The following is a 144,179-nucleotide window of genomic DNA, read 5'->3' on the forward strand; positions in this document are numbered from 1 at the left end:
AGTAAAATAAAGCAGATCAATGAATCAATCACAATTTTGAACACTTGCGAGTGCCTGAATGTGGACAATTTGGTGGGTTTCGGCTTTTATAAGAGCTGCAAACATGGGAGGACAAGACACATTAGTGGTGTTCTGGTTCGAATCAGATAAAAATATTCAAGATCTACCTGCTTTCAGTTCGAAGCCCACAGTTTGAATCTCGCTTTGTCGAGTGGATTGCCCATTCGGTGCATGTGTAACACCTTCGTAAAACACTCACAGATACCACAGATGTTTTGATGCCTGGTGAGAAGAAATGGACAAACACACATACTCAGATGGTTCCGGCACAAGATATTAATGCTTGAAAACAGAGGAGACGTGTGGTAAAAAATGTTTCGATTTCACGTTCTAATTAAAATGGCAACCTTAAACAGGCGACGATTTATGGGATAGTTGCTCGCCATTTTTTTTGCCTCCTCACTATAGCCTCTTAATGCTAAGCCTCGTCTACCATGAGAAAGTAAACTTTCCTCGCACCGCCCAACCCCCAGGTTTTTTAACCCAATCGCAACCACTGGCCTTAAACCTGTAATTCTGAGGTTCTATCTATACCTCTTTAAAATATGTTGTTAGTGTAAGACTGTTTGCTTGTATAGATTAAATTGTTTTTACGAGCCATTGTTGCTTTCCATTGTTATGCGGCAATAAAGAGGGTCCAAAATACAGGTTCCGACTGTATTTTTACTTATTTCGGCCCGTAATATCTTGGTTAAACTACCCATTTTTTTTACTCGGCATGGAAGCTCACTATTAGCACTCACTGAAATAGCACATTGCCTTGATATTGACGCTGTTAGTAGATATAACCCTTTAAATACTAAATTATTGCAAAATCCGCAACTTTAGAATTAGGCTTTTCTCAAAACAGCAAAAGGGAAGAGTAAAACTTGGTATGCCAAGTTTTTTTCTTTTCTTTTTTCTTTCTATTGAAGACTCGTAGTTGCGCTGTCGGCCACCAGAAGGCAGTTTAGTAGCAGTGAGGAAAATGGCTACAACTGGACAGCAGAAAGCGTTCTGTATTCTCGTTCAGCGACATTTCCGAACAAGATTTGTGGTTGAACCGCCTTCTGGCAAGTCAATTAGAAAATGGTACAACATTGGTGGAATTGCGTGAGCGCATCACTGCAGCCATAGCCGACGTGGACCCTGACATGCTAGCAAAAGTTGTAGCAGGAACTTGATTATAGACTAGATGTGTGTCGTGTAACACGTGGATCACACAGAGAACATTTATAATACGCCAGGAAAAACATTTTGAGTTTTTCAATCTGTGTGTATAATATCAGTTATTTACGTATCATTACAATGAAATAAATAGACACTGAAATCGGGAACATCATTTTGACTTACGCTGTATGTACTCACACATGGAAATAAAAATTCATTGGGGCCTCGTCCTATTTTTGAGGGGAAAACATCAAAATGTTAAGAAATGTCAATGTAAATTATGACACTTCCTTCCCTATCAGAAAGAGGAAGACCTTTCTCCTCCCCTTCTATGTTCCAAATGGAACAGTTCCTGTCTTGAAAAGTTGTGATGGAGTTTCAGTTTTTCTTTCTTTGATGAGTAGCGTAGTGGTAATGCGACCTCTTTGTAATCAAAGGGCTCCGGGTTTAATGCAAAGTGGAGGTACAAGTTGTTCGGATTCCACTTTAAACTGCAAGTCCACAGTCCCGAAAAGCTTTTATGTGCATAAAGTGGGTTTAAAAATAAAACTCTAACGAACTCTACATACAGTGACATACCAAGGACTTTCGTTAGCCATCATTTTGCCACCTTTTCCTGCTTTAGACATTCTTTTTACTGGGCCAAAGAGGGACTATGATTCCCTACACCAGAAATGCCCATCCCCCTCAAGGCCCTGAACGCAGTCCCCCAAATCAAGAATTTCAAGGCAGCAAGCATAAGGATAATAGGCCAAAATTCATAACTAGATTCGATCATCATAACCCCCCAATATTATTTTGATAAATATAGTAACTGATTTTAATTTAGATGCAATAGCCTGTCAAGTGGTCGATAGTTATATCTTAAAATGTATATTTTCGACACGCAGAAAGCTAGCACATTGATTTTTTAGATAATTTGAAATGTCAGAAAATAAATTATGTGCATGCAGTGTTTTTGGACTGGGAATAGATGTTAAAAAGTAACTGGGCACACCACTTGCATACGCATGATTTTTCTTTTCGGAGGCGGCCGGAATTGTAAAGGTATATATTACATAGCTGCTTCACTGTGTTCTGGGAGAAGACGGGATATAAAATATTTCATAAATATTATTTTTTGCCTTCCTTTTTAAAGTTGTTTGAAGACAAATGTCGGGGGGTCGTTTTAAGGGGAGTTTGCTTTTATCATTTTGCTTTTTTCAGACATTTTTTACTGCTTTCATTTGAAAAAAATAATTTTCTCAAAAGTTCATAGGTAATTGTGGGGCTATAGCACCATCATCTCCCCCAACCCCTACCCTGCGTACACCAGTGGGGCAAACCAAATATTCATGCTGCAGTTGTCTTAACCAAAACTTGTTTGTTCGTATGACTTATCGTTTCATACAGAGAGCCGTAGTTAGTGAAAATACAATTTGTTGCCTTCTGCAACAAATTCTCCTCTTAGGCGTAGAGTATTTCAAAGTAAAAAAAAATCTGGATGTATCTCACGTGTAAAATTCACTTTCTGCGACAAGTTTGATATGCATATCTTACATTATATACCTATTTTTCTGTTGTATCGGCTTCTTTACAATGCGTTAGTATGTAGTATATTTAGTACAATTATGACAGCACACGGAACAGACAATACAGTAGTATTTTTAATAGAACTACTTCGTTGAAATGGTGCACCTGCAGGAAGAAATCGCACGGGCCAAGTCCTGTGAATAGGCTGGATGGGGAAAAATATTCGAAGCAAAATTAGTGCAATTTTGCCTTTGGGACGCTCGATTTGTGGGATGGCGCGTTTTTCTGTTGCAAAAGCACTTTTTGGGCTGTTTGGAAAGTGATTCACCTAATGAACTGCGACATCATCTCCTGAAAATTTACTAAAATATTCAATCAACACCAAGAATATTGGTCGTGTCTGGCAACCCTCGTGGCGGCGTGATTAGCACAGCGCACTACGATGCCAGGGACCACGGGTTTGAATTTCGGGTTGGGCATGTGTGTTATTTGTGAGTGTTCCTTCATCAATTTTATCATATCATCACTCATTCTCATCGTCGCGATCAGCCCAAAGTGAAAGAAAAGCGACGCTAAATAACAAAAAGGAAATCAAATCGTAATGTAGCTACAGTATAATCCTTCACAATCATCTTATCAAGACCCAAATAGGGATAATTGCGAGCCAAGCGAGCGGGAAAATTTTTATATCTATTTATTTGCATACTTACAAGAATAATACATTAATTTAATTTTGCGTCAATGCTTTCAAAGGATTTACTCTTTCCCAACTTACTTTCCATTTGCTCATGGGCGCCAAAAATAAAAAGGGTGCATCACTAAGAAATGGGGTGGAAAAGGGTACAATTTCAAGTAAATGGTAAGACAAGAACTACAATAATATTTTCGTATATAATATCACAAAATGTAAACCGTAAAAATTGTACAGTTTTTTTAGTGGTGACTTCCAGCGCTCTATGCCCCTTTTCTTCAATCCGCGGTTGTAGAGTCCAGCGCAGATATTTCTGCCGTGCGATGCACGAAACAACTAAAGAAGCAGTGTTGCTAATGGAGCAGATAGAAAAATCGCTGCAGTGCGCCGATGCACAGCTGTTACGTACAACAAGAAAATTAGAGAATTCAGGTCTATCTAACGTTGAGTTTTAAACGTCATGCATTATACCAGGACTAGGATTAATATGTACTAACAAGTGGCTTTGTATGTAGCTACATACATACGGACTAAAAATTCGCAAAATATGAACTAACACATAAGTAAAATTACCAAAAATGCTGCAAAGAAGACTTCTTCATACGATTCCTTATTTGAGTGATTTCAAACAAAATAAAAAAAATATATATATTATTTTTCATTGCATTAATGCACTGTTGGCGTTCTAACTTTTCACTCCCAATGGAACTGCAACGGCAGATAATAACATGCCAACGTGTTAAACCGCTACAATTGCACCATAACACTCCTCGTCAAGCAGTATTATTATTTCCTCTCTGAGATCGGCGACAGTCGGTTGCCTTTGTTGTACATTTACAAAGGCACACAACAATAACAAGTACATATACTGCCACTAGAAGATGAGCTGCGCGGCTTTTTCTTTTGTTATGAACCAGGGCCGGCGCTAGTCATTTTGCCTCCCTGGGGGGTGGCGGCAGATGCCGCTCTATTTCGACCCCCCCCCCCCACCGGTCATTACGCAGCAACGGAAAATTGAAAATCAATATATTCCTAACTAAAACATCAAAATATAAAATAAATAATGAGACTTCTTATGCTATTTCAATACTATTCAGCGCCAAAGAATATCTCGCTCGATCACAGTTTTCAATAGGCTTATTTTTTTCTTCTCTTCAAATTTTGCCGCTCTGGGTTCTATTGTTTTGTGCCTTCCTCCACCTAAATCCCATCTTTCCCAGCAAACGTCGCAAACTCTCTTGACTTCCCGCAAAATTTATGTCCGCCTGTAATTTGACATGCAATTTTTTCAATGTCGGCACTTCATTTTCACGCAGAGCGTAGTCGTATATGCGCCTACGGATAACGTTTTCATCGAAAGCGTCCACTGACGATTTGGTCGCTGGTCTTTGTCGTTCTTTCCCGGGAGTGTGGAATGATGTGGAGGGGCCTTCTGACATCTCAAGAGATTGTCTTTCGTTCATGATAGCCCTGATTGTTCTTTCAGGAATTCCAGTCGCAGCCGCTGCTCTCTTGCCAAAATGCTTTATTGGGATGCTAACACCATGACTGGCTTCCTCCTTCATGAACTCGTGCACGTTGCTTAGAATTTCCCGAGCTTGGCTATGCAAGGTTTTTGATTTCAACTTCGACAGAACTGGAGGCATTATGGAATTTAACGTTCATTAGCAAACACACACTTTTACATACACACACGCAATACACGCACACAACGTCAAACCGCTCAAATACTTAGTATAAAATAAAAATATGGTGCTTCCAATCCAACAAAACTCACCGCCACTTTACCTGCCTTTCCCCTTCCGTGACAGAAATAGTGCTTCATTATTACAGTTGGCAACACTAGTTACTAGCTAGCCAATGAACATGCACTGCATAAAAAAAGCAACCACTACGCCGTGCTATATTGCCACATTACCGTCCCTGCCGAACGGTGGGAACCGCGAGCTGGAGCTCTATTCAATTGTTTTCAATGATGTTTGCGCGAGTGTGTCCAGGAATGGAATGACAATATGGCAACAATAGCGAAGGTTTTCGAGCAGGGTAGAACACTTGATGCTAAGAGAGAGGGAGACGAAACGAAAATTCGTTTCTACGCAACGGCAAATTTATGTGTGATGCACTTTTTTTTTCTACACTGTGGGAAGCACTGCAAGCGAATCGAGCAAGACAATAATTAGGGCATTAATTAAGAAACTGGCAATAATACTAATTTAATAAGGAGTAAATATTTTCACACGGTGCCGCGACCTTTAATCCTTCCAAATTGTTCTCTTCTTGCTTCTTCAGCACCCACTTTGTTGTACCTGATGCTGTGTCAAACCATCTCTCACCTTCATTATCCTAAAGTGGTAGAAAAGTAACGTAAATAACGAATAGTTACACGTGGATTTCTTATTTTGTTGTCGGTGCTCTATTTTACTTCGCTATATTTTCAAGCATCAGATGTTTTATTTAAGAGAGAAGGAAGATACGAATTTTATGCCAAAGCGCTAAATATTGATTGCCCCCCCCTCCCCGAACTTCAAAGTTCGATCCCCCCTTACTATGGAAATTCTGTGCCAATCTAAAACTTAGCATTGTTATCCAATGTATGCCTTCGAAACTTTGGAAGCCAATTCCAATTTAACCTGACTGGTAACCTGAGAACACTTGTTCGAATTGTGTATATTCGTTTAAATATTTAAAAAATATGTAGGGTACGTACATGTATTCCATTCAGACTTTTGTTATATTAGGATATTCCAGATAACGCTTTCCTTCCTTATTTTGTTCAAGGAGTCTTGAAGAAAATTGTCAACGGGGGAGGAAGGGGATTGGAATTAATGGGAAACCAGAAAGCAGCAAGAGCGAAAGACACGAATCAGGAAACATAAACAGAAGCCTGTTAGAATAACGAAAGAATACGAAACAGAAAATATAGTTGGGGAAGTCTATTGTAAACGCAGAGTATGTACACTGAAACAGAAAGAGCTTTCAACAAAACGCCGACAGTAAAGTGGCTAATGTTGTCACTTTCTAATCAAGGTCCTTGATTCGATCCTCGATGGAGAGCGCAGTTGTCCGGATCCCACTTTGACCTGTAGGTCTAGTCCCGATTAGCCTATATGAGGATATAGTGGACTTAAAACATACAATAAACATCCATCTCAGAACTGAAAATCTGCGTTTTACACGTAGGTAATATATCAATTAGTTATGATTGTTGACTACAAAAGTTAAGTGTAAGGCTCAGTCTATAAAATACTATATATGTAATGTAAATATATGAAACACTATCCTGAAACATATTGTGCCTAAAATTATTTTCTAAAAAATATGTTTGTATGCCGCAGGAGCGACTGTCACTGTGAAATGCTGTGTGATTTGTTGTTCACACAAAACGTTATTGTGCACCATTGAAATTTCTTGCTCATAGTAATGAGTTGGATTAAGTCTTACAGAGGAACTGTGCCAGTGTCTCCGGTTGAAACAAATGAAAACGTTATTTGTCGTGCTTTTTGCCAAACAACTGTTCCCACCAAGGATTTTTAAATGTTCATGCGTTGCTCAGTTGACCTCCTCTTTTTCATTCAGGGTCTTGTGCGAGTCGTATGTCGGAAATAGGAAGAATGAAGAAGAGTAAAAAATAACTAATTTGATAATCTTGTATATTCATCACCAGATGTTATTATAATTATTAAATAATTCCAGAATCCTGGTTGGGAAACCTAATTACAGGAAACTCATAGAAAGGCTAAGACGAAGATGGAATGGCAATAAATAAGATGCTTATAAGGAAACTGGTAACAATGGAGAAACCTAAATTAATCTTACCCATTGTAGGAACGGATAAAAAGTTTAGGTTGCTGTGACAATAAACTTTCCACTCTAGAGTTTAAGTTCGAGATTGTGTTTTAAGTCTACTCTATGCACAGTATGGCTAGTCGGGACTAGGCATACAGTTTAAAGTGTGATCCGAACCATTATGTGCCTCAATCCGGTATCGAACCCGGGATCCCTCGATTACAAAGGGACGCTCGCACTTTCCGCTTTAGGAATGCCAGAGAGTTAGTTAATATTTTCTAATTACTTTCACTTTCAAAACTTAAAGTTCAACAAATCTCGACTTCTGTGGAATAAAAGACAGTGATATTTGTGTCAAGAAGTGTAACTCAATTACATGCACACAAGAGAGCGTAGAAATACGTCCAAAGTGCAAGCACCTAGCATAGGGTACATTCAAGGGGATTGCCATGGCAGTTTGTATCACAAAATGGTCGACAAATTCAGTTTCACTCGGGTCTGTCGGACCCCTCGTTACCTTTCAACGTCTAAAATAACGGATTCGTTTATGGAAGTAGCCGGTTGTAATTCACGGGTTAAGCTTAACGCCTACTGAGACGTTGTTAAACGCGACAACAGAACGCAACAGACGCGTTTCCGGCGTCTCAGCGGGCGATAACCTTTAAGATAACATGCAGACTTCTGGCATGGAAATTCCGTGCGTTTCCCTGTAGTGGAAGCAGACAACAGAAGTTCTGTTGCTTTCTGCTGCCGCGTCTCAGTGGGTGTTTAACTTAAACTTTCCACCGTCACTTGAGACAAATGCTGCGGAAATATTGCATTTCCTCTTATTTGTTTTCCACATTTTCCATCACTCTCTTACTTTGTCGCCACGGTTAACCACCTTGTACAAATTGTCAATTTAAGTTGAATGAATTGAGCAAGGAAGAAGCTAGCAAACTGCTACATGAGAAACTTGTTTGAATTGTGTTACATCTTAATTTAGCATCGACATTCAATTATTCCCAGAGTTGTTTAATGTAAAATTGTAGTTGAGACATCTTGGAAATAGTGTCTGTAAGTTGGGTATGTTATGAATCCTCATGATAATATTTAATTCGGCTTCCCCGATGGCGCAGTGGTAAGGTTGTTCCCTGGTAATCAAGAAGTCCCTGATTCGATACCCGGTGGAGGCATACATTGGTGCAGATCATAGTTATAAACTGTAGGTTTAATCCCGATTAGCCTTACTGTGCATAAAGTGGACTTAAAACCTCAAATCAACCAAATCGACCTCTACGTACACACACACACTCAACAGGTGTGTTTGTGCTTGCCATTAACTTCATTCCTAGTTGATACTTCATACCCTAACATCAGGTTAGCGTAAGGAAATCATTTCCCCAGACTTAACCAATCCCAAATACTCCTATCAAAAATGCCCGACCCTGTGGCCGAGTGGTTAGCACATCGCGCTGCGACGCCAAGGGTCCCGGGTTCGAATCCCGGTCGGGCTTGGTTGTTTGTGAATGTCCATTCATCAATTTCATCATTTCATCACTCATCCCCATCTTCGCAAATTAGCCAAGAGGCACAGAACGCGAAGTAAAATAAACTAAATCAATCAATCAATCAATCACTCCTATCAAAATGAGATCGCTTACATCATAGGTAACACGTAAGCAGTTTACACGTTTCCCTGTACCACCCACGCGACCCTAAATCTGTTGACCTTGAGTTTATATGTCGACATGAAGTGACCCAGCAACGAAAGATTCAGCGCGAACGCAACTCGCGTGTCGCCACTTTCATTCCAATGCAATGGCGCAACCACAGGGGGGCAAGGGAGGCATTGTCCCCCAACCTTGGACGGAAATGAGTTCTTGAGGGTACACGAGGGGCAAACATTGACAGCCAAGTGTACCTGCAATTACCGCCCACAACTTGAAATTTTATGCAAATAAAAATACTATTCGCAAAATTTTCTTGATCGCTTCGCTCGCATTACCTGCTTTCATTAGTCTTCAGTACCGTAGCTAGGGGGCGGCGGGAGTCTGCCCTGGGCGCCGAACGACCTAAATGAAAATAAGTTGTAAAATTGATTGATTGGGTTGTGGTTTTAAGTCAATTTTACGCACAGAAATGCTAATCGGGACTGAACGTGCAGTTTAAAGTGGGATCCGAACCACTGTGTCATGTGCCTCCAGCGGGTATCGAACCCGGGATCCCCTGATCACAAGGTAACGATGTTATCATTATACCATCGAGGAGCAGGGGCGGCGCCAGAAATTTTCGACCGGGTGGGCAGAAGCTGTATATTCATAAATTAGGGTGGGCAGTATAAATCTAAGAACTTTTCCTCATACTCATAACCTCGAAAGTGCTTAGTTTCTGATCTATGAGCGCTGAAAATCTAACGTGTATGTACAGTAACGGACACTTCTAGGTTATAACAATTCCATTAACTTTCAATGCAATCATTACAACCCAGAAGTGTCCATGACTGTACGTATACAACCCAACTCACCAAACGATCGCTCTGACGTAACTTCCAGGGATGCGTAACAAGATTGTCACTTGAATTGAAAACAACAACTTGGGAGGCTTATCTGGCAAAATACAAAATAATAATTATACTTGCGATGTTGTAAGCATCTCAAATGAAACTAAATTCCTTATTTTTTACCACTGATATTATTATCATTATTTTAATGGTAGTTCAACCTATTTTCATTAATTTTTAGAAGACATTTGGGGTAGCCAGGTACCTTTGGCACCTTCGTGTGCACACCTATGCCTGTAAGAAGTATCTACAGCATTTACAAACTGGCGAAGACAACAAATACGGACTGAAATTCAAGACACTTCATTCTAAAATGTCCCCATCGTGTTTCGAGTGTCGTGCAGTACCAATAATCGTGAATCGCGAGATTCACTTACGACATGTTGATGAAATGGACGAACTGAGAAATGCAAACATAGTGTGTTCGCCACTTGTTTTGTTTCACACGCAGACTGTTATTTATTTATTTCTAAATGGCTAATCGAGTCCCTCACATAATACGGGGGCAAACCCCTTACTGAAAATAATGAATTGTAAAAGCTCTTGCAATGAAATGAAAAATATCGTTTAAACATTAATTAATTCGCAGATTAATATTAATACATAATAACTAAAATCAATCCGATCTGGATAAGGGTGTCACTACATCACGTGTGCATTCCGAGCGCCCAATACAGCTCAGCGTTTGATATAAGTATGACTAATGTCTTATTAGTAAAAATTTTTAAAAAAAGCAAGAACCCGGTATAAATCAAATTCTTAGTTCATTCTGCATAATATTTACCTAAGCTAAAGAAGGACATTTTGTCAAAATATCACCGAATTGTAATAAATAAATAAATAAATAAAATTGTATGTATTATGTTATGAAGCACAAAGTTCTAAAATTTTGTCCCTATTCTATGTTAGTTAACCACAAGAAAAATCACATGATTATGTAACTAATTTTTTGCCTCCCTGATGGCATAGTGGTAAAGTCGTCGCCTTGTGATCAAGGGGTCTCGGGTTCAATAACCGGTGAAGGCACATAGTGGTTCGGACCCCACTGTAAACTGTAGGTCCAGTCCCGATTAGCCTATGTGTTGTGCATAAAGTGGACTTAAAACAACAACTCATGTAAGAAGTTTTCTAAATACGGTTGCTAACTCATCAAGTCAATTATTCTGCAGCTATTTTTCAAATCTACAGAGTTGTTTTATCAAAATCTGTTTTTGTGATTTCTTCTTATTAGTAGAATGAATATAAAATTATTATTATCTATTTTGGATACGATATCGAAATTAGAAGATTAGAGGTATATAAAATCGTGATGATGAAAGGGACATATCAAATTACCTCTGTCTTAGTATTTCAATATAGACCTAACTAAACAACTTTGTGTGTTGCTGGAGGAAGCAACGCGAAGAAGATGTTTTATTTGTTTAACAGATCACCTTAATCATACCCAGGCCGGAAGCCCGGAGTTGACAACATCAAGCAACTCCACTCCACCCCTTCTACACTCAGTTTCAGTTACAACTTTTTGGCCAAGTTATGGCAGACAGTTAATTATATTTCTATATTTTTGCCACATTTCAAGTATTTATTTCTTTTCAGTATGTGGCACATTTTCAAAGCAATTTGATGCGTCATCCCTGTGAAGCTCAGAAGCTGCAGCTCTCAGGCCCATAATCCTGTTCTAATCTTGATCATGTTCTGCACAATTTTGCGCCTCCCATAAAGCCTCTTAAGCCTACTGGCTGCTTAAGCATACAAGTGGGCATTAGATCACATTTTTTTTGTTTCAAAAGATTTGGAAATATCTTTCGCTTTCCAATGATAAAATTAAGGATATTGAAAGAAAAGCTTATATTAATTCCATTAAACTTATTATTTACTCAGACTTTTGTAAACCTATTCACGAAATCAGTGTTTCGGCAAACGACAACAAAGCTTTTTATTGAATGATAATATGTGAACTTGTCTGTAATATAGATAATATTCACAAGTAAAATATACATGAAGCGAACACCATAATAAACTTATTTATTGGACCATTCAAATTTTCCCAAGTGCATATATTTATTGAATTTGATTGGGTTGGCAATCGGGTGGGCACAGCAATCTTTGGGTAGGCAATTGCCCACCCGTGCCCACCCGTGTCCACCCCTGTCGCCGTCCCTGTTGGGGAGGCACAAAAGTTGTAAGAGAGAGAATGCATTGGCGTCCCATGAAATTGTTTGAGCCCTATTAAATCAATATTGATTTCAGCCTGCAATAGAATTGGATCCAAAAATGTTCTTGCTCGCTTTCCTCGCAATATATCATTGTTCTCTGTAATGCATTGTAAATTACCAGACAGAGAAATAAGACTTGTCTTAATTGATTTTGTTCTAAATGCATGAACAACTGTTTTGAGGAAAGAGAGCGTTCACATTTGAGAGACAATTTATGTAATTTTTTCTGTTGGTTTATTGTAAGATGGATGAATTGGTTGCCTAATGTATTTAAATAATATAAGTTGTATATGATATGTATTAAATAAACTTTGAATATGCACACAATTTAGTGTCCACGTCGTTCCATGTTGCATATATCGTCGGTGAATGGGCGAAGTGGCGTAACTCGAAAAATTGCGTTTTTGAGTTGTGACTACCTCCTCTGTTACCTGTCAAAATTTCGTGGCTGAATTCCCACTGGTTCCGGAGATTTAAGCACCCTGCAATTGGCTTATCTTGAAATTTTCTGCATAAAACAAAATTGCGAAGTTTCTTCAGTGGCTGCTAAGAAATGAAGACGCGTACTGGCGTAAGTTTATATCGGGAAACAAGATATGCGATTTACGAAAGATTATATAAATTTAAATAAGATTTATGAAACAAGGGTGAATCATACGTTAGTCCATGCACAAAAAATTTAGTTCCAGGGAGAAATCTGAGAGTAAAATGTGATGGAAAAAGTTGAAAGTTTGGTAAAGAATGCTTTAAAATCACAGATGCGGAAAGACATGAAATTTTTAAGGACTTTTATGCAAGTGGCGACCTTCAGCTTCAACGAGAATTCGTCAACACATATGTAAAGGTTTCTGACGTTAAATACAAAACTACGCAAAGTGAAGAATCTCGAAGATCAAAACCAAATCATTATTTTTTACCATAGAAGGAAAGAGAAGTAGTATCAGTGTGTAAATCCACGTTTCTGAACACACTTTTAATATCAGAGAAAACAATGCGAACTTCTCTAGCCAAAAGAAGATGCTCAGGTGTCATTGAGAAAGAGAAGAGAGAAGGAAAACTTCAGAGCCTACTGGAACGGGACAAAATAATAGAGAAAATGATAATAGAACTCATAAAGAGATTCCCAAGAGTCGATTGATTGATTGATTGATTTAGTTTATTTTACTTCGCGTTTTGTGCCTCTTGGCTAATTTGCGAAGATGGGGATGAGTGATGAAATGGATGAATGGACATTCACAAACAACCAAGCTCGAGCGGGATTCGAACCCGCGACCCTTGGCGTCGCAGAGCGATGTGCCTACCACTCGACAACAGGGTCCGGCCCTAAGAGTCGAATCTCGCTACTGCAGGAAAGATACAAAAAGACAATCTCTTCATTCGGATCTGCCAAAAAGCAAAATGTATAGAATGTTTATTTAGGATCATAAAGAGAACATCACCCCTTTACCAACTTATCAGACATACAGAAAGATATTCAAAAGCATGAACCTTTCATTTCATTGACCGAAAAAGGATACGTGCGGTCTGTGTAGCAACTTTCTGGAAGGAGATAAGCCGAAGATAAGCGAACTAGCTGATAAGTATCAAAAACATATCGCCGAGAAGGATGCTGTAGGAAAGAGGAAAATGGAAACTAAAGACACACAGGACTTTCAATGCAAGAATGTTGCTGCAGTGTTTCATTTGCAGCAAGTCATTTATCTTCCCATTTCAAATGAAAAAAGTTATTTTATAAAAGACGATTATGAACATACAATTTTAAAGGTCTATGATCTGAAGACAAGGGGATGTCATTGTTTTGTTTGGCACGAAGGAGTGACCCACAGAGGTCATCAATTTTCTTCATCAATTGGATGGTTGTACAGGGCAAAATAAAATCTTAATAGTTGCAGCCATGATGCTCTACACTATTACTATGGCTCAGCATATCAGTCATCACTTTAATTTCTTTGAATCGTACCACGGACAGAATGAAGGCACTAAAATCAACTGGAAACGTATTCATTCCAGCTCAGCTGCTACCAATATTTAGACTTGCACGATCTGATAAACCATACACCGTGCATCCCCTTCGATTAATGAATTTCTTAGATTTCCAAGATGTCGCATCAAATCTGAGGATCCTATCTGTAAGGAAGGATGAATGGTGAAGGAATTGAATGGACAGGCATACGATAACTAATGGTGATCAAGGATCAACCAGATAAAATTTATTTCAAGGTCAGCCATTTAAATGTGGTTCATCGAAGTATCTCGCTGCAAAGGAAAGCTATATTCACAAAAACTCCAAAGTGTCTTCACTCGCATCCACCAAGGATTTCACTACAGATGTATGCAGATTTGATGTCTTTATGTGAAGGAGATACACCTGTAGTGAGAGAACCTGAGTTTGTGTATTTCTACAAAAATCTTCCACACTGAATATCATTAAAAAAATATTAAAAATATGCTATTGTACGAGCCTTTAGTGTCCCATAGTTATTCTTAGTTACAAGTACAACCAGAATTCATATTATCTTTGTACTGAAGTGTTACTATATCTTGAAATGCATTAAATATAAACCATTATTGAATTTCTGTATTTTATTAACTTCTTTTAACTACTATTTTCAACAGAAATGGATAAATAGACGTGAATGTATGGATCACTTTTAAATAAAGGTATGAAATAAATACAAATAGCCTATTATTAAATACTTTATATTAACGGGAAAATTAATAAATGTATCTCTACATACCAAAAAGATCATTTTCTTAAAAAAAATGTAAGGAGGGCGTACCTTTAATCACAATCTTTGAAAAGAAATGGCAAAGGGACGTAAGTGATTCAAGTACATTCCAGCATTTTTCTTCCAGCAGAAATGAAAACATGTTCAAAATGTAACTTTTTCCCCAGACGTCATACACTTATTGTACAAAATTTGCAATTGATATAATAAATATCAAATGTTGTTATGTTGAACAAAAAACTTTAAATCAATCTCCTGAAAAATCGTAAAAATCAAGATACGCCACTTAATCCCTTAACATGTTAATGTAAAAAATAATTATATTTGGAATCCGCATTTTACATACGTCCTTCGATATTTTCTTCTTATGCCACAGTAATGATATCCCCCTGTTAAGAAAATTCTAACAAAGCATCCACGACAAGGATAATTTGCATAGGCATTCCTTCACCTACCGCCTTTTCTCAAAATTGATCCATACAACTACAAACTGGGCGAGGATTTTCACTTCGAGCACTTGGGGGCACGGTAATACCCTTCAGTCATATTATTATTATCATTATTGTTGTCGTTGTTTCACAAATCTATAAATTTTAATTGGATTGAAAATACCGTGGCGTTGTTGCTAAGTTCAGACTTGAGTCCACTATTTAAATAGAAACTAGATTCGACTTGCTTCCTTTCCATAAACATTATCATTTATTTTAGGAACAGTTCATTGTCTTTTTGTATTACTTCACGATGTGTATATCAGATACTAGGGCCAACCCGATATCGTAGTGGTAATGGCGTGGCCTTGTAATGAAGGGGTTCCGAGTTCGGTAGTCGGCGGAGGCAACCAAAACTTGGGATCCCACTTAAAACTGGCGGTCAAGTCCCAATTAGCCTATCTGTGCATAAAGTGGACTTAAAAACAAAAAATCAAATATCAGAGACCACTAAGTCTGTTGTCTTTCAAGACACACCACCTTGTCCATGTTTTCACGCAACAATTTCACTATTCAAATGATATTATGTGTTCCCAGACATCTCAGGTAGGTCAAGTGCTTCACTGTCCCCCCCTTTCCCAATACGAGCGCGAATGCTAACATCCTACAAATTTTGGAGTAAGGAAAGAAATAAAAGCTCATTAAAATAATATGGGTTATATTTAAAGATTAGTATTTTGCATTTCTGATTTTAACAAAGGTTTTAGCATATTTATGAATATTTCAGTCAGAGGCGCAATCACGAATTTTTGATTGGGGGAGGGCAACCACTAGGATGAACGTATCAATAATAGTAATAATAATAACAACACGATTGTAATTAGTATTACTATTTTATTATTAATAATAGTAGTAGTACCAAACACATTCTTATTCACGCAAAAAAGGGGTGTTAGAAATCGGCGACCAAGCAATAGTGTTGGATCAAACTATTTGAAATATTTTTTCAAAACGTTCAATTTCATTAGCTAATAATGGAAAACAAGCACACAAACTGAATTTTTGAACGACAGAGAATGCATAACGAATATAATTCTTATGGCGAGCGAAGTGAGTAAGAGGGCGCAATGGCATTCTCTTTTACTTTTTTTTTTCATTTGGATCGTTCGGCTCCTGACTCCCGCCGCCCCTCTAGCTACGGCTCTGAACTTGATGAGATTGTAAGAAAATTAGGTATTGCGAGCAAGAAAAAATACGAAATGTATTTTTATTTGTATAAAATTTGAAATAAAGGGGCGTAGTTGCCCTTCTTCGACTCCGCTGCAGGTGCCTTGGCCGTGTAGAAGAAAAAAATTCAAGAAATACGTGAAAACTTATTCCATATTGAGTATCCTTTTCTCCTGTTACTCTTAGAGTCTGCCAGTCTTGCTTTTCTTCTACTTCAATGTTTGACCCCCCCCCTTTTCCTCCCTACAATAGATTTCCGTCCAAAGTTGGGGGCAATTCCCCCTGCCCCTATTGTTGCGCCACTGATTTCAGTTATGTCTGTAGAACATCTTTTAAAACGCCCTATTGCTACTACTTTGAGGGGAAAAATTCAAGAAGCGTCTTCTGTGCATGGCTCCCTAGTCCCCCTTTCCTATCCCTCGCTAGGGGCTTGAAAATAATAAACGTGTATTCATATCATTAACTTACAGACTGTGTTGAGACAATATATTTCTTTTGTTTCCTGCGAAGAAAAACACAACGTTTATGTGCGAAAACATGAAAAAAAAATGTCACTCACAAAGTACAGCATGGACTGCCCGATTTTAAATTTTAAATACCGAGATCCGGAATTTCTTGCACGATTAATAATATTGATATCTCATTTGTTTTTAAAGGAGGTATGAGTTCGTCGGGACGACCCCGTCCCCAAGCAAGATGTCTAAAATTGACAAAGAATCACATATTATGAGACTAAATTGCAATTTCCTCTACAGTTGTCATAAAACGAGAGCTCTCCTCCCTAACATCTTATATTTAGCCAACAGTACTCGTGGCGACGCTTCAGATGATTATTTTTTCAGGTGACTGTTGCTAGTTACGGGGATCAACGTTATGCGATTATAAACTGCCCTCTGGTACAGTTTTTCCATTTTCTGCGCCGCGTTTTTGTGAGGGACGGTCGGTTGACTAGTTAGCGACTGTAATTACGAGACACTAAGCAAATTCAGGGCCTCCCGGGTGGTAACGTTGTCGCCTCGTAATCAAGTCCCGGGTTCGATATCCGGTGAAGACACATGGCACAGTGGTTCGGATCCTACATTAAACTGTAGCTCCAGTCCCGATTAGCCTTTCTGTTCATAAAGTGGACTTAAAACAAATCAATCAATCAAACTAAGAAAATTCATCTACCGGTGACTTTCGGTATAGTGTAATATGCAACGATAAATAGGAGAACGATAAAACTGCCGGAGAATGGGCAAGAGTGTAGGAATGATCTGAACAGCTTGGCGAAGAACGCTAGTTGCTCACGAATGAACCACGTGGACACATTTGTCCGACTGGGACATGGAAGGTGTTCTTTATGTGAATTTTTGGGAAAAGGGTCATGATTTATGCCCAGTTTTCCTGCACATTGATGAAGGGTGCCGTATAATGACATTTGTATAAATAAGACGTTGATGTTGTCTGCAAATGTTATCCTTCACCATAATTTCCCCACATGGTCAATTTGACAGCAATAACTCTCCGAAAGGGTTTTGCTTCATGTTCTTACACTCCGGGCTTAGCTCTTAGTGAATATCAGATTTATTTGAGCAACTTAAAGATAATATGAGAGAGAAGAAATTTTAGACAGATAAAGCACTGACAAAAAAAAATCAAGATATCCTGCGGTGGCTATGACAGCAGTCTATTTTCTTCAACGCCAAATAACTCACGGAACTGACACATTGATAGCAGTTATGCCTGTATGCTCATGGAGATTCCTTTAAAAAACACACGTAGTTTTGTCCTTGTAGGACTTGTAGTCTTGGTCGGTCAACCCTGAATGACCCTTGCAAATGTGCTGTTTGAGAAAATATCAAACTAATTCCATCTGTATTTTTACGTCGCTTTTCTGCCAATTTAGCTAATCGCAACGACAAGGATAAAATTGTGAAATAGATGGAAAGACAAAAACACATTATGCCTTGACAAAGATTCGAATCCAGGAATTCTGGCGCTACATTTACTTCTCTGCCACAGAAGTTGACCTAACTATTTACATTTTTCAAATTATTTAGAGAATATTATCGTTCACTGTAAATTAATGGAAAGACAAAAAATCATCAAATGAAATAGGTCTACAAGTTAGATAAAACTAAATTAATGCTTACTGGAAGAAAGCAATGTTTCCTTTCTTTTCCTAATGCCTCAGACCTCCCCGATGGCGCAGTGGTAGCGTCGTCGCCTTGTATTTCAAGGGGTGCCGGGTTCGATACCCGGTGGAGGCACATAGTAGTTCGGATCCTACTTTAAACTGTAGGTCCAGTCCCGATTAGCCTTACTGTGCATAAAGTGGACTTAAAAAACTGTTTCTTTGACTTTATGGGTGTGAGTGATCGGAGTTTATGGGTCCGGGACGGGATCGATACGGTTTATAAAACTATCCCGATCTTCAGGACAGAAAATTTCACGTATTTCCCGACTAGTTCAGAAAATTTTATGGATGGGTAATGTTCAGAATTTCCTAACACTCCTGAAATTATTGAGTTCCACGAACATTTTGTCCCCAAATAAATTATTTTCGGTATTTTGATGCCATTTCTAGAAGAATTCCCTTCCGATAATTAAGTATATCCAGAATTCTTATTTCGCGATCATTTTAAATTCCTGACCTATCGGAAATCCCGAAAGTAAGGAAATCATTTCCCGAAGTTTCCCGGGACAGGACTTCTGGATCCCGCAAACTGAAGTCTGCTTTCCGTTGCGACTGGTAGTATGTCAGAGGTCCCAGGTTCGAATCCTCGTCATTGTGTTTGTTCAATCACCATGTTCCTGACGTGAAATAACCAGAATACGTAAACTTTAATAAACAAATGTCGTATCCGATGCAGAGGCGGGCTGATTAACATCGGTGCATAAATGGGACTTGAATCTAGGGATGTACAATATCGGAATTTTGATATCGAGATATATAGTCAAGAAAATATCGTCGCAGACGATACGATATTATTTCCGTATCGTCATATGGGTGATATATCGTCTCCCTCTCTACAATAGATATCCCAAAAATATCTTGACGATATATCGTCTAGTTAATATCGCCTGGACGATAGTTCCTCAATATCGCGATATATCGTCTGGACGATATATCGTCGATTAGTACTTGAATCAGTTGAAATGTCGGTTCTGCCAACCGAAGGCTTCGTGTTTTGATGACGTTACTTTGGTCTGAATATGTGTTCCTTGCACCCCTAGCACGCGTGGTTTTACCACAGAGAGCAATGTAAAAAAACGGACTCTTTTGAACGTTCGTACCGCCGAAAGGACCCACCGAAGAGAAAAATGACACTTGCATTAAAATAAAAAAATCATTATGACCTGCCTGCTTTACCCACTGGATCATTCACTGTGCCTGCACTTCCTTCTTCTTCCTCCATGATATGTGGCGCCGTTCTTTCCCTTCAACATGTTTACAGTTAATCGGATATCATGAGTAAGCAGTTGCAGTGGAAGGAATCTTCCAAAGCGAAAAGAAAAAACATATTTGTTTCCCCGCCATAATGAATTCACAGTTGTCTTCTCCTTACATATAACACTGACATAGTGGAATCTTGAAGCCAGAATATATGTGTGAAAAATTGATTGATTGGTTGATTGAGTTGGTGTTTTAAGTCCACTTTATGCATAGTAAAGCAAATTTGGACTGGACCTACAGGATCCGAACCACTATGTGCCTCCACCGGGTATCGAACCCAGCACCCCTTGAATACAAGGCGACGACGCTACCACTGCGCCATCGGGGAGGCCTGAGGCATAAGGAAAAGAAACGAAACTTTGCTTTCTTCCAGTAAGCATTCATTTATTTTTATCTAACTTGTAGCTTCCTTGACTGAAATATTGATTTTACCCATGTGTTATGTCGCCCCTCCATCCTTCGAAAATTTTTAAGCCCCCCTGTACTTTTTGAGGACATCATACACTTCCTCAACATAAGATAACAACATTGTGAGGACGCTAATCAATAGTGCACCAGAAGTAATAAGCCTTGTGAGGACATCATACACTTCTTCAACAGAATATGGTAACATTGTGGGGACACTACTCACTTTGCATCACAAGTAATAAACCTTGTGGGGACATCATACACTTCTGCATTAGAAGATAGTAACCTTGTGGGGACACTACTCACTTTGCATCAGAAGTAATAAACCTTGTGGGGACATCATACACTTCTTCAACAGAATATGGTAACCTTGTGGGGACACTACTAACTTTGCATCAGAAGTAATAAGCCTTGTGAGGACATCATACACTTCTTCAACAGAATATGGTAACCTTGTGGGGACACTACTCACTTTGCATCAGAAGTAATAAACCTCGTGGGGACATCATACACTTCTGCATCAGAAGATAGTAACCTTGTGGGGACACTACTCACTTTGCATCAGAAGTAATAAACCTTGTGGGGACATCATACACTTCTTCAACAGAAGATAGTAACCTTGTGGGGACACTTCTCACTTTCCATCAGAAGTAATATACCTTGTGAGGACATCATACATTTCTTCAACAGAAGATAGTAACGTTGTGGGGACGCTACTCGCTTTGTATCGGAAGTAATAAGCCTTGTGAGGACATCATACACTTCTTCAACAGAGGATAACAACCTTGTGGGGACACTACCCACTTTGCATCAGAAGTAATAAACCTTGTGAGAACATCAAACACTTCTTCAACAGAAGATATCATCCTTGTGGGGACACTACTCGCTTTGGATCGGCAGTAATATACCTTGTGAGCACATATTACACTTCAACAACAAAAAGATAAGCTTGTGGAGCGAAAAGTTTCTTAAACGTATATCAAATTTCTATCGCGAATTGAAGCCATGACTTCCTTATTTTAAAGCAACCGAGCACATAAAGTAAATTGATTGAATTTGTGAGATGTAAATAATGCATGAAAGAATAATATATTATCATAAATTAGAAATGTACATAAATCAATAATAATAATAACAGTTACTGTTAGTATTTTCATGGCGTGTAAAGTCACATTTTAGCTTCCTTGAAAAATATATTGACTTTGCCCATGATACACCCCTCCCGCTTCCGCTTGGAAAATTTCTACCCTTGAGCAATGGAAGATAACAACGCTGTAGGGACACTACTCGATTTTCCATCAGAAGTTATATCCCTTGTAAAGGAACTTTTTAAATTATTAACTAATTTAATTTAGTAACACTGTTGATCCTTGTTTCATGCCTTGGTCAGCATTGTAATGTTTAATTCAATTTAGATAAAAATTAACATTTAACTTAAAGCAAAGCATGATTCGAAATGTATATAAATGAAACACAAATAGTTTGTGAGAACAATGAAAGATACTTTGCATATATATCACATTTTGCGTCGTATCTTTCTGGGTTTTTGAGTTAATCGTGACGATTAGATAAAATTGATGAAGGGACACTGGAAGAAAATAATCGAACTCGGAACTTTATTGAATCAATTTCAAGTCCTATATCCCTCTGCAAGATTTCCACATCATATCACATGGTGGTGGTATTATTATTATTATTATTATTATTATCATCATCATCATCATCATTATTTGTAATACACGTGCTATGTATCTTTTTACTTTTTGTTTTCATGTTAAAACACAGAAGTTTGCATTTCTACCCAAAATAGCACAACACTCATTAGTACATATAATTATTTTGCTAACTTTATTTGTCAGTCATTTAATTACATCCACCGTCAGATCTCTCCTATTTTATGTAACATCTGTTTATCTTTTCCAGTGATTTATTCTCTGCAGGACAAGTATTTACGATTTTTTTAATGAAAAATACCATAAACGACAAAAACTGCAAAAATCGACAGAGACTAAAAGTATTTCCTCTCTTTTATTCTCAAGTACCAACAGGGTAGCATTTTCAAACTTATTTACACATCGGTCCCCACAGCGTCTGTACAGAATCAATCGTGTGTATGGAGTGTATGTGCAAATTTTCATAAATCTAATGGACCTTGTGGGGACCCGAGGCCACCTGATTTCACAGGCCTTGTGGGTACTGGTGTCCCCACAAGGATAGGAAACGTTTTTCTTGTATAATTTGCTCACAATGTAGGTTACTTCTAATTTTCGGGAGTTTATAGTTTTACTGTGTTATTTGTCACATAATTTCAACAAACACATCAGACTACGACTGTGATTTCCCCCGGTCCCCACAGTGTATGTGCACTAACAGAGTCCCCACAAGGTAGCATATGCACGTATGTGTGTGTGTGTGTGTGTGTGGGGGGGTGTGTGTGTGTGTGTGTGTGTGTATACAATCACAATCACACACACACACACATACACATACACACACACTACTTCACAGATGCTTATACGTAGGTATAATGTGAAGGTATGGAAAATATTCCATTTTGGAATTCCTGTTGTTGTTTTTTTAATGCATAAATGCAATGTAATTTTTATTTCTTTGTATTTCTTAGAATTTATTTTAAAAACAGCTCTTAAGACCAGATAACAATTCCGAAGAATATGAAGCTCTGGACCTTGTTCTGGCCACATTTTGAATTTAATAGAACTGAACATCAAGAGTTCGAAAAGCGAACATTGGGAACAAAGATCTATTCATTTCATTCATGAGATTAAAAGTTGTAAGGAGGACTCTCCCCTCCTCTATCTTGAGCCATCACAACCAAAATTAATGATCTCCAACTCACTGGATACAGAAACCATATTATTGAATACATCACACTTATAGAGTTCCATTCAGTTCAGTTCATTTTAATTTTAAAGTTCCATAGCTACAAATAAAAATATATTTAAACAATTTTTGGCTGATGTGTACCACATCCAATGCGTTTAAAAGCCGGTATTTTCTCAGACATCTAGGATGTTGTATTATAAAAAAAAAAAAAAAAAAAAGGAGTTGAGATGGTTCCCGATCAACTCGTAAGAGGTCTAACTTTGGAATATTTACAAAATATTTGACAAAGCATTTATTTGTAATATAATTAGCTGCATCTAATTACGCTCTTCAAACGCTGAAAGTACTACATTATCATTCATTTCATGAAAAAAACGAAATCCTTCAGATCTCAGAGCAAGCAAAGAAAACCATACGCTCGACTTTTTTTTCTTTTCAATCTATGTTGGGCAGTATGAAGAGCCGGCCAAGTTTATTTTCGTATGTAGTATTATTAAATGGAGATACATGCGTGCGTTTTAGGATGACATGTCAATTCCCCGTTTATGTGAAAAGGTGAACTTCTTCTTGGAGGTGTGCCTAGCATAGTGCGCTACGACGCCGGAGGTCCCGGGTTCAAATTCCGGCATGGGATGGGTGTTACTTGTGAATGTTCCTTCCTGATATCATCACTTCCCCATTTTCGCGATTAGCCAAAAGTAGCAGATGCGAAGTAAAATAAATCAAATCAAACAATCCCATCTCACTCAAAGATCTTGTGAATCCAATCCAAAATCTGCCAATATCTACAGCCGAATGTGAAAGCGGGTTCAATGCCACAAACCTAACCTTAACTGATTAGAGATATCACTTAGAAGTTTTAAACCTACTTTTCCTTTCTTTAGACCGCCAGTGCATTGCTTTCATGCAGAAACATTTGCAAGAAATTAGATCAAGTCTAAGTATCACAGTGCCCTCGACACACCAACTGGAAAACCATAGAAACTGCAATGAGTCTAATTTATTTCGTGCATTTATCTGACTAATGTAATTTTCTTACATTTGACTTTAGAGTTTAACTTAAAATGGCGTTGTGTTTGTTGCATTCAATATCAAAATTAGATTTTAAGCAATTAATGTCCAATTCTAAATATACCTAATACATAGGTCGCTGTTTTAATGTCTATGAAACATTTAATTTCACGTAGGAATGATATCGAGATGCGACGAGTCGAGAATTGTCACAGCCTCATCTCGTCTCCTGTGTGGTGAGATCTTTCTCGTTCATGTTTGTGTTTATTTTTCTTTCGGTTTCCACTCAGAAATTATTAAAACTTATTCTAGATTCACTTCATGCTAAAATAGGTTAATCGGGACAGTATCTACGGTTTAAAGTGAAATCCAAAACACGGTGCATGTGGGACACCGTAATTACAATGAGAGATATCTATCTCATCTCGACCCACGAAATGTTTAGTATAAGCAACACCTTCATCGTATCACCACTCAAAGTTTCACAACTTATATACGCCATTAAAGCAAAACCTTTTCTTCATAACGTTTTTCTGCTTTACATCTTGTTTCGACGGTTCGAACCGTCGAAATTTGGAATTTTATCCTGAATAGATGAAACTGGGCAGCACAGGCTCGCAATCGTCAGTAATGGATTAACTTTGCAATTACAGTAAACAAAACATAGAACTTATTTGAAAAATCAATAACATATAAGTTTAATATGTCTGGATAAGACAAATAGTAATTTAAATTTATTTTAAGCAAATTTCTCCAATAGGTTTAAGTATAGTTTTCCGAACACCCTCTTACAAAGCTATGAAAATTATGGGTGAGGTACAGGAAGGAGTACATTGTAACCCCCCCCCCCCCAAGTTTGTCTGTCGTGTCTCGTGTCGTTTATGTAAGTATTTCGTTTCGGAAAATTCCATTTGAAAAATACAAAAAAGGAGGAGGTAAGGAGGGAGTAAGATTTCAAATCGTGACCTTCAGCCATAGGAACTTGTATTGCTGTTGTTTTGTTGTAATTATTAATGCTATTATTATTGCTATTATAATATTATAATTCCTGTATATTATTATTATTATTAGTACTTTACAAATCATAAAATGCAAATTGAATTTTAGATACTTTGGCGCTGTTCACAAGTTCCGACCAAGGTTGTTAATTGGCGAGGAACCCATAAATTCTAATGGGTTCTATGGGGTTCCGGTGCAGGACCGGAACATTTTTCCTCGCACAATTTAAATTCGATCCAAGTAGTGTATTGTTTCATTGGAAAAAGGTTCCTGGACCGTATTTTCCAGATTATAAGTGATATATGTTCCAAGTTTGGTTGAAATCACTCCAGGCGTTCGAGAGTTATACTGGAACAAACATATAGTATATACACACACACACATACATCCATTTTTATATATACTACTAGCTGATTGCCCGGCGTTGCCCGGGTATTTATTTATCCCAATCTTCTATAAGACAGGAAAATAATGAATTCTAACTATAGTGTAAAATGAACTTTGAGTTGAACAGCATTGGGAGTGTCACCAATCATCTTTGCGACCACAAAAACTATGGATTCCACACTAACATCGGTCGTTTTCGATTATTTTTACATGTCCCCCCTTCGCACCCCACCCCTAGGTGTGCCAGGGGTGTTTTGGAGTTGAACGGCATTGGGAGTTTTACTATTCATCTTCGCGACCCCGAAAACTATGGATTCCAAACCAACATCGGTCGTTTTCGATTATTTTTACATGTCACCACCTTTCCACAACACCCCTAGTGGTGCCAGGGGTGTCTTACCCCCACAGTATATCTTTCCAGATTGCAAGTCGTACGTGTACCAAGTTCGGTTGAAATTGCTCCAACCATTCGAGAGTTATGCCGGAACAAACATACACACGCACACACACACACACATCTATTTTTATATATTAGATATAAAGATAGATTATTATTGGATATTATTATTATTGTTATTATTTCGACTATTCAAGATTTATTAATACCCAGATCCCCTTACTTGCCCATTACTTTCAAACACTGACGATCTCAGACATTCGAAAGCAGGACCACAGAGTACTTAGCCCATTGACAAATAAGTAGGACCTTGGTTTTTACGACACAAGTTTTATCGCATTAGACAGTCGTGTTGCCAATGTTTTATTCCCAGCATAGCCACGTAGCGCTAAAACCATTTACATTTATGCCAGGTAAAATTATTCTTGCCAACGCACTAGGACCTTGACAATGGTTTCGGCTAGGCCCGGGTCAAAATCCAAAGTTGATCACGTGAACCGAGACACACTTGATAATCCCCTCCCCGAGCGTTGCTCACGTGTGGGAGCTACTTCCGTATGCGCTGGAGAGAACAGTCAGCAGATTCTAGTCACGTCCGTGACGTAAAGAGGTGCAGGGATGCCCACAAGGGGGGTTTCATGACGCGCCTGCGTCATGGGAATTTTTTGGGGGGACAAAATTTTATACCAATTCTATATATCTTCACACAAAAATTGGGGGGGGATCATATCGTTTGATTGATGTTACGTACCCGCACGTGTAAACCATATGGCCAATGACTGAAATAAGGAATCATAGATGGTAGCACGCGAAAGAAATATTGGGATCGCAGCTTATGGTAACAATGCGCATGCAAATTGAATGAAAGTGTTTGAGGGAACTGAAATTAATTGTACCTACATAAATTTATAATAATAGTAATAATATCGTCTTTATTGAGAGAGCGTGTTTCGGCCTCGCGAGCCGTTCTTACAACAAACCCTTAAAAAAATACAATTGACACTACAACTCTTGAAAATCTTTGATGCAGTGGAAAGAATAAAAATAAAAGTAAATAAAAATGAAACATTCATACTTATAATGTAAACAATTAATGTACTGAAGGTACAGAGTTAAATCTAAAGCCACAATTAGAATACAATTATTACAGCTAAAACTAAAGCCAATACCTCATTCCCATTCATTATAGTAAAGACAAATCCAGACGCTATTGTTCGGACAGTAGATGCTTCTTTAGATTTATTTTGTGTGTTCCAGGGTGGAGCTCCCCTGAGGTCAGTGGTTGGGGGAGGTTATTCCATTCTTTCATTGCGGTGACTATGAAAGGATTTCCATAGAATATTGTACTGTGTACAGGAATCGTGAATTGTGTTGTTTTGACGAAGGTTAATTTGTTTTTCTTTCTTCCTGTACGGAGCAATTTGATCATATAAATATCTTGGTTCCTTATTGTTCAGGATCCTGTACAATAACGACAATGCCAAGAATGTTCTCCTATTCTTAACGTTTAACCAATAAAGTTTCTGTAAGTACGGGGAAATATGTTCTCTTCTTTTGTCATCCAGTGTAAATCTTATGCAACTGTTTTGAAGTTTTTGTAGCTTGTAATTTAGGGTACTGTTGATGTTTATAAATACGGGGGAAGCATAATCAATTTTTGGCATTACAAGTGTGTTGACTAGGTAAGTTTTCGTTTCTTTACTTAGCATATGTTTGAATGGGAAAAAGTGTTTTTAATTATGTGTGTGACATGAGAATCCCAATGTAGATTCTCGTCCAATATTATGCCAAGGTTGCGTGCTTTTTCTACTTTCTGTATATTGGAATTATTCAGTGTAGGAAGAGGGAAGTAGTATAATTGACTGTATTATAAGGACCACTTACAAGTGTACAAATGATGAGCTCATATAATTAAACAGCCCGATTTGCCCACACTTAAAATTATGCCAAGATCCTCTTATTCCCCAATTCTTCAAGTGTAATATGCTCTTAATTCTAAGAATTTTCAATCCTAGTGTACAAATGATGAGCCCCCTCAGATTGATTTGCTTACACTTATAAAAGGCACTTCTGTGAGATTGTTGTCCATAAATTTGTTAAAAATATGCCCCTCTTGATATTTTTTTTGCCCACACCTAAAACTAAGCCACACACAAACACACACACACACACACACATATTTACTTCTGGTTTAAGTTCAATTGGGCACCAGGCTCAACTTGCATATCTAATATTAAAACAATGTAATTCTTCTAGAATTGCTCTGTGACTCTCTCATTTCTTACATCATATGTTTGCATGTTTCAAGTGATTCTCCTCTGTGTTAGTGTTTGTTTAGATCAAAGTGATTAATGTGCACAATTCCCGACACAGTAGTATTGAATTTTTGCTTTGCATGTTTCAAGTGATTCTCCTCTGCGTCAGTGCTTACAGAAATTTCCGAGTATTGAAGCTTTGCGTGCAAACAAAATTGCATCAGCCAGTATTGTGAGAGTGGCTGAGGAGAACAGATGTGTTGTTACAGTGCTTCTCATACTTACAGGCCTGTTTGGTTTAATATATTATTCATATTAAATATATTTCTGGTATATTGAACAAAAGGGCTTATATTTTGTATAAAAAATCTGATATTTGTTGCATCCAGCTTGTTTCTTGTAATCCACTCTTATTTAGAGTCAGGCTTATATCTGTCCCAGCCTGTTGTACAAAAATCAATACATAACACTCAGCGCCAGGTCATTGCCATTCTAGACATGCATGTCCGTGCAGGTATTTGTGGAAGGTCAGTTTAGATCAATATTTATTCTCTTTTTCCACTTGTGGGCTATTAGCTTTACAACCTGTCATAATAAGCATAGAGGTTTGGTTTAAAACCCAAAAAAATTTATATAATAAACCGAGGATAAAAATTAACATTATTAACATATTAAATATACACAAGAAATAAACAAAGCACACAGCTGAACAAAATATATATATATATTAAGTACAAAATTTTGAATTGAACCCCAGGAAATCTTATATAATAAACCAACAACAAAAATGCCAAATCAAAAATATTGCAATCAGTGTAATAAGAATATATCCAGCCCCAATTGGGCCAGACATCAAAAGAATTGTAACCCAGGCAAATTCAGAATTCCCACTAAAATATGTTCTAAATGCAATAAAATATTTAGCAAGGCATATTTCAATAGACATGTGGGTTCTTGTTCTGTACAGTCATCAACATTGCCCCCACAACCTTCTACATCTGGTCTGAAAAGGAAGCATGAAACACCTGTTAATGCTGGACCGGCAAAGCAGCCACGCTATGCACCACCTATCCATAGCAGTTTTAACGGCCAATTAAGGGATCACCGGTTTGTATCAGAGCCAAGATGTGACATTAAGAATTTTTTGAACAGTATAAATCCAGATGTGCAGGCAATTCTAAATGCACAAAATGGGTCTTATAAGCTGTCTCTCAAATTGTTTACACAATATAAGAAGCCAAATGGCACAAAATTTACACAGCCCCACATAACAGAAACTGTACCGGTATATTCAAATGCAAATTCAGACAAAATAATAAGCAGTTTGATAGATCAATTGAATATTAAACACTCTGAATTTGCAGCAAAAGAGTCTGGATGGAGCCTATGCGGTTCTCCACACAAGTTATATGTTAATATTTCTGAATTTAACCCATTACAAGGTTCCACTTATGTGCCATTACCTGCCAATATTAAAAACAAAAGAGCCGTAGTTAATATAAAACATAATGACCAGAAATGCTTTTTGTGGTGTATTTTAGCTGCTTTGTATCCAGTTTCAAGGCATCCTGAGCGAATAAGTTATTATAAACAGCATGAAAATGATTTTGATGAAGCAATGGAGGGTTTAGAATATCCAATGTCTGTTCAGAATATTGATAAATTTGAAAAAAGGGGCAGGGATATGAATGGTAGACAATTATCTATTAATGTATTTATTTGTTCCACTGGTCGTGATAATTGCTTGATAGCACCTCTCAGAATCAGTACAATTAATGATGATTCTGCTATTCCGATTGATTTGCTCTTAATTGAAGGGGATGGCACATATCATTACACTCTGATACATAATCTTGAAGCTTTAGTAAGAAAGCAAATAGACAAATCCAATACAATATTTAAGTTGTGCAGAAGATGTTTAACTGTATTTTATGGTCAAAAAATGGTGAATGGGGTTCGTGAAGAGAATGCAGAAATTGCAAAAAACAAGTTAATTGAGCATCTGAAATACTGTGGCAACCATAAACCTGTTCATATGGTGATGCCAATGCCAAGTGAAAATGCAAAATTCAATAAGTTTGAAGCCTTGTTGGAACACCCAGCATATATAGTGTGTGATTTTGAATCAAATCTCGAACCTCTTGCATTCTGTAGCCCAGACCCTGAGGAATCTTCAATTACACCATACCAGTTACATGAACCTTCCAGCTTTTATTATGTTGTTGTACAGGGTGGTGTGGTTAGTAAAGAATATTTATGCATGGGAGCAGATGCCATCAAAGAATTTGCACATATAATAGAAAATGAGTGCCATGACATAGCATCTAATATCTTATTAAAATCAAAACCCATGTTGCCTTTAACAGAGAAACAGATTGAAGATTTCAACAATGTAGAAAAATGCCCGGTATGTGATTCTGAACTTTCAGATGCAAATATCAAGGTTCATCACCATTCTCATACAGATGGTAAATTCTTAATGGCCCTGTGTAATAGCTGTAATATTAAGATCCAGAGACCAAAATTTGTCCCCATATTTTGCCATGGTGCATCCAATTATGATTTTCATCATTTGATCAGGTACGAGGGGTTTGACAAGCAGAATTTAAATATTTTAGCTGAAAATGATGAGAAATATATTGCTATTAGCAAAATAATTAAAGTTAATGGTGTTCCTATTCACTTAAGATTTCTTGATTCCTACAGAATTTTATCAGCTAGCCTGGCTACACTGGCCACTCAATTATCTGATGATCAATTCAATATCACATGTGCTTTGTTTCCAAATCAGGACCTGAAATTAATTAGGCGGAAGGGTGTATATCCATATGATTATGTTACAGATTTTTCTAAATTTGATGAGTGTTCTCTGCCACCAAAACAACAGTTTTACAGCAAAATCAGAGGATCTGGAATCACTGATGAAGATTATCACCATGCCCAATTGATGTGGAACAATTTAAAATGCCAGACATTTGGTGATTATCACATGGCATATTTAAAACTTGATGTGACCCTCTTAGCTGATATATTGCAGGCATTCAGAAAATCTTCCATGCAAAATTATAATCTGGATCCAGTGTATTTTTTCAGTGCTCCGGGCCTAGCATGGGCTGCAATGTTTTTAAATACTAAAAAGCAATTGCATCTAATCCAAGATCAAGATATGTACTTGTTTATGGAGCAATGTATAAGAGGAGGCATGGTGCAATGTTCTCAGAGATATGCCAGAGCAAATAACAAATATATTCCCGATTATGATCCAGCACGGCCATCAAATTATATATTGTATGTGGATGCAAACAGCCTCTATGGTTATGCTATGATGGATAAACTGCCATATGCAGGGCTTGAGTGGGTTGAAAATTTCAATATTGAAGATCTTAAGGATTTTGATGACAGTGACTATGGCCTCTTCTTAGAGGTTGATCTGACAATTCCAGATAATTTACACAACAAATTTTCTGATCTGCCCCCAATTCCTGAGGTTAAGTGTTCACCTAGCTCTAAACAGAAGAAATTGATGATGACTCTAGAGCCGAAACAGGGTTATGTCATATATAACAAAAACCTCCAGTTCCTGATGAATCATGGTGTTCAAGTGACCAAAGTTGGAAAAGTTTTGAGGTTCAGGCACTCAAAATGGTTGAAGCCATATATTGATACAAACACAGAGCTTCGAACATCTGCAAAAAGCCAATTTGATAAATCTTTGTTTAAATTGATGGTCAATTCTGTGTATGGCAAAACTATTGAAAATGTCAGAAAACATACCAATGTTAAAATAATTACTGATCCCAGCCTGAGCAAAAATTGGTTGCAAAGCCTAATTTCAATTACAGAAGAATTTATGATGAAAATATGGCACTTTTCAACATGAAAAAAACAAAGATTAAGTTTGATAAACCTATTTATGTAGGGGCTGTGATATTGGAATTGGCCAAATTACATATGTTAAAGCTCTATTATGATGTGTTGAAACCTTTTTATAAGGATCGTGTAAAATTGATGTACATGGACACAGATAGTTTTGTTCTTGATATTCAAACAGAAGATGTTTATCAAGATATTGCACAGCCTGCATTGCTTGAATATTTTGATACCACTGAACATTCAAAAATTAAACACCACAACAAAAAGGTGCCTGGCAAGTTAAAAGATGAGACACTTGGTGATGTTATTGTGGCATTTGCTGGGTTAAGGGCCAAGATGTACAGTTTTGAGACATGTAGTGGTGCTGTTGCCAAAAAGGCCAAGGGCATTGGCAGAGTGACTGTTGACAAAGAGCTTGAATTTGAGGATTACAAAAATTGCCTCAAATCATGTAGCACAATCAGAACATCAGAAAATAGAATTCAGAGTGTGGATCACTTATTGACTAGCAATATTGTAAGAAAAGTGGCTCTGGACCCACATGATGATAAGAGATGTATTTTATCATGTGGCATACATACTCTACCATGGGGGCATTGTGATTTGAAAAATGGCAATCAATGCCCAATTACAGAGCATGATTTGAAATAAATAAACATGCCTATGAACTTATTTGGGTTCAAAAAACAGGCTATTATGGAGCTGCCAACACCACAACCCTCTTCTGATATAATATCTAAACTGAGTGCTTTGTTAATTATTCATCTGAACAGCATACTTACAGATGTTGATGATAAAACAGGTAAAACATTGTACATATTTAACAATAATTTAAATTATTACCAATTACCTGTAGGTGGTCAATTGCAATTTATTACAAGCCCTGAGGGTGATGTTAAAATTTCAGTAGGGGGAAATATTTATAGAATTAAGCACTCAAACATGATTTCTGGCACTGTTTTTACTGTTTCTGCTGGTGACTGCTTATATATTGAGGTCCCTGGGTCATATGACAAGCTTATACCTTTTTTTATAGAATTAAGAATTAGATATTCAATAATAAATAACCACTAAAACAAAAATGCCTAATGATATATTTGGCCATACAAGGCATGAAGATCACAGTGATGAGATTCTGATGCTTGATGTCAGAGTCAAGAAATTAAGAAGTGATTTACAAGCTTTACAAACCACACTCAATGCCAGTCTTCAATTAGAAATTACAAATTTACAATCACAATGCATGGACCCTCTTCTTAAAATTGATTCTGAACTCAAGTTATTGCTTCAGAAATATACTGATCTGGCAACATTGGATAATTTTCAAAGTTTAGAAGAAGTTGTAGCAGCTCTTCAAGCCAAATTTAAGACCCAGGCTAACAACTCTGAGCAATTGAAACAACAATTAGAGGAACAGATAAATAATGTCCAGGCACAGCTCCAAACAATTGTCAAAAGCATAAAATCACAAGAAGATTTTGATCTAGTGATTTCCACTCTAAAGGAACAGATTCAGTCACTCCAAATACCTAATCTGGACCCTCTGAACAATGCCATAGCCGAGGTTAAAGAAAAAATTGAGACACTTGAAAATTTTATGAACAACTTGCCATCTTCTGATGCTTTGAGTGCAATAACTCGGAGTGTTGCAAATATTAAGCTGCAACTTGAAACATATGAAGATTTTGGAAAAATTCAAAGTACCATAACCCATCTTGAGGGTACAATAGCAGCAGTGCAAAGTGATTTGACAAATATACAAGAATCTCTAGAATCCCGCCTGCCCGGTATTGTAGATACCCTTGTCAGTGTCCAGGAACAAATCACAAAGCTTGAAAACCTCAACACTGAATCTGAACTATCTTATTTTAATCACTTGATCGATGATATCCAAACAAAACTTGAAATTTTACAACAATCAACACCCTCTCAGACAGATATAGCCCTGCTCCAAAATGCTATGCAAAATGTGGCTGATGCATCTGAATTAAACAATGTGAAATTGGCACTTGAATTTTTGCAAAATACTGTAACAAATCTGCCTACATCACAAAAACTTAAAAATATTAAGAGAGCTGTGAATCGCATATTGAAATCAGAAGATATCAAGAATATCCAGACAGAGATCAAACAACTTACTCAGACAGTGGCCACTCTACCAACTAATCAACATATTAATGAACTGCATGCCCTGTTTGAGGATATCAGAAGACAGGTCCATGATCTTACTGCTCAAAATTCAAAATTGGCAGTTGTTGAAAATTTACAGCAAATTGTAGCTAATATCAAGCAACAGCTAGGGACCATGGAATCCAATCAAGCAAATGCTCTGTCTGTTTTTGCCACCCAGCTTCAAGAGATTGTGCAACAATACAAGAAACTTGTTGTGGACATAAAGATCAAGCCAGGCCATGATGATGTTGTTAGGACTATCAATGAGCACCTTGAATCTGTAATAAGCAGATTGCTTACAGCAGAAAAAGAAATAACTGGCATAATCGAAAATCCTAAACATACAGTAATTCTTGAATTGTACAGTATCCCCAACAAAGAATATGATTCACCATTTACACCAGGAGGCAAAATATATATGCTGTCCCCTGCACAATTTTATTACCAGTTTTTTGTTGGGGGCACACTTAGACCAATCAAGATCAAATATTGGCTACAACCACAGGCACACCACTACCCCACCTTATCAATAACAAATGCTGACAACAAACCAAAAATCACCAGTGTAGAGTTAGAGGATTTTACAGATCCCAATACATTAGAAACAGCCTATGCTGAAGATGATGGCTCTCTGGAATTTAAAATACAAATAGGGGACAAATTATATTTAGAAAATCCTGTAGTATCAGCTGCTGAACACCCTATAGTTGCAATATTCTTGTTTACATATTATGTCTAGAGAAATTATTGTTGATGAATTACACAGACAAGCCAGACATAATTATAAGAGACTGCCAGTAGTTACAAAAGGCATAGATGATTTATGGCAGAGCGACTTGATTGAGATGGCAAGTGGACAGTTGAAAAACTTAGACAAAATCAACAAGGGCTACAAGTATCTACTCACTGTAATAGATACATTTTCAAAATTTGCCTGGGCTGTGCCACTCAAATCCAAGACTGGAAAATGTGTTACAGAAGCCTTAAGGACAATCATCAATCAGAGTGGAAGATCACCGCGCTATTTGCAAACAGATAATGCCAAAGAATTTTATAATTCTGTGTTCCAACAATTTATTAAAAGCCAGTCAATACAACATTACTCGAGTTACAGTGATCTCAAGGCCTCAATTGTAGAGAGATTGAACAAAACCCTAAAAAATCATATGTATAAACAATTTACACTTCAAGGTAATTATAAATGGCTTAATATTCTTCCAGAACTTCTACATAAATATAACAACTCGGTCCATTCCACAATCAACATGAAACCCTCTGAAGTAACTTCATCTGATGAGCAAAAATTGATCAGAACTGTTTATTATCCTAGATACCAGCCAACAACAAGAAAAGCCAAATACAAGGTGGGTGATCAAGTAAGAATCAGCAAATATAAGCACTTATTCAAAAGAGGCTTTACAAGAAACTGGAGCACTGAATTATTTACAGTGGTTCAAGTTAAACCTGGGACCCTTAACACATATATAATAAAAGACCACCGAGGAGAAATTCTCAAAGGCAGGTTTTATGAAGAAGAGCTCAGCAAAACTAAACAGCCTGACACATATCTCATAGAAAAAATCATCCGCAGAAAAGGCAACAAGATACTTGTCAAATGGCTAGGACTTCCAGAACACAGCTGGATCGATGCAGACAAAGTGATAATATGAGCACCTGGGATGTTATAAAAAGGCTGCCAGAACCTGAACAGCAGATTAAGAGAAATGGCAAGTTGCTGCCTGAAAATATTAGATGTCTTATTGTTGGGCCATCGGCTTGTGGTAAAACTACACTAATGATTGATATTTTTTTATTGGCACCCAACTGGTTAGACTGGAAAAATAGGCACTTATATGTCTTTTCTAAGAGCTTGGAACAATTAAAATATCAGCAGCTGATGAATTGGATATAGCCACTTTTGAACCAGATGTTAAGCCACTTCATAAATGTCTCGATAATTCTGTTGTTGTGTTTGATGACATTATACTGGATAATCAAAACAAGGTTAGAAATTTCTTTACACAGGGGCGGCACAAAAACATTGATTGTTTCGACCTGGCACAGACTTTTTCTAAAATTCCGAAGCAGCTGATCCGAGACAACAGCAATTTTATATGTGTGTTTCATCAAGATCATACCAACCTCAAACACATACATGATGAATATGTAGATGGGGACTTGAGCTACAATGATTTTTCCAAGTTTTGCAGTAGGTGCTGGAATCAAAACAGTTATGGGTTTGTCACAAGTGATATGACAAGAAAACCCAATAGTGGCAAATACAGAAATAAAATCAACAATTTTCTAGACATTGAAACATATATAAATAACCATGAAAAGGCCAATCATTGATGATCTTAAATTAAGAGATTATATTGTAAAAAGATTTAAGGGATGGAAATCACAGAACCGAGGAATTTATGAACAACACAAACAAACAGAACAGCCTATTATTGATGCTATTAGTGAATTAGGTAAAAATATCAAAACTGTTACAGAGCAAAATCAAAATTTGATCACAGAGCTTGTACCTGTAGCTGCAAGGAACATATTAGATTATCCAATCACCCCACTTTCCAGTATTCATACACCTAGTCCTGTTGCTCGTCGAAGAATTGAAGCTACTCTGGATCCTATTGAATTGGGTCTTCTTGCTCAAAAATATTTAAGCACACCTAAAGACAACAAAGATGAGGTCTTTGGCTTATATGCTGACACAGAGCGTGATGGTAGCATCATACATAGAATTGGCAATTTCAGAGTAACATTTATGGGAGATGATCTAATTGTATATTCAGAATCTCATCTTGGAGAAAGAGGTGCTTTTGTTAAGTATCTTGGCACACCTGGATTGTGGGAACTGATGACTAGGAAAAGGCCTGGCAGCTATACAGATCAAGATTATGAACATTATAAAGAAATATTAATAAAATCAGCTGCTCTATACCAGAACAATGATCCCACACAAAAAAGGGTCAAGTCCAGCAGTGGAGCAAAATACAACAATTTAATCAAGCCCATATGGTCACAAATTAAGACTCGCAGTGGAATCAAACAATACAACACCCTGCCTAAAGAATTTGTCTGGGTTGATGATGTCAGGAAACTTGTAGATAGGTTATTGGTGATAGCTGGGGAGGAAAATGCTGGCAACCACAATTTTTACAATGAAAACGTTGGAATTATGGACATGATAAGCACAAAATTGTCTAATTTTATAGTGAATGACACTAAGGGGATTGGATATATCATAAAAATTATTAATACTCTACCACCTAAATTTTGGAATATTTCTGAGGGTCGGGGGTTGGTTAATGACATTATAAACAAGCTGCCATTTGAACTACACATTCCAGGCTATCGGTATTGTCATCCAGGCACAAAATTGGACCATAGATTAAACAGAGGTGATCCTGGTGTTAATCCCCTAGATGCTGCTTCTAGAGACCATGACATAGCATACAACACACATTCTGATCTTGACAAGAGACATGTTGCAGACAAGAAATTAGAAGAGGCTGCATTTGGTAGATTTGTAAGCAAAGATGCTTCTTTAAGTGAAAAAATAGCAGCATTGGGGACCACCATAGCTATGAACACCAAACAAAAACTGGGGTGGGGGCTGTGAATATGTATATAATAAACCTACAATGAAGGCCAAGGGTGTTATGTATCAAATACCTTATGCAGGTCTCAAATCTCTTAAAACTATTGACAGTCTTTTAACCAAAAAACAGCGCAAGAAAAAAAATTCTTGTATTGCTAAGGGCCATGGTATGAAATTGTTGCTTAGTACCCCCCAATTAAAAAAATTACAACAATCCAGAAAAAAATCACATGTGGGGGGATTTATATTTACCATCCCGGTCATCTTAGCAGCACTCGGGGCTGTTGGGAGCTTGGCTGGGGGATCAGCTGCCATAGCAAAAACAGTAATAGATGCCAAGAAGAATAAGGCAGAATTAGATGAGCAGAGGCGCCATAACCTGGCCATGGAGAAACAAGGCAAAGGTGTTAAGAGAGCCATGAATAAGTTTAAAAAAAAACAAGAGCCGCTTACAAACCAAGATATTGAAGCTTTAATCAAGCCACTGGGCATCAAAAATTTTAGAGGTGTGTACATGTCTGATTCTTTACCAGAACAACCACTCAACAAAGAGTGTGGCATTGTTAATTTGGATAAGTACAAAAATCAGGGCACACACTGGATCTGTTATCTTAAATATTTAAACAATGAGGCATTTGTGTTTGATTCATTTGGAGGTGTTCCACCTGAAAATTTAATAAAATATCTAAAATCAACTAATCTTTATTACAATAATGCCCGTGTTCAAAACTTCAAAGATGTTAATTGTGGTCATTTGTGTTTATCTGTTCTTAGATATATGTCTCAAATAAATAAACCATCAATTGAAAATTTTCAAAAGGCCCTGTGGTATCTGAAACATCATGGGGGTATTCCATCTCACCAGCCAAAATTCAATATTGAAACTCAAATTACATGATGACATAGTGTATCCCAAAACAATAGCTCTCAGAGCATTTTACGGCATGTACTTGATACCTAATATTACACACCACAACAACAAAATTGCAGTAGGGGATCAAAAAATTGTCATCACTCCAGGGCAATATAATCTGTCCACTCTAAATGCTCAATTACCCAGAGGTATAGTATTAACTCAAAATTCTGTCACTCACAGAGTAGAGATTGTATCTGCTACAGAAACAGTGAATCTGGGTACTATAGGAGAGTTGTTAGGCTTTGAGAACAACACAAAACTTGAACCAGCCATCAAACACACTGCTATTAATATACCTAAATTCTTAGCCATAGAAACTCTGAATATTCACTGTAATGTGGCCGAGGGTATGATCACCAAATCAAATGGCATAGGCACTCACAAACAAACTGGCATCATTGCAACATTTAAACCTAATTCTGAATTTATGGAGCCAATCATCTACACTCCATCCCCAACATTATATTTTCCTGTGTGCCATAATAGAATAGATAATATTGAATTGATGGTCACTAATGAAAAAGAAGAATTAGTTGATTTTGCTGGAGGCACATCAACTGCTATCATAGAGATTAATATTTAAATAAAAATACATACAAGAAAAAAAAATGGAAAATATTGAGAGTTATGAGCTACAATCATTCCCCCCAAACAGGAGGACATTTGCAAATTTAAATCAACCCAACACAGAGATTGAGGTTGATCTTGATGTAGGGGATGGCTTTATACACCCCCACAGAGCAGATCTATACATCAAATTTGATGTTGTAAAGCTCGATGGAATAGATTATCCGGCAAATTCAAACATAAGATTGGTAGATAATTTTGCGCGGTGGCTCAGTCGGTAACGCGTCTGACTACCATGCTAAAGGTCCCGGGTTCAATCCCCGGCCGGTTCAAATCCGGGAACTTTTCTAACGGTTGAAGCGGCCCCGGCGCCCACCCAGCGTCGAATAACATGGGTACCTGGGGGAAACCCTGGGGGGTAAAGGCGGTCAGGGGCGTGATGCTGATCACATCACCCCCACTCACGACCGGATCAAGAAAGTGTGGGGCGTTACCCCCACACCCCCTAAACGCCTTCATGGCACAGGGGAACACTTTACTTTTTTTACTTTACTTTATCTGTTCTCTGAAATTGAGATCAGAAAGCATGGTGTTGTTATAAACAGAGTAGATTATCCCGGCATTACCTCCACAGCTTTGGCCACACTAAAATTATCCAAAACCGAGGCTTCTTACTACAAAATAGGTGGATTTGAGGCTGGTGATAAAATAATATCTAAAAGCCACACAGTGCTGTTCCCTATGCGCCTGTTGCCAGGATTCTTTTCAGATTACAAAGATATTATGTGGAAGGGTGGTTTAAGAATCACATTTAGAAGAGCTTCCAATGATAATAATGCTTTGATGAGGTACAGCACATTAAACTCTACAGGGGAAGCTCTGCCCAATACCCTACCTGATGAGGGCAAATGCATTATTCAGACTATGGAGCTAAGAATCCCAGTTGTTGAATATGAAGCCAGTTATGCTCTTAAATACAAAGCAGATATAATAAAAAATCCACAGATTCCTTTACAATTTTATACATATCAATGTGTACAGAAGCCCGCAACTGGTACTTATTATGAGTTTGATGCTACAAATTCATTCTCCAGTATACAATATGACATGCCGGATTTTGTGTTGGTATTGTTTCAGACTGAAAGACACAATAATCAGGAAAAAAATTCAAGTAGATTTGATAACTGCAACATCAAGAACATATATCTTAAAAATGGCAGAAATGAGGTATTTCCCAGAGAAAATTATAATTTAGACATGTCCAAGAATGATTTCCTTAAATTATATGAAGCATTTACAGCATACAAAAGGGTCACTACTGGCAATACTGACATGTATTACACACCAGATGAATTCAAAGCACAGAGACCCATGTTTGTCATCAACACTTCAAAAAGGAAACAAGTTGTGGTTAATGACAGGACAAACATTAAAATTATCTGTGAATTCCATGAGGCATTACCTGATGACACCATAAGTAGTGTTATTCTCATAGGTGAAAAATCATATGTTTATGATGTAAGAAATGAGAGAGTCACAGAGCAATTCTAGAAGAATTACATTGTTTTAGTACTAGATATGCAAGTTGAGCCTGGTGCCCAATTGAACTTAAGCCAGAAGTAAATATGTGTGTGTGTGTGTGTGTGTGTGTGTGTGTGTGTGTGGGTGTGTGTGTGTGTGGGGTGGTGTGTGTGTGTGTGTGTGTGTGTGTGTGTGTGTGGCTTAGTTTTAGGTGTGGGCAAAAAAAATATCAAGAGGGGCATATTTTTAACAAATTTATGGACAACAATCTCACAGAAGTGCCTTTTATAAGTGTAAGCAAATCAATGTGAGGGGGCTCATCATTTGTACACTAGGATTGAAAATTCTTAGAATTAAGAGCATATTACACTTGAAGAATTGGGGAATAAGAGGATCTTGGCATAATTTTAAGTGTGGGCAAATCGGGCTGTTTAATTATATGAGCTCATCATTTGTACACCTGTAAGTGGTCCTTATAATACAGTCAATTATACTACTGAGGGAGTTTTAATTGTTGTAACTTTTTGAGGTTACTCGTTGTGCATAAAGTTAAAATTAAGACTTCGATGAATTCAATTTGAGTGCATTACATTCAGACCATTTAGATATTGAATTGAGGTCCTGTTGCAATGCTTCTAGGGCCATTGCAGTTTCTTAATGGTGTTTGAATATATATTTGTGTGTCATCCGCATACTGGTGGTATTTGCAGTGTTTTAGTGCATCATTAAAATCTTTGATATATAGGAAAAATAGGATAGGTCCTAGAATACGTCCTTGTGGTACTCCCTGTTTGATATCAAGCCATTTAGACATGCACGATTTATTCTCATGTACTAATTTTACACATTGTTGCCTGTTCGTTAGATAACACCGAAACCATAACAATTCTTTACTTTTATGCCGATAGTTTTCAATTTCTCTGCCAAGAGGTTGTGGTTTATGGAGTTAAATGCCTTGGTGTAATCAAGGAGTACCAGGAACGAAATTTTACCATTATCCATCCCCTTGGGTATGTCATCAACAACGCTAACTAAAGTAGTTACTGTACTGTGCTGTTAATGTACTGAAGGTACAGAGTTAAATCTAAAACCACAATTAGAATACAATTATTACAGCTATTAAGTCTCTATTAATATTTCCCGCGTCTTTGTTAAACTCACTTTCGTTGAAGTTCTTAAAGCTTCTGACTTGAACCAATTTGTTATATTTTTTGGTGCAGTTGATTCCGAAGACGGCGTATGTTAAGTGATGGTCTGATATACCGGACATTATATTCTGATCGACGTGGGTCACCTTCAGATTATCAGAGCAGATGATAACGTCGATTAAAGTCCTTTACGTTGGCGTTACCCTCGTGGACTTTGTGATGATTTGCTTACCGTGAGCCTCGGCAATGATGACGTTTAAGAATCGCGTGTTGGGTTCATTTTGTTTCAGCATATTTACGTTGAGATCACCAATCGCAATGTAATGAGCATAATTCAATTGAAAATATTGTACTATATCCCCAATATCGCTTAGATGTGTATACTAAACTTTAGGAGGTTTGTATGCGACTAATATCCCGACCTTCACCTTCTGTACGGTTACCTCGACAGCTAAGGTTTCGATGTCATTATATTTTTGAATAGGCAATCCCAGTGCTTTCCATTGTAATGATTTGTGTATATACAAACAAACGCCTCCTCGAGTCCTATCACATCTGTCATTACGGATAATATCATAATTATCTAATGCTACCGTGTTATTCGAAATATGTGGTTTAAGCCACGTTTCGGTAATTCCTATGATCTGAAAATTTAATTTGTTTATTAGCAGACACATTTTCAGTTCTTTGGGGAATGACTCGAGGGCATTGCTTAGCTTCTGTTTGGGGAGCGGCGAGTCGGGGAGGAGGGGGTGAGGGTGCCTGACGGAAATAACTGTTCCTGGAGCTAAAGGGAGGGGAGAGGACTCCACGGACCTCATCACGTGGGCTACTCACGTGGGCCTGGTTTCTTTCCAGTTTAGCCGAACAATAAGAGATAAACAGAGATGGATAAAGGCGAGATAAGGAAATGATCGACACGTGCAGTATATGTGATTGTATGTAAAGATTAATGAAGTTAAAAAGCGATTACAATTTTAATCTCTACCGTCTTAATGGGAAAGAGTTTTTCCAATAGACCTTTTTGGTTGTTTTCCCCGGTGCGGCCCCCAAGCAATTCCGTTGTGGCGCATATATTGCTACCCGGATCGAGGTCGAGCGTGGGACAGGCGGCGCCCCTCGATTAACCCCTTTTCTCTGCTTGCATTAAGCCATCGTGCAGAAAAATATTGATTTGAATTATTATTGTATGTTTGACAAAGCCAAAAAAGAAGGGCTTTGCAAAAAATGATGATAAAGATGGAAGATAACAGCAGAAGGATGGAGGATAAGGTAGAAGATAGCAACAGAGAAATGATGATAAAGATGGAAGATAACAGCAGAAAGTTGGAAGATAACAGCAGAGAGATGAAAGAAACCAATATAAAATTATGAGAAATGAACGAAGAAATGAAAGAAAATAATAGAAGGTTAGAAGAAAAAATAGAAGCGGTGGCGGAGATTTGTGAACAAAACAAAAAAGCAGTTGAAGGAAGAATAGAAAAATGCCAGCAGAAATGCATGAGTATAGAATTTTAATTACGGTCAACTCCGGTCCAGGAGAGAAAATCAGCAAACGTAAATGGCTTCTGGACCATAAAAAACCTTTTTATCTGTAAAGTATTTCGATTTAGTCCACGAACATTTTTTTGGATCAATTACAGTCCAGGAACCTCTTTTCCGGATAAGTTTAAATAGGGTCCAAGTTCCGTATTGAAATGAAACAATAACTTCTTGGACAGAATTTAAATTGTGCGAGAAAAAGGTCCCACACATTCTCGATCTGGGCCATATTGGATGTGATGTGATCACCACCACGCTCCGGCCGCCTATATACGCCCCAGGTTAGCTCCCAGATACCCATTGATTTAAGACTGGGTGCGTCCCAGAGCAGCTTTATGTGGAGACAAGGTCGGAAAAATTCCAACCTTTGATCGCCCACCCTGGGAGTCGAACCCAAGTCTTCCGCGTTGCAGTAAGACGCCTTACCTACTGCCCCTTCTTTTTATTCTAAAGGAAAACTCCTAAATGGTATTTTCCCCTGTCATTATAGTTTTTATCTATTTTCTCATTTTACGGACCTACACAAACATCCATGTCTTACCGGGATTCGAACCCAGGACACCCGTCGTTGTAGCGTTCTGTGCTAACCACTCCGCCACGGAAGCTCGCGTCTCTCAACCTAATCGGTCACTAAATACGCCCGTGTGTTTCTTGTAACAGAAATTTGCAAGCTGGTTTTGTCGTATTGTGGTGGACGTGTTAGGTTATTCTCCTTTATCTCACTTTTTCCTGCTCGGTTTCTCACGCTCTTTTTCTTCATTCTTCTTCCTACTTCTCTCCTCTTTCTCCCTTGTCCTTTCAAATCTTTCTAACACCTTCTTCCATTCTTTGTTTATCTTCAGTCCCCCATTCCAGTTCATCGTGTCTTCTTCACCTTTCTGCTCTATTTCCTTGGCCTCCTTCCATTTTCTCACTAGTATTCTCTTCTCCCTTCCTATCTGCTTAGCCTCATCCCAATCTATGTCATGTCATGTTTCTCTCGTGTGTTTAAATATCGCATTTCTCTTTCTCTCTTAAGTCGTACATCATCCCTATGTTGTTTCAACCTGTCTTTCAGCCTGTTTTGTTTCTCCTATGTACACACTCTGACATTCATTACATTTCACCTCGTAGATAATCCCTTCCTCTTCCTCGTTTTCCTCTTTCTTGTGTGCATTCTTCGCTATTCTTAAGATGCTTCTCCCTCCCTTCCTGTAAGTTTTAATGCCCGCTTTCCTAAGCACTTTGCATATCTTTTCTGTCGACTTCCCCATACTCCAAACCTCCTCTCTATTTCTTTCCCTTCCTCTTTTTCTTTCTCTTCCAATTCTCCTCTGTCACTTTTCTTCCTTTTTCTGTTTATGTTCAGTCTATCCTCCTTCTCGTAGCCATTCTTTTCCAGCTGTTTCCATAGGCTATTTATTTTGCCTTTTTTTCACATTCTTTCGTGCATATTTTCTTGATTCTGTCCTCCATATTCTTTATAAAATTTATTTTTGTCACCTCACTTAAATCATTTCTTTTGTGGCAGAATACGCCTGCTGCACACTTCTTCTGATGCCAAGCAGTTTCAATTTCTTATCCTCTCTTCCTTTTCATCAATATATCTAGGTAGCTTATCTTGTCTTCTTCTTCTATTTCGAGTTCCAATAATATCCCTCTTTCTTCATCTTGTATTTCTTTGGCAAATATGTCGAACTGCCTCTTCGTTCTCTTTCATATGCCAAAACAATCGTCCACATATCTGCAAAACAGATTATCTTGTCACCTCCTTTTTCTACCACTTTCTTTTCCCATTCATTCATAACCAATTCAGCCAATGCTGGGCTTAGGCTAGAACCTATATTCAGTTTTCACTCATTAACATTATTTTATCCCCCATTATACTGTAACCGTTATTCCAAATGGTTTCCAGCGCCTTAACTACACTTTCACTATCCCATTCCCCTATAATTTCTTGTCCCATTCTCTTTTTAACAATGTCCAAAACGTGTCCCTTCTTGATGCTCGGGAACATACTTTTCACGTCTAAGCTAAACATGTCGTCTTCATGTCATTCAACTTAAGTCCTTTTATGAAGTCCACCACTTGTTCACTGTTCTTAACTGCTCTGCTTTCTTGCTGTGTTACTAACACTTCAATAACTTTTTTTAATATATTTTCCAAGGGTTCCAAAATATTGTTTTTGCAGTCCATTACTGGTCTCAACTTTATTTCCTCTTTGTGTATCTTTAGAAAGCCTTTCAAACTTGGTAGTCTTCCTGTCACCTTTATGCACTTCTTGAATCCTATCCTCCTACAGTCTTGTATGACCCTTTCTCTTACAGTTTGTTCTTCTTCTGTTCCACAAATCTCCTCATATCCGTTCTCTTTTAGGTCTTCATACTTCCTCTCGTACCATTCTCTTTCCATCACCACAATTGCTCCTCCTTTATCTGCCTGCTCTATCACCACATCACTTCTTGTCTTGATTTTCTTCATCCCTAGCCACCTGCTAGAACGTTCCAGAACAACTTTCTAATAGTCTGGAGGGGAGTAATGTTTGTGTATATATATCGTCCTGTTTTGTACCTTGTTACATCTGTACTTGGTGGAGAGTCTGAAGAAGACTTTGGTAGAAGGTTGAAACGTTACGTTTAGTTTATGTTTTATAATAAAATAAATTTCTGCCTTGGTCAGCATATTGAGTTTTTCATATCATGGATACAAGGATTAATGGTGTTATAATATTGAGTTCGGTAGTGCAGCCCATACACCTGTAACGTTCATGGCTTCTCTTTGTTCCACTGAAACGCGAATTTTCTTAATTCATATTATGTGAAGTTTAAAATGTAGAACATTTATCTTGTTTGTTTTTCAAATTCCTCCAGACGCCGGACATAAGGGCTCAAAGGGATTGAAAGGTGTAGTAAAGTTAATGCAAATGCTTGTGTGAAGAATAATAGATACTTGTTTTTTAAACCTAATAGTTCCGGATTATTATACGATTTATGCAACGGTGTTTCTCAGATTATTGCCTTGTGTCTACATGCATTTAGATTGTAAATAGAGAACGCGTGTATACGTAAAGCGGATATTCAGTTGAACGAGTTGAGCAGGACTAAAAACGCATCTCTTGTGAGTTCCTCACTCCACCACAAGATGTCTCTGCAGAAAAGTAGCATATTACGTCACGTAGTGGCGAAACCTTGAACTACGTGCTGAAACAAACGTTTGAGGCCGTGTCCGGATTGGGAAACGCTCCGTCCCGTTCTCTCCCGTTGCTTTTGTCTGCCGTCGAAGTCGTCCGAATCTACATGTCCCCTTGCAGTACGGTTGTCACTTCTATCGCCAGGTGTCAGCCCGAACGTCACCCACAGCGATCTCGGGCGCAGGCGCACCGTACGGAAGCAGTAGGCAGACTCCAAGCAAACATCACAATGATTTCCACATATTTACTACTTACTCATATTAAAAATGTAACATGCTATTTCTTCCCTTACAATTTTTCTACATTCAGTTTTATCGATTAAATTACCTACTTTTAATATTTACATCGTCTATTCAGTAAACGTTGTCTGCACGAAGTGAAAGTTGGAATATGGCTGCCAAGCGCAGGGCCACAGCGAGTTCAAGCGTGCATCTGTCGCGCCTTATAGTTCTCCTCTCCGATTCATCCACTGACGTACGCAGGGAGGGAGGCTGAAGGGGCCACAAGCCCCCCAAATTTTTAGAAAATAAAAATGCAAATGAAGGCAGTAATGAAGTAAAAAGAATACCTTAAAGTGACCCCAGATAACCATTTTTTGCGTTTGAATAACTTTTAAAACGAAAGTTTAAAATGGTAATTGGAGCTCATAACGAAAATACGTAGAACACCAACAACGGAATTGATTTTCGGCTATGCATTCTATGATCCAATCTCACTCTGTTCTGTAAAGGTTACATTCATGGGACTGAACCAGCGTTCACATACAGCTGTAGATATTGGTACAATTTGAATTGAATTCACATAATCCTTGAGTTAGGTGAAAATGTGTTTTGGATTTTCTTTCTAGATGTGAAAATCTTTAACTACTGACGCACACATGCTTTCGCTACATTAAAGTTCACGTAACACGAGTTCTTAATCATCTGAATGCCATGTTATGTGCATTTAAAAGGACTACATCCGAAAAGAAACTTAAGTCTTCAAACTGGCTATTTGTATTGTCTACCAAAGATTGAAAAAAATGCTTCCGAGCGTATGGTTTAATCTAACTTCTGACGGTGAATTAATCGTTTTCAATGTTTCAAGAATAACCATGTCAATAGCATTTGCTTTGCTATAAGAATCGAAGGATCTGGTGTTGCGTATACAATGACGGTACATTCAGTACTTGTAGAGAGTCTTCAAATAGAGCAAATTTCATAATAAACAACAACTTTGAAAATGTTTTAGAAATCCTTCAAACCTGAACCTCCCACGAGTCGATCAGGGCATCATGTCGACTTGTTTAAGACGCAACAAAACACTGCATATCTCAACAAGCGCTCGAACAAGATTAAAAGTAGAAGCGACCCAACATACAGCATATGTCAAAAACACAGTCAATCGATAGAAAGTACTTGTGAAACACCAGAAGTCTGAAAAACACTGAGATACAGCCAGGGGCGACAACTTTTCAAAAGCATTGGGTAGGCTTAAACACTTGAATTACAAGTTCACAAAAAATCACATAAATTATTGGATGTAATAAATGAAAACGCGTGGCGTGATTTTAAAAAAACGAACGTTTATTGCAGGAAACAATGCACATGGTACTTGATTGATCTACTTATCCTTAATAAGTTCTCCATTTGTATTGCTTTGGTTATTATTTTGCAACAAATGTCCGTTGGTGGCTTCCTTCTTGGGTTCTTCTTCATCTGAAAATAAGTTGTTTTTTTTATAAAAAGAATATAATGTTAACATTACCTATTGCAACTTTCGTAGTAAAGAAAAGTTAAAACATACTGTTTGTTACTAAATGTGAGTGAATGGTTTTATTCTGTGTATATTAATACTGTGCATAATCTCAATTATGCATAGCTGTCTACAAATCACTTTTATTAATTATTATCCCATATAGAAAGGCAGATGGCGTGAATTTGTTTATGAATTCCGGGTCGTGTTCGAATTGGAGAGGGGGCGGGGCAGAGAAAATAAAGGTGCAAAAGTGGGGGAGTTTAAAAAGCAAAGCCAAATTGAGTAAAAATAGAAAAATTAAAGAAGAGAAGATATTATTGAAAACAAATGGAAAGATAGAAAAGAAAGAAGAAAGCAGAAGAGAGAAAGGAATATTAAAATGGAAAGAAAATAGAAAAGGAAGTAGAGAGAAAGAGGAAAATTGAAAAAGGGAGTAAATAGAATATAAAAACAAATAGAAAAAGGATGAGAAAATAAAACTAAAGAGTAGAAATGGAAAAGAAATATAGGAAAAAGAAAGTAATAGCATGAAGAGCAAAAACAAAAATGAAAATAGAGAAGAAAGATAAAGTCATGGAGAAACAACTAGAAAAATAAAGAAGAGAGAAAATTCTTTTTTTTATGGCTCACAGCGCGTGAAGAGAGGAAATACGAAACGACTAGCAAATAGAAAAAGGACAAAATAGGATAGAAAATGGAAATAGTACAAGAGAATATAGACAACAGAGAAAAAGAAGATACAGATGAAGAAATAGTATAATAGAAAAGGAGAGAAAATAGAAGAAATAGTTAACATGTCATTAAACTAGAGTCCACGTTTAAATATTTCTTCAATCCTTTAACCGACATCAAAAATTAACTTGTAGCGTCACTGACACGAACAAGGACGTATTTAGGGGGGGTCTAGGAGTCCGGACCCCCCCTCCGAAAGGCTTGCCAATTACTAGAATTTAATAATGAAAATGTACCTTTTTAGCATTTGTTGTAATCAATGGTTATTTCCGTGGAACGTACTGGAAGCCAAGTATTGTATTAGGATAATATGGCCTTGAAGGACAATGTCAAGCCACATTTATGCAGACTTTTGGATAACAGGATATGACAGTTTTTGTTCTTCTTATGCAATAAGTATTCAAATTTTTTATCTCTTTGCTATTAATTCCCTTGCCACGACAGTTGTTTTTATACGAATTTTGGCGAACTTAACTACATGTAAGCTAAATAATTAATACCTTCTTATATCCTTATTATTCTCACTATTCTTACGCAGTAACTTTACCTATTCATATAATAATAAATATTAATTAATTTACACATATTAATATGTTAATTCAAACATTTATATTATTATTACTATTATTATTATTATTATTATTTCTGAGACACTTGGTTCGAACGCCCGAAATACATTTCTAGATACGTGCCTGGACATAAACTAAAAGTTATTTATCACACAATATACTTTACCCATATATTTTTTTAAAAAATTCTTCTCCAGTTCCATCGCTGGAGACTCAATGAGCAAATTTAGGAGAAAAGCTAGAACCAGGCTGATTAAAACGTCATTCAAAGACATCTTGAACTGCAAACAGAAAGAGAAATCTTGTTATTAAAAGTTAGACAATCTAGCCATTGTTCTACCAAGAAAAGAAAAACCCTGTGACACTGTCGATCAAATTTTCAATCCTAAGAGAGGACCTGGGTGATGCAATCAGCTGCTTGTTAGTAATCCTGTCCCTGCGTTGCCAAAATGTGCCACACAACGCCATCACTAGGTTTTCCCATGGCCTTGAAGACAACGCTAAACCTGATGTTATTCCATTTCCATTCAGTTAGAACAAAAAAAGCATTGCTTATATTTTGCATTCGATGGCCTTTTAGTTACTTTCAGGTCATTTTTTCCCGTATTTGTTGCACTTTTTAAGCATTTTTCAGTTTTTTTTCTCGCTTCTTCCCAGTTTCTGGAATTTTAAATTCATTTCCTACCATTACTTTCTTATTTAAATTTCTAACTGAAATATCTGGAATCGGTTTAAATAATTATTTGTGGTAAATTTATTATTCTTCCAGGAAACGTAAAATATTTGGGGTGAAGTCCACTTTGATTTATATTGCTGATATGATTTGCTTTATTTTACTTGGCTTCTTGTGCCACTTTTGGCTAATTTGCGAAGATGGGGATGAGTGATGATGTGATTAATTTTAATTTGATGTATGGACACTCGCAAACATCCATGCTCAGGCAGGGATTCGAACCCGGAACCCCTGTCCTCGTAGCGAGATGTGCTAACCACTCCGCCACGGGGCGGCGACTAGCCTACTTTGAGGTCCCCTGCTGGCAACTATTATCGTTTTATTCTGATGTAAGGTAAAATTAGTTATGATATAGAAGAATTATGATTTGATACACACGAAACACAATTGTTCAAATGCTGAGAGACTACTGTATCATTCAAGGCCCCTCTGAAAGTGACTTATACAGAAAAACTTTGCGGTGTAATCTTGAAGTAAGATGGAAAACTACTTTAGCATTTAATTGCTTTTTCTCCCTTTGCTTCGGTAGTTTAAACGACAAGAGAAAGAAACAGGTTTTATGGAACTATTCAAGTACTCTCTTGTAATTCATGAAAAATCAAGCTTTCATTTCAAGAGTGAAAATTATTTTTAGGTCGTTTTAAGGAATATATAGAATGTGAGTTTATGTCGGTACAGCAGTGTTCAGTATGCTCCCTGTCAACAAGTATGACCCCTTGGAAGCGTAAGACAGTGTGATCATTGGTCGCACGAAGCATTTCCTTGTGCACCAGATTTCAGCGCCACATTTTCACCTAGTGACGAAAATCGGAACTATTTTATTAGCATTCGCTTACACATAGTCTCCATAGTCTCTGCATCAAGTTTCAGCACATTCTTGAAACAAGAGACAGCCAGCTCTCGTAGTGGCATAAACGGGAAACTAAACACACCAGTATCGAAACTCTATGACTGTACACAAGCAGTTACAGTAGAAACACTGAAGAAAGCACTGTGCCTTTTGGGCCGACTCAGTGGCGCATTTGTGATTTAATTTCGAGAGCTAGCCTTTTTCGCGCATGGAAATGTTACCAGTCAAAATACTAGGGGTGCGTTTCAAAAGTCTTAACGAAACGAGCGAATCGAACGAAAGTAACTGGCCTCGTGAACCTGGTGAAACCAGTTATTTTACAGACTTTTGGGACGCTCTAGACGAAAGCGCAGGCGCAGCGCTTTGTTTATAGAAATTTTCTGCATGGCTTCCAGCGGAAGGCATTTCCATCTGGCAGAAATAAACTCTGCTTCGAACACTGTTACTCATTGTAATCACATTGTAGGAAACGTAAAGGCACCCTCATCTTGTGCATGTTGCTTCATATCGCTCTCTGTTAAAAATATAATACATTTTCCGAACCAGCGCAGTTTGAAGCCATCATACACTCGCGTTGTCTGCGAGCAGCAGACGATTCTCACCGAACAAACCAGCCTCCTGGCTCGTGCGTTTGGTGAATCTCGTTCTTCCATGAGGCGCACGGAATGCGACTTTTGGGATAGCATAGTGAACCTCACGAAACGCACGGAAGCACTTATGGGACAGCCAGTTACCATAACGCGTTAAACTCGTGCGACTTTCGGAACGGGCCCCTGGTAACTTAATTGGTTCTAACCTACGTCATAACATCTTATGATAACATTTACACGTAATTTAGAAACACTTTATTTAGATTCTAAGAAAACCCTAACTCATATACAAATTGAGCTGCCGAACTACAGAACACCGAAAATTTCCACGTTCAAACTTAATGTCCATCCTAACCTACCTACAAAATTCTTGTGAATACTTTAATACATGTAAAATATGAACACTTTAATCCACAAGGCTGCATACTTTTCGGCATGGAAATCTTTGATGCCTGGTCCATCAATGGACACGAATGATTTTTCAATTGCGTTTGTTACATAGCTTAGAAATGGTACACTACATACTTTCAATTTCATTTTCTTTGAGGGAGATAAAAACATCCCTGGCAGGAATAAAAAAATATTTGGCCAGGGATATTTATTTTGTGGGGGAAAATCCCTGGGCATTCCTCACTCGTTAATTCGCACAATGGGAGAAAGTGTTGTACTTTTAAAAAAATCAAGTGTATTTCACGCTAAGTTTAACTACTTGCACTACGTGGTAATTTGAAAAGGTGTTAAGAGAAAAATCCACTTACCATATTTAATACTCTGTAATCTGCATTGGTCCTCCGACTTCCAACCCCATGTAAAATCGGGATGAAGTGGATGATATAGAAGCTATACGTTAGTCGACTCAGCGGAACAAATCCTTTCCAGCTAAGGATTTTGTAGATGGGTGCTAAAGGATAGCAGATAAAAGCAAATAAGCAGCAACATAAAAAATCTTAACAAACATTTCGTCCATTGAGAATGTAAATGTTCTATCTTCAAATTGTAAACAAATCGAAATATTTTGACTGTCGTCAATTCAGGATGCGATTGTTTTATTTCTGCTATTGTCTGATGTCTACATGCAGCCAATATTGGTATACTGAATGTGGTTTTGGTTCGTCTACAGAATTGGGCAGCAGCCACGACAATGTACACTACAACAGCTAGTGAAACCTTAAGACAATTTCCCTCAACCAACCACCAAGCATGTGGAGGTACATAATCGTTCGGATCCCACTTTAATCTGTAGGTCCAGTCCCGATTAGCCATACTGTGCATAAAGTGGACTTAAAAACACAAATTCAATCAATTCAATTCAATCCTATCTGTGCATAAAAGTGGGCTTAAAACACAAAACAAACTTGCATTCTAACCTCAGCTGCTTAGAAGTAACAGTTCTGCTGGCATGGTGGACTTCGGTTGTTACTTTTGCTTTCACAGACAAAAAATGAATAATGGTGGAATCAAAGTAGTTTATTGATTGAATTTATTTATTTTACTTTGCTACCGAATGACAAACTTACAATGAAATTGTTTGATTTCCATTACAGAACAACTACCTAATCTCATATGGTAGACAGAACACTGGCACTCTCAAATCAAAGTTAGTGTTGCGTGCAGTTATGCCCCCCCCCTTTCCCCCACCGAACATCCTTGATAACAACGTCTCTTTAAAATTCTCAAACCTAAAGGAATGATAAATATACAATTAGATTATTAAAATCTATGTAAGAATTAACATCGGTGGGGTTCAAACTTTGAAATAATTAAAGTTTAAAGATTACAGGCTACAAATGTATTAGTTATTTATGTAAAGAATTGTTGTAATATCTATGTATAATATTATATATTGCTAATATTACCGATAAGTTCCATGTTTGGGAAAATCAAAGTATCATACATTTACAGTTATTTAGAAAGATTGCCAACACTGATACTATATTTAGTTGCATTTTCAAAATTATTGTTGGCTGCGACTGATTTCGCCTGATTTAGGATCTGAAATTCCCACTCTAGAAAAACTACTCTATATTGTCACCTAAATAACTTTAGTTGTAAAAAATAAGAAACAACACTTACGAAATTTGTAGACGTGCATTGCTAGCAAAAAGGCAACAATCGGAATTGACCAACAAAACCGATAAACGGCGGCGTACGTTGCTTTGAGAAGTACACTGCAAGGTTCGTTTTCTTGGTAGAAAACGTAACCACTTAAAGCTATAGTCAACATGAAAACAAATGCTGAAATGTCCATCCAAATCACAGATGTCTGAAAACAGAGATATTGTTAATATGACTAATTTACGGACTTTAAATTACTATTAAAGTTGTATGTTTCTTATATTTGTTGTATTTTAAGATTGAAACAGAATTTTTTATAGTTTTGTTCATGTTGAAGCTAAAAAGTACTAAATTAAAGTATCATCCATTTTTCACAACAGTCAATCCAGAATTTCGAAGTACTAAGGACATTTCTGTTATACAAAGATAACTTCTCAAACATATTGTTCCGTCTTTTGTAATATTCCCTTCAAAGTATCCTAGGGTGGCAAAAACATTATTAAATGTTCATTCATTCGTTCATTCCTTATTGGTTTTAGCTGTTATACCAGCTGTTATATACAAGTGTCCAAAAAATAAGTCAAGAATGTAACATGACAGACACTCTTACATCAAATTACAAATTTTGAATATGTGAGACAGAGAAAGGGAAATAAGACACGAAGGCGGAGAGAAGGAAGAGAAAGAAAGAAGTTGGAAAGAGAAACAAAGTGAGACAGAGAGGGAGAGAGAGGTAAGCGAAATAACGAAGTGAGGCAGAGAGGGATAGAAAGGGAAGAGAGACCAAGTGAAACAGAGAAAGAGAGAGAAAGGGGACATAAATAACGAATGGAGAGAATAGGAAGAGAATGAGAGAAGTTGGAAAGAGAAACAAAGTGAGACAGAGAGGGAGAGAGAGGTAAGAGAAATAACGTAGTGAGGCAGAGGGGGATGGAAAGGAAAGAGACACCAAGTGAGAGAGAGAAAGGGGAAATAAAAAACAAAGGGAGAGAGAAGGAAGAGAAAGAAAGAAGTGGAAAGAGAAGCAAAGTGAGACAGAGATGAAGAAGAGGTAAGCGAAATAACGAAGTGAGGCAGAGAGGGATAGAAAGGGAAGAGAGACCAAGTGAGACAGAGAAAGAGAGAGAAAGGGGACATAAATAACGAATGGAGAGAATAGGAAGAGAATGAGAGAAGTTGGAAAGAGAAGCAAAGTGAGACAGAGGGAGAGAGAGGTAAGAGAAATAACGTAGTGAGGCAAAGGGGGATGGAAAGGAAAGATACACCAAGTGAGAGAGAGAAAGGGGAAATAAAAATCAAAGGGAGAGAGAAGGAAGAGAAAGAAAGAAGTGGAAAGAGAAACAAAGTGAGACAGAGAGGAAGAAGAGGTAAGAGAAATAACGAAGTGAGGCACAGAGCGATAGAAAGGAAAGAGAGACCAAGTGAGACAGAGAAAGAGAGAGAAAGGAGAACAAATAACGAATGGAGAGAGAAGGAAGAGATAGAAACAAGTGGGAAAGAAAAACAAAGTGAAACAGAGAGGAAGAGAGAGGTAAAAGAAATAACGAAGTGAGACAGAGAGGGATAGAAAGGAAAGAGAGACCAAGTGGGACAGAGAAAAAGAGAGAAAGGGATAATAAATAACGAATGGATACAGAAGGAAGACAATGAATTAGTGGGAAAGAGAAACAAAGTAAGACAGAGAGGGAGCGGGAGATAAGAGAAATAACGAAGTGAGGCAGAGGTAATAGAAAGGGAAGAGACACCAATTGAGACAGAGAAAGAGAGAGAAAGGGGATATAAAAAACGAATGGATAGAGAAGGAAGAGAAAAAAAGAATTGGGAAAGAGAAACAAAGTGAGACAGAGTGGGGGAGAGAGCCAAGTGAAATAACGTAGTGAGGCAGAGACGGATAGAAAGGTTAGAGAGACCAAGTGAGACAGAGAAAGAGAGAGGAAGGAGAAATAAATAACGAATGGAGAGAGATGGAAGAGAAAGAAAGAAGTGAGAAAGAGAAACAAAGTGAGACAGAGAGTGGGAGAAAGGCAAGAGAAATAACGTATTGAGGGAGAGAGTGATAGAAAGGGAAGAGACGCCAAGTGAGACTGAGAAAGAGAGAGAGAAAGGGAAAAATAACGAATGGAGAGAGAAGGAAGAGAATGAAAGAAGTTGGAAAGAGAAAGAAAGTGAGACATAAAGGGAGAGAGATGCAAGATAAATAACGAAGTGAGGCAGAGAGGGATAGAAAGGGAAGAGAGACTAAGAGAGACGGAGAAAGAGATAGAAAGGAGAATCAAATTACGAATGGAGAGAGAAGGAAGAGAATGAAAGAAGTGGGAAAGAGAAACAAAGTGAGACAGAGAGGATGAGAGAGATAAGAGAAAAATAGAAGTGAGGCAGAAGGGGATAGAAAGGGAAGAGACACCAGGTGAGAGATAGAGAGGGGAAATAAATAACGAAGGGAGAGAGAAGGAAGAGAGAGAAAGAAGTTGGAAAGTGAAACAAAGTGAGACAGAGAGGGAGAGAGAGGTATGAGAAATAACGAAGTGAGGCATTGAAGGATAGAAAGGGAAGAGAGACCAAGTGGTACAGAGAAAGAGAGAGAAAGGTGAAATAAATAAGAAAGGAGAGAGAATGAAGAGAAAGAAAGAAGTGGAAAGAGAAACAAAGTGAGACAGAGAGGGAGAGAGAGGTAAGAGAAATAAGGAAGCGAGGAAGAGAGGGATAGAAAGGGAAGAGAGACCAAGTGAGAAAGAGAAAAAGAGAGAAAGGGGTAATAATTAACGAATGGAGAGAGAAGGAAGAGAATGAAAGGAGTGGGAAAGAGAAAGAATGTGAGACAGAGAGGGGGAGAGAGCCAAGAGAAATAACGTAGTAAGGCAGAGACGGATAGAAAGGGAAGAGAGACCAAGTGAAACAGAGATAGAGAGAGATAGGAGAAATAAATAACGAATGGAGCGAGAAAGAAGAGAAAGAAAGAAGTTGGGAAGAGAAACAAAGTAACACAGAGAGGGAGAGAGAGATGTAACAGAAATAACGTAGTGAGGCAGAAAGGGATGGAAAGGAAAGATACACCAAGTGAGAAAGAGAAAGGGGAAATAAATAACGAAGGGAGAGAGAAGAAAGAGAAAAAAAGAAGTTGGAAAGAGAAACAAAGTTAGGCAGAGAGGGAGAGAGAGGTAAGACAAATAACGAAGTGAAACAGAGAGGGATAGAAAGGGAAGAGGGACCAAGTGAGTCAGAGAAAGAGAGAGAAAGGGGACATAAATAACGAGTGGAGAGAATAGGAAGAGAATGAAAGAATTGGGAAAGAGAAACGAAGTGAAACAGAGAGGCAGAGAGAGGTAAGCGAAATAACGAAGTGAGGCAGAGGGGGATGGAAAGGAAACAGACACCAAGTGAGAGAGAGAAAGGGGAAATAAATAACAAAGTGAGAGAGTTGGAAGAGAAAGAAAGAAGTTGGATAGAGAAACAAAGTGAGACAGAGAGGATGAGAGAGGTAAGAGAAATAACGAAGTGAGGCACATGGGGATAGAAAGAGAAGAGATACCAAGTGAGACAGAGAAAGATAGAGAAAGGAGAAATATATACCGAATGAAGAGAGAAGGAAGAAAATGAGAGAAGTGGGAAAGAGAAACAGTGTGAGGCAGAGAGTGGGAGAAAGGCAAGAGAAATAACGCAGTGAGGGAGAGAGTGATAGAAAGGGAAGAGATATCAAGTGAGACAGAGAAAGAGAGAGAAAGCAGAAATAAATAACGAATGGAGAGAGAAGGAAGAGAATGAAAGGAGTGGGAAAGAGAAAGAATGTGAGACAGAGAGGGAGAGAGAGGTAAGAAAAATAACGAAGTTTAATCAGGGTGGGATAGAAATTGAAGAGAGACCAAGTGAGAGAGAGATAGGGGAAATATGTAACGAAGGCAGAGAGAATTAAGAGAAAGAAAGAAGTGAGATAGAGAAACAATGTGAGACAGAGAGTGGAAGAAAGGCAAGAGAAATAACGCAGTGAGGGAGAGAGTGATAGAAATGGAAGAGAGACCAAGTGAGACATAGAAAGACAGAGAAAGGGGAAATAAATAACGAATGGAGAGAGAATGTAGAGAAAGAAAGAATTGGTTAAGAGAAACAAAGTGAGACAGACAGAAAGGGGAGAGACCCAAGGGTAATAACGTAGTAAAGCAGAGACGGATAGAAAGGGAATAGAGACCAAGTGAGACAGAGAAAGAGAGAGATAGGAAAAATAAATAACGAATGAAGCGAGAAAGAAGAGAAAGAATGAAGTTGGGAAGAGAAACAAACTAACACAGAGAGGGAGAGAGAGGTAAGAGAAATAACGTAGTGAGGCAGAAAGGGATGTAAAGGAAAGAGACACCAAGTGTGAAAGAGAAAGGGGAAATAAATAACCAATGGATAGAGAAGAAAAGAAAAAAGAAGTTGGAAAGAGAAACAAAGTGAGGCAGAGGGGGGAGAGAGGTAAGAGAAATAACGAAGTGAGGCAGAGGGGGATAGAAAGGGAAGAGAGACCAAGTGATACGGAGATTGAGATAGAAAGGGAAAAAAATAACGAATGGAGAGAGAAGGAAGAGAAATATAGAAGTGAGAAAGAAAAACAAAGTGAGACAGAGAGGGAGAGAGAGGCAAGAGTAATAACGTAGTGAGGGAGAGAGTGATAGAAAGGGAAGAGAGACAAAGTGAGACAGAGAAAGAGAGAGAATTGGGAAATAAATAACGAATGGAGAGAGAATGTAGAGAAAGAAAGAAGTGGGAAAGAGAAACAAAGTGAGACAGACAGGGGGAGGGACCCAAGGGAAATAACGTAGTAAAGCATAGACGGATAGAAAGGGAAGAGAGTCCAAGTGAGACAGAGAAAGAGAGAGATAGGGAAAAAATAACGAATGGAGAGAGAAGGAAGAGAAATATAGAAGTGAGAAAGAAAAACAAAGTGAGACAGAGAGAGAGAGAGAGAGGCAAGAGTAATAACGTAGTGAGGTAGAGAGTGATAGAAAGGGAAGAGAGACAAAGTGAGACAGAAAAAGAGAGAGAATTGGGAAATAAATAACGAATGTAGAGTGGAGGAAGAGAAAGAAAGAAGTTGGAGAGAGAGACTAAGTGGGACAAAGAGGGTGAGAGAGACTAGAGAAATATATGGTAGTGAAGCAGAGACCAAGTGAGACAGAGAAAATGATAGAGAAAGGGAAAAAAATAACGAATTGAAAGAGTAGGAAGAGAATGAAAGAAGTTGTAAAGAGAAACAAAGTGAGACAGAGAGGAAGAGAGACGCAAGATAAATAACGAAGTGAGGCAGAGATGGATAGAAAGGGAAGAAAGACGTAGAGAGACAGAGAAAGAGAGAGAAAGGAGAATGAAATAACGAATGGAGAGTGATGGAAGAGAATGAAAGAAGTTGGAAAGAGAAACAAAGTGATACTGAGAGGATGAGAGAGATGAGAGAAAAAGCGAAGTGAGGCAGATGGGGAAGAAAGTGAAGAGACACCAAGTGAGAGATAGAAAGGGGAAATAAATAACGAAGGGAGAGAGAAGGAAGAGAAAGAAAGAAGTGGGAAAGGGAAACAAAGTGAGACAGAGAGGGGGAGAGAGGTATGAGAAATACCGAAGTGAGGCATTGAGGGATAGAATGGGAAGAGAGACCAAGTGGGACAGAGAAAGAGAGAGAAAGGTGAAGTAAATAAGAAAGGAGAGAGAATGAAGAGAAAGAAAGAAGTGGAAATAGAAACAAAGTGAGACAGAGAGGGAGAGAGAGGTAATAGAAATAACGAAGTGAGGCAGAGAGGGATAGAAAGGGAAGAGAGACCAAGTGGGACAGAGAAAGAGAGAGAAAGGTGAAATAAATAGTTAAGGAGAGAGAATGAAGAGAAAGAAAGAAGTGGAAATAGAAACAAGGTGAGACAGAGAGGGAGAGAGAGGTAAGAGAAATAACGAAGTGAGGCAGAGAGGGATAGAAAGGGAAGAGAGATCAATTGAGAAAGAGAAAGAGAGAGAAAGGGGTAATAAATAACGATTGGAGAGAGAATTTTGGAGAAAGAAGAAGTGGGAAAGAGAAACAAAGTGAGACAGACAGGGGGAGAGAGCCAAGAGAAATAACGTAGTAAAGCATAGGCGGATAGAAAGGGAAGAGAGTCCAAGTGAGACAGAGAAAGAGAGAGATAGGAAAAATAAATAACGAATGGAGCGAAAAAGAAGAGAAAGAAAGAAGTTGGGAAGAGAAACAAAGTAACACAGAGAGGGGGAGATAGCCAAGAGAAATAACTTAGTGAGGCAGAGACGGATAGAAAGGGAAGAGAGACCAAGTGAGACAGAGACAGAAAGAGATAGGAGAAATAAATAACGAATGGAGAGAGAAAAAAGAGAACGAAAGAAGTTGGGAAGAGAAACAAAGTAACACAGAGAGGGAGAGAAGGGTAACAAATAACGTAGTGAGGCAGAAAGGGATGGAAAGGTAAGAGAGACTAAGTGATAGAGAGAAAGGGGAAATATATACCGAAGGGAGAGAGAAGAAAGAGAAAAAAAGAAGTAGGAAAGGGAAACAAAGTGAGAAAGAGAGGGAGAGAGAGGTATGAGAAATAACGAAGTGAGGCATTGAGGGATAGAGAGGGAACAGAGACAAAGTGGGACAGAGAAAGAGAGAGAAAGGTGAAATAAATAAGAAAGAAGAGAGAATGAAGAGAAAGAAAGAAGTGGAAAGAGAAACAAAGTGAGACAGAGAGGGAGATAATGGTAAGAGAAATAACGAAGTGAGGCAGAGAGGGATTGAAAGGGAAGAGGGGCCAAGTGAGAAAGAGAAAGAGGGAGAAAGGGTAATAAATAACGATTGGGGAGAGAATATAGAGAAAGGAAAAGTGGGAAAGAGAAACAAAGTGAGACAGACAGGGAGAGAGGCCCAAGGGAAATAACGTAGTAAAGCATAGGCGGATAGAAAGGGAAGAGAGTCCAAGTGAGACTGAGAAAGAGAGAGATAGGAAAAATAGATAACGAATGGAGCGAAAAAGAAGAGAAAGAAAGAAGTTGGGAAGAGAAACAAAGTAACACAGAGAGGGAGAGAGAGGTAAGAGAAATAACGTAGTGAGGCAGAAAGGGATGTAAAGGAGACACCAGGTGAGAAAGAGAAAGGGGAAATAAATAACCAATGGATAGAGTAGAAAGAGAAAAAAGAAATTGGAAAGAGAAACAGAGTGAGGCAGAGGGGGGAGAGAGGTAAGAGAAATAACGAAGTGAGGCAGAGGGGGATAGAAAGGGAAGAGAGACCAAGTGAGACGGAGATTGAGAGAGAAAGGGGAAATAAATAAGGAATGGAGAGAGAAGGAAGAGAAATTTAGAAGTGGGAAAGAAAAACAAAGTGAGACAGAGGGGGAGAGAGAGTCAAGAGTAATAACGTAGTGAGGGAGAGAGTGATAGAAAGGGAAGAAAGACAAAGTGAGACAGAAGAGAGAGAGAATTGGGAAATAAGTAACGAATGTAGAGAGGAGGAAGAGAAAGAAAGAAGTTGGAGAGATAGACAAAGTGGGACAAAGAGGGTGAGAGAAACTAGAGAAATATCGTAGTGAAGCAGAGAGTGTTAGAAGGAAAGAGAGACTAAGTGAGACAGAGAAAATGAGAGAGAAAGGGAAAATAAATAACGAATTGAAAGAGAAGGAAGAGAATGAAAGAAGTTGGAAAGAGAAACAAAGTGAGACAGAGAGGGAGAGAGACGCAAGATAAATAACGAAGTGAGGCAGAGATGGATAGAAAGGGAAGAGAGACCTAGAGAGACAGAGAAAGATAGAGAAAGGAGAATGAAATAACAAATGGAGAATGATGGAAGAGAATGAAAGAAGTTGGAAAGAGAAACAAAGTGAGACAGAGAGGATGAGAGAGTTAAGAGAAATAACGAAGTGAGGCAGATGGGTTAAGAAAGTGAGAGACATCAAGTGAAACATAGAAAGGGGAAATAAATAACGAATGGAGAGAGAAGGAAGAGAAAGAAAGAAGTGGAAAAGATAAACAAAGTGAAACAGAAAGGGAGAGATATAACCAAGAGAAATAACGAAGTGAGACAGAGAGGGATAGAAAGGGAAGAGATATCAAGTGAGAAAGAGAATGAGAGAGATAAAGGGTAATAAATAACGAAGGGAGAGAGAGTGAAGAGAAGAAAAGAAGTGGTAAAGAGAAACAAAGTGAGACAGAGAGGGAGAGAGAGGTAAGAGAAATAACGAAGTGAAACAGAGAGGGATACAAGGATAAGGGAAGAATTCAAGTGAGACAGAGAAGGAGAGAAAAAGGGAAAAGAAATAGCCAAGTGAGATAGAGAGGGGAGAGAAGGAAGAGAAATAACGAAATGAGACAGAGAGAGGGAATAGATGTAAAGTAGCGAATCAAAGATTGGGAGAGAATGATGTGAAAAATAGAAGATCGAGAGAGAGATTAAAGAAAATAAATTGAGGCAGAAATTGGGAAGACAAAACACACACATGAAAAGTATTGAAACCAAATAACAAGATTGAAAAGTAAAAAAGAAAATAAGAAAATTGAAAAATAGTTACAATCAAAAATGAGTGAGAGAAAGAATAGGTAGACAATTTGTCTCTATTCCCTTTGATTCTCTCTTGAATATATCATATACTGCGTATATTATTTCAGACACAAAGTTTGTTTCTTACCTTGGAAATTTTGACTTTCTCCCAGTTTATAGATTGAGTAATGTAGCCACTTATAATTCCCATCAAAAATGTGCTACCTCTCGTGTGAGTCTTTATGTACGTCGCTTGCACTGTTGGATCGACAAACGGTTCTTTCAAGGTGCTGCAAGGAGAACACGTATTGTATCAGTAGATGATACAATACATTCCAAAGAAGTTTAACACAATAAACATGTATCTGAGAAGACAGGGACAGTGCGTTTGTATAGTATAATTGTTTGGAAGTAACTAGTTACAAGTAACAGTTACTTTTTTCAGCAGAAGTAAAATTTCAACAGTTACTTTTACAGTAAATTTAGGACACTTAATTTACAAACTTGATTATTTGTGACGTAGGAGATGTGAAGACTTAATTAAACCTAATTAAGACTTTCGAACTAACCAGAATCATAAATAAAATACATGTATAAGTCTGCACATATTATTTTTAGTTAATGATCATCAGTTATACATACAATGTAATTGCTTGCAAGAAAATTTTCAGTAACTGTAAAAGTAACTTACAGTTACTTTTCAAACGAGTAACTGTAACTCAGTTACTTTTCAAACGAGTAACTGTAACTCAGTTACTTTTTGAGGCAAGTAACTGTAACTGTAACTAGTTACTTTTAAAAAAATAACTTTCTGAATACTTTTGTATAAACATAAAACAAACAAATGTCAATGTTAACCCTGAATCTGTGTGAGTACACAGGGTGAGTCTTTAAGTTTACCAACTAACTAGGTTAATAGTTTTGAAATAATTAATAAACTGAACAAACTCTCAAAATCATGGAGCGAGACCAAAAGTGGAATTTTGAACGGAAGAACCTCGCTAGGAGTTCGAGTCAGTATTTTTCAGCCTCTTTGGCTTTAAGGTCATTTATCAGTAATTTTCTTGCCGCTTTTGTTGCATTTCTCTTCACTTTTAAGGTTTATTTTCCTCCTCCCCTGTTGTTTCGTGATTTTTAATTGCATTTGCTAGCACGACTTACAAATTCGAATTTCCTGGCTTCGTCTTTTTAAGCAAATTTGCTATTCATCGAAAACACGTTCAATATTACTTTTTACTGAAATGTTTGTCAATGCATTAATTGTGGTAAATTTATTTTTCCTACAGCAAATTTAAAACAATTACCTGTGGTTTTGAAGTAAAATTAGTCACAATATAAGAAAATTATAATCTGGTGCACGCGATACACAAGTGCTAACGACTCTCTTGTAATTTATGAAAAATCAAGCTTTCACTTTAAGAGCAAAAATTATTTTGAGGTCATATTTCGCCATTTTAAATTATCTTTTAATAATTCTAAGGTCATTCTACAGGTCATTTTTTTTAGATTTTTTTAGGTCGACTTCCGGGCCCTAAGAACGTTCCACGTACGCATGAAGACGCACAAGGACAAGTTGTATGGCGATTCGAAATGATTTCGAAATTCATGATGTCTCCATAAACCGGTGCCTGGAAGGGGGAAGCAGAGACACTATCCCACTGTCACGGGTTGGACGTACAGACTACATTTTTGACCATTAAATCAACTATTCTACCGATAGTTAAGCAACGTTTTTCTTACAGTTTCTGTGCAATGAAATACGAAACTAAACACTGTTGATTAAACACAACTTCACTTAAAATACTTTCCTAGTTTTGGAACTACAGGTGAACAATTTTGTGTCACGGGTGGAACACTTCATCTTTACCTAATAAGAAATTAATTTTAATTGCTGTGAATTTCCAAGTAACGAAAAATAAATTATTTAAGACAAAGATTGGAAGTAATTGACCTGTGAATATTCTAATGCAGTTGGAGGGGAAATGGAACACTTAAAGAAGAAATTTATCCATTTTATGGATGATAATACCGTAACGCAATGTTAAAACTGCTTTGGGATCGAACCAAGAACCTTGAATCTTCGATTGGGTGATGTAGTTATGATGTAGTTATTCATCTTTCAGATGGTTATCACTCGCTTGGCCTAAATGTGATATATGCGAAAAGTTACATTCAAATGAATGCCAAAAGAATTCACATGTGCAATAATTGGATTCCTGTACTCTCCATGACTGAACCGATATAGATATTGATAAGAAGAGGATAATACTTGCGTCACAAATAGATGAAGGTCATTCCCACACTTGTCCTCTCAATTGTCACTTGTCTGATCTTCCTGTCAGAATTCAATCTGTTCACGCCCCATTGTCCAATAATCGCCTCCCACTTCCCTTCACTCTCTCACACAATCCGCAGTCCTCACTCTCTCTCGTATTCTCGCCAACTGATCTCGGTCCCTCACGATTCCAACGCTCATTCCATAGCCGTCTCTCAAGTCACTAACCTAACGTTTGCCTAATTGCTTATTCCGCATTCCTTTCTCTGCTTCCAGCTATGTTAAAAATAACATAAGACTTGTAACGTCTTACTCAATACCTTGGGTACGATACGATACGTATATTCAAATTTAAATTAAAAAAAATGGTTGCTTCCCGTCTTTGTATATGAACAGGCAGACCGTTAAATTTTAACAATAGAATATTGTATTTCTCCGGTAATTCCTAAGAGTGTAGTTAGTGAGATACTTGATCAAGTTTCGGGATAAGTGGCGGGTGCTTGAATCTATTAATATCAAGACAGTGCAGTAGGTAGGGATGGGGGGATGTTTTATGACAATTTTTATAACTGGGAGCACTGATTAAATATATTTAAACAATTACGTTCTTCCCTGTACTTACGAGAAATATGGCATTATAGTTATATCCAGGTCTCCTGCGTAAGTGATCACAAACGGTACAATGATTGAGACCACGAGAAGAAACCCTGTCAGTATCTTCCCTTCCCTTGGCCATTTCCACAGGGACAACACGACAAGGGGTGAGATCAGGTAGTAGTGGAAATCACAGGCCACGTACCATGTTTGCTGGATGCACTGTGAAGAAAGAATACAACGTAAGTAATTTATTGCACTTTAACAAACAATTTAACAGCGTTTTCCACAGAAGGCTATCTTATTCTAAGTTGCTACTGTGGATATTACTGTGTTGCATAGAGAGGATTTCGCTCCAGTGCCAAATAGTTCGCAAGGATGACGCTAGATAGCGTAACGGTATGCGTATTTACAAACCCTAGAGTGCTGTAGAACCAGAGGAATAGTCCCTTATTGGCTGCGCGCCGGAAGTGTTTATGTTCTGCTTCCATTGTTCCTTGTTTTGTTTGTTGACAGGGGAAAAAAAGAATGGAACAATCAGTAATTATTTAGTAATAAAGTTTGTGATGAAGTTGTTGAAATTATGTGAACATATATATATTTTTGTGTGGAAAGATGCTATTCAATCTTTTGCTTGTGATAAAAATCAACATGAAGCCATCGAAAAATAACAATGTTGAATATTTCTGAAAGCGCTTGAAATATATGAGTCATTCCATGCCAAATCAACACAGATATGTGCAATTTTTAACCTGACCATCTCCGATTTTCATGAAATTTGGGGAGTTGAAACTATGCATAGAACTTAGTAACTATGAAAATTTTTAGTCTCGTGCGTCTTGTAATTGTTAAATTATTCAAGGTCAAAGTTTGCAGAAATTGCCCTTTTTGAGCCCGCTTAGCTATACTAAATGTGCTGTAACTCCGCCCCTATTTCGCCTAGGAAGCTCAAATAAAGCTTATTGTACAGGGAATTGAATAAGCTTTCCAGTGATATATAACAAGCCTACCTTTGGATAAAAATATAATTTTGTCACGTGATCTTGACTTTTGACCTTGAATATCTCAAAACATGTCATCACCAAAAATCGTGAAAAAAATATATTTGGTCCCTCATACCATACTCTAAAACATACCAAAAAATCATTCTGGGACTGCAATGGGATCAGAAGATACAAAATAATATGTGTAACTATGTGACTGATAAAAGCCCCATTATATGAACTATGAAGAGTAAAATGTCCTTTAACACCCCCTACAAAATGTGAAGGAGTTATCCTGGGTATAATTGGTCATAAAAGAAATATGTTAGGCACAGGGAGATTTCTAGCCGTGTGTGTCAAGCGCAGATCCGGCATATTGTTGACCGCCATATTGAATTCAACGCAAAAATTTCAAAGGAAAGGGGGTGATGTGATATATCAAATGAGGCTAGAATTTCACGAGAAATGAAGTGACGAAGGATTTTCCAACATATATTTAACCAGCAAAAATTTATTACTGCATGCTTGTAACCATTTTCTCCTTTTCGAGGTGTTAAAAACAAAGCATTGGAATGCTCCTAACGTGTTAGGAACTCATCGAGATCACGCTGACATCTTGGGAGAGAAAGAAGTATACGCACCATTTCATATGATTTTAATCAGCTACATTCACCAAATAGTTGAATAGTGAAGAATATTGTGAAAAGTATCTCAAACAATTACGTGACACTTCCTTTGGAATGAAAAATTCTTCAGTGACGAGGCTAATTTTTATGTTCACGGTGAAGTTAATAAAAGAATATGCTATACATTTGTGATTTGCTCAGTCGAATGGTTGTTGCTGGTAAGCTAATTATGTGGTATAATGTATGGCGAACGGAAATGGTTGGTCCATATTCAACAACGGAACCTTAAATGGTGAGGGCTTCTTGGATTTGTTAAGTGAACAGGTTTTTTCACCCTTGCTTACGGGATATGGCACTTTTCGAGAGTTTTGAAACAGGACAGAGTGTGACCACACTATGTAGACATTTTCGCAATTTCTTCATGGTAATTTTCTAGGTAGATTGATGGGCACACGGGGATCTATTAAAAGGCCTGCACATTCCCCAGATCTAACATCTTAGGAGGACTTTTACCTTCAGAAACATTTGAAGAGAATGATGCATGCACTAAAAGTCCCTGATATTGACCATCTGAGAGAAGGCATAGTTGCTGCTTGCGATGTTGTTGCACATGCTACATTACCAAATCTTCTATGCGAGTGTGAGAGACGTCAACGAGTGTGCTCACAGGAACATTGACAACATTATAATGTGCATATATCGTAAGTGAAAGATATGTGTATAACTTTTTGCTGGCGTAAGATACGTTGGAAAATCCTTCGTCACATCATTTCTCATGAAATTCTAGCCTCATTTAATATATCACATAACCCCCTTTCCTTTGAAATGTTTGCGTTGAATTCAATATGGCGGTCAACAATATGCCGGATCTGCGCTTGACACACACGGCTAGAAATCTCCCTGTGCCTAACAGTAGTATCTGACCCCGCCAAGGCCTGCCCTCGGGCGATTAATATTCGCAATTCATTTGCACGGGTGTTAATTAATTTGCACTGGTTTTAATTAATTCGCACGTACTTAGAATTCATTTGCAAGTACTTAGAGTACTTTACATTTATGTATTTGCATGTTTATAACTTTTTATGAATATATAATTATTTATTTTATGAAAAATATGTATATAGAAGGTAATTAGAGGTACTAAACGCTATGCATATGTTTTTATATTCATTACTGCAAAGTATGTAATGTATAAATCGATAATAATTAATGTTTATAGTATTGAAAATAAGTTTTCTATGGTTTATGAACCGCTATGAACGGTGGTAATGGGTGTAGGTACAGGTCCAATTACGATTGGGGACGGTCCTGGTATTCGAACCCGCGATATGTAATATTATTAATTAGTACTATGTAATAATGTATGTTATTATGGTATGAAACACGATGGTACGAGATGCCAGACAGGAGACTGTCTCAGAATTTCGACTCCGCTCTGATGCCAGACAGAGAGAATGAATTAATATTCAGCGCAGGTATCAAGAATGAAGCCTCTGTTAATGTAGGTCAAGGCGAAAGGGTTTGCTGACGAGACGGGTTGTTGTTGTGATGGGAGAAATATACAACAAGTCATTTTGGGTAAAATAAATTGGTTAGAGAAACGAACCGCTTCGATTTCAGGTGGAAAAAGAAAATGTATCACGGGGTGATTGTGTCCCTTGAAAAAATACAAGAGATTGTAAAATGCTAATTTTAAAAGTCTCCTGCTAAGCGGAAACTCCCTCTCTGTGTGGGTGTGGTGGGGCGATACGGACTTTAAAATAGTAATCGCCAAACCAGGTAGAGAATTTGGACGAAAAAGGATTTTAAGTTAAAAGGACATGAGGTGAAGGTGATATAATTCAAGGCGGGTGGACGTAAGGAATTTATCTAATGGAAAGAGAGGCTGTGGGTTTTAAATTTGGACTCGTAGAGTTAACGAGGCAGCGAGAATTTAAAGAGATTGTTAGTTTTCAAGTATTGAAAATAAGGGTGGGTAGAAAAGGCTTTGATTTTTCGGCCTTGAACCTTTGGGGTATTTAAACTTGGGAATCCGAATTTGACCGCACATTTCTACTTTTTCTATTGAGTTTGGTGTTGTGTTTGTTTTCTGAGTTTTTCTTCACCATGATGATCCATGTTGTAAGTATTGCATTTTTTATCTAAGTACAAGTGTTATACGAGAATGGAATTTGACTAGTGTTTTATTGTAAATACAAACTAACTTGTCAAGTTCTATCTCGGTTGTGTTTTTTTTGTTTAGCGGCAAAGTGTTTAGCGTGGCGAGACGGAATAAAAGTGAATTGTAGTAACACTCGCGATTAATGTATTTGAGATTTGTGCAAGATCCCTAACAAGGATCGAACCTAGTACCGTTTGCACCAACAATATTAGCTTTTTTTTTTTTTACTCTACATATAACTATAAACCTTTTATTTTTTAAAAGAAATAAAACACACAAGTCTACTACATACAAGTTTATTGTTCTAAAACTAATCTACTACAAAATAAATACAGAGTCAAATTAATTTTACAAATTATTTATACATAGCGTTTACACAACGCTTTACAGTTTTTTATAAGTCAGGTTATACATATACAGAATACATAGCGTTAACACAACGCTTTACAGTTTTTATAAGTCATTTTGTACACATGTTGTAATACATAGCGTTCACACAACGCTTTTATTTTCTCATTCATTTTGTTATGTACCCGCACATGTAAACCATATTCAAATGACAGTGTTACTTTTATAGAAAGTTTTTTCTATGGCGTGTCAATCTTGACACGCCAGAAGTTTTTCATTTTTCTCACACCAAGTTCACATTCAGAACATGTAGGCTTGGGATAATTTTCTACTGTTGCTTGTGCAATAGAGAAAATAAGACACTGGTCTTCGATGCACTATTCACTGCAGGCACACTGTAAATTAATTAAAGGCACTTGAGAATTTTGTCCATACAATTCTGTCATTTCTTTTTAAGTTTGTTCCAAACAATGACAGAAAATAGGTTAGGGGTAACTCACGGCACATATAATGTAAAAACATAATACAATAAATTCCACACATTGATGAGTTTGGGTTTTGAACCACCGTTTCACTGATGCACCATGATATACAGTTCTTTTTTATAAATTTTAGTACATTTGCACTAGGAGGCTGACCAAAACTATCATAGTACATGGCCTCCTTATCACTGTTTATAAACAAACTTGTCCAGTGTATCCCTGGTCCAGATTCATTGTCGGTGTTAATAATCAATGCAGCAGGCAATTGCACATTTTTTGGCAATGTGTTATTAGCAAAAACACCTCGAAAAATAAAAGACAGACATTTGTCTGATTGAACAGTTTTTTCAATTTCAATGTTATTCATTGTTCACTATCCGAAAATGCACTATTTTCGGAAGAGCAACCTTGCTCGGATAAGTAATACACACTTGAAACGTCGTTGTAAAACGAAGCTAAAGAGGAATATCCACTCTCTGATGTTGAGGTGTTCTGTTTAGGTGCAGTCCTTGTGGCTTCTCCTATAATATGCTGTTGAAGCATGAAGCTACGAAGATAAGATGCGTATAAATGTGCGTCTCTAAGAGCACATTTGATTGTTCTTAATCTGTGATAATTGCGACAGCAATTTTGTGCAGGGAAGGCTAACAGTGACGCTTTAGGGCATCCTAGGTCCTCGAGGTTAACCACAGTGCGGTGAAGTATTGTAATCAGAAACTTGCATTTATCAGCTCCAAAAGAATAAATAACTGATGCGTTTTTGGTGTACTGGGAAAGTACGGAAACCAATTTTGAATAGCAAAGTTCACCGATAGGCCATTCGAGAGAATGCTTGTTTTGTGTTTGCCACATATTTTCGTTTTTTGCTCCAATATCTAAAGTATCCCATTCGTAAGGTGGTAGAAATATCCATGATTGCATACTATCTGAGTCTGCATCGACTATAGCTAGTTCTTTAGGAATAAAATTGCCAGAATTGTCTCGGAATCCTTGAAAATCAACGACAGCCCTCATATTGTGATCCGTACTCCTTCCTGGCTGGTACTCAACTGATTATTATTTTGTATTATCTGGGAAAATACCTCTATGCTTGTCTATTTGGAGCAGAGAATCGAACTCTCCATAAATAATGCACGTGACCGCCGTAGGCAACGGCGCAGAGAATGACACTTTAGCACTTACACTCCCATCGCGTAATATGTCCCAAGTAGAGTCAATTTCCATTGTGGGTGAAAGAATAAAGGGATACAAAGCAAATCCATTATCAAAATCTTCTCGGGAGAGACTATTTCCTGTATCCTGGTAATGTATTCCCGTTCCAGAGAATAAATTGTAATATGCTTGGATAATATTTTTGTCTGTGAAGCTGGGGCAGAGAGGTTGGTTTGGAATGGTTCTAGTTCCAACTTGGAGTTGAATTTTATTCAATCCGAAATGATGGAAATTAAAGGGGTTTTTATGTATTTGACCATTGAAAGCTGAATTTTCAACAAAACCTAATATTACACGTTTAGGAACAGTACCTAAAAATATATTATCTAGATTATAAGAAGTAATATTTTGAGGGATAGTTATTGATTTTACTTCCACGCGTGTAATTGGGTATTTAGCTGTAGTAGTTTCAAGAGCATTTGCATGAGCAAGACCTATATCTGGAGATACAGTAACTCTTTTTACATAAAGAGAAATGTCCTGTATTTCTACACGATAAGAAGAATTCTCGGCGGCCATCAATGAAAATGCATCGTTTGATCTATGTAATTTAATTCTCATGGACACATTGTTCAAGAGAAGACGAGGTTGGCACATAAAATCAGAATACAGTCGCCCATACATGTCGAATGACCGACTTTGCGCAGCAAGACTCATTCGTTTTTCAATTCCTTTATTTTCAGTTAGATTTTCTAATTTCCCAGGCGTATCGCGATACCAGAGAGCAGCAGTGAGATGAGATTTTTTAGCCTCATTAGAATAGTTGAGTAATGTTTCAATGTATGCCCTGTAAGCGTAACACCCTGCAGAGGACGAAATCAATTTGTCATTTAACGAAACGTCGACCTGACTGAATGCTGTATGTAGAAAATTGTTTCCGGGGGCAACCAGGTTATCGGCAGCTAAGGCCGTACCATCTGGTTTAGTTATTTTACATTTTAGGTACAGATAAATGTGTGCTGGATCAATGTATTCCCCACTGTCTCCAGTAATGGCAAACTCGACTGGACTTTTACTAGTTAAAGATGAAATGGGACGATACTCCACTAAACAAGAATTTTCAATGCTAGTTTGAGTTAATGGCAGAGAAAACAAATCCAATTCTGTATTTGTGCATTCCGATGAGTTACAGTTTACTAACGACATGGTAGTTAATTAGCGAATATATCTCTGTGTACCCTTCGCCTCTTTTTGCGTGACTGGCAGGTAATAAAGGGTGGTTCGAATTTTATAGTTTTACCCTTTCTTTTTTGTCTCCCCTTTCCTGAAAGAATCTGAGAAATTTTTCTCTCGCCTTTTTCACGAAGAGCTTCTCCCGCCTGATTTACACGATCTCTGAAAGATTGTTTGAGAGGCCTGTTTTGTAGAACATCCCCAACAAATTCCATTCCCGATTGTAATGCTTGATGGCCAATTGCTTTAGCACCCTGTTTTAATAAAGGGGCCGCAAAACGAAACAAGCTTTTAAATATTGAACCGAGGGCTCCGTGGCCTTTTTGATAGGGAGGACCAGAAAAATAAGGTAAACCTGTTCCCGCCTGGTTGAGATAATAATCTCGATACAACTGACGTCTATCGTATCTCATTGTCGCTTGAAATGTAGTTTAACACTCAGATCTCCGAAGGCAAATGAGAGTTTACGACCTGTGTTGTCTCTTAAAACTATTTTTATTGTATCAAATAAATATTTCGATACAGGCATATAATGAACGGGGTTAAATATTATAGATTGTGACCGACCATAAGGGACCGAAGAAAATGTAAACATTCTTAAAAGAGGTGCCTTTGTATCTCCTACAAACTGGTAACTGAGTACATTAGTGTATACTAAAACCTGCTGGGGATAACCAATATTTAGGTTGGTCTGTTTCGAACTATGCTGTTGTTTAACAAGATTTCTATTTGGTTCGAATCCTAACTGCAGAGCCAAAATATCAGAGAGGTTCAGTGTAGATAATTGTGCATTGTATTTTCCCTCAACAATATTGCTGGACGGGTTATAACCGAATCGAAATAGCCCTTCTCCAATATGATCTTGATTTAAAACTTGTAAAACAGACTCCACACTTGAATAATATCCAGGGGGAACGATTGTTTTACCGCTCTGTTTACTTGACTGATCCGAGTCTTGGTTATAATAAGTCCACATAATTTCATTTTGTCCTTTTTGAATATTAAACAGACTGTTTGTGAAATGAATTTCAGACAGACCCACTAACCAGCCTCCAGACTCGAGCTTAACAGCATTAGAAAGTTTAGTTAAAAAATGAGAAGGTGTATTAGTCGGAAAATATTTTTGGATGCATTTGAAACCAAAGTTACATAGTAATCATTATCACTGCCTTCAGAAATCATTATTTCACTTTTTTAAAATGTATTGTAACGCTTGACGCTCCAAACTCAAATGGAAGCAAAGTTCCATGCTCTGTTTTTAATATAATTTCAATTGTTTCAAAGTAACGCTTCTCTACTTTTAGATACTGCCTGGGCTCAAATATATAACTTTTTATTGCTCCATATTCATAATCAACCACACTAACCGTTCGTATTACGGGACCTATATTTGCTTGATATTTGACAATATCTGTGCATATGTTGATTTCACGGGGGATATGATAATCTAAATTACAAGGATAAATATAACTTGATCTTGCCGTACCTGGACCAATAACCGAATGTATAGATATTTCTGACTTGGGAGTATCCAACGAAAAACCAAACACTGGAGCTAATTGTGGAGATATATACAATTTCATAATTTCATCTTCCTCTAGTGTTGTTTGTGTATACATACTATGCGTGGACAAAGTATAGCCAAATCGGACATGTTGAGCAAGCAGTTTTCTTTTTGAAGGGGGAATATTGTTTAATAATAATTGAATATTGGAGTAGTAACCTTTAGGAACTATACTTTCACTATAAAAAATTTGGTCCTTCTTTTTCGGTTTAAATTGATATGAAATGCTATTTGTATCGGAAACAATATTATAAAAACTCCAAGTTAAATGAAGCTCTGTGGCCGCCACCACCCATTGTTCATTTAATTCTATTGGTTCGCTCAGCTTAGTACGGTAATGTGCTATTTTATTATCAGGAAACAAGTTCAAGTTTACATTGGAAGGTAATGTAACGTAGAATTCGTCCACCGGCATAATGGCAACTAACCTAAACACGCGTAATATCTGATTTATGTACATAACTTGCACATGCGAGGGGGTAGTTTTTCCATTTTACTAGGACAAAGTCTCCCTTTCGTTTTAGAATTTTCTCGATAGTAAATGGCTTGTCTGGATCAAGTGTAATTTTTTGTAATTCTGGTTCATAGAAAATGCCTTTGACAGGATCGTTACTCCAGTCTTTTATACGATATGTAGGGGGATCAGTACTCATACGATCGCTAATTATAAAAATTTCCTCTGTCCAACTAGGTAGATATCCTTTCTCGAATTTCATTTTGGCTTTACTTATCCTTACGTAGTTACCGATATTAAATTTAAATTTGATATTATTGGTTTTTTGACTTGTATTGTTTCTAGACTGAGACCAGACCTGCAGCGCATTATTTTCGCTCATTTCAACAGGAGCCATTTTTATAGAACGGTGATACGAGTGATTATATGATTTTACTACAAGGGGGAGAATATCTACATAACGATATGTATTATTGGCTGAGAAGTGTTTATACAATTTTGATTTTAAAGTACGAATAAATCGTTCCACTACTGCTGCCTTTAGTTCTGAATAAACGCTATAATGAATAATATTGTACTTGTCAAACACTTTTTTCACTTGAGCGTTATAAAACTCTTTTCCTTGATCTGTCTGGGAGTAAACAGGAGGATATTCTAACATGTTTATAATCTTAGTGATTGCTTTTGCCATAATTTCACCCGTTTTGCTTTTCACTGGTATACAGAACGCTTGCCTTGAAAACACGTCAATTGCACAAAGTATATAGCGCATACCGTCATTGTACTTGGCGATATTCTGCATATCTGCCAAATCCATTTGCATAAGTTCCAGGGGAAAAGTGGTTTCGTAACGTTTACGTGGGAATTTTTTTCTAACTGGAACATGTAAAGTATATGCATCTTGTTTTGATAGCCACTCGGAAATATTCTTTTGTGATTGCGTAGAATGTTTGGATAATTTTTCAGTATTGGAAAATGAAGTCGGTAGTTCATGTGTATAATACAATGTTTTAAGATCCATACTTTATATATCTTCCCATATAAACTCAGCTTTCCTATTTCTTGAAGGGGGTGGGGGCGTGCGTGTAACTATATATTCTTTGGGTATGTTTAGAGAATGAAGGATAGATTGGAACTGATCTCTCCCGACAGGATCTCTACTTTTCTTACGGGGGCGAACAGAATCATTAATCAGATCTATGATATTTGAACCCTGAATTCTTTTTCCATTTATGTACACTGTTCCATATGCGTCCCAATTTATATATTGAGAAGAGAATAATCTTTTAAGTAAAAGTTCTGTTTTCTTCTGAACAGTTTTCGGTACTGAAGCAAGAATTTCTTCCCTGAGAGTAACACTAGGAGGGGGGTCGTCTTGTTGCACTGGTTCACTTATTTGTGGCAGCTTATTTTCTTCTTCGATCAATGGTAGGTGTGTGGGAATAGGCTTAGTAAAATTAACAAATAGTCGAAGTGCCTGTTGGTAAAGTTTCCATTTTTCACTTTCCCCTATATCTTCACGTGCTAATATTGTACGAATATTAGAATCTAATCTTGATTCGTGTCTCTGAGCTTTCTCAACGGAGGCATGCATATTAGTGGCAAAGTCCTCGGGAACAAGAATCATTTTTCTCACGCTCATTGTGAAAACAATGCACTACCTAACGCTGATATAATCGGACCGATTAAAAATGGTAAAAAGCCGGCGCCTTTTTGAATTAATATTTTCTTTTTATTTTTGAGCGAAGTGCCCTTCGCCGCTAGTTTACGCAAACTGGCCTTATACTTTTGAAGCTTAGTTTTTTGTACCCCTGAAAGCGGAATATTACCACGTACTGTATTGGCTGCACATTGTCCAAGTACACGAACTAGTCCTGGTGTTGCTCGTTGCAAAAGGCGTTTCCGTTGAATAGGTTTTAATTTACACAATAATTTAAGTGCCGGAGCATGTTCTTTTAGTTGTGATGTCATTCTGACGTTCGCACAAGAAATGGTTTGTTGACATGCTTTCCAGTGGCATAAATAGCCATTTGTTCATCGGGGAAAATATGCGCCCTCATACGTAAAATTTCAGGTGTATTTTGTGTTAAATCGAACATTAAATAACTGTGTGGTGTTTCAGTTGCATTTTGAAAAGCTTCCAAAACACTTTTACTATTGTCAGGTTTGAATTGTCGTGCTAAATGGTATATTTGGTGTTTGTCACGTGGATTTTTGAATATCACAAGATAGTGTGAGTTGAGGCTTATGTCTCTCATTTTAGCACCTTTGTGAAATAAGTTTTGTACTATAAAAATAACACTTATATTTTTGTGATGAGAATATTTCGTAAATATACCTGCAACAGCGGAATCTTTGCTGCTTTCATTCATTAGATCATCAATGACAATTAATCCAGGAGTTTCAATATCCATATTTGCTACATCAGGGATTCCTTCAATAAACTGAATATTTGTATTTTTGCTTAATTTTAATCTGGGAGGAACCGCACCATACGCCCATATTACTGTTTTTGGAACTTGTGTAAACATTTTATGTTTATAAAATAGAAGCTTATCCACAAAAGTGGTTTTTCCACTTTGTGAGGGCCCACAAACCATCATTGCAAACGGGTGTGTAAAACGCAATTCCATGTTGAACAACACACGTTCTCTGCTTGAAGCGCAGACACACAATGGCCCAAATATATACCACAAATTAATTTTATCTTTTCTTTTCAGGATGAAATCAAAAGAGAATGCGATATCTGCTGGGAGGTGGGATTTAGGGGCAAAAAGGCCCTTATGGACCATATAAGTGCAGAACACCGCCTGCGCCTGGTGTCCCGTCCCTCGTCGCGTCAGAGGCGGCGAAGAACATCTGACAGATGTAGTGTCTGTGGAAGACAAAGAATTGAGGGGGAGTGCCCATGGATAAAGACCCAAATTGAGATTTTGCAGATGGCCCTTGGACTGTAAAAAAAAAAAAACAATAAAAAAATAAAAAAACACTCGTTTTTTATTTAGATTCCATATGGAACCGTTTCAAAATTTTCAATTTTTCTTCGTTTCGTGTGGACTGCTTGGTGAGTTTTCTGCTCAGATTCAGAAACAATTTCAAAATTGGCTTTTCGTTTAATTTTACGGGGGTTCTCAACAACTCGCTTTTCAATTTCCCCTTTGACCAGTTGCTTAAAATAATCAAAATTAATCTGGAGTCGAGTTCTGTAATTCATGGTAATGCCCCTTACTTTAATAACATGTTTCTCATCCTGAGGATCATGTTTTTTCACCATTTTATATGCATAGTTTTTGGGACCACCACCCAAAAAGCATGTAATTTGGTAGGGCTCTTTAATCTCATCCGTCATTTCACCAAGAAATGAGCCTGTAGGAATAAGTTTTTCATGTTCTCTTTCTACATAGAACACAGAGTCCGTATCCACGTAGTGAATACTTTCCTTGACTTTGTCCATAAAAGAATATAAGTGCATTCTTCCATAAGCAGTAATAAACGCAGAGACAAGTACATTTGAGAGTACTAACGGTTCATTTTTGCTTTCCAGATCAATATAATTCACTAATAAACAAGATTCGGAAATAGGAACAACATTACTGATTTCATACTGCGGATTAAACACTATATCATGGAATTTCTGTTCAGTATTTACAAAAATAGACTTAGTTTTTAAAGGATTTTGGGCAAATTTCCCGTACAAAGAATTCAGCAGAATTTTGGAAATAAAACGAAGTCCCGGGTTAAATGCAATTTCATCTTTTACAAGTTGAATTCCCTCACGATCGAAATAATCTTGAATATACTTGTCTTTGTCATTTTCTGAACTGCAGCCGGAAGGATATCCTGAAGACTGTTGTTTCAGTCTAAGAAATGTGTCTACATAGTCTTTGAACACATTATCATTCTGATCAGCCGAAGGAAAATCCCAAATTTCATATATTTTGAGTATTTTGTACCCTTTTTTTACAGCCAGTTTCAGTTCTTCCGATACCCAGGTGCCATGTAAGTATCTTTCTTTATCTGCGTGTGAACATTGTTCTTGATTCTCGCTTTGTGCACAAGTTCTGCATAAAGCAAACATTAATTTGTTATTGCACGACATGCCCAGTACTGGTAAATATAAATCTTTAGGGGGGAGAATATCACATTTTACAACCCCAAACACATTATCCAAGGTAGGAAACTCTGACGTGTAAATCACTGGTTTCCCTGTAGGCATTTTTCTTTGCTTCATCATTGCAGGGTAAAGGGAAACTACATCTAGCAGTTTCATGCTCGTATTTTCATTCTCTTGTTTTTCATAAACTGCCCTGAAAAGTTCAGTGCGTCCCCCATTAAAAGCTTCTTTTGGGATAAGTGGGTTATTCAGGGAATAACAATTCTCAGCAATAAATTTGCGTAATTCTGGATCTTTTTTAATTTCCTCATTGAATTCACATTCCCATTTTTCTACAACTTTGTACCCCATTTGCTCTAATATTTCTTTACGAGTAACAGTACGTTCGTACCTATGGTCTAGAGTCTCGCCAGTCTCGTTAAGAGGCTTATCTCTGTTGTCAGGAAGACAAATCCGGCAAGCATGGTAGTAGCACCCTTGGAAACTATAAACAGTTTTGCTTTCTTCATGGAGCCCGTCCAACTTATAACGTCCTATTTTAGCTTCCCCCAGATTCCCTGCGTGTCTTAGAGTGATCTTTTCAGTATTTTCTACCCACTTTAACCACTTTAAGGCAATTAGAGACTGTTGGTCTTGTTCACGAAATCCAAATGGCGGAACTTTAATAAGAGTGTTTTCTTTAAGATATTTACTTCTAAATATCAAAGACGCTAACGACGCAAGAGTCGCGCAGCGAACAAAGCACTGTATTCCAGTCAGATCTTCGATCAGATTAGAGAATTTAATACATGCAGCAGCAAGAATTTCCACATCTTTAATACAGTATTCGCGCAACTCTTTTTGAAAATCAAAAATTTTCCCTGCTTGGACAGTTTCCTCGTGCCATTTTAGCATCTCTTCTCTTTCTTTGGGGGACTTGGAATCTATATCATAATATTGAATATCAGGGAGTGGGCCTACATAATTCTGATTTGCAGGGGTGGAAAACAAATACGGAAAATCGCCTTTCTGCAAATCTTCCGCTAGTCCCAGACTTGCAGGCAGATCTTTCAATTTCATGAGCATGAAATTCAAGGAGTCCCTGAACACTATTTTCTTGGTAATAGACATCTCTATTATTTTCCTACCCTGCATAATTACGGAGGGGGTAATATTCTCTTTAGTAATCAGATAATTTAAAACAAAATGTGAATCATATCGTCCTGCATTATGTGCAATACACACAATTTTATCAAACCCTTCCCTCGGAGTTTGTATATATTGCATAAATTCTTGAATATTAGGGAAAATATAAACACGAGGACCGCACGTCTCGCAGAAATCAGCATCAGTGTCTTTACAGACATGACAAGCTTGCTTAGCAACAGCCAGATTGACTTCGTGTTTCTGGTCATTTTCTCTTTCTACCAACATACACTCAAAATCATAGAAAATATAAAGAAACTTTGCACTTGGTTCGGGCTTAACAGGCTGAATATAGCATTTGTGTGCTGGCTCAACAAAAGCATTACAGCTTTTACAAAAAAATTCATCGCATTTGTGTGGTGTGTTACGCGATCTCTTGTTCACTACTTTGTAACAAACGTTACATTGGTGAATAGATTGGCAAACACTTGATTTCCGCCCTTCTGTGCGCAAATGATTTTCATAACATTCCGGGGACAGAAATTTCCTGTTACATGCAGTGCATTTTCTGGGAATAGTGTTAGTGGCTTCATTGCCATCATGAGTGTATTCACACAATGAACAATACCTAGTGCATTCAGTATGTTGATACTTGTGAGCGAACCCGACTTGGCATTTGGGACAGTAATACTTCTTCACAAGAAGTTTGGGGACAGAGTTGACTATATCAAAATGTTGATCGTGATACAGTAAATTAATCTGTTTAGGGGCGAACGGAGTGGATCGAATAACTTCATACTCCCTTTCCCCCTCTTTCATTGAAAACACAACAATTTGGTACTCTGGTCCCAATTGGTTTTGAAATTTAACAATGTCCTCTACAGTGCATCCATTGGTTGGATCGACGCGTGCTTCATGGCATAACCGTAGAGCCGCTTCTTTGAGTTTATTATCGTATCTACGAAAGGATTTGATTTTGTTTGTGTTCTTGTCGACTTTGGCTTGGGCAAATGCAATAGCGCGTGGCAAGCACAAATTGTCATTGTTAGTCATAATAGTAAAAGCAGTCTGTCTCTGGTTAGGATTGTTTATTGATAGTAAAGGGGCATATTTTCTGTAAAGGGGGTACTTTTTCTTCCCTCTACTGCGCTTGGGTTCGACAATATGCGCCATGCATTTCAGAGAGTTATCTACAAAGAAGGATTCATTGCTGTTCAGCACTTTGGTCACATAGTGTTGAATAATCTTGGGATTTAATGCCGAAAGGCGGCGCCAAGGGATATAAATATCCTTATTGGTTTCATTGCCGAAAATAATCAAACCAACCTGACTGTCCGGTGCCACATCAAAGAAAATCTTTTTCATTAGAAATTGAAACATGGACCCCACCAAATATTCAGGGTCCCCCACAACCTGATTAGGTATTTCAATGGATACCTCCCGCCCTAGCATTCCGAATCGTCTAAAATATCTTTCTCTTTCATCCACAATTGAAAACTGACTTGCCCCCACCCCTAATTGACACATTGCTGTTTGCACTGTCTCGCAGAAAAAAGTCGGATCACATGAAGGGATATCGTCGTGGAAAATAACTCTGTCACACATATCATAGTATGCATTAACGAGTTCTAGTGGGGAAGTATACTTTCCAGAATGAAAATTACATATAATTTCGTTCGAAGTACTCACCGCAGTGTGGTTAGCCTCGTTTGTGGAGCTTGTAGACGCCATCTTTCACTAACAGATCCTTCCAGTCGCACGTGCACAGAAAATAGAATCACCTGTAAAAAATAGAAAAAATAGTTGTAGTACTTGTTCACATTACGCATATTTGTTTCTTGCTTCGGTTCATTATTTGTTTTACGCATTATTTAAAAGCACCATACATATATGTAACAATTCACTTACCTTAATTATAGCTTCTTTTGAGTTCTTTGTCTTCAAATCTCAGACAAAAATCACAAGTTGATATCTTTTCTGACTCAATGCTTCAGAAATACTTCTCAAACTAACATTTTCTCGCTTTTACGCAGTTTTTATACTTCATAAACAAAACTGACGCGTTCTCTGATTGGTTGAAATAAAACCGACGCGTTTTCTGATTGGTTGAAATATAAACCGACGCTTTCTTTGTTCTTGCAGTCTAGTTCACCTTGAACTCCTTTCCATCATCCTTTGTTCTAGTGTTCTCGGTAACCTTGGCATACTTTGACAGAAACGTGTCGTAGCATGCAAGCGACGCTCAGTTTCAGAGATTTGACCCTTGCTGCGCATTCTCAGACATTCTTTGTTGTCTGGTTCAATCCCTCCCCTGCCCTACGGCATTGCATAGCTTTCCCCTGTTCTTGCGTACTGGTTAACCTTGAAAAAACCGGTTCTGAAAATCTACCGACGCGTTCTCTGATTGGTCAATCGGTTCCTCCTTTGTTCTGACGTTCTGACGTCATTTGACCTTGAACGCACTTCCCCAAAATTCCTTTCTCCTCTACCTGCGCGGAATATTAATTCATTCTCTCTGTCTGGCATCAGAGCGGAGTCGAAATTCTGAGACAGTCTCCTGTCTGGCATCTCGTACCATCGTGTTTCATACCATAATAACATACATTATTACATAGTACTAATTAATAATATTACATATCGCGGGTTCGAATACCAGAACCGTCCCCAATCGTAATTGGACCTGTACCTACACCCATTACCACAGTTCATAGCGGTTCATAAACCATAGAAAACTTATTTTCAATACTATAAACATTAATTATTATCGATTTATACATTACATACTTTGCAGTAATGAATATAAAAACATATGCATAGCGTTTAGTACCTCTAATTACCTTCTATATACATATTTTTCATAAAATAAATAATTATATATTCATAAAAAGTTATAAACATGCAAATACATAAATGTAAAGTACTCTAAGTACTTGCAAATGAATTCTAAGTACGTGCGAATTAATTAAAACCAGTGCAAATTAATTAACACCCGTGCAAATGAATTGCGAATATTAATCGCCCGAGGGCAGGCCTTGGCGGGGTCAGATACTACTCCTAACATATTTCTTTTATGACCAATTATACCCAGGATAACTCCTTCACATTTTGTAGGGGGTGTTAAAGGACATTTTACTCTTCATAGTTCATGTAATGGGGCTTTTATCAGTCACATAGTTACACATATTATTTTGTATCTTCTGATCCCATTGCAGTCCCAGAATGATTTTTTGATATGTTTTAGAGTATGGTATGAGGGACCAAATATATTTTTTTCACGATTTTTGGTGATGACATGTTTTGAGATATTCAAGGTCAAAAGTCAAGATCACGTGACAAAATTATATTTTTATCCAAAGGTAGGCTTGTTATATATCACTGGAAAGCTTATTCAATTCCCTGTACAATAAGCTTTATTTGAGCTTCCTAGGCGAAATAGGGGCGGAGTTACAGCACATTTAGTATAGCTAAGCGGGCTCAAAAAGGGCAATTTCTGCAAACTTTGACCTTGAATAATTTAACAATTACAAGACGCGCGAAACTAAAAAAAATTATACTTACTAAGTTCCATGCATAGTTTCAATTCCCCAAATTTCATGAAAATCGGAGATGGTCAGGTCAAAGGCTGTGTTGATTTCGCATGGAATGACTCATATGTGAAATGATTACTACATTATATGAGAAAAATTTTCATATCTTCAAATGCTAAAAACGTCATTTCTGTATAATCAACCATGGACGTGACATAGTAAATATACAATAGGGGCGTAATGGCGACGGATGTTTATTCCTATGATCATTTTTCTGAAATTTTACATTTAATTCTCGCAAATGGGACAGTTGGATTTATAATGCAGCTAATATATAACAGAGAATATGTTGAACGAAATCCAAACGTACGGCAAATGTTGCAAAGCAAAGAATAAATCAAAAACTCAATATGCTGACCAAGCCAGATTAAAACTAAACAACATATTGAGTTTTTGATTATCATGGAAACAAGGCTTAATGGGGTTATAAAAGAATAAATATCACAAAAATGCAGAATAATGTTGAAAATTGGAATATCATTCCCCTTCAAGAAGAGTTTTGATGTTCTGTCTTTCAAAACATTAATTTTAAAAATGTGCTAAAATTTAACTTAATTTTAAAGGGTTTCTTAACTTGTTGTGATGGATCTATGAAATCTTCACTGAAAAATTTGAACCCTACCCTCTAACGTTTTCTCTAACACCATTTTCTTTGAAGGAGCATTACATAATGAAACGTTTCCGGAATGAAAGCCAATCAGAAGCCACATATCGCTGGAGGTTCTGCAGCACTATAGGGTTTGTAAATACGCGTACGGTATTGACAGCTTCTTCGCCCGACCGAATATCGCACTAACAGGCAAAACGAGCGGCATACACTCGAAGCCCAGTAGTACATGCATAACAGTAATTTGTCTGTTGTAGTGGGCTCTCAAATATGGATCGTGAAGTGAAAGACATAGTGAAATTAAATCTTAAGTGAATATAGACATCATCTCCATGTTTAAAATGTAGTTTAGTCTATCTTCCAATACACAGTGCTATATGAAAATGAAACAGATGATTGTGGGCTGAAACAATCAATTCCATTGTATACGCCCGATAGTGAGAGACTTGCGAGCGAAATTGAATCCATATGCAATCTAATGGCGACAGTAGTGGCAGAAAATCGAAGTAAAATAAACCAAATCAATCAATCTATCTATCTTACCTCTCTTTCTCTCCCTCTGCTTTTCTTCTCCCTTCCTGTATTCTTCTAATTACCCTATAGGTCTCTTCCCCCCCTCTATCTTTTTCCTCTTTACTTTTGCCCTCTCGATGTCCCTCTCCTCTTTTCTCTCCCCCCCTCTCTCTCTCTCTATTTTCACCTCCATGTCTCTTTGTCTCTTTTTCTCTCACTCTGTCAGTGTTTCCACTCCCTCTATCTCTTATTTTCTCCCTCAATTTAGTTTTCTCTTTCATTTTTCCCTCTCCCTCCTCTCTTTTCCTTTTCCTTTTTACTCTTTCTTTTTCTCTCCTTCCCCTCTCTCCTCTCCTTTTAAATATGGATTGTTTCTCTCTCTTCCTCTTCCTTTGTTCTCTTTTTCTGCCTGCCTTCCCGATGGCGTGTCGTAGCCTTGAAATCAAGGAGTCCCGGGTTCTATATCTGGTGGAAGCACATAGGGGTTCGGATCCCAGTTTAAAATGTAGGTCCAGTCCCGATTAGCCTTACTGTGCACAAAGTGAACTTAAAGCACCAACTCAATCAATCTTTCTCTGCCCGTTTCTCCCTCTCCCTCTCTCTCCCCCTTTCTCTCTTTCTTTCTACTCTGTCTCTTACCCCCTCTCTCTCGGTCTTTTCCCTCTTTTTCTTATTCTTGCTCTCTCGCTGCCTCCCCGCTTTCTCCCTTTCTTTTCCTATTTCCCCTCCCTTCCTTATCTCTTTCTCTCTTGTTCTATCAGTCTCTATCTCTGTCGTTCATTTTCTCTCGGTCGCTCTCTTCCACCTCTTCTCTCCCCCTCTCTCGCACGCACTCTCCCTGTCTCTCTCGATTTCTTTCTTACTCCATCTCTGCCTATTATAAAATTTCATTAAGTAGAATTCGAAGATTTTTCCACATAACCATAACACGTTTTACCAACATATATATCACATATAATTATCGACAGTATCATGAAAATTAATAAAAATAAACTTTACTCGCCATGTTTCCTACGTCGAGGTAATTTTGCAAAAAAAACACATTCATCCACCAATTCTTGGCGCAAGCGTCAGTCCATCTTACGAATTCCCTATTCCAAAGTGGGCCATTATCGATACGAGACAATATAGTAGCATAAAGAGCTACCGTGAATAGGTATACGGGCCACAATCTGAAACAATATACAAATTAATAACACAAGAGAAGTGTAACAAAATTCAAAAATTTTTAAATTTTCAAAAATTTTAAAGTTCATGCTCTGTTGATAACATATTCAAAAAGTTTCATAGTAATGAAAATAAGAATGTTGTGCATGTAACCTGGAGTTGGTTGCATGTTATTTTAGTTATTGAAATTATTTCCAGTACAGCAGATTTTAAACCGGAAAAGAACAATAGTAAAACCACAGATAAACGCCCAGAAGTGAATGCACGCGCATCCTAGCGGTCGATTCCAGAACTCCTTGCAGACAGTAATTCATAGTGCAAAAGGTTTGCTGCCCGAGTTCAATATCCGACTATAATACTTTCATTTGTTGTAAAACTAATGTTAACAAAGAAAACTAAACAAATGTGTACAAAGATTGATCAGTACTCAATTTCACAATAGCATTACGTATGTACAATGTTTTGTAAGTTGGTGATAAAAGACGATTCAGAGCTGAAGACATGTATTTGGTTTGAGATGATGTTGAACTGATTAGGTAGCCTATGGAATAATGAACGTTGTATGAGAGTCTGGGAGTTGCAGTGTGAAAAGTTTCCTTGCTCTGTGTTTTATGTCCAGGCACTTTGAGGGAAATTCGTTTAGTGGGATGCTAAATATTAACTTTCAATTAATGAGCTCTTGTAATAATTTGATATCTCTAATGTATCTCCGAGATTCTGGGATATTGATGTGTAAGTTATCAAGCACATCTCTCTTGGATAGATGTGTCACGACCGGTACTCTATATCGAACGATGGAGAGGAAAAAGCTAAAATACTGTCGATCTGAGGTATGAGAATGGACAGCCATGTTGCAGATGTTTACCGAGTATTGTAGAATGGGGGACACAAAAGTTTTAAAGTAATTGAAAATGTTTTCGGGTTATGATTTCGGTAGCATACGCATTGCCTTTTGAGTGATGATTGAGATGTGATTTTCGAAAGTGAGTTTTGAATCTATAAAGATACCAAGATCTTGGTGATGTGCTTCTTTCAGGGGCGGTTGGCCCTATAGCGCACAGGATCAGTGAACCCCCAGTAATATACGATAATCGCCTCGAGAATGAACAATAAACAATGTCTTTACATTTTCACATTATTTCGCTAAAAATCTACACAATAAGTCATGTATTTGTGCCCGTAACACAGCGAACTCTCTTGGTGAGAAGAAGAAACCGCGAATCGGCCGCCCTGATACAGACCCTCAGTTGAACCCCACAGGACACCTCGTGCCATTGTGAAAGCTTCGCGCGGGAGCAGAAGCTCGAGGAAGGTATAGGGCAAAATACATGAAACAGGATATTGCAGAACCTATGTCTCCACCCAACGGTCATGCGCAGTTCGTTCTCTCGCAGAAGCCGCGGGAAAAGGCTCCGTTCTCGCTGCTTCCTCCCTTCCAGTGTTGCTGTGTGCGGTTCAAGTTTGAAGCGCACACATTACATATTCAATCTTCTCTTTGTGTTATTTTTGCACCGAACTTCTTGGAATAAATGCAAGATTGTGGCAGAGATGGATGAGTGGAAACAAATAAAAGCTGGAATCAGATGCAATGAATTAAAATAAAGGAGATACATTACCAAAATAGCTCGTTCATGCATTCAGAGGTTTTTCCTTAAAGGTGGAAACACTAAGGGTTCGCGAGAGAGAAAGAATGGCGCGAAGACGTGACTCGCTGTTGCTCGGTGTCAATGTCTCAAGTTTGTTAGTTTTTGAAGTGCTTGGATACTTTTTGGAATGTATTAAGTGATGCTGCGAGTGAAGAGAGGGATCGACTTTACCTAGGTTATATCATTTGAAGCAGTGTAGGCGTTGCTGTCCGCGCAGGTAAGAAATGGCCGATAGAAATGTACGTAACAAACTTCCTTGTCCACTGAAAAAAAGCGTGTGCTGGTCGACCAGCCCCAAATTTATACAAAGCTGTCGCGTATTAATGAAAGGGTCTCAGGTTCGATTTCTATTATGCACATGCCATTAGTTGCCATTTCCCTTTAATAAATGTAGGACCAGTTCCGATTAGTCGGCATGGACGTCCTGAAGGGAAAAGGGGGGCCGCCCCCCATGGAAATTGAATGTCTGTTATGTCCTAATATTAATGACATAAACAGAAATAAACATCTCAAGATTGGAATTTCATAATTAAATATATTCAAACTTGTAACAAAGTGGATTACATGATTAAAATTTAATCATCCATAAGACACATCAACAAGATGCATAATCGTTGCTACACACAGACTATGTACATTGGCCATAACTGCTAGTTCACCACATACAATAATGTATTTTATAATATATATCAATCTTCTCCCCTTCTAGAGAAAACAAACTTATAAGGGGTAAAATGCTCTTGGCCTTTTTACTGTTTGAGATTTCCTTCTTACAAAATCACATCCTCCCTTCGAAGACAAACTTGTTTTCCGGACCAAGTATGCTCGCTTCCTTCGAATATGATCTACTTTCTTGCTTCGGAGACGAACTGTGAGCATTGTGTTCTTCACTGTCGCTTAGTTCCTGCCGATGCATTTCATTTTTAATCGGAGGATATAAATATGCATGATATGCACTATCGTCATATTCCTTGGGTATTTCTGACTGATTTGAATCTCCTCCTGTTTCATGAAGAATCTTTAAAAATGAATAGTGTACATTTCTGTATCTGCCACTTTCTATATCTCTTACTTTATACACAGCAAAACTGCATCTTCCAATAATCTCTCCTTTCCGATATATCTTTCTTTCAGGGCAACAATAATATACTTTACTTCCAATTGAAAATTTCTCACATTCATAATGAACCTTTTTAGTGTCATCTTTAATGATTATATTACTTGCAGTGTTGTAAGAAAACATTAATGAACTTGGAGATGTTCCAGTTGATGGCAATGGAGTGTTGTTATGCCAGTGTGTTACTATACGCAATAGTGATTCTACTTCAGTATTTAATTTTCTAACATCCCCTTTTGGAAAGTTAGATACCTTTTCACGGTATTGACTGTTCTCTCAGACAACCCGTTTCCCGAAGGTTTATATGGGCAGGAATGCTTTAGTTCCATGCCCAAACGTTGGCAGAACATCTTAAATTGTTCACTTGCAAAGGGTTGTCCATTATCTGAGACTAACTCTTTTGGAGAACCAAGTATGTAAAATTGGCTTTTTAAATGTCTAATTGCTTCCTGAGCCGTTAAATTAGAACATTGCCAAACATTCAAAAATTTCGTGTGAGCATCAACACACAACAGGAATAAATAACCATTGAAATAGAAATGATCGATATGTACACGTTCCATGGGTTGTGACCATGATGTAAATTATCGTTTTGCTGGAGCTCTTGCATTCGTCTGACAAGCATCACATTTTGCAACAAAACTTTCAATGTCAGAAGTCATTTTAGGCCACCCAACTAAATCTCTGCAAATCTGTTTTATTCTCACTACGCCACTGTGCAGACCATGAATTTGAGTGAGAAACTTGCATCGCAGTGTCCCTGGCAATACCATTCTATTTCCTCACATCAACAATCCATCTTCTGTTGACAGTTCCAGACGTTTCTTCCATAAAGCTACTGCTTCCTCATTGATTTGTGGATCAATTCCTCTTGGCCAACCATTCTAAACGTAAATTGTTATTTTACGTAGACAACAATTCATCGCTTTTTGTATGCTCCTTGATCTCAGATGTGCGCAACGGTTGTAAATTTTGTTCTAGATCTGCATACGCTGCTAAAACAAAATCTGATTGCAATTCTTCAGGTAGTGGTAATCTTGACAAAGCGTCTGCTATTGGAACCTTCTTAGAATACACTATTTCATAATTCAGAGATGCCATGAACATTTTCCACCTCTGCCAACGTGCATTGTGTTGCATTGGCACTGGTGTATTCGAATCAAGCAATGATTTCGCAGTCGTTGAATCAGTGTATATTGTAATTTTTTTACTTGCCAGATATAAATAAAAATGCTTAACAGACGAAACAATGGCTAATGCCTCTCTTTCTCCCTGACAGTAATTCCTCTGAGCAGGTGAAAGTATGGCTGGGAAACACGCCACTGTTCGATTTTCGCCATCTATCTTGTGCCCTAATCGACCTCCAACACCGTAGCAAGAACTATCTGTTTCTAGGATTATTTATTTTGAAGGATCGAAAGGAATTATAGCAGGTGTCTGAACAATCTTATCTTTAACAGCCTTAAATTCCGATACACATTGATTAGACTACAACCATTTTTCGCCTTTCCTCAGAAGTCGATATAGGTATGGTATTGTAGATGACAAGTTGTGTAGAAAACGGCTTTGAAATGCAACCATCCCTAAAAAACTTTGTAGTTGAACCTTATCCTTTGGCTCTGGACTTTCTAAAATAGCACGCACATGCTTTTCAGTTGGTGTGATTCCATTTGCCGTGAAACGTCTTCCTAAGTAAATCACTTCTTGCACTAGGAATTCAGATTTACTTAAATTGACTTTAACATTATAATCTTTAAAGCGTTCCAGAACTTGTTTTGTTCTTAGGAAACATTCTTGTAGACTATCTCCAGAAATGATAACATCATCAATAAATGCTGCAACTCTTTCAAATCCTGTTAAAATTGAATCAATTACCTGTTGGAAAAGCTGAGACGAAACATTTGTACCAAATGGTAAACGTTGCATTCTGTACAAGTGAGAATCATAATTTAAACATAATATGTTTTGTGAGTCTGGATGCAAACTAACTTGTAAAAATGCTGAACGTAAATCAAGCCTGGTGTAGTACTTTCCTATTTTAACTTTTTGTAAAATATCAGGAAAATCTGGTAGAGGATACACTAAACCATCGCTTTGAAAATTGACCGTCTTCGAGTAATATACACAGATACCTATAGAACTATTTGATTTCTTAACTGGCACAACAGGACTAGCCCAGTCTGAATGTTCTATAGGAGCTATAATATTCTGCTTACACATATTATCTATTTCTTGTTTTATTTGATCTCGTAATGAATATGCTATTCTGTACGCTTTCCTGAACACAGGCCTAGCATTCTTCTGCAAAGGTATTGATACCTTGAAATCTTTAATGGGTGTACTAATATCCTCATTAAACAATTCTGCAAAAGATGTCAGTAATTGTGAACGACAGTCTTCAATGTTCACTTGTTTAATATTACTTGAATTATCTACGTCGGCCTTATGTTTGTTCAGAATCATGACTTTGCTATTTTGCCCTTGCACATTTAATGTTTGTGAACATTCACCCACTTCATCAATCTTCTGTTCATGTACCTTTGGAGTATCCATTATGCTTGAACGCTGAATTTTCGAACAAGCATCTGGTAGCGAATCTTTTGATTCCAGACCTAAGCAAGCATGTGTAGAATCTTCATTTTGAATGTAATCAGTTTCAGGAAACTCATTTAGAAGTTTGCTGCGCCAATCACCAAATAATATGTTCATTCCAACTCTGCCAATTAATATATTTGTATTAATTTTATCGCCAACAACAAAAGGCATCATGTACATTTTGCCATGATAGTAAAGTTTTAAGTTTAATTGGCCTAATAAACACAATCTTTCACCTGATATCGACGTACATGAATTTAATAACGGACTCAGTGTGAAGTTGCCAATAAGATTAGTTAACAAATCTTTTGAAATGAAATTAGCAAAACTACCAGAATCGACAATACCTTCTAACGATTGGTCTTGTATTATAATATCAATGTACAAAGGTAAACGTTCATTTCTCAATGAAATCTGATCAGATGCGTGTTGCAAATTAGAAATAGATTCGTTTGCTTTTTTATTGTACATTTGTTGCGTGTTTGTAGTTAAAAAGGTATATGCATTATCTTCTTGCACAGAGAATAAGCTAAGTTGAGAATTGCGTTTTCCATAACCATTACCTTTGGTATCCAAATTACTGTTTCTCATTTCACAACTTCCTTTATAAATACTAGATAAATTGACTGCAGGTTCCTTCCATTGTTTATTTCTTTCGAAACATGCAGCCAAGAAATGTCCTTTCTTCTTACAGAAACTGCAAATAGCATTGAATGCAGGACAATTCTCTTTGAATGTACAACCTAACCTTGCACAACGCTTACATTTTATATCATTTGCCTGATTTTGCCGTGATACAATTTTTTGGCTCAATGCAGTATGGGGTTTAGATTGTGGCATACCTTTGTATGCATTATTTGTTCCGAATCTTTATTCTCTTGTATCTTGTTGATTCTTTGAAAAATGAGCTTTAGCAAACGAATTGTTTGTACAGAATCTACGTGAGCCTTGTATTTGTTTATTTTTACCTACCAAAAATGCATTTTGATTGACTTTATTTTTATTTATGCGTTATATTCAGGCGCTGCTCGTGCATTATTTACCTGGGGGTTCACTGAAGTGATGTGACATATATTCACTTTCCGCAAAATATACTTCCTTCGCCCAACAAAAGGATGGGGGAGGGTTTAAAAGCTTTGTCAAGAATTCTTTTTATCTGGGAGTATAAGGTTTTGTTGTAGGGGTATGCGAATAAATTTAGGACTGAAACTACAATAAATTGTGCCTTTATGAAAAAAGTTGAGTTTTGTTGGAATATCATGGACGTCCTCAAGTAGGGGCAAGTAATATATTTTTTCCCCACGAGGAGCAAAAAACACTCCTTCAGTCTGAAGTTACTGCAACGCTTTTATAATAATTACCAAAAATTACTGTGACTGAAATTAAATTATATGCGTGTAATATATAATTGTTGGTTTACATTCAATTTCCATGGGGAGGCGGCCCCCTTTTCCCCTTCCGGACGTCCATGCTGACTAATCAGAACTGGTCCTACATTTGTTAAAGGGAAATGGCAACTAATGGCATGCGCATACTAGAAATCGAACCTGAGACCCTTTCATTTATACGCGACAGGTTTGTTCAAATTTGGGGCTGGTCGACCAGCACACGCTTTTTTTCAGTGGACAAGGAAGTTTGTTTACGTTAATTATGTGCATTTCTATCGGGCATTTCTTACCTGCGCGGACAGCAACGCCTACACTGCATCAAATGACATAACCTAGGTAAAGTCCATCCCTCGTTTCACTCGCAGCATCACTTAATATTTCCAACAAGTATCCAAGCACTTCAAAAACTAAAAAACTTGAGACTTTGACACCGAGCGACAGCGAGTCACGTCTTCGCGCCATTCTTTCTCTTTCGCGAACCCGAAGTGTTTCCACCTTTAAGGAAAAACCTCTGAATGCATGCACAAGGTATTTTGGTAATGTATCTCCTTTATTTTAATTCATCGCATCTAATTCCAGCTTCTATTTGTTTCCAATCATCCATCTCTAACACAATCTTGCATTTATTCCAAGAAGTTCGGTGCAAAAATGATACAAGAGAAGATTGAATATGTAATGTGTGTGCTTCAAACTTGAACCGCACGCAGCAACACTGGAAGGGAGGAAGCAGCGAGAAAGGAGCCTTGTCTCGCGCCTTCTGCGAGAGAACGAACTGCGCATGACTGTTGGGTTGAACATAGGTTCTGCAAACCTCATCTCCCATGTATTTTGTCCTATACCCTCCTCGCGCTTCTGCTCCCGCACGAAGCTTTCACAATGGCACGAGCTGTCCTGTGGGGGTTCAACTGAGGGTCTGTATCAGGGCGGCCGATTCGCGGTTTCTTCTTCTCAGCAAGAGAGTTCGCCGTGTTACGGGCACAAATACATGACTTATTGTGTAGAATTTTTAGCGAAATAATGTGAAAATTTAAAGACATTGTTCATTGTTCATTCTCGAGGTGATTATCGTATATTACTGGGGGTTCACTGATCCTGTGCGCTATAGGGCCAACCGCGCCTGGTTATATCTCATGTTGGAGTACTACATCACAAACCTCTTCGAATGTGTTGGGCATATCTGACAGTAATCTATCTTTTAGTATACTATCGGGTAGTCCGAAAACGAGTTTTCTATAAGACGAGTGTCTAATTCATCTGTTGTAAACTCACAATTTATTGCAGCAACTTTTAAACGATTATGTACGATGTAGCTGTCTCACCTTTCTCTTGCTTTATTTGCATAAAAGCGAATCGTTGAATCCATTTATTAACCTGTGGTGCACATATTTTTGGCAATGTATCAAAGAGTTCCTCCAAGGTGCAATTTTGTGGATCCTTTGGACTTAATCTGTGTTCCAGCTCTTGATATGGTAAACTACCGATTACAGAAATAAGAGTAAACACTCGTTTCCTTTCTTGTATATCGTTAGCCTCAATAAAAGCATTGAATATTTTAATATACGAATTTATATCCTGGCTTGGGTCATAAGCCTCAAATGCAGGTATAAAACTTATGTGTTTTTCCATACTGGCTCACTTGGACTTAATTACTATAATTCTACTTACAGTAGTAATTATTTATCTTCTTTAATCCTCGTCGCCATTTTGTTATGTCCTAATATTAATGACATAAACAGAAATAAACATCTCAAGATTGGAATTTCATAATTAAATATATTCAAACTTGTAACAAGGTGGATTACATGATTAAAACTTAAATCATCCATAAGACACATCAACAAGATGCATAATCGTTGCTATGCACAGACTATGTACATTGGCCATAACTGCTAGTTCACCACATACAATAATGTATTTTATAAAATATATCAATGTCAACCAAAAATTATATGTTACACGCATATAATTTAATTTCAGTCACAGTAATTTTGGGTACTTTTTATAAAAGCATTGCAGTAACTTCAGACTGAAGGAGTGTTTTTTGCCCCTCCTGGGAAAAAATATATTCCTTGCCCCTACTTGAGGTCGTCCATGATATTCCAACAAAACTCCACTTTTTTCATAAAGGCACAATTTATTGTATTTTAGTTTCAGCCCTAAATTTATTCGCACACCCATACTACAAAACCTTATACTCGATGAAACAATTCTGGACAAATCTTTTAAGCCCTCCCCCCATCCTTTTGTTAGGCGAAGGAAGTCTATTTTGCGGAAACTGAATATATGTCACGTGACTTCAGTGAAACCCCGGGTAAATAATGCACGAGCCGCGCCTGGCTTCTTTCAATTTAGGACAGTCATTAAATGTACGAGGATAAGTAAATAAGTAGGTCACAAACGTTTATTAAATAAATACTAAGTGAGATACTGACTTGAAAACAGTTTTTATTTTTTAACATAATCTCCACCCACATTGATAAACTTATGCCATCGCTTTATCAGTCCCCCAAAAAGGTCTTTGGAGTGCTTTCCCAACCACAGTCGCACCTCACGTTCAATATCTTCACCATCTACGAAACATTTTTCACCATCGTGCGCACACTTTTCGGAAATTCAAACTATCATGCCTTATGCTGTAGGCTAAACCATGAGAACACCCTATTGTAATTACCATGCTGTATATCGTTTCTGTAAGCTCGTCATAGGCGTGCGCAGACCCTCTGATTAGGGAGGGGGGCAAGAACCTTGATGAAAGTTCAGTCGAGAAGAAAACCCTCATTTTACTCGTATCTCACTATTTTAGTTCCATTGCATTGATGAGTGTATGGTGTATGAATGTGTATATACCGTGCGTCCATTTCGATCTTCAGCCGAGAGATCGGGAGAAGCGTGGCGGGCGGCGCTGACTGAGATGCCGACATTTGCGGCCTGTAATGCCCGCTTATTTTTATAGACATATGCAGACATTTATATAAATATTGCAAAACGAGCACTAACCTGTGTTATAACACGCAAAAGTTCTTCTGTAATTCATCCAAGTTCTGCTCTTATATACACAAATAAATACGCAATAGAAACAATGTTAAGAGCCACAGATAATAAAGCATTTTAATCATAGTTTTGACCAGGAACGTCCTGCTTAAGTTTATATCCTTGAAAGAGTTTTGTGGCCATGGGAATCGTTTGGAGGTTTCGAATGTGCAACACTGTATCAAGATTACGCTGCAGACGAAACCGTTAAAAGTGAATGATTTTCGTGAGCTTCCTTGCAATCTCCGAGCTCGAGTTTTTTTGTTCCTTCGCGACTAGATGAAGACCGAGTTGTGAATATAGTGGCGAGCAATGTAAACCAAGAGCGTGTTAATTTCGTACTGTGCGCAAGGGTGCTATCCTTGGTTACTTGCAGTTACTTGTTTGTGTTATTGCAGTGTGTATGTGTGTTGTGTCAGTGAGACGATTGGAATGCCAGCTTCAAGGTTCACGTTAGAACAAAGATTTTTTATGTATGACACGTACGTGAAAACAGACTCGTGTCGAGACGTGTGTAGGCAATTTGTACAGAAATTCCCAAGCGTTTCACCTCCACATACAGATACGGTTAGACATCTTGTCCTTAAATTACGAGAAACTGGATCGTTAAATTTTAAAACACCTAAGCAAAACTCGATGATATTGGTGCAGCTTTAGAACGTTCTCCAAACAAACCTCTACGCCGTGTTTCACAAGAGGTGGGCGTGTCAAAATCATCGGCACATACAGCCACTAAGCTACTAAAATTAAAACCGTACTCTTATAACACAGGTTAGTGCTCGTTTTGCAATATTTATATAAATGTCTGCATATGTCCATAAAAATAAGCGGGCATTACAGGCCGCAAATGTCGGCATCTCCGTCAGCGCCGCCCGCCACGCTTCTCCCGATCTCTCGGCTGAAGATCGAAATGGACGCACGGTATAATGCAGCAACATAGAGGCACCATAACGAATTAATAAATTGTCTCTGAAATGCACCGCGCTCCTTTCTCTCCAAACAATTGTGTTCATGCATTTAAGACAAAACAGTTTATCAGCAAGAGTCTGAAGTACTTAATAGCTATAACTTCTCTCTCTGGTAATTTATAACACATTACAGAAAACAATAAAATTGCAAGCGAAGCCAGTAAAAAAATTTTTAGATCCAATTTTTTTCACAAGATATTTCATGGGGCGCCATGGCATTCTCTTTTATAATTTCTTTCACTTAGATCGTTCGGCGCCCAGGGCCAACTCCCACCGCCCCTAGCTAAGGCTTTGAAGTTGTAAAACTGTAAGAAAAGCAGAACCTGCGAGCGATGCGAGCAAGAAAATTTTACGAAATGTATTTTTATTTGTATAAAACTTGATATCGAGGGGGGCAATTTCCCTTTGCGCCGCCCTGCAGGTGCTCTTGGCCGTCTGGAAGAAATAATGTAAGAGAGACGTGAAAAATATTTCCATCTTCAGTACCCTTTGTCCTGCTATTCTTAGATTCTACTAGTCTTGCTTTCTTTTACCTCACTGTTTGCCCCCCTTGCAACCCTAGAATTGATTTCCGTCCAAGGTTGGGGAGGGGCAATGCCGATTGCCCCCCTGTGATTGCGCCATTGCACCCCCTTCCCCTGTAGTTCCTTTGAACTTTAATCGGCTTCAAAATACTTTATTTTCTTTAAGAGTATAATATCGTTTTATGACGGATGTAAGATTCCTCTACACTAAATTTCTAGGTGAAAGTATAATAATGTAGGGACATGGACAGCTCGAAGGGGGAGAAAGGATGACCACACCTCCCCCTTAGAAATCGAGTGTCAACCTAAATGTATATACTTCACACGTATAATTTTATTTCAGTCATAATAATTTACATTAATGCGATAATTTCAAATTCAAGTGGTATTTTTTGAAGTGGCAACATATTATCAGGGTAATATAATACTCCTAGGAAAAACACCTTGTTTGTCCCTCCGTGGAAAAATGTGAGGACGTCCATGATTATCGGGTGGGCAATTGCCCCCCTTGCTCCCCCGTGCGCACGCCTATGGCTCGAATCATCTCCATCTGTACCTCTCCACGTACAGTATTCGAGCACGGTAACCATTTTTAAACTGAGTTGCCCATGCGTGCGTCTGCTATCTAGGGACTACTAACTGCATCAAGCTGAATTATGCTGCCACCTAAGGACACCTTTAGAAACCACCCACTCCTATCAGCCTCCCACATCAGTTTGTGACCTATTTACTAACTTCCCCTTGTATATTTACCTTGAAAAATGTTTTCACGAGCAAGAAAAAAAGAAATTATACTATCATATTTACACTTGTTGAAAACATATATAAAATATTGCCAAATATTATCTCACTATTACTTCATAACTTGACTGTGTTTAGCACAAACTCTATACAGTTTAAACATTTTAGAACTATGTATTTGTGCCATGTTCATGTAAAGTGAAACGTACCTGATGAGGCGATGTGCCACGTACCAGAAGAACTTGAATTTCTTCCCATTCTTCAAATCTTCCAGGATGTAGTATCCACATAGAAATCCACTCATCACAAAAAAGGTGTCCACAATAGACGTTGTATTCAAAACAATCTGAGAAATAGGATACTGGTATACCTGAAAACATCCAGCCGAGACTTAAGAATGGAATTAAATGTTTTTCGAATTTTCTTGTTTGAATTCAATGTTTAAAGTTTGCTGTGTTCATTGAAGTTCGCAAGGATATCGTTATTGGTTTGTTAAGTTGTTAACAAGTCGTCTGTGGCAAACTTGTCACGAGCCCCTGAAAGTTATGCAAGTCTTTCTATTCACTATTTGTTATGTTGGATTGCATATGTACAGGATATGATTTGGAGTAATGTTTATCAGGGAGAGTCAGTCGTTTTCATGTCCAGCACCCTTCTACTGTACTTTTTGAACTCTCTATGTACATATATGCGCGCGCGCGTGTGTTTGTTTGTACATTACAACACATGTATGTGCAAAACGTTCTAGTGACAAGTGTGTTGACCTATAAAGAGAGGCACTTAAAATTGTGATCTAGTAGACAGGTAGAAACAGTAACAGAAGAAGACTTCATTCCTCAATGTAAGTAGTGCGGACTTCAAAGTACTACTTATTCAAGCGATTCATTTTTTGTGTTTTTAACAGTATTATTAAAGTTACTAATAATATACAAACTGACAAATCATAAAACAATATCTTCAAGAAAAGAAAATACAATAACACGCTGTACTGTAGCCTTACTACTGTAGGCTTTACGTTGAAATGAAATCTTTAAGATAAGCTTTTCATATTTGTTATTTTAAAAATACCTTGTGTATTATAACATGCCATGTTAATGCCAAAAAATGAGTATATCATTACCATCAGTATTCTACTTTCTTTTTTTTTCTTTTGCAAAAGTTAAATGATTTCATCCATACATTTAATAGTAAAATAATCATACGTTAATAGAAACATTGTCTTCATTTAACGTTCACGAAACTCCGCATGTACTCTGTGTATGGTTTTTGACTACAGTACTGTACCCCACTAGAGACGCCTGAGGCGTTCAGGGGATTGACCCCTCATTTCCTCTTAGAAATCAAATTAAATTTAACAGCAATTAGGCTACCTTTTCTACATTAGATATTTAATGGTTTAAATTGAGGATAAGTCAAAATGATGTTCCCGATTTCAATAATTTTGAAATGTATATTGTTTGCAGGAGAAGTAATGAGATTTGTATTTTCGAAAAGAAAGGTTTATCAAGTTTCTTGCAGTAAAACTACAAATTTACAGCATTCATAGAAAAGTTGCAAAATTATGAACTCTAGAAATGTTGAGTGTTCGCTCCGGGCGTACTACCTAAACATTCTTATATTAAAAGGGTAGTTCAAGGTTGACAGAGACTTTTATTTCTAGGAAAAAAATGGAAAGTCCAACGAGCACCAAACTATATAAGTTCTTCAAAGGACACCGCCTGAGCATCCAGGCGCCGCTGCCATTATTGTGTCAGTTCCCTGAGTCCTCGTGGACGCTGCATGATATACAGAGGCTGATACGCTTCCATATTGACGACTTTGAAGTGTTCACGCACCTATGACAGACCGTCTTTCGATGTGTTCGATGTGACGACCAGCATTCTTGACGATTGCCCGACAGCGCAGTTTCCTCTGGAGAAGACCTCGTTGCAGGTGTACGTACAAGGGGTATATTATTCCACTTTTGTTGGGCCGCTTTCCAGAGGCCGGAAATCGTGCGTACCTTACGAGAAGAAAGGTGGTGTTTCAGAAGCCCAAATGAACAGTAGTACATGGGGCTGGCATCGGGACTCTTCACGGGGATGTCGGAGAAGAGAATAGCAAGAATCCAGGTATTAGCTCCCATCCCATACGTCTATAGAATGCCAGCGATGATTTGGATGTGTGACACGACGCCTTGTCCTTATGCAGCTCCACACGGTTGTTATCCGCACCATACATTGTGGGGATTTCATTGTTGTAAATATCAATCAAAACATGTTCCTGATAATACGCAGTATTGATTTTCGCATTATTGGCAACGCGACGTAGCTTCAATTTTCACCTGTAACGAAAGCCAGCCACAAGCATGAAACCGCGTGGATAACTTTCTGTGCACTGACGAAGTTGGTTTTCGTCGGTGAAACACAGTCCGTGGCGGTTGCGCTGCATATCGTCGCACTATGGCATTCACAGTGGAGCGCCCAACAGCAAATCCGTGTTAGTGGCACTGTTTAACTATGCTGGAACAACTGAAGTGTGCAGAAGCTATTCACTTTCGGTGCCATTACACTTCGACCAACACTAGCCGACACAACACATACTACTGCCTCAGTGGTGATACTTTCACGTGTCTGCGCTGCGCCTGCTCTGTACCGTGCCCTTGAAATCTCGTCTATATGGAAGCCTATCGGCCTCTGTATTTTATCAATGCTTCATCTGTCTTCGATTTCTTCCCACTCATATGCTCTATACGCGGCAGAAACAAATCTGTAAATCACTGACGGCTAAGTCCGGAGTGGAAGAATATAGAGAAAAACCCTTTCGGAAAGTTGTTGCTCAAATTGACCATGTGGGGCTGTGCATTGTCATGGTGAAGAATGAAATTTACAAACATCTGCGGTCTTTTCTTGCGAGTGGAATTACTTACGGCACCCTTCATCAATGTACAGGAATACTTTGCATTAATCGAACCTTTCCTTAAAAAAAAAAATCCACTAAAGAACACTTTACATGTCCCAGTCAAACTATCGTTCTTCGCCCAACTGTTGACATCATTCCTACAATCTTGCCCGTGACATCGTTGGTTCCCCATACTGTGCTTGCAATCTTCTCAAAATTTCATCTGGCTTCAGGTTCTCGTTCACAAGGAATTTGATCATACACCGTTGCTCCACAGCTACAGACACACTACTTGCCGCCATTGTTGCCAACACTACTGCGAATGCGCTAACTACATCGGGGCGAACGCGCATACTCACGAAGGATAAAGGTACATCCTCTGGCAGTTTTATCATTCTCCAACTATTTACCACGTTTGTATTCACAAACGTCTGGGTAAACATTGAACGACCCTTGTACCTTGTCGAATGTAATTTATGTGATGGCAGTAACACTTGAAAACACAGCATCACGTGCTTGTGCACATAACTGAAATTGACTCCAACATGCTTTAGAGGCATTCGAGAGAAATTTGATTCGCTACTTGTGCAGTGTTATGCATGCAGCACAAGCTCAATATTTCTAGAGTTTCTAATTATGTTAGGGCCTCCCCCATGGCGCAGTGGTAGCGTCATTGCCTTGTAATCAAGGGGTCCCGGGTTCGATACCCGGTGGAGGCACAAGTGGTTCGGATTCCACTTTAAACTGTAGGTCTAGTCCCGATTAGCCTTACTGCGCATAAAGTGGACTTAAAACACCAAACCAAATCTAATTATGTTGGTACGAGGACTGCAACTTTGTAATTTTGCTAGAAGAAACTTGTTGAGTTTTTCTTTTCAAAATAATTTTTAAAAAATACTGAAATCGGGAACATTTTTTGACTTACCCTGTACATATAACTTGGATAAAACATCTTGTCCTACATACGTGTTCAACGAATTGGACGTCATACTTCGGTTCCATGAACATAAAAAGGAATCTGTGGCCAGCAAGTATACAGCACATGGAGATGCATCTCATTCCGTGGATAATATCCAAAGGGTGTTCCTCTGATTTCTTGGTAGTCAGCTTGGAAATATTTCTTCTTGCCGAAAAGGATACCAAAATTTTGTGGACCACACCTGCAACGTATGGAAATCGATAATGTACAGATCTCATAAACAAGTGCATAAATTATAGAGCGACCACAAGGAAAAGAAACTTCGGCGAAAAGTGTCCGGGCAGCTTTCTCTTTCTCTGTTCATGTCGGGCCATACGGAAGCATGCTCCACTCTCCCTCTCCCCTCCACGCGGGAGGACGGTGCACAGGAGTCGCGGATCTTCGCAGAGTTTTTTGCTTGTGGTTCCACTATAGTGTAAGTACGAGTGACATTTGGGCGTGTTTCAAGCCCGACCCTGTGGCGGAGTGGTTAGCACATCGCGCTGCGACGCCAAGGGTCCCGGGTTCGAATCCCGGTCGGGCTTGGTTGTTTGTGAATGTTCATTCATCAATTTCATCATTTCATCACTCATCCCCATCTTCGCAAATTAGCCAAGAGGCACAAAACGCGAAGTAAAATAAACTAAATCAATCAATCAATCAATCAAAAGAGTCAAACCTCTCCCCCCACCCATCTCCAGGCCTAGTTATTCATTTATATTAGCTAAGTGATACACTGACAAGGGCGTTTACAATCTAGAAAGATTTCCGTCCTTGAATTACTACAGTCTGTCCGTAACGAGCTAAGGATTTTTTACTACTACAAAAGTAATACTGTAAGTGCCAAATGTAAATTTGTGATGAGTGATTGCATGCATACAAAACACAAATTATCTTTCTCTTTTGAATTCTGCCATTTCGTCCTGATCAAAATAATGATACTGGACAGTAGGTAAAACAATTTGCTTACCTTTCTCATCTTCATCTTCCTGGGTTTCCGCGTCTGCAGATTTATCATAAATAGATCCTGCCAAGAACAGCGCGATTAACGCGGCAAAAATACACCTGGTAAGGAAAAAAGAAATACGTTCATTATCCCCAAGCAAATATATGTGTTTTTTCTATGTCAAGATAAATGTATATATTTGTCTACATCCACACAGTTACAGCCTCTCCAGAAATTTTGAGAAAAATCAAAATTTTCAATTGAAATCAGTGAAACTCGGGAAAAACGAAAGTGGTAAATGCAAATCCCCCTTAAAATCGTTTCAATTACAATTATTATCTTTGAACAACTTTTAAAATAAAGGTTAATTTTTTTTATTACGAAATGTTTTGTAGTGTATAACGCCAGCCCCCTAGAACGCAGCTATAAAATATCCACCTTTACCACTTGAGCCCCCTCAGGATAAAAAAATCCTGCTTAAGTTATTGCGGCCCACTATATGTATTATACATTTTGATTGATTGAAAGATTTGTTTTATTTTACTTCGCTTTTTGTGCCATTTTGGGCTAATTTGCGAACATGAGAATGAGTGATGATATCATGAAATTGATGAATGGACGCTCACAAACATCCAGGTCGAGATTCGAACCCGGAACACCTGGCGTCGTAGCGCATGTCTTAACCAATCCGCCACGGGGGCCGACTGTATTATACATTTTGAAACCTCGTAATAATCGAAGGTGGAATTGTGAGTCATCAGGGCCGAATTAAACTATGGGCAACTGGGGTAATTGCCCCGGTGCCCCCACCAGAAGGAAGCTGTGAAAGGCCTCCACAAAAAAAAAAAAAAAATAACCAGCTGGCTTTGCTTGTGAAAAAATACATAAGAAGTTGTATTTTAAAAATGTAAAAAACTTCAATATTGTCGTATGTCTACACTCTTCTGGATCCAATTAAAGCACAGCTCTCAGTCGATCTGTTTGTAGATATCTGAAGCTCGGTATACTTTATACCATGGATTGATTTGGCTGTGGTGTGGAAATAAGGCACACTTATTCAAGCAATCCCTTCTCAGACACGATTAAGATAATAAATAATCCTACGAAGTACATAACTTTCTTTCGTTAATAACATCGTATTAGAACTGTGAGTTTTTCTAGGGGAAAAAATTGTGTCTAGTGTTAAGCCTTTGGGAATCTTCTTGAAGAAAGTGTATTTACTACAATTTCCACAACGAACCTGTCGGAAATTGTCCAGTAGATGGACCGTGCATATGTAGTGACATATTTACTCTTAATTTTAAATAATATTATTTATAATAAATTATGTACGTAACTATAGTCTACTTCTCAGTTCTCTGTTTCCGTCTGAACTCCCTTAGTGAATGATTAATTATTCTAAAATTAGGTCAACCATTTCAACTGCTGAAAATTGGTGGTTAACATTGTAACGACCGCCTTGTTAGGCAGATTTCAGTCGTATATTGGCATTTATCTTATTCGTATACTTTCAAGTTAAGAACTTGGATTAAATTATTTATACTTAATTGCTTTCATAATTCATGTATATATTTACGTTTTATCTTATGTTATAATATTATTCGCGTATTTTTTGCAACATTTATTCAGAATTTATAGGCTAATGATTATCCCAAATAATATATGCAACGTTTTCATTTTTTTCAAATCCAAAATGGCTAGGATTATTACTAGGTTTCACGCAGATTTTGTTGTTTAAGCACAAGTTAAATACATTTCTTCTTAATATCGATTTTTGTTCAACAATGTACAAGATTGAAGTACAGTAATTTGTCTTCGTTATAAAGTAAATCTTTATTTAATCATTTTTATGTACAAGGGCAAATATGATTTATTTGATAAAATCAGTTTAGTTATTTATATATAGTTTAATATTGTAATATTATAGCAAAGTATTTCTCCCTCGTTTTCAATAAAATATTGTTTTCCTATTGGCTGTTTATGTTAGGAGTGGGGGAACCACGCTACGTGTTTTTGGCGATGTAAAAACTTCCACGTTGGCATTTTTAATTGTTGCCAGCCTGAACTTTAGCTTACTATTGCTAATTAACATTGATGTCTTACATAAATTAACAGTTTTTCTTGTGTTATTTTATGTTATCAACAACTTCAATCTCTAAAACAAAGTAAAGTTTGCCGCCAGCTGAAAATAAGAGCAGTGCTGTAAAATAAAATATATTAGTTTACTAAAGACTATGGACCTCGATAATTAAAAATGATATGATGTAATATGAACTAATCAAGCGTCCAGAAAGACAATGCGATATTGTGCAATAAACTATGCCCCACCGCCTACAATAATTTAAATTTTTGTCACTTGTTAACAGTACTCACATGAAAGCAATTTCACCCTTGGTCGAAGGGGCTACAGAGTTGGTGGTACACATCTGTTTCCCCATCTCCACTTCGAAATTGACTCCATACTTCGTCCCCAGAGAGTCCAGACCTTTCTGTAGAGACGTCTGGAAGTCCTCATGTGTGCATGAAGAGGGGATGCAGAACGCCCAGAACAGGGTGTCTCTTCTTTCTCTGGACCTCTCTCCCCTGTGCTGTAAATACATGAACATGTCTGTATTTGTTTTTGTAAACTGGATATACTTACGATATGCATAACATATGAATAAATGCACGTCCTTTGAAGAAATTATTAATTTTATGAAATGTTTTTTTTATGAAAGACGCAGTGAAATTGAGACTTAAGTGAACATAGTCATCATCTCCATGTTAAAATTAAGTTTAGTCTATATTACCAATACAGTGATGCATGAAAGTGAAATATGGTTGTGGGCTGAATCTGCCAAGGCGGATATTTTGCGTATAATGTGTCTACGATTATTGTCACATTAAAATGATGTTCCATTGTAAACGATGGAGCGTTGGATACTCGACAGGAGTACGAGCGAGAAAAACTTGTTCCAGTAGGTGGAGAAACCTGATAGTTGCAGGTGGATATTTCATACCTCACATGTTATGTTCTAAATATTTAGAACAAAGTTTGCAATTTATAAACACAGTGAACAGCTCCTTCAGTCTTGAAAATACCTGATTGGAATGTTGGTCACACAGGTGCCTGTGGAGCAACACCGCGCATAACGGTGGAGAAGGGGAGAAAGCGAGTGGGCGGAGCAAATCAATGTGCGCTGCTGCAAACCTTTTGCCCTATAGCAGGTGCATGGAACCAATCCACCGTTAGGTTGAGTACTGAATGGAATCACTTTCGCTCGCTGGTACTCGTTCGACTATCATTCTTATGTGACAATAATCGTAGACACCTGTATACTATTCGTCTTGGCAGTTTCAACCAACGATCATGAGATGATGACTGTGTCTTTAACCTCACGATCCATATTTCAAAGCCCATTACCACAAACACATTGCAGTTATACGCATGGGCTTCGGCAGGGATGGTCAAACGGGTCGATGCCCCCCCTGGAAATTGACATTGTTCATTTCAAGATAAAAGAAAGCCGTTACTTTGTTACTCTTATGGTTAAGAAAATAAATAAAGTTCATTTAGTTAGTATTCGAACAGAATAATGAAAGTAAAAATGCATTGGATCGAAAACATTGAGTGAAAAATAAAGCAACAAGGTTATATTCTACCATTTCATCCAAAGAACAAATGGTTCCACAGTTTTCAAAATTCTAATAATTACAGTTGTAGGTGAGAACTGAGAAGTCACAGAACGCACTTTATAAAATGACCCCCCTCCTTTAACATTTAAAGCCTTTTCTTGAACGAGACGTGCAAGGGTTATATCAAAATGCATTTCAGACAGTAACTGCACAAATTGCAAAAGAAATAATGGAAAATAATTGTGCTGGTATTCACTCGTTTGTTGGATCAAGTCTCCACATTTATATAATAATAATAATAATTATTATTTCGAATAACATTTCTTTTTGTTAGCTTATAATATTTAATATTGTATAATAACATTTATAATAGTGGTAATAGTTATTATTTTTCTACTATTCAACTTTTAGTCATTTGCCCGACCCCCCCCCTGCAAAAAATTCTGACGATGCCCATGATTATACGTGTACTACTGGAATGGATGCCGCTCGTTTGCCTGTCCGAGAGTTAACCGCTTGAGCGAAGAAGCTCTCGATTCCGTACACACTAGCGTCGTCCTTGCGAACTACTTAGAGTTCTAGCGAAATGCTCTTCCTGCAACACACTATTGCCCATATATGTTTCGTGAGTGCCTCTTTACAAACTTTTTATTATAGATATGGATATTTTAGTTCCATTTCGTCTATTCACCTTTATTTTATCCCAAGCCGATCGCTTCGGGTCGTAGTCCAGCTGCAGAATCTGCGCCTCCTTCCTGTAGTACCTCGGGTAGGCGTCCCTCGTGGGCTTGTACTTGATCTGGGCCAAGCAGTACTGGCCTCTGATCCTGTCGTCGCCGTTCATCTCGACGTCCACCTGCAGGCACTCGTCGAAGTGGCCCAGCTGGTAGACGTGGCCGTTGAGAACCCCCTGCGGGGCCTTGGCCCACGAATCGTACACTGCAACAGACCGAACGTTGTTATTCCGTTTTAATTGTTGATTGATTGGTTAGATTTATCTCACGTTGCATTTCTGCCATTTTTGTCTAATCGCGAAGACAAGGACGAGTGGTGATATAATGAAATTGATGAAGGGACAGTCACAAAAAAAAGTCCATGCCCAGACCGAACCCGGGACCCCTGGAGTCGTAGCGCGCTGTGCTAACCACTCCACCACGGAAGTCGGCAAATTAATTAAGTGATATTTTCACGACAGAAAAAAAACAGACCTAAGTCACAGATAGAGAAAGGTTGTTATTAAAAAAAAAAAGAAAACTGTCGACCTCCGTGGCGGAGTGGTTAGCACAGCGTGCTACGACTCCACAGATCCTGGGTTCGAATCGCTGTTACGACATGGACGTGTGTGTTCGTTTGCGCTGAATGAAAACTAAATTTGAGCTAAATTGATATGAATATTATGTGTGGAAAAGGCTGCTGATTTGGGAGCTTCCTTAAAAAAAATTAAAGCAAAAAGTTGTCAGCTACGACTCGAAGGGTCCCGGATTCAAATCCCGATCTGGGAATGGCTGTTCTTTGTGAGTGTCCACCATATCATCACTAATCCTCATATTTGCGATTAGCCAAGAGTGCCAGAAAAACTACACTATGTAGCAAAAATCCAATCAAATCGTGAGTGGCCACGTACCGTGCTGAGCATATACTTTTATCACTTGAATGGAACCCACAATTGATGTAGTGCTGTCTAGGAGATTTGTAGAGGAAAGAAAGGACAGTCTAGAACGTCCCAACAATCATGGGACCATTGTTACCATGCTTGAAGAGTGTGACTTACTTTGAACTGCCCACAGGGTGAATTTCTTCAACTCCTGCAGGAATATCCGACTGTGGTTCCTGCAGAGATCATTGCCGACAGCGTCCGATGTTGGAACAAAGTCTGACACTGGCAGATTGAAGTCGATGAATTCTGCTGCAGCTTCCAAACTCTCTGTTTTATGCTCTGGAGCAGAAAGAACAGGAGCATCGCAGGAAAGATCAGCTGACTTGTTTGTTGGATGTGGTACACGCGAACATGATTCCTCAAAGGCACTTATAAGAGTGAACGTCAAGATGACTATTATCGTAATCATCTTGAACTGACTCTTGGAAGATCTGGAAGACACATCCATGTCTTCAGTTCTCGGACAAACGAAACAGAATGGCTTATGCTTCCAAACGCTTCCAATATCTCCATCCAACATTCCCACATATAATTTCCAAGCATTATATTCACTTAGGACTATTACGTGGAACGCTTGAAGGTCATGCTATTATGAAACCTTTCTTTGGAAAAATTATGTTGAACCGGTGAAAAGAATAGTTGCGCAGTTCATACCTAGCTCGTTGCTAATTACTGGAATATATTAACCAGTCTAGACATCTGCGATTCGGAAGGCATTGAACTATGAACTATTGAAGCGAATCTTGAAATTTTTCAAGCTCAGTTCGTTCTTCATCGTGGGAAAAATCCAGTATTTATAGCATGCCTCCATGCACCATGTCATACTCTACCCGTTATGCGTTTCCTACAAGGAAATTCTTGTGGGAATCTTCTAACCCGTTGATCTTGAAAAGAACTTAATTTCGCGATTCTTCCAAAATCAGACGAGATCTGGTGATTTTAGAGTGCTCTGTACAAGTCAGAAATTTGTAGTCAAACAGTGTTTCGAGTTCACTTAGAAGAACGGCCTGTTGTTTTGCATGACTAAAATTTAAAAAAAAATGAATCTGCAAAATTCTCCTAAGTTCCATTATTAGTATTTGTGTAAAGTTAATATTTTTCATCTACACGATAATATCCATTGTCATTTTCTGGCCGAGCGTTACTTCCCGTGTGTATACATTACATAATACACACACGTTTACTGCATTCATGTCACAGAAATTCATTGTGCATGGCAACACGGTAATCAAGGGGTTCAGGATTGGATACACGTTGAAGGCACATTGCACAGTGGTTGGGATCCCAATTTAAACTGTAGGTCCAGTCCCGATTAGACTTACTGTGAAAAGACAACAGCGTGGCAAGACTTATCGACATATCAGTAGATCAAGTATTATTGATTGTTTGGATGAAGAAGCCATTATTATAATTTACGACATTTCATTCCACTAAATTTTACCAAGTTTTAATTAACGTTGCATGTTTGTATCATGAAGATAACCGCCAAAGGAAGATAACGAAAAGTGTTAGGTAGCGGGAGGATGATTCTGTGGCCTTCGTTGAAGTTATCATATCAGATTTCACCAAGCTTTCGATGTTCCTCTGTAGTAGACATAATAGAAAATATTGTACTTTACTATCTTCAAATGTAATTTCTTAGCGTTTTGAAACAATATGCACATTTTCTTCTACCTAGTTGTGCCATAAGTTCTGATACAAATGTCAGGGAGTAGAAATAAAACACAGTACACTTTGTTGACAACTTAAAGGTCAAAGAGCTTTATTGTGCCTCTCAGATGTACAGTAATACAACATACAAGTTGTTATTTGAATGATAAGGGGCTGGCCCCCGTATAATTTGACGGGAGCAAAATAGCCTAAGTGCTGACGCTCCCACACTTTTAATTTCAAATTCAAATTCAAACTCTGTATCAGAACTTATGGCACGACTGGATATTATAATGCAATAAAATATATACTCTAAGTTGACCTAGAGATGTATGTAGTTGGGTCTCCCCGATGGCGTAGTGGTAACGTCGTCGCCTTGTAAACAAGTGGTTCCGGGTTCGATACTCTTGGAGGCACATCGTGAATCGGATCCAACTTTAAACTGTAGGTCCAGTCCCCGTAACCCTATCTGTGTATAAAGTAGACTTATAACTCAAAACAAACAAAGATAAATGTGCAGGTATTGTATTCTCAGAAGTTTGGTATTGTATTCTGAGTAAAGTGATTTGAAGTCAAAAACTAATTATTTATCTTTGTTGTGAAACAAAAACTCTCTCACCTCCGGAAATTTTTGGTAGGTGATTTTTTTAGGATAAGATTGTTGGTGGGTGTGAAATCCCCTCTGTGCCCCACCTCTTGGATTTCTCACCTCGGATTAGCCTATCTGAGCATAAAATGGAGATAGACGAAACAATTTTTGCAACAATGATCAGAGACGAAGAAGTGGTAGTTATCTTTTCTGACCTTGAATACAACCTATGAAACCACAAACGAGAGAAAATAGAAGGAAATAAGAAAAGAAAATATACGCTCCGCTGGCAAATCTTCTGCGCATGAGAATATTGCCCAACTTATGGAATTTATTATTTAACAACTTTGTTACCGTTCTACATTGCAGATACTTGATTCGACAAGAATGTTGAAGAAAAAGTTGCACTAGTAACTGCAAAACGTTTACCAGTGCAAGCAATATTTTGCATGTTAAATACAAATGCTTCGGGATATGACATTTTCAGTCCAGATTATTGTAGTCCTTGAATATTATGAATATAATTTTTGTTCTAATTGCTACTTAATAACATGCCAGAAAGCGGTGCAAAGAACAGGGTTTGCATATATTGTGAATAAACAGGTATTGACAGAAGGCTGTGAAATTGGAAGAGGAGTACGACAAGGATGCTGCCTATCACCTACTTTGTTTAATATCTATTTAGAAGATATAGTGAAAACTTGTTTCCAGGGCACAGGAGGTGTCAAATTGGGAGGAAGAAGAATAAACTGCATAAGATTTGCTGATGACATGGCATTATTCGCTGAGGATGAAATAACCATAAATAGTATGTTAGAAGAGTTAAACAGCAGCTGTGAGCAGTATGGAATGAAGATTAATGTAAAGAAGACAAAGGCAATGGTTATAGGACGGAAACCAAAGAATATTAATGTGAGAGCAAACAGTGAAAGAATCCAGCAAGTGGATAGCTTCAAGTACCTCGGATGCACTATAAGCAGTGACATGAGCTGCAACCAAGAAGTGAAAATGAGAATCGCAATAGCAAAAGAAGCTTTCAATAGAAGAAAAAATGTTTTTTGTGGACCCATGGACATAGGTCTAAGGAAGAGATTAGTAAAATGTTTTGTGTGGAGTGTAGTACTATATGGTGCAGAAACCTGGACGTTGAGAAGAAATGAAGAGAAACGACTCGAAGCTTTTGAAATGTGGACATGGCGAAAAATGGAGCGTGTAAAATGGACAGACAAGGTAAGAAACGAAGCCGTACTGAAAAGAGTTGGTGAAAAAAGATCTATACTGGAGACCATCAAGAAGAGGAAAAGAAACTGGTTAGGACACTGTCTAAGAAGTAACTGCCTGCCAAGAGATGCCTTGGAGGGAATGGTTGAAGGAAGAAAAGTCCGTGGAAGAAAGAGATATCAGCTTATGGATGATATTAAATTAACTGGGTCGTATGCTATTACGAAGCGTAAGGCAGAGAACAGGGAAAGCTGGAGATTGCAGTGAAAAACCTGCCAATTAGGCAGAAAACAATGAATGAATGAATGAATCTTTTTCTTCGATTTCTTTCATGTAGTGCAAGTTTAATCGTAACCGCAAAATCATTTGTTGACTTGCCACAGGGACTGAACCTTGAATCTCATCATTAAGACGCAACAGTAAATATCGATACAGGAAACCGTACAACACAAATGTAGAAGGATATGCAATGTTTCCTTCTTCCAAACATTATTTCCATTCGTTTTGTGTATTGGCGCTCATTTCAAACTTACAGGCATGTACGGACAACGAAGTTAGTAATAAGATGTGTTTTATACAGCGTATATTGATACATTTGAAGGTTGAATTGTATCTTCTGCAAATGTGCTGTATAAAGAAACAAACTGCCGGAGTAGTAAGTGAGGTGAGTGTACGTCAGAGCACATATTTTACATTTTATGGACGACAACGCTCGATAGAATTGAGCTAATCTGATCGACTCCTGCCTGTAAAGAACTGGCCACAACGTTCCTCGGACCTCAATCCGAGTGAAGATACTTTTAATGACTTAGGACTATGGCTTGCCATGGTGAGAGCTGTAAAGTCAAGAGGAAAGAGGCGTTGCTATTGAAACATCAAAACACATAAAATTCTTGTAATTTATATGTCTTTTTGGTTATGGCAATGCATGATGCGAGGTTGTTTTTAAGAATATGGTGTAAGATGTTCATCATCTCTAATTTCAATAAACGTGCATGATATGTACCATGAGCCAGTTGTGAAGTGAAAAATTGAATCTAACTTGTCTTTTCTTAAATACTCCCGAAAAGCACTGAGCTGTGTGTACGCCATGACTGCCATCGAATACTAGAACCAATCATCCTGGCGTAAATTCAATGGACTGGTGACGTTTATCGTAGTACTTTTTTGCTTGTCGGTGGCGTTTCTGGAGACTCTCATAAGCTGATTCTCGTGCTTTTTCGAGAATCTTGAATATCATCTCGTTGTTTACATTCACATTGGGCGTTAAATGTAGTCCGCTCTCCCATACCAATCTAGGCGTAAATCCATGAAGAAGAAAAAATGGACCGTTCTTCAAATTCTCCTGGTAATTAACATTGTACGACCACCCTGCCGATTGCAAGTATAAAAGCCAGTCTGTGTGTTTCGAGTTCACGAAATTTATCGTAAGTCCCTGTAAAAGAGTTTGTGATCGTTCCAATAATCCAATTAAATTGTGATTAGCTGATGGAGCGAATTTCAGATGGATTCTACATTTCTCCGATAGTTGGTTAAGTAAACTAGCTGTGAATGAAGTACTTCTATCTGCATCTGTATGAGAAGGACAAACGTAGCGCAAAATTACATTTTCAAAAAGGAAGTTAGCTGCTGTCTCACTTGAAGTATCTGCTACTGATTGAGCAATTGAAAATCAAGTACCATGATCGATCGCACTTATTATATATTTATGGCGGAGCAAACCATTTGGTGGATACGGTCCGCTAAAATCTAAAGCGATTCTATCGAATGGTTTCTGTGAGTTGAACGTTAAAAAGTTCTCCATGTGGCGCTCCTTTTATGCGCTTATTCTGCTGATAAATTACACATTCCTTGACCTTTTTCTGAATATGGTTCTTCATAAATAAAAAGTGAATCCTATCCAGTGCATTTTTGTATGTTTTAGTGAAGCCGTAATGCGCTTCTCCAGCTGGTAAACTATGTAATGTCTCAATAACAGTGTTGCCAAGTGACTTCGGTATGCATAATATTTTTTTAGTCGTAGCTCTCGGGTTATGTTGTATATAAAGAAATCCATTTTCCATAACATAATAGATGCTTGCCTCTGCAGCGAGGGGTTGGGTGGGTTGTTGGCCCCCTCATCTTCTTTACCTTCCAAAATATTCATGATATTTCCAAAAAAAGAATCCTCTCGTTGGTGTATAGCAACATCAATTGTCTCATCCAACAATAACAATGTACGTGGCTCTGTAAGCTCCTCGTCTTCCTTTTGATCATGTTCTGTCTCTCTGCTTATAGCATACGCCATACTTTGTGTGGTTTTACAGTAAAATGACGTAAAATCGAACTCGGCCATCAACGTGTACCATCTAAATAATTTATTTGAAAGTTGCGTTTGAGGACCGAATGAATGTGATTGCTTGGTTATCTGTGAATAATTGGAAATGTCGCCCCAGTAAAAAGAATCTGAATGACTTAAATGCGTATATGATTGCCAACAATTCTTGCTCGATGGTTGAAAGTCGAGTTTCATGGTCTTTTAACACTCTACTGCAATATAAAATTGGCTGAAAATCACCGTTCGCATTCGGTTGTAAAATCACCGCGCCAATAGCCTTAGTGCTTACATGCGTATATACCCTTACTTCTTTGGATGGATCATATGCCATCAATACAGGAGCTGTAAGTAAAGCTTCTTTCAACCTCTCAAACGCAGTTTGATGTTCATCCCCCCAGAGAAATTTCGTCGTTTTTCCTATCAATTTTTACAAGGAACGTGCATCTCGGAATATGATTTTAAAAACTTCCTGACATAGGATGTTAATCCGAGAAATGTGCGAACTTGTTTCACAGTTGTCGGTGTCTTATATTTCTTGATAAAATCAATTATTTTGTCATTGATCTGATAGCCAAATTTCGAAATTTTATGTCCTAAAGCAATAATTTCAGTGAAGCCGAAGTGACATTTTTCTATTGCAAGTTTGAAACGCGCGGTCTGTAAACACTTTAACATTTTCTCCAGAGTTATGATCATATCTTCAAAGGTGTTTCCAAAGAAAAATAAATCATCCACATAATGGGCACAGTGATTGGGATCCATGTTTGAGCACGCTAAGTGAATGCAACGAGTCATTGCACTTGGTGAACTGATGGGGCCCTGTGGCACGACGTTCATTTGATACTGTGACATTCCTGGTATTGTAAATGCTGTATATTTCTTACTGTCCTCGGTGAGAGGGATATTAAAAAAAACACTCTTTAAGTCTGCCGTACAGTAGTATTTCTTGACCCCCATATTGTATAATATTCCATTGATGTTATTCACACCCAGAGCATATACAGACGATACATTTAATCTGCGATAATCCTGGCATAATCTATAACCACCCTTTGCTTTTTTACAAGGATAACAGGAGAGTTGAAGGGTGATTGTGTAGGAGAAATAACCCCTTGCTTTAATAAAGTCTCGACCTGATCTTTAATTTCATCACGAAGGTGACCTGGAATCGGGTAGGATTTTAAGTGAAATTCTGTGTCATCTTTTAGTTGAATTCTATGTTTATAATTCGTGGCTCTACCTATATCATCCTTTGACCACGCAAAAACACGTGGATATTTCATTAAAACAGCCAAAAGTTGCTCCTTTTGCTGGGGTTCTAAATTCGGATTCACATCAAACCGACTAGGGTCCGCCCGTGCGTCACTGACGTACCTTGACTCTTCCGTCGCGAAAACCTGTGCCTGTTCACCAATTTCATCCTTATTCTCATCATCATTGTTACTCATGATTGGCCTATCCCATGTTTCAGCTTTCCAGATAATAGTGCCTTTCTTAATTGTAACATTATAATTTTAAGGATTTGTGATCTAAATAAGATTCGAATCCGGATTAATAATTGCTCTGGCAACCGTCAATCCCGTTTTCTCTTGAAACTGTAGGTCCGGTTCCAAGAGTGTCCTATCTTTGTCATATGAATTAGCCAATTTCAATGGAATGCACAAATGTGTCCTGGGTTTCACTTTTATCTTTTTAGCAGCTACAAATTCTGGTTGCAAAACATGCTGTAACAAATGGGAACCTTTGATTGACACGTCAAAAGCTATCTTATTCTCATTTTTAATTTGGTTTCTGGGAAGTGCAAGCTTATTTTCCTCAAAATCTAACTTAGCCTTCTGTCCCTTCAAGAAATCATTTCCTAATATAGTAACTTGATTAAAATCCTTAACGATTCTAAATGGGTTTAAAAATGTTTGGTTATGTATAGAAAATGGTAGTAACACAATTTCCTTAACCGTCAGTTGACTATTAGTGACCCCTCTAATCGCAGTGTTTATATTAAATCGCTTGGCATTGACTGGTATGTTCTTATCTCCCGTTACCGAAATTTGACTTCCACTATCCAGGATGAACTGTCGAATTTCCCCATCTACTTTCACATTGATGTAAATCAGATCTTCAGAAGGAAATGTAGAGACCGTTAGAGTTTTCCCCGAAGACCCTGCACCTATGTAGGTCCCCTTCATATGCAGGTCTTACTCGTTTAAAATTGCTTCTGTTCTTACGAAAAGTAGATTGATTTGTATTTACAACCTGATTAGTATGGTTGTTTGGATCTTGGCGCCTCTGTTGTTGCTCTAAAAATGATCGCGGCGATGAAGATGAAAAGTGCGAACGCTGAAATCGAGGGTTACTGCCATTGCGCCATCGCCCCCAATGCGAGCGTTGCGACTCTGTGTCGAGATTATTATTGTGGTTGTCATGCCAAGTATTTATATTCTGAGCTCTATGATTACTATTATGATAATAGGTGCTCCTATTGTTTCTATCTCTATGTTCATTTTCTTTAACTGTATATGAGAATGATGACTCAGTGAATGAATGTTTTTTCCGATGTTCTTCAAGTTTAGTTACTTTAGCTTCAATATTCTGAAATTGCAATTCTAAATCTGACTCATGAGACTGGAGTCCCGTGTTCGACTGTAATTGAGCGAGATCTTGTTGCACTGCAATTAATATTTCCTTCATCTCCCGATTAACCTGAGAATAACGTATGTCAACATGACCATTGACCGTGCGCTGCAACGGGAGAGCTTGCTGAGTCGGCATGTATGCTCGACTCTATTCAGAACATGACAGAGCTTTCATTGTCTCACATTCAGGTTCTAGAATTTTGCGTTTGTGCCTAAGATATTTAAATTCTTCGAACTTTTTCATATTTCGTAACATTTCCTGCACTGAATCATATTCCTTGTCATAAACTTCTTTCATAAAGTCAGGTTGCAAACTCCCGCTTATTTGCTTAATTTGTTCACTAATTCCCATGGCAGGGTTTAATTTCAATAACAATAACTGTTTCTCTCTTACATAAATTGAAACAGGTTCATTTTCCTGATGGAGACGTAAACGGATATGTTGTTCTAGTTTAAAAGTGTCACCCGGTCCCGTAAATTCTTTAACAATTTTAGTTTTTAAAGTAGCAAAATCTGTATCCTGTGCTTCCTGTGTTAGACTCCAAATATTTTGCCATGCCAAAGCTGAATCACACAAAAATGCTGGTAACATTTGCCTTTTCGTTGAATCATTCCACTCATTAAGAATAGCTAAACTTTCAAATTTGTCAATGAATTTTAATAAATCCTCGTGAATGTTACTTCTAAACTGGATAGTTTCGAGAATGTCGGGGTGGATAAATCTAGATTGCGTCATGATTCTATAATTAGCCTATGCGCAGGAAAAATGCTTGATTAGCTTAAAATTAGCCCTAAGTTGCTTGCTTTCATTTCTCAAACATCCCCCCCCCCCCCGTGGCTTTGACAGGACATTATTAGCAATTGTTTACTCTCCCAGAAATTTGATAAGTTAGGTTCAACAATCACGTAACAGAGTGACGACAGTACCGAACACATCTTTAAAATATTTAACCAACCTTTATGGAACATTCTAATGTTAATTCTCATTTTTCCACAAACCAATCGCCGAATAACCTATTTGATACTCTACTCTTATTTATTTGCGCCTTACCGCGTAGCATATTGCTAGGTCTACCTTTTGCTTTCTTTTCTTGATATTTGGTAATAATTGATAATTAACACAACGTGAAGCGCTGACAAGTTAACATTCCGGCGCCATATCGAACGTACGTAATTTGAAAAGCTAGAAGGCTCTATTATTTTCATCATATTTCGGGATGAAATAGATGAAAATCGCAGTATTTCACGTACTGCAATGTTTCTCATTGCATTTGCGAAAAATGGACGAGAAGCCCAAAGCATGTCCACCACGTAACGCAACTCCCATGCTGCGTTTTGGATCGAACCAAGAACCTCTACATTGTATTTGGAGATGTAGCTATTCCTCATTGATCTTTCAGATGGTTATCATTCGCTTGGCCTAAATCTGATAAATGCAAGAGGTTATATTTAATGGAATGGCGATAGAAATTAACTTAGGTTCGATGTGGGTTTTATACTCTCCATGACTGAACCGATATGGATTGGTTAAGAAGAGAATATTACTTGCCTTACAAATAGATGAAGATTATTCCTATACTTGTCCTCTCAAATGCACTTGTCTGACCTCCCTGTCAGACATCGATTCAATCACACACCATCGTCCAATAATCGTTCTCCAGTTTGCTTCTCTCTCACAATCCGCGGACCTTGCTCTCTCTCGTATTCTCGCCAACTGATCACACCCCTTGACAATTCCAACACTAATTCCATACCCGTCTCCAAGTCACTCACCTAACGTTTGCCTAATTGCTTATTCCGCATTCCTTTCTCTGCTTCCTGCTATGCTAAGACATTATATTTCTTACCCAATACCTTGGGTACGATACGAATTGCAACTGGCTTTCTCTGCTAGATTCTGTGGAACAGCCAATCAGAGCCAAAGTTTGGCCATGTGTAGATAATCTGTGAGTTAGGTAAAGGAAAGTTGTTGTCTGTGGTTTCCGAGTGTTGATTGTTTTTATTCGCTTATCGATAAGAGAAAAAGTAAGACAGATGATACGCATTCGTGTTCAGTTCATTAATATTTAGGAATTTATCCAAGGCGATGAGATTTGTACGCGTCAAATGTGTTCATCCGATAATGAAAATCCTTATTAATAGTGTATTAAATGTTTGACACATTTAGTTGAGCAAAATATTTTTTTTATAAATGAATCCTGCGAATCTCATGCATGAAATACATACCCGACTTCATTAAAAACTTTGTCCAGTAGTCATTGATTACCATATTTTCTTTCGAGCCAATTTCTAGTCCATACTTTTATTTCAGTTATTTTAATTTTTAATAACAACAGTGGTTATTCTTCTGCAATGTTCTTGAAATCGCTCGTCCATTGTTTTATCTTGTCTGCTCTGCGAATTGCCTTGTGGGAACAAATGTTTACCGACAAGTACTGTAAAAAGCATCACATGAGGCGAAAACTAGCAGCTGAGCCAGTACCACAAAACTACAGTCCAGCAGAATTAACTTGAGATAAATGGCCGATCTGTGAGTGATGCAACTACGCTCGAATTGGCTAGAGCGGGGGACTTCCCGCTCTAACGGGCCAACGGAATCTCTAGATTGTAGAGTTTCCGTTGGCCCGTTACAGCGGGAAGTCCCTCGCTCTAGCCAATTCGAGCGTAGTTGCATCACTCACAGAGCGGCCATTTATCTCAAGTTAATTCTGCTGGACTGTAGTCCAAATCCATCTGGAAATTCTAGTCTCGTGTGATTCAGGTATTAGCCTCTCTTCATCGCATCAGTATCCGGAGAGTTGCGACCACGAACAATTTCGATCAAGGATAATTGCCACCATGAACAATTATCCGCTGACAATTGCGATCAAATCAGTTAAAGATCGGTAAACAATTGCGATCAAATTTGTTGAAAGTAGAAGGTCGCACGAATAATTGCGATCAAATTGGTTGAAAGTAGAAGTTTGCATGGAAAATTGCGATGCCATTGTGGAAAAGCCGAAGGGAATAAACCGGAGAGGTTGTCGTCCTAATTGCGAACAGTCCTAGTTGCGAACAGCCCTAATTGCGAACACTTGCTGCCTGAAAAGGAATATCCTCGAAGGGCTGTGTCCTAATTACGAACATATTTTTCTACCTTGGGAGCCACAACTTTCTCTCACACTTCCAGAATCTTTTTAACGATTTTTTTTAAAGGAACTCATTTCCAGACTTGAGACTGGTCAGTCTTTTGTTGGATCTTAGAAAATTCGACATGATTAAAGTAGTCGCCAAAGTATATATAATTTAATAATAAAAATGTGGCCTATTTTTTATAGGACTACGTACTGCGCACTTCATAACGGAAAAGAGCTTCGTCATTTAATAGCACAATTATTAAGTTAACCTAAATTTCAAATTAAAATTTAAAAATGACACTGTTCTTTCAAATTTAGAAAAACCGCCAATCTACTTTCGCTTGTTAGTAAACAAGTTGCTCCTCTTCACCCTCCTGTCCAAAAAAAAAAAAAAACACATTTCTTCATCCGTTTTACATGTCCGGTGCTTCCTGTTGAAGCAGTTCTACATCACTTTAGACACCAAGGGATTTTCGAGTCATTAACACACTAGTAAGAGTCAGATTGCGTGGACAGACTGAAAGGGTGAAATGACCTTGGAGGGATTTACAAAACAGAATACCATGATAAGTCAATCAGGTTTGCTGTTGTTGTTAGACAAACCAGCTGTCCCTCTGCATCACTACCTTATCTGTTTTTGAAAAAAAAAGTTTTTCAGTTTCATGTGTTCGCAATTAGGACATGAAATTATTTCTCACTTTTATGTGTTCGCAATTAGGACGGTTTTGGTGTCGTTCGCAATTAGGACTGTTCGCAGGCTTTCTGTGCGTGTATGTTTTGTTAAGCTGAGCTGAGAGTTCACATTGCTGCCGCAAGACGACACTCACATCACTCAAGCGTCTTGTTCAGCTGCTGTGGCCCCCAAGATCACCGGACCTTACACTGCGTGACATCTTTTTGTGGGGTTTCATCAAATACCAGGTATTCGTCCCATCGATGCCTTGCGATATAGTAGACCCAAGGGAGCGTATCATCGCAGCGATAGACACTATCAACAGGCCTATGTTGATGCGAATGTGGACTATGGTGTTGATGTGTGCCGTGTCACCCTTGATGCACACATTGAACATTTGTAGGTGTAAAAAACAAACTGTTGGCGTTCCTCGTTCGTTCTGGACTGGTTTCATTAACGTAAAATCTATACTTTACTTGCAATAAAGTTTTGTAAAATCTCAAATATTTCTGAAACACCTGGTAGAATAACATTCCAAAACTAGCCAACAGATTGTACTGAAACCCAGCTAGTGGTAGTAGTAATTTGGATTTCACTGTGCGATTAAGTTCGTGCAGTATTGTAACAAAACTGCTACTGTTCTGAAGACATGATTGTCATCAGAATATCAATTCTATTATAACCAGTGGGCAATGTCCAGCAGGGTGTCCGATATAGGTGTATATTCTGCTTGTTCTGACCAGGTATTAAATGCCGGATTCCATATATCGGAGACGTATTTTAAAAGTGAACGGACCGTTATCCTATGAATGTAAAGGCAAAATACTTGGAATTCATAACTATTCATTATATATCTCTCTCGTATGTGTGTGCTTCAATCATGCCCCCTCCCCCCCCCCCCCCGCAAAAAAATAGAATATATTACATTAAGTCAGCACCGTTGTTTGTATTGGAGTCAATATATATACAGGGTGTCCGAATTGAAACGCCATAATGTCATCTGTCTGTCACTCCAAATGAATTATGCATCAATGAATATACAGTACATAAAGGTTTATGTGAGCAAAGTAGTAATTAGTACATTTATCGCACAATTCAAATTCGGTTAAAGTTGCTTATTATTCCATTGAAAAAGGGTTCCAGGACCGAATTGAAATTGATCCGGAAGAAAGGGTTCCTGGGCAGTATCTAAATTAATCCTGGAAAAAGTTTCCTGGACCATATTTAAATTGAGCCGGAAAAAAGGTTGCTGGACTGTATTTAAATTCATCCTGAAAAAGTTTCCAGGATCGAATTGAAATACTTTATACATAAAAAGGTTCGTTACGGCCTAGAACCCAATTACACTTACTGATTTTCTCTTACGGACGGGAATTTATTTGCAGTTCCTGGAATTTAACAACCCAGGGATAAGGATCCAGAAATTCATACATTCTAATGAGTTCTATTAGAACTCGTAACAGGACGGAAATCTTTCTTTTCGCACAATTTAAATTCGATCCAAGTTGCGTTTTGTTTCATTGACAAAGGGTTTCTGATCGTATTTAAATTGAGCCTCAAAAAAGGTTCCTGGACCGAATGAAAAACTTTACAGTTAAAAAGGTTCTTTACAGTCCAGAACCCATTTACGCTTGGTGATTTTCTCTCCTGAACCGGAATTTGATTTATTTAAAATTCCTGCACCTATAACAACCCTGGGCGCATGTAGAAAAGTACTAAATGTACTAAAGTTGTACTAAATGTATTAATTATTACTTTACTCACAAAAACATTATGACTACGTATATTCATTGATGTATAATTTATTTGGATACATCAAATACATGTGGAGTTACAGACAGTTGCCATTAGAGCGCCTCAATTCTGACACTGGGTCTCCTAGATGGCGCAGTGGTAGTCTCGCCGCCTTGTAATCAAGTGGTTCGATACACGAAGGAGGCACGTAGTGGTTCGGATCGCACTTTAAACTGTAGGTCCAGTCCAGATTAGACTTACAACAACAATTCAATCAATTTTGACACCCTGTGTTTTGAGCACTGTCCGTAACTGAAGTTCTTCGACAAAAGTTTTTGTTTCTTTCGCCTGTATCTTAATATGTAAGGAACTCTCGTAACCCATGGCTGGAATAAAAGCTTTTCTAAGTGCCAGAATGACGAAGGTTAGCAGTATACGAGGCGTAGTGTCCCACTCCTGCCACATTTGATTATACAGTTCCCTAGGAGGAAGTTGTCTGGCTCGTAGGAAGTGAATATTGCCCGTTACACTTTCCTCATGAGAACAAAAGGAAACAATCCACAAGCAAATCCTTCTCAAGGTCACGAACTGGATTATCCTCCCTTCCTCCTGACGAATTGTATGCTGGGGAAGATTATGATAGAGCATAAAATGGAAGCAATATATGCCACTTTTTTCATAATAGATTTTACCCAAATATCTTGTAAATAATCACTCTATCAGCAGATGTCACTGATTGTCCTAGTAGACATGATGGAAGAATTGGGGTGTAAGGGGTTCTCCTTCCACGTAGTGCACCCAATAGTCAACCTCACTTCCACGCAGTACACCCTGGACTGCAGACTAACGAGGCTCTGGCGACTGGCCCCATGGCCAGTATACTTTATTTGTGTTGTCCTGTGTTTTGTCCTTATTTGTGCCGAGTGCTCCTTTACAGCCTCCTCTTTTAACGAAAGTCAGAAGATTTTAATATTTTATGATTTTAGTTATGCAACGTTAGAGTTGTTCTGTGTAACGATAAGGGGCTGGACCGCGTATAATGTGACGAGTGCAAAATAGCCTTAGTGCTGACACCCCCAAAATTTTAAATTCAAATTCAAAAATTCAATTGATGGAAGAATTGAATGCATGAACGACTTTCGGTAGGACGAAATGATGGGCAACTGGAAATAATAAATTAACTCAAATGGTCAAATCCGGGTATAACTTAGAGTCACCTCCAACCGTGGCATAGGGGCTCCCAAATGGCGCAGTGGTAGCGTCGTCGCCTTGTAATCAAGGGGTCTCGGGTTCGATGCCCGGTGGAGGAACGTAGTGGTTTGGATCCCACTTTAAACCGTAGGTCCAGTTCCGATTAGCCTTACTGTGCACAAAGTTGACTTAAAACAACAAATCAATCAATCAATCCTAAATCATTCGTGGAAAAGATCTGAGAATTTTGCTTGGGGTAATTTCGGTCACTATTATCTCGAGAAGCAGTCGGCAGAAAATCTCCAAATTTTACCTGCACACTGAGAAAGCATGTTTCTAGCGAACCAATGTTAGATATCTTCATTCACTGAATCAATGTCTCGAAAATAAATGCATTAATTTTACTCTTCAATATCGCTTTTTTTATTTTCTTTAGCAGGGAGAAAGCTCAGTAGGCTTCTAATGGAACTCGTTTACGACTAATGAGCCAGTAGGAATAATATTAATAAATTTATTTTCATGACATTGGTGCAGTAAATGAAAATATCTAAAAGTGGATCTCTAGGAACGTCCTTTCCCAGTGCCTGGGTAAAATTTGAAAAATTTCTGTTTACTGACCAAATTTATCCCATAAGCCTACACAGGCTTGACAAGGAAAATGCGTAACTTTTCGCCGGGGTTGGAGATGTCCTTAAACAAGGTATTTTTTTCCTGGAGGAAATCTGAACTTGTTTTCCAACAGCTGTAAACATAGATCGCGGCTAGATTTACACCGTCGCTACATTTCTGTGTTTCAGCTGTCTCCCTGAACTCTTCTAAACCCACGTGACTGAAAATTGCACTTCTAATTCAATACAGCGTTGACCTCTTTGGCGCAGTTGTTAGCGCAGCGAGGTACGACGCCAGGGTCCCAGGTTCGAATCCCGACCTTTGGGCGTGTGTTCTTTGCGAGTGCCCTTTCATCAATTTCATCATGTCATCACTCATCCTCATCTTCGCTATCAGTCAAAAGTGGCAGAAATGCGAAGTAAAATAAACAAAATCATAAATTCAGTAAAGCGTTTTAAACTTAGTTTCCATTGTTTGCTGTTTTAACTACACTGTAATCTACACACAGATTACATATAGACAACGCATGTACACGTATATTTATAGCACGGCACAGCACTGCCTCCTATCAATACCACCTCGAACTACGAAGATAGTCGTGCTTTTTTTTTCAACAATACTTCTTGTTTGTGGGGCTGTGGCAACGGCAAGACATTGTTGAGAAACATCCACTTATCCATTTTACAAAGAAAAGTAAACTATTATTTTTCTTATTTTCTCTTCTTTAAATTACTTCCCCATCTGAGTTATTATTAGCTGTTCAGTGTTTCTTTACGTAACATTTATGTGAAAATAAAATACTGCATTTTTCTTCTCCCTTTAAAGCAGTCAGGAGCGGTATCGCAATTGAATTCGTTCTGTCACGAATGTGCAATTAAGCCTTAGATGTATATGTTTACACTGTTGTTTCAGTCGTTCCAAAAGCAATTATCGGATCTTTATTTTGTTCCATTAGCGGTGCTGGATTGCATCACTAAACTTCGGAAATTGTAATTTTGAAGTGTATTCATGTTCAAGGATAGTGTCAAAACATGATTTGATTGGCAGAATGACAACACCATTTCCTTTGTCTTTCGTAGAATCTCTATTGTCTGTCTGTCCACGCCCTTTGTTTCTTTTGTGTTAGAAAAGAACGTGTTGTAGGCAGAGGAATGATAGGCATGAAAGCATAGAGACGACTTGTTCCCTGAAATAAATTGGACATTTTTTTTTATTCTTGTGTGTGTCTGGGAGTTATCCAATACTTGACGTGGAAGTTGTTGGGCATGAAGCCTACAGGAAAAGCGGGGATTGCCACTAGGCTATCATAGGCTATATCCTAGGGACCGCACAATAATGGACGCTGAAGGGGCAGAAGAGACAAAGATAATCTACTATACAATTCCTTAATATTGTGATAATTGCAAAATGGAACAGCATGTCAAGTCCTTTTTACTTGCTTATTTCCAGGGTTGTTAAAGGACCGGAACATTTTTTCTCGCACAATTTCAATTCGGCCCAAGTTGCGTATTGTTTCATTTCAATATGGAACTGGGACCGGATTATAATAGATCTGGGAAGAAGGTTCCTGGACCGTATTGAAATTGATCTGTAAAGAAACTTTCCTGGAACGAATCTAAATTGATCCGGAAAGAAGGTTCCTGGAATTTATTTAAATTGATCCGGAAAAGAGGTTCCTGGACCGAATTGAAATACTTTAAACATAAAAGGGTTCTTTTCGGTCCAGATCTATTTCCGCTTTCTGATTTTCTCTCCTGGACTGTAACTGAAGTTATTTAACATTCCTGTTCATTTAACAACCCTGGTAATTTCTTGAAAGAAAGTAGAAGAATGCAGTTTAGAGCGTTTAAATAACTGCTTACGCCATAAATTTTCACAAGTCGCGTAACAGTGCTCTAATATAAATACCTAATTGTTCCTCGAAGAAACGAATGTCAACAATTAAAAGCCAAGTGGAGGGATATTGACGGTTGAAATCAACATCCTTGTTTCTACCGTAATGTAGTGTCGGTTTCTTTTTCTTTGTGTGATATTAGTGTTGTGTGGCGAAATGCATAGTGATTGATTTGCTTTATTTTACTTCGCTGTTTGTGCCACTTTTGGCTAATTTGCTAAGTTGGCTATGAGTGATTACATGATGAAATTGATGAATGGACACTCACAAACATCCATGCCCAGGCCGGGATTCGAACCCAGGACCCCTGGCGTCGTAGCGCGATGTGCTAACCACTCCGCCACGGGAGCTGGCAAGTGAGCTTATGAACGAAAAAGAAGTTTAATGAATAATTTTCAATCAGATGTGTGTATATTTTAAAGTTTACAAGTGTTATTAATACAGAACATGCAATTAGTGAATGTGAAGTAATATGATAACAAAACTGTTAGTATTAATAATAATAATAATTAGGGAACGGATTCTACGGTGCAGCAGCTTTACAAAAATTTAGCTGTTTTCACACCGATCGTTTTAAATATGTATTTTAGAACCTGAAATCAAGTAAAATAAACACACTATCTTACACCTTTTTGCACCTTTTCGTGAGATTAGCACGTTTATCCTATTTAACCCCCCCCCCTCCTTGATATTTGAGCGCCTTTTTTTCTTCCTTTTCTTTTATGTTTTGTTAAAAATTTAACATAAAATGCTATAGTCTTATTTTGTAGAGCTATGGTATAATATAAATTATATATGGTTAAATACTAATCATGGGCGTAACTTGGGGCATCACTTTGGAGGGGCAGAATCAAACTTGGGACTTGACTTTCAGGGGTAGAATCAAACTTGCGACTTAACTTTTACGGGCAGAATCAAACTTGGGACTTGACTTTCAGGGGCAAAACCGAACTTGGGACTTGACTTTTAGCGGCAGAATCAAACTTGGGACTTAGCTTTTACGGTCAGAATCAAACTTGGGACGACTTTTACGGTCAGATCGAAATTGGGACATAACTTTCAGAGACTGAATCAAACTTGGGACTTGACTTTCAGGGGCAGAATCAAACATGAGACAACTTTTACGGGCAGAATCAAACTTGGGACTTAACTTTCAGAAGCAGAATCAAACTTGGGACTTAACTTTTACGGGCAGAATCGAACTTGGAACTTAGCTTTCAGGGGCAGAATCAAACTTGGGTCTTAACTTTTACGGTCAGAACCGAACTTCGGACTTGACTTTCAGGGGCAGAATCAAACTTGGGACTTAACTTTTACGAGCAGAATCGAACTTGGGACTTGACTTTCAGGGGTAGAATCAAACTTGGGACTTAACTTTTACTAGCAGGATCGAACTTGGGACTTAACTTTCAGGGGCAGAATCAAACTTGGGTCTTAACTTTTACGGTCAGAAACGAACTTGGGACTTGACTTTCAGGGGTAGAATCAAATTTGGGACTTAACTTTGAGGGGTAGAATCAAACTTGGGACCAGGGTGCGAAATCCTGTGGGGATCGGGGGATTTCCCCCAACCAACAAACTTGGCTTCAAAAATCCCCCCAGAAAAAATTTTCGGGGGGAGAGTTCTTGTTCTAACAAACAAAATATAAGCAATTACTTTTATTTCAAATATACTTTACTAAGATTAATATCGAAAACACAAACAAATTAGTGTAGTTGTGAGTATTGAATGCATTCTCCCTCAAGAGATCATTAACAAATCTACATCAATACGCACAATAAAAGTAAAACAAGACTGCAAGACAATAATAACTATGAAATCTAATTGATTTATGTTAACATAAAGCACAAATTATACAAAACTTACATTTAATAAAATCACTTTAACTATTTCATAATTCATTAACATCTTTAACCAGTTAGTAAAGAAATTAGTTATCTGCTTTACAATATCTGATATGTACAAAAGTAGCAAATTAATTGCCTTTATGTAAAAAATTATAATACATTTTCAACTGAGTAATTTATTTTTACTTTTAATAACATGTATATTGTATAATTTACACTTATATTTGTGGGAGAGGGATTTGTAGATTAAGAACTTTCTCCCCCCACCAGTTTTCAATGATTTCGCTTCTGCTTGGGACTTAACTCTTACGGGTAGAATCAAACTTGGGACTTAACTTTCAGGGACAGATTCAAACTCGGGACTCAATTTTCAGGGGCAGAATCAAACTTGGGACTTATCTTTCAGGGACAGAATCAAACTTGGGACTTAAATTTCAGGTACAGAATCAAACTCGGGACTCAATTTTCGGGGGCAGAATCAAACTTGGGACTTAACTTTCAGGGGCAGAATTAAACTCGGGACTTAATTTTCCGGGGCAGAATCAAACTTAGGACTTAACTTTCAGGGGCAGAATTAAACTCGGGGCTTAATTTTCCGGGGCAGAATCAAACTTGGGACTTAACTTTCAGGGGCAGAATCAAACTCGGGACTTAATTTAATGGGTTTATTGTTTTTCAAAGTATTCACACTTAAGATCAATACACTTCTGCATACGCACAAACCAATTTTGAAAGCATTTTTTCCACTCTGAAGCTGATACGTCAGAAACCGCTATTCGGAATGCGTCAACAGCTGCTTCAGGCGACACAAATTGCTCACCACGCATCTTATGTTTCATGTGTGGGAACAAAAAGAAGTCATTAGGTGATAAATCAGGTGAGTACGGACAATGATTCATTAATTCGACATTTTTACTCGACAAAAAATCAACAGTTTGGTGTGCTGAGTGGGAACTGGTGTTGTCGTGGTGAAGAATAATGCGACGATTTGGGTTTGTTTTACGCAATTTATTGATGACCTCTGGCAAACAAGTTGTTGTATACCACCCAGCATTTACAGTACTTCGATCTTGTAAAGCTATTGTTGCCACATGTTCGGTATAATCGAAGAAACAAGCAATCATTTGCTTGGCAGCACTCCTTCAAACGAACAACTTTTGTTGGTTTCGGCTCACTTTGAAACACCAAAACAGTAGATTGGTTTTTAGTTTCGGATTCGTATGAATAGATCCAAGTTTCGTCCCCTGTAACGATGTAGTACACCAAATTTGACTTGCCTTGGTTGAATGTTTTGAGCATTTCTTTACATCAATTTAAACGAGCCTGTTTCTGAGCTTCGGTCAAGTTGTGTGGGATCCAACGGCTTGAGAGTTTCCGTACGTTCAGATGACCATGCAAAATCGTATGTATTGCTTTCATGTCAATGTTCAAGGATGCCTGAATCTCACGGTATGTCACATGCCGATCTCTCTCAATCATTTCACGCACAGCATCAACATTACTGGCAACAACACACGTGGATGGACTACTTTCACGAAATTCATCACTGAGAGGTGTGCGACCATGCTGGAATTCGGAAAACCAATTGCACACAGTCCTATTGGATGGTGCTTCATCCCCAAAGGTCAAATGAAGTCGCTCGGTGCATTGTTTTGATGTTAAATTACATTTGAAATCATAAAAATCATTGCCCGAAAGTGTTCACGAGAAATTTCCATTTCTCACACGAAACTACTTCTTCAAACGGCTGTGAAAAATAAACGAATAGGCTTAAACAATCAAAGATAATTTAAACATAAAAAAGGTCTATTCTTCCGATTTTTATAATAGCGGAACACTAGCGTCATAGTTGGTGGTAGTTTGCAGAAACTTTTCCAGCAGACGTACGTACATTGTTTTATTGTGATTGTTACTTGAATTTAATTGTTTGTAATTGTGTACAAAAATGCAGGGTTTTTCTCGCAACTCCACAGACTAGGAAATTACAAGGTTCAAATTAACAGGGAGATACCAGGGGTCCAACCCCCTTCCCTCAACACACACACACGCACTAGAATTAAGTATCTTTAGAGTCATAGGTACGTTTTCAGGTCTGCCAACTATATTTTACCGTCCATATTGACCGCGTTTGTAACAGATATTTTTCAAATGAAAACTTCTTCACTTAACACGCAACTTAACCTTTTTTTTTTTTTTTTTAGACAACTTAACATACCCAAAATATCTCTATTCCTTTTCCCTTCAATCGGGTTTGTGGAATTTCGAGTTTAGGGTTTCGGGTTTCTAGGGGTTTCCGGGTTTACTGTTTTCGGAGTTTCGGGTCTCTTGTGGTTATGAGGTTTCCGGTTTCTGGGGTTTTCGTGTTTCGTGTTTTTCGAGTTTCGGGTTTCTAGTGGTATGGGGTTTCGGGTTTCTGGGGTTTTCGTGTTTTTCGAGTTTCGGGTTTCTTGTGGTTATGGGGTTTCGGGTTTCTGGGGTTTTGTGTTTCGGGTTTCTTGTAGTTATGAGGTTTTGGGTTTCTTGGGTTTTCGTGTTTCTTTTTTCGTGTTTTTCGAATTTCGGGTTTCACCTGATTATGGGGTTTCGGGTTCCTGGGGTTTTCGGGTTTCGGATTTCTGGGGTTTTCGTGCTTCTGGGTTTTTTGAGGCTTTGGGCTCTGGATTTCTGTGGTTTCCAGCTTCTGAGGCTTCGTCTTCTTGGAGTTTCTGATTCATGGTGTTTCCTGGAGTTTTGTGTTTTCTAGGGTTCCGGGTTTATGGGGTTAATATTTTATAAATTTCGAGTTCCGGTCCTTCTTCTTTCTCTCTTGCGAAATCTCAGAAACCTGAAACACCAGATATTAAGGTTTTGAGTTTTCTGGAGAACCCCATACACTAGACAACACGAAATTCCATAAAACCAGAAACCCGAAACGCCGAGAAACGTTAACCCCACTTTTTATTATAGACTGCTGTAACCTAAAACCCTGTGGGGGTATATAGTGGTTCGGATCGCACTTAAAAAGAGAGAGAAGGATAAAGAAGGAAAGGAAATCAGTAACCCCAGAATTATGTATTTAATAATTTTAATATAAATAGTAACCGGAATTATACTGCTGCTGCTACTGTTATTGCTACCACCACTACTACAATCACCACTAATAATAATAATAATGATAATGTATTGTAACTTCCTCCATATACACCACATTATATGTGTTTTATCTGCTACAAATGAGAGTGTCGATTCGATGGTGAAACACGTTGTGAGCTTTCAAACCGATACGACACATGTCACTTTGAAACAAACTTTCAAAAAAATTAACACAACCATTTCGTACTCAAGTACACTACACATGTCGCTCGGACGGGGAAGTTTTCTCAATACCGTGCATCGCGTAGCTACGGTCTGCTTGTCGCGCATGGGCGATGAATGCTTTTTTGCAGATTGGAGGTGCCCGTGAGGTTTGTCACTTTTGGTGTGAAATCACTTGTTGCCTTCGTTTGAAAGCTTCCTTAGGGAGAATTCACAATGAAGCGACAGGCGACACGTCACGAAAGTGATGTGAATAATAAAATTACAAATACAGTAAAACTTCTCCTAACGGACACCTCTGAATAGCGGACACCTCTGAATAGCGGACACCTCTGAATAGCGGACACCTCTGAATAGCGGACACCTCTGAATAGAGGACACCTATAAATTACGGACATTTTGAAATTCCCCGGCAGAAATACATGGGGTTTAATGGCAATTTTACTTCTCAATAACGGACATTCTTAATAACGGACGCGACACTAAAAACGGACAGCCTGAAAGAAAACGGTCGCAATTCCTGGAAATCGACACATCAATGGCCAGTATTTCGAACTACCGCGCATTGTTTCATGTTACACCAAACGTATTTATTTTTAAAAGTGCAGGCAATAGAGAGTATGCTTCGTGGTTATCTTGAGAAGTGTGTAACTTCTGCTACGATGTCGCAGAAACGCGAACGACTGACTTTAAAGGTAAGAATTGAAGAATATAGATGATTATTTTGGACAATCTGGGTCTCGCCAGAAATTATTATAGAAAGATATTTTTCCATTGCGCATATTAGCCCGATAATAGTGCTGCCCCCTCAAAAAACACCGCTTGAATTTGAAATTATCGCATTCTTGCGTCGTCCCCCATTGACATGCCCCTACATTATTATAATTTCACCTAGGAATTTAGTGTAGAGTAATCTTGTTGCTGTTATTAAACGATATGATAGGAGAAAATGAAGTATTTTCAAGCCGATGAAAGTTCAAAGCAACTACGGGGGAAGGGGGTGCAGTGGCGCAACCACAAGGGGCAGAGGGGCATTGCCTTTTCCAAATCTTGGATGGAAATCAATTCTAAGGGGCAAACATTGGAGCAAAGGAAAGCAAGACTAGCAGAATCTATGAGTAGCGGAACAAAAGGATACTCAAGATAGAATTAGTTTTCACGTCTTTCTTGCATTATTTCTTCCAGACGGCTAGGAGCACCTGCAGGGGGGCTCGCTTCGCTCGCAATTTCTGCTTTCTTACAGTCTTGTCAAGTTCATAGCCGTAACTAGGGGACGGCGGGACTCGTCCCTGAGCGCCGAACAATTTGAATGAGAAAAATTGTAAAAGAGAATGCCATGGCGTCCCATGGAATTTTTTGCGCCCTATTAAATCAATACTGTTTTAAATTTGCAAAAAATTGGGATTGAATAATTTTCTTGCTTGCGTCGCTTGCAGTTTCTTTTCTCCAATGCATTGTAAATTACCAGAGAGAAGTAAGAACAATTAAGTTCGCGTACTTCAGACAGTTGCTGCAATAACAGTTTGGTTTGGAGGAAAAGGAGCGCGCACATTTCAGAGATAATTTATATAATTTTTGCTGTCGGTTTGTTATGGGGCGGATGAATTGATTATGTAATTTATTAAAATAATATGATAATATGTTATATATATATATATATATATATATATATATATATATATATATACATAGACATACACACATACACCCATCAATGCAATAAAACTAAAACAGTGAGATAAAATTAGGTTTTTCTTTCCCGACTGAACTTTCAAGGCTTCCCCCCCCCCTAATCATAGGATCTGCGCACGTCTATGCTATAATGGATTATTAATGAAATATGATCGAGATTTGAAGGGTGTCACGAGATAAAAGAATAAACCACTTACATAAATTCCAATAGATGGCAGCACCGATTAAGTGTCGAATCTTAGATGATGTGTCAATTAGTACACAGATTAAAATCAGCAACAAATGAAATATTTAATGCATTCTAATGCAAGAGCAAGACACTTGAAAAAATATATAACAAAAGCAATCAGAAGAGTATGAGGAAAATAATAGCAAAGCAGCTGGTAAGTTAACATATACGAAGGTGCACGATTAAGTAACTTATCGTATTTGTGACGCGAAGCCGGAATGCCCTCTTAATGAAGGCGCTCCTCTTTCTTGTTCTTTTCTACACATTTAAGTGTGATTCTAAAGTAAACTTTAAGACGGATAAAAATTCTAACTCAAGAGGACAATCAGGAAAACAATACAGTCTTTGGACTGGTTTATAAAATCCAAAGATTCTATTGTTTTCCTGATTGTCCACATGTAGGCCAGTCAACAAGGGATGATTTTGGGGTCCAATAAGGGAAAAAATTAGGGAAAGCTGGAACAAATTCTATTATCTTCCCATAAGGGTTCTTAACAACATATTAATTTTGCACCCCTGTACCACCCCGGATTTGACCGCCATCTTTGAAAAATGGCGTCCAAAATCAGTTTTTTGCAAATATCTCGCTTGGAAAGCACTTTACACCAAAAGAGGTTATGATGAAAAATAATCTACATAAAATTTTCTTCAAAAAAGGCTATGTGCATTTTTGTTCTAAGAAGCATTGTTAGGATGCTAGAGGAGCGAGTAATTTCACTTATTTTTCTCCTCTCTGTTTTGCAAGAGCGAAAGCCAAGGAAACTTTTTTACAAGGTAACTTGAGGGCTTATTTCTTATTATAATAACTATTCTAAATGTATGAGACGCGGTAGCTCGGTCCTGTCGACCTCCGTGGCGGAGTTCTTTTCTCAGCAGGCTGCAATGCCAGGGATCCCGAGTTCGAATCCCGGCTAGGATATGGATACTTGTGTATGTCCGTAATGAGAAAAACCTAGAATATTAGTAAAAAGTGATATGTGTGAAAGTTGAGAAAATGGTGAATGACGGGGAATACTACCACACAGGAATATTCCTTGAGATAAAGAGAGTCGTTAGGGCATGTGACCACCACGTGAGAGACCTGGGTTAGATCCCCAGCGGGGAAGAACGAAGATTTTTTTCCACCTGTTCAACCGGCTCCAGCACCCACACAGCGTCGTATAAAGTGGGTACCTGAAGGAAACTGGGGGTAAAGGCGGCATGATGCTGATCACATCATCCCCACCTTCGGCCGTGCTCAAGAAAGTGTGGGGCCCTAACTACACAACCCCAAACTCCAAACCTCTGCGTGAGACGGAACAGAATTGCGTGATGGGGGGGGGGGGGGGGGCTACTGTAGCTACTATCCGTTTACAGGAGCTTGTAGTGCTTCGCGCCGCCCACTTGCTTTATCCCCTTATCTACTATAATGCGCGCGGTCTTGCTCCAGATATTTCCCGGACAGAGTATAGAACAGTGTCAGGTTTTGAACAGGTAAATCTTTGCAATGTTCACAGATCACTGAACACTTTAGCCCAATTTTCTACAGCTGCAAGGCCCCTTGTGGAACCTTGAAGGCGTTCACAGAATATAATGCGAAGAAACTCTGGTTGTGCAGCTTCCTTGTCTGTTGATACCTTCTGTGAAACTTTCAGAGAGTGGTTCAAAGAGGATCATAAACAGAAGGCTTTTTGGTTTTCCACATCCCTACCTCATCAGCTACAACGGGTATTGGACAGTTTGTACTCTGAATAGGTCTTGTGATTTTTTAGTAAAATATTATTTTAAATAAAAACTCTGGATCAACTGGATACAATGCATCTCTGATTTTCACGTCAGAAGTGTCCAGTCCAGTGATTATCTCTCTTATTTCATTCAAACTTGACATTTGCCAAATACTCAACATTGAAGACATTCTAACATCATGAGCAGCCGAAGGATTGGTTTTCTTGTTTCCTGTTAATCCTGAAATTATTGACTTTATACCATCAAAACCAGCGAATGTTTTGTGATCGTGTTATTGTGGTTTGAATTATTGTTTTAAGTCTACTTTATGCACGAATAGGCTAATCGAGACTGGACCCACAGGTCAAAATGGACCCCAAATCACCAAATGTGCCTCCACCGGGTATTGAACCTGGGACTCCTCGATTAGATTGGCGTTTTATTGTTAAATAACCCTTTTGGACAAAGTCAACATGTTGCTTTGGAGATACCTTGACTTTCCAACCAAACATATTATCTCCCGTACACACTAAACTGGCATGGTGCAAAGCACAGGGGAGCACTTTACCTTTTTCCCCTTTTTACACACTAAACTCTTTCCTATAAAGTACTGCATGCAATGATAAAAGCAATTAAACCATAAATGACATTCTTAAAGAAAGAACAAATGTAATAAGTCCAGTTTTATAGAAGAGATATACTGCAAAACATCATGTAACAGGTGCTTCCTTGAGTTCCGCGCTTGCAAAACGGGGCGGGAAAATAACCTAAACTTTCTCGCTCATCTCGCACCCAAACAAAGCATCCTAGAAGAAAAATGCACAGAACATTTTTTGTAGAAAATTGTATGTAGATTATTTTTTATGATAATCTCTTTTGCTGTAAAGTGCTTTCCAAGCGAGATATTTGCAACAAAACAGATTTTAGGAGCCATTTTTTAAAGATGGAAGCCAAATCCGGGGTGGTACAGGGGTGCAAAATTAATATGTTGTTAAGAACCTTTTAGAAAAATAATAAAATTTGTTCCAGCTTTCCCTAATTTTTCACCTTATTGGACCCCCTTATTGACTGGCCTAATGAATTAGTATTTTTATCCATCTTAACTTTTACTTTAAAATCACACTTAAATGTGTACAAAGGAACAGAAAGTGGAGGACCACCATTAAAATGGGATTCCGGCTTCACGTTATTTCATATTCTTGCGTTTGTATTTGGCCAGATCTGCCCTTGTAAGGACCACAGAATCGTAGAATATATCGGCTTCTGCAAGTAAAACACCAGCCAATACCGGTTGAAATCAGGGAAACATCAGGGCCTGATCCGAAAATATGTAACAAAGAGATGATCCGTTATATTGTAGGATTGACTGAATTAGGTTATTTTACCTCGCTTTTCTGCTACTTTCGGATAATCGCGGCGATGAAGATGAGTTATGATATATACGGCGTACTGCTTGGTACTTATTGTTTACATTCAATTCTCAGAAGTATTCGAATATTACTGTGTTCCTCAAGTTAATAATGTTATCAAATATCCTTTAAATCTCTTGTACTATCAACGGCAAAGATAATGGTAGGCAAATTGTCCACCGCTATTTTAATTTTTTTTTTTTATTCTACATCCAAAAAAGTTTTCGCATCACGACTGCGGTTCGAACAAAAAGGGATTGAAGTGAATGCATGACCCGACTAAATCTGGTTGTTATAAAAATAAAATTACTCAATATTGCAGACTGCAGTTTTCTAGAGCCTGCCTGTCTCCACAGTAAACACATTTATTTATGCAAGGACGAAATAGAAATTCTTGCAAAATATTATTATTATTATTATTATTATTGTAGGTTTTATAGGTTCACATAATATATTTCATGGTTCGAGGGGGGCATGGTCCCCATGGGATTTAAGGACTAAGAGAATAAGTACAGCGCAGGAAGCCACGCATATTGGAAGCAATCTTTTGGGATAAAAGAATTCATAAAAAGAGAGCAGCAAGGACAGTGAATAAGTTGCTCTTATTTATGATATTATGCATGGGTGCAGATATACATATTAAGGCAGAATGCCAATGCAGGCAAAAAGGGAAACTTTTTTTAAAAATTTAATTTTCCACAGTGGAAAATTACTTTGAAAAGGGTGCGAGGTATTTGAATGTCTTAGAAGTATTTCTAAAAAATGTAACTATTTGACGTAATTTGACCTAAAAGCTGTAACCAAACTTGTCAAAGTTTATTTTATGTCCACTTTGTACAGGTAGGCTAATCGAAACTGGACCTACAATTTGAAGTGGGACCAGAACCACAATGTTCCTCGAGGTCGGGTTTCGAACCAGTTGACCCCTTGATAACAAAGGAACAGCGTTACCATTACTCCATCTATAAGGGCCAACTAAAATTGTATACCTGGGCCTTAGGATGTTCTCAGCTTCGGGCCTGTTCACCACAAGCTTCCTTAAACTTTACAAGATGAAATGACAAACAAAAAATACATGTGAAAGGCAACACTCACTACTAAGGAATCGAGTCTGATATCGGTCCATTTGCTTGCGAACGTAATTGGTATACCAATGCCAATACTATGAATGTAACATTGACTTTCCACAGTTTGGAACATAGGTGTCACTAGCATGGACGTCCGCAGGATTTATTGCAGGGAGGGGCAAGGAAGGTACTTTTTTTCCGGGGGGGGGAACGAAGGCAAATTTTCCACAAAAATAGTGTTGTTCCCTAAAAAACATTGCTTAAATTTGAATTTATGGTGTTCATGCAATAATTAACACATATTATTGTTGATAAAATGAAATTATATGTGTGAAATACATATTTTTGGGTTGACTTTCATTTTCCATGGGGGGGCACGGCCCCCCCCTTGCCCCCCATCCTTCCGGACGCCCATGCTCACTAGAGTGGGCGTTGGTGTTCGAAGAACTCTGGCTTCATTTCGAGTTTACCAGTCTTGAAATTTCTCCATTGACATTTGTTTGTATAAATGAACTGATAATAGGAAATAATCTACTTGCGTAGACAATCCTATATGGAAATGAACATAATGATACCTACACGCTGTCCCGGTAAACTGTGGAGCAAGGCCGCACATAACGGTAGAGAAGGGGAGAAAGCGAGTGGGTGGAGCGAAGCCGTGCGCGCTGTTGCAAACTGTTGGTAGCTGCAGCCTCGTTCACTCCTTCCATACACTCACTTCCCCTCCCATATGTTCATTGGTCGAGAGGGCACTACTTTCGCAGAGGACTTGTTTTCGCTCGCTTGCTCCAGAGGTTTCCGGAACAGGGTATACAGTGTGGATGGTTGATCATTAACTTAAGTCTTTCTGTTCTCTGCAATGTCCAAAGAGAAAATGGCCTGTTGTACATTCGTTTTCAAATCTCATATTTGATTGGTTTGGTTTATTTTACTTCTCCTCTATGTCACTTTTGGTTAATCGTGAAGATGGCGATAAATAATGATATGACGAAATTGAAAATGGGACACTCACAAAGGACACCCATGCACAGGTCAGGATTCGAACCTGGGATCCCTGGCGTCCTGTCTCCCTATGCAATTCTCATATTTGTGAAAGTTTGTTTTATGTCTACTTTAGCACCGATAGGCCAATCAAGACTGAATCTACAGATTAAAGTAGGATCAGAAGCACTATGTGCTTCCACCGGAGATCGAACCCGGTACTTCTTGATTACAATGCGATAGCATTACCACTACGCTGAGGGAGGGCTGTAGACTTTTTTTCAATGTCTGTTATTGTGACCTTTTCATTTAGTGCATTTTTGTCATATTTTGTCTTTAAAATTTAGGTCAGTTAATCCAGGTTCTGATCAAAACACATTTCCTTCTCCTTTCTTTGCCATTTTCTTTCATCTTCTGTTTCATCTATCTCTCTTCTATGTCTTTCTATATTTCTCGATCTATAAATTCCTTTGTTATTTTCTTTCATCTCCAACTTCTTGTCTCTGTTCTTCCTTTTTCGTTCTTTTTCTCGATTTATCACTTTCTTTCTTTGTCATTTTCTTCCACCTTGTGTATCTTCTCTCTCTTTTCATCTGTTTTCCGATCATGCACTTTCTTTCTTTCTTATTCTGTTTTATCTTCTACTTCTCCTCTCTCTGTTCCTCGATCTATCACTTTCTTAATTGTCATTTTCTTTCATATCCTGTTACTTATTCTGTCTTTCTTTGTTGCTTCTCGATCTTTCTATCTGTTTCTCTTTCAATAACTTTCTTTCTTTGTTATTTTCTTTCGTCTTGTACTTCTCTTTCTTCTTCATCTTCCTTGTTAATATACAAGAATGCAGTCTTGGGCGTTCTACGTGGATGTAAGATGGACAGTTATCCCATAAAGAGAAGTAACTGTTTTTGAAGTTCATTGCAACTCGCTACATTAAGATTGCCATCAGTGGTTCATTCCCTTTGGCTAAGGGTGCAAGGGACAAGTATGACGTCACACAGCTAGCAAATAAGTACAAAAAGGGATGTAATAACGTAACAATTTTGTGGCAGATGCTTGTCGGTGCGAACTACACAATAGCTACTTGAAAAAAAAGTGCGTTTTGACCTTCAACAATAACCATGTATCATTTTTCTACTGTCTTGTTTTCGTCCCATGGATACTGAGATTATAAGGTCAATAGGTTAGTTGTGATTGCAACTTATTCTCACCGCTGGCTAAAAACCCGTTCCCATCCTGCAACATGCTGCACATTTGCCTTCAAGGTCACGGTATTTACGTCATAAGTAAGGGAACGTGGAAAAGGTAAGGTGTTATCGAATGCAATCGTAAAACAATGCACAAAAAAATTACATCCGTTTTACACGTATTGTATAATTATAGTATAATTTACTCGTAACCTAATATGTCTGCTGCATACGCGTTGTTGAATTTTTTTCAGCAGTTTCTAAATTGTTTTCTTTCTACTGAAAATTATGTATAAGAAGTAATTATTTTTTAAATAACATTGAGGAGAAGAAAATGTGTTTTGATATCGAGATACAGAGAAAGAAAAAGAAGATAGAGAAGAAACAGGAAATGAAAGAAAATGAGAAAGAGGGAAAATGATAGATCTAGAATCAGAAAGAAAAAGAAGAAGAGGGAGAAGGAACAGAAGGTGAAAGAAGATAACAAAGAAAGAAAGTGATTGATTTATAAAGAGAAGAAGAAAATAGAAGGAAAGCCCACAGCCCAGAGGCGCGAACTTAAGATAAATTTGGGGGAGGCAACATCGGCATAAACAATACTTAATATATGTAAATATACATACATAAAATGTGTCCTACGTAAAGTTTGGGGGGCATATAGTGTCTTGCCCTCCCAAAGTCGGCGTCTATGCTACTGCCACTAAAATCATCTGTGGTGCACGTATGCGGTGTGTTCACAACACCCTTGTGATTTTCCATTCACTTCGTCGTTACGATTAGCCAAAAAAGACAAAAAAGCGACGTGAAATAACCAAATCAGCCAATCATCCCTACAGGCTACATCGTAAAAGGAATGTGTTTTTGATGTCTTACTTTACAGATTGTAGCATTACTATCGACTTTCCCTTGTGCGTTTCCCAGGAGATTTTAATGCTAACTCCCTCCACCGTATACGTGGGGTTTTGTGAAAGGCAGCATGGGAATTTCTACTTTACCTTGTAATCTGATTTAAGCAGCTTTTTATATAAGTAATATATATATAGTTTCGTCAGTCTTCATCCGGTTCCAACACGCAATGCCCATCCACCTCCAATGTAACTAATGTAGATACGAGATGGAGAATGAGGCCATTCTTTAAACAACGAGACTTACTGCCCAGGTGACAATTTTTACCAATGTAAACCTGTCCACTCTGATTGTACTCTGACACACAGTGATATATGCGCACAGAGATTGAGAAATAGAAAGAATGGTGAGAGACGAATAGTGAAAGAAAGTCATAAAGAAGCAGAGGATGAAATAAAGAGAGAAGAAACAGGATATGAAAGAAAATGACAAAGAAGAATAGTAATAGATCAAGAAACAGAGGATGAAAAGAGAGGAGAAACATTAACAAAAATGACCAAAACGTAACAGATGAAGAGGGACAAAGAAAAAGAGTGAAAAAGAGAGAGAGAGAGAGAGAGAGAGAGAGAGAGAGAGGTTAATGTCAAAGATAGAAGGTAATTGTTCGAGAACAACAAGACAAAGAGTAGAAACAGAAGATTAAGAAAATGGCAAAAATAAATATAGAAACAGGGAAGGAGAAGGCGAAGAAAGAATATGAAGAAATGAAAAAGGAAATACACAAACAGAGAACAGAGAGAGAAAAAGAATACGAAAGAAAACGAAAAAAAGAAATATAGAAACAGGGAAGAGAATGGAAATCGGAAGACAAAGAAAAGAATAGATCGAAAACAGGGGTGAAAAGTCTGAGGAGAAACAGAATATAAAAGATAATTTGGCAATCAAAGAAGTGTTTGATCTAGAAACAGAGTCAAAAAGGGAGTAAAGGAAGACAGAAAAGAAAACGAAAGTGAGAAGGAGATGGAAGAGATATAATAATCTTTGCATCTACGAACAGAGAAGCAGAGCTCCAGCCTACCTGAACCTAAACTTCTGGAACCACCTCTGATGCTCACTCAGACGGGGAGAAAAACAAGAGAACTATTTCTGGCGTCTAAGTGGGCGATAACCTTCAAGTTAACGTCTAGACTACTGGCACGGACATTTTCGCTTCCGTTCCGCACGTTTGACTTTGTTAATGTATTAGCCCTGTGCAGTTCAGTGTTGAGATGTCTTATTATGGATACAGATTTCAGATTTTATTACTACATATTTGTTATTTGTATGTTCAGTACAGTTCCTACAAGACAAACAATATAATTAATTTTTAAAAATATATAAAATAATATAATGCCGTTACATGTATGTATAATGAAGGCAAAGTTAATGTTGTGTGTTTTCTAAACAAAGGTTGCACGCTGAACTACTTTTACACCTGCTAAAATCCTAATGACTTACAATTGTTTCCTAAATGCTTCTAGACGAGTTCCCCAAAAATAATCCATTAGTGGATCCAGTGACGGATGAAGGTGAGTGATATTGATGCTGCAGAATTGGGCCCATTCCTCAAATAGGCCCCGATGAAAACAGACGAGAATTTTCCGAAAGCTGAACAATTTTCTTTTGCTATAATAACCTGAAAATAAATCTTAGAATGAAATTTGGAGCCGCAATTTCGGACGCCTAGACACAGCGTTCCTTATCATACAGTTACTATTATTCTTTGCGCTGTGACGTAACTATAAGGTCGTTGTGTTTATTGTTCACTGAAGATTTCAAGTTAGTGCTATCAATTTTAGCATCAGGCCCAAATTCGTCTTAATCCGGCCCTGAGCGGATCATTAGAACGTTGCATTACTTGAGTTAGTGAATGATATCAAATCCAAGAATTTGATTTTCAAATGCAGGATTCGACAATTGGATTCAGGACTTGAGGCTCGTAAATCGGATATCGAATCCAGGGTTGGAATCCCTCAGGTTTAGCATTCGAATGGATTTCGATTCGAATACCCAACCCTTGTGTAGTGTTAGTGTTTACGGAATGAGCGTATGTGTTTCTGTGTAAAATATATGTTATCTCATTAGCTGTTGTTACTAGTGCAAATATTCTCATTATACTGTGCTACTGGCAATCTTCGCAACGCTAGTAACAGTCGGAAGTGTCTATGATCTAGCCAGTCTCAAGAAATATACTGATGTGGACCATATCCGTAGGTGTAAGTATAATTTACTACACCTGTAGCTTTAAGGCAATTTATACAGGGTGTATCATTACCATGAAGGCGTTACCCCCACACCCCCTATACGCCTTCATGGCGTGGTGCTATGCACAGGGGAGAACTTTACTTCTTCTTTACATTTTTTGTATCATTATAGAGTGAACAACTTTAAGCATTTATTTCGACTAAACTATATGGATTTGATTGATTGATTTGCTTTATAACTTCGCCTTTTGTGCCACTTTTGGCTAATTTGAGAAGATGGGGATGAGTGATGATATGATCAAATTGATGAATGGACACTCACAAACATCCATGCCCAGGACAGGATTCGAACCCGGGATCTCTGGCGTCGTAGCGCGATGTGCTAATCACTCCGCAACGGGAGCCCGCTAAACTATATGGAATACAACAATGGTAGTTGCTATGTATCAGTCAGTAACACTTTCAAGTTACTATGAATTGCGACAAATTTTCAATGTGGCTTCCATCAGTTATGTGAGACATATCCCATGGATATTCGATTTTTTGCCACACTTTTCTCAAGAACTCCTCGTCCACCAAAGCAAAGGCGTTTCTTATTATCTCCTTTAGCAGTTGCATATTCTGTTTCATAGGTGGCAAGGCACATAGACTTTGTCTTTCACCAAGCCCCAAATGCAGAAATCTAGGGGTGTACAAGGTCGCCATTTTCTTTAACACTACACCAGCGCCACATAAACTGTGTTTACAAAAGAGTCTTGCGAATGAAAACGAAACTTTAAGATTTTCTCATTGTTTTACAACAAACCTCATTGTTGTATTTCTGATATTTTCTTAACAATGAACGTGATAAATTGTTTACTCTATTATAATACATGCTGTAGTTTCCTGTATTTCTCAGCTCAAATCGCTTTTCTCCTTCAAATTTACGGGAAATACACAACATGTAATATTAAATCTTATCTAGAAATTCGTTACCTACTTTAATGTTGAAGCGACTATTGCGAGTACTGCTTAAAAACCAAGATCGAAAATAAAAATCGAAGCACGAATCGGCTAAACTGTCCAATAGGCCCCATATTGAAACGTTTATTACTTACATTTTGTCCCGTGTAACCATATTCATAACTAGAGACCGTATTTATAAATACAATCAAACAGTAAAATAAGCAAGTTAATAAGCACAAAAAATGAAAAAATAAGCACCAAAATAAGCATAAACAAATATTTATTTATAAACATATAAAATATTTGTTTATTAGATCTATTACCTTATTCAAAGCTGTTACAGTATGTAAGGAAGGTCATCCTGAGATTTTATTGTGTGAATCTCCTGCGTCTGTCAGTGAAGAATGATTTGTACAGTGAAAATGTTCTTTCCACATCGCATGTGAAAAACACCACAGTTCTTCTTCGGTGAATTCCTCTTCAATGTCTGTCTCTTCACCAGAAATCTTTTTATAAATTTGAGACAGTGTTTTGTACCTGGGATTTTTCAGTAATAACTGACTGATCTTGTCGGACACAATTTTAACAACACTGAATTTCTGAAGACAACGTTACTGAAATTTCATCAACCAGAGAAAGTGAATGTTGCAATGTATTATTTGGAGCTTTCAACTGTGTTATAATATCAGGTAATTTGGAAAAATGATTATGGATGGACTGTATCTTGTCTTGGATGCCGTTTCTCTCGTGCGGCTATTTAGAAGCATTGATCTCGTCATGCCGATGCCATCGTGTGATTGAAATATGGCAGATTTGGGTAAAATATGCTATTTTAAACCAAAATCATAAAATAAGCAAAGCAAGAATAACCGTTACCTGCAGAAATAAGCATTTATAAGCACTTTCAACCTTAGTTAAATAGCTCATCAAGGTATATAATACGAAGTATAACTTTTCTTCTTACCATTAGAAGTCTGGAAAAGAATATGCATTTCGCTTATAAATCCGGCCTCTATTCATAACTTACCCTTTCACCTTGCTTCCTTGTCAAAATTAAACATTAAATATCTTGCATGTTCGGGAATAGACACATAAGTTAGAAACTGCGATTATCTGTTGCTTTAAGTCACACAGAATCAATTAATGAAAATATAGGGTAATTCAAAATGACTGGTGTAACTTTACACAGCTATTATGACGTAACTATTTGCGATAGAAAATCAAACAAGGCCTCAATATAAAAAAAAAGCTCTGGAAGTTTTCTTCTCACTAAGTGGGCTTATACTGCTTTGCCGCTGTTCCACCAGGATCGCCAGTGGTGCGAAATGGCTAGTGACCAGTAGAAGGTGTATATTGTGTTGGAGCTATCAAGAACTGATTCACTCACTCACAATGGTGGAAAGACATTTCCACATGCGTTTTGCTAGTAATGCACATGTTTCGCCCTTCCGAAAGATTTGCCAAAGTTACAACTGTGAATTGTTAGTGTCTTCGAAACCATGGACAATGACTCGCTGTCTCGTTACCATGTACTTGATTATCGTTTGGATGTTTACCTCATTAGACGCGGTTCCCATGTTGAATCTTTGTCATGTGAGTAAAAGTTCCACAGTTTTTCTTCATGTTAATGCCTTGTCTGATTTTCTATCATAAATAGTAACGTCATAATTACTGTGGAAAGTTGTACCATTCATTTATAATTACCCTGTACAAATTT

General features: G+C 38.0%; 1 protein-coding gene across 1 annotated transcript; it reads right to left on the reverse strand.

Moving 5' to 3' along the window:
* Positions 1–48,139: 48,139 nt before the first annotated feature.
* LOC145994366 (nose resistant to fluoxetine protein 6-like) lies at positions 48,140–107,899 on the reverse strand. Its single transcript, XM_083130481.1, has 13 exons — positions 107,508–107,899; positions 106,428–106,675; positions 104,495–104,709; positions 102,146–102,240; positions 101,184–101,377; positions 97,547–97,707; positions 85,165–85,333; positions 65,241–65,434; positions 62,492–62,633; positions 53,880–54,069; positions 52,565–52,707; positions 49,800–49,914; positions 48,140–48,292 (listed from the first exon to the last, which is right to left on the reverse strand). The coding sequence occupies exons 1-13, from the start codon at positions 107,839–107,841 to the stop codon at positions 48,198–48,200; spliced, it is 2,295 nt and encodes a 764-aa protein (XP_082986607.1). The 5' UTR covers positions 107,842–107,899; the 3' UTR covers positions 48,140–48,197.
* Between the last annotated feature and the right edge of the window lie 36,280 nt (positions 107,900–144,179).

This window comes from Lepisma saccharinum, chromosome 10 (assembly GCF_977018435.1).
Source record: "Lepisma saccharinum chromosome 10, izLepSacc3.1, whole genome shotgun sequence".
NCBI lineage: Eukaryota > Metazoa > Arthropoda > Insecta > Zygentoma > Lepismatidae > Lepisma > Lepisma saccharinum.

Bases quoted from the DNA above. Each gene is read 5' to 3' on its own strand.
- LOC145994366 (XM_083130481.1), bottom strand. From the start codon at position 107,841: ATGGATGTGTCTTCCAGATCTTCCAAGAGTCAGTTCAAGATGATTACG. The intron at 97,708-101,183 runs GTATGTAGGACA...GGATGTTTTCAG, and splicing joins ACGTCCAATTCGTTGAACAC to GTATACCAGTATCCTATTTC. The intron at 85,334-97,546 runs GTACGTTTCACT...ATATTGTTTCAG, and splicing joins GTGGCACATCGCCTCATCAG to ATTGTGGCCCGTATACCTAT.